We start from the raw sequence: 141157 nt of genomic DNA on the forward strand, positions 1-141157 counted from the left end.
TAACTCCAGCTTGTGTTCAGTTGACACATGAAACCAGCCAGTACAAGGGTTTTAAGGCTTTGAACCTGAAGAGTAATCAGACAGTAAATCTTACTGTCTGAATCCTAGCTGTGCAGTGCAGTAACCACCCCCACCCCACCACATTTAAAATGAGGCAGGTAAGACTGGCAACTGGCTGAAATCAAACCACCTTTATCCTGACTTACAGAACTAAGGAAAACGCCTTAGAATGTACTGCTCAACACGAGCACTAGTCTTGTACTAGTGTCAAGTGTATGACATGTGGTTATAATCCACTGAAAAGTCCCATAATTAATCTTGCTGACTTGAGAGGACAGATGTGCATGCACTGGTGAAGCACACCGATGTGCCTGGTCACTTTCAGGAGTGGGTTGTGAAGGCTCTGTTCTGACCAACGTCTCAGTCACTAGAATAAAAACTGAACACACAGGGTTGGGGATTTAGCTCAGTGGTAGAACGCTTGCCTAGGAAGCGCAAGGCCCTGGGTTCGGTCCCCAGCTCCAAAAAAAAAAGAACCAAAAAAAACAAAACAAAACAAAAAAAAAACTGAACATACCACCGGGAAGTGGTGGTACACTGGGCAAGGTTGGTCACTGGTGGTGTGCCTGGGAGGGACGTATCTTGGAAATGGCCCTTCCCCCTTCCTCTTTTGTCTGGATCCCTTGAGGGGAGCAGTGATCCTCTGCCACACCTTCCTCCTTGCCACATGCCTACAAGCCACTGAGACCTACAAACCTTAGAGCCAAAAAAAGCCTTCTCATTTAAAGCATCTTCCTCAGCCATCATCCGTCTGGTTGTAATGCACTTATTGAAGAAAGCGCACACGCAGATGCTAACGTGAAAGCCGTTTTAATTTGGTCGGTACACATTTAACAAAATATGTTAGAGATACAAGGTATTTACAATGGCAAAACATGTGAAACAAAATCAAACTGTTTTCAGACAGGAATGCTTTTTGAGGCAGGATGTCACTGTGCTGCCCAGGCGGGGCCCAAGTGAACCCTCTCCAACCCAGCTCCCCAGTGGCCGAGTCGGAGTCGGTGAGCAGTGCTGCCAGACCGCACTGCTCGTCAACGTCCCATGCGAATCCGGAAGACTTTCAGCTCCCACTCACTACTCGGGTCTCGAGCCCCAACACAAAGTCCACAAGGCCCAGCCTAGGAGGTACAAACACTAGCACATTTGGCAATTAAAGATCATCTGCTGATGGGAGCTGGCAGGGCAGTGAAGGGCAAGCCCCACAAGGAAGACTTCACTGGAAGGAACTAGAGGGAAGTGGTGTCCTTAATCACGTGGCCTTCTCAGCCTGCAGAAAATACCAAAACTGCTTTAAAAGCTCACGAGGCTGTCCTACCAGCAGAAAACCAGCAACCATAAGGTTCCAACTCTCTTCAGCAGCACTCTCACCCTTCCTAATGCCGTGACCCTTCAATGTGTTCTTCATGCAGCGGTGACCCCAACCACAACATTATTTTCACTGCTGCTTTATAAATAATTTGCTATCATCATAATGTAAATATCTGTGCTTTCTGTGAAAGCGTCTTTCCACCCCAAGGTTGAGAACCGCTGCTCTGTAACAAACATTAATGAACATCAAGAAAATATTAAAGATTTATAAACTATTTTACATGAAAAAATAAGACATGGTTCAAAAGTACATTTAACAACATTTTCCTCAAATTTACTCTTCATGCTCAGTTCTCACACATCCCGTTTTTGTTTTTTTTTTTTTTTTTTTTAAGTACTAGGGATAGAACCCTGGAACGGTTAGTATGCGAGACATGCTGGGAGAGGCTCTGCACTGAGCCTCATGTAATAATTCCTATGCTCTGAAATCAGTCACACATGCACACACACACAGACAGACAGACAGACAGACAGACAGACAGACAGACACACACACACACACACACACACACACACACACACACACACACACACACACGCTCGCAGTGGAGGAGAAAGCCTCTGATTGGGTTTAAATTTGCTCGTTTACTAAATGGCCTGCCTACTTTCCCCTACTCCTTGTATTATGACTAAAATAAGCTTAAAGAAAATGAGTTATATCCATCTGTAATCTATAACAGAAATGTATTGACTTATAAAATAGCCAGTCACATAAACAAGAGATCATATGAAAAAATAACCAAGTACTTACTCTCTGTAACACTACTCAGACAAACAGGACACACACTACACACACTCCGACTACCGATCTGTTTAGGCTACTCAACACCTAAGAGTTTGGCAAGCAACACTGGAGGGCGGGGTCAGTGTTTGAAAATCACATCTGTGGCTCCTCCAATGGCGATTCAAGAGCTTCCACCAGCTTCTTATTTGCCTCTTCACTGTGCCGGCTCTGACAGTGGGTTAAATGTTTCTTAAAGCCTCTTGGGAAATTGGATTCAAAATTACAGCGTGGACATTTAAGTAAGCTCTGCCCATGGGCTGCTACATGATTTTTAAGGAGAGACTCCAAAAGAAATGCTTTCCCACAAATTGTGCACTTGTATGGGCTGTGGACATTGTGCTTATTAACCAAGTGGTGCAGGACAGCGCCTTTCTTCATAGCCCGACAACAACAGATTTTGCAGAAATATTTCCCTTTTCCACGTTTCATGTACTTTGCAATCTCCTCTTCAGAGATGAAGGCTTCCTTCTCCTCCGTGAACTGAAGCACATTTTTGGCCTGCTCTGCACTACCCATCTCCATTTTGTTCTCTTTGCTAAAATCGATAGATTCCACATCCACCTGTTCCTGATCACTGCTGGACTCCTGGCCCTTCATGTCCAAGGGGTCTAAATCTGCTCTGAATTCACTGCTGCTGAGCTCAGCATCCGAGCTCTCCTGGCTGTCCTTCTTGAGCTTCTTTGTAGAAGGAAATAGGGCATCGTCTAACAGTCTCTTGGGTGTGGCCAGAAGCCCCTCCTGGACCAGACTCTCACACTTTGCATCACCCACAGCTTCAAGTTGTGCTTCCTCACTGAGCTCAGTGGCCTTCTGGGCCTCTGAGAACACAGCGGATTTGGGGAGCTCAGGTAAAAGTACATGCTTCCGGGACTCTGGGAAAAGTGCTCGTTTCCGTGGCTCGGGAGAAGCAGGAAGGACTGCTTTGGTGGGCTCAGGAAACAGTGTGGACTTCCTAGGCTCAGCATCGATAGACAGGACAGGCTTCCATATATCTGAGGCTACCTTCGGTGACTCAGACGAGCCAGAAGCAGCATGTTTCCTCGTCTCAGAGAAGATGTTAGGCTTCTGAGAGTCCATAATGAAGGAAGACTTCCAGAGATCAGGAGAACTACCACAAGAACTTTTCTGGGGCTCAGGGAAATCGAGTGAAGCAGGAGAAGTTTTCCGCTGCTCAGGAGAAAGCTTCCATAGGTCTGGTGATCCTGAAGGCTTCCTGAGCTCTGGAGAACCTGCTGGACTTCGGATCTCTGGGGAAAGTGGCGGGCCTGGTCTGCGAAGCTCAGGAGACACAGGGGGCACTGCCTTCCAATGCTCAGGCGACAAGGGAAGGGCTGTCTTTCGGAGTTCAGGTGGACCAGACTTCCAAGACTCCGGAGATGTGGGTGGTGTTTTCCAGGAACCAGATGAGACTGAAGATTTCCAGGATGCTGTGGACATCGATGGAGCAGGTTTCCAAGGCCCAGGAGATACAGAAGGTATTGGCTTCCAGGGTCCAGGAGACATAGGTGGGGCAGGCTTCGATGACTTCCACGCTCCTGATGCTGCTGAAGGGCTGGACTTCCAAGGTCTAGGAGAGCCAGGTGGTCCTGGCTTCCAGGACCCTGGTGACACTGCTGGGGTTGGTCTCCGTGGCTCTGAAGTGACGGCAGGAAATGGCTTCCAAAGTTCAGGAGACTCTGAAGGGGATGGCTTTCTTGGCTCAGGTGAGGCAGTCCTCACTGGCTTCCGAGACTCTGGAGATGCAGTGAGGGATGACCCCCAAGGTTCAGGGGAAGTGGCCAGAACTGGTGACTCTGGAGACAAGGCTGAAGGGGGAGCCCCTGTATCTGCAAAGGGAGAGTGTCTTTGGGGTTTGGAGCTGACAAGAGCAGACTTCACTGACTCAGGAGAAGGGACTGGCTCAGGCTTCTCCAGCTCAGGAAGCTCACAGGGTGGGTCTAGACACTCAGGGGAAGAAACAGGAGCAGTTTTTGAGGCCTCAGCAGGAAGACAAGGAGCTTGTGGCTCGGGAGAAATAACAGGAGCAGAGCTCTGAGGCTCCAGAACCGGAGGAACAGACGCTTGGGACTCTGGAGACAAACTCGGACTAGTTTTCTGTGTTTCTATGGGGAGGGTTGGAGCGGGCCTCACTTCTGCTGGGTCAAAGGCTGTGTTCTGTTGCTCGGGAAGGGAAGGGCTTTTCCCAGACTCTGTCTCTTTGCTCAGCTGCTCTTTTGGCGGCTCACTCCACTTGTCGGAGGCTGCGTGCTTGGCTGTGATGTGATGGTACACATTGGAGTACATCTTGCTGGTGAAGAAACACTTATGGCAGTGGAAGAGCTTTGCACTCTTCTGGTAGAAGATCAGCTTGCCCAGTCCCCCGGCATCCATATCATCACAGAACTCAGGGTGGATGGTGCCCATGTGAATCTGCACATTCTCGTAATCAGTGCCTCTGAAACTGCAGTGGCCACACTCCAAGCTTATCGCTGGTTTCCGAAGTCCCTGACACACCTCCATCTTCTGTCACACCGCAGGACTGTGCTTGAAAGACTTCGATACTGCTGCAACAGAGAAAGGAGTTATTCCACAGGCCTCTGTGCCGAGGAGCTGGCACAGGTCTAAGTCCCATGTGCTTAACTGAGAATGTCTACAAGACGTCAAAGAAAAAGGAGACTACCTTCTGACTGAACCACAGCACTCTGAGCTTTCTACAGGTCATCTCGTTTAACCCTAACACTCTCACTCGAGCACACCCTCCTCATCTCTGTGTGAAGTCATGGCTGTGCTTTCAGAGACACTGACTGACTTGCTCTAGCCCAGGGTTAGGACATCAGTTTCTCAAGAATGAGCTCCTAACTTGTAGCTTTACACTTAGATCCTAAAATCCTCAAGCAACAAGCTGTCCACACACAGAGCTGATACATACCTAGGTGACTTAAATCTAGAAAACACGACCTGGAGAGATGGCTCAGAGGCTAAGAGGTCCTGAGTTCAATTCCCAGCAACCACATGGTGGCTCACAACCATCTGTAATGAGATCTGGTGCCCTCTTCTGGCCTGCAGGTATGCATGCAGGCAGAATGCTGTATATATAATAAATAAATCTTAAAAAAAAAAAATCTAGGAAGGAACTTTAGATCCTTTCCAGAAAATTAATAAGTCTAGCTATGGAAGGACTGTTATGACATATTCCTGGCCTTATCTTCTATCAACTTTTGGAATATTTTAACCACCCTAAGAGTAAAGATAGAGAAGCCATCAGAAAGTCTGAGTTAGGTCCTACAGAGCTCTTCAGCGTATCCCAGCACAGGCATCAAACAGGGCACAGTCAGCATGGACGCTAGAATTTCTAGCCAGGTTTTCACTGTAACCAGAGTTACTGAGGAACTGCTCCAGCCATATATAGGCAGAGAGCATTTTACACGCATGGCTCACACTAAACCTATGCCCACGTGCTCTAAGAACCCACAGGACATTTCTATAGAGTAAGCATAGAACTCCCTTCTACTTTTTGTATAAAAAGAGTATTTCTGTAGAAAACATTTCTAGTAGATTACTACTTGGTTCAAGGCTGTTTAAATTTTAAAATACACCAAGAATACAGGTGAGAAAGAATTCTCCAACTCCTCAAAACTGAGTAAACTCAAAACTCCTTGCTACACAGGCAGGATTTCACGACTGCTGTTTAATGGTATTTCCTTTTTATTTTTCTATGGGTTTGTTTCTTTTCTTTCCTTTTTTTTTTTTCTTTCCTTTGAAAGGCAAGGTCTTGACTGGTAGCACTGGTTAGCCTGGTACTTACAATGTAGCCCAGGTTGACCTGAAAACTCAGGGTAACCTCCAGCCTCAACCTCCCTCATGAATACTGGGATTACAAGAATACAGCACCACACCCAGCTTTACTGTGTTGTTCTTTCGTGAGAAAGACTGAACAATTTCCCTACTAGCCTTTTGTCTTTTAAAAATCAGGTAATGGTTCATTTTTTTTTAAAAGATGTATTTATTATATATAAGTGCACTGTAGCTGTCTTCAGACACTCCAGAAGAGGGCATCAGATCTCATTACAGATGGTTGTGAGCCACCATGTGGTTGCTGGGAATTGAACTCAGGATCTCTGGAAGAGCAGTCAGTGCTCTTAACCACTGAGCCATCACTCCAGCCCAACTGGTTCATTTTCTATGTCCATCTTTCTTAATTGTAAACTTTATAGATAATTACAAAGAAAACAGCCCTTACCTAAAATATTTCCCAGATTATTATCTACCTCATTAATTTTACAGTATCTAACCACAAATGGTTTTTATAAAACAGATATCGGTTTATACACAAAATTTAAAACGTAAGGCTTAGGGGTTGGGGATTTAGCTCAGTGGTAGAGCGCTTGCCTAGCAAGCACAAGGCCCTGGGTTCAGTCCCCAGCTCCGAAAAAAAAGAAGAAAAACAAAACAAAACAAAACAAAAAAAACCTGTAAGGCTTAGAATCTGGGTTTCTAAGTCAGGCTTCTGTGAGCCAGGGTCTCATTGAGTAGCCTAGCTTGGCCTGCTCCCCAAGCTCTTGCTTCCCCTGCCTGGGCCCCCCAACATGCTAGGACTACACACAGCACCGCACATGGCCTCCGTCAGGCTTTCTTACCACTGGTTTCCAATCATTCAGTATTCATCTTCTAATGCTGCTCACTTCCTTCTTTCCAACAGTTGAATGCTTTGTTGTGCTGTTTTTCATTTTATTTTACTTTAAATTTTTAAATTCTTTAAAACTTACCTTAAAATTCCATAAATATGTAATGTATTTATATAGTCCTGTGTCAGGCCCCCCACCAAATTCATTTTTTTCTTTTTTTTTTTTTTTTCTATTTTTCGGAGCTGGGGACCGAACCCTGGGCCTTGCGATTGCTAGGCAAGCGCTCTACCACTGAGCTAAATCCCCAACCCCCCCCCCACCAAATTCATGACTTTTCTTTTTTCTTTTTTTTAAATATTTATTTATTATTTTATGTATATGCGTACACTGTAGCTATCCTCAGACACACCAGAAGAGGGCATCAGCCCCATTACAGATGGTTGTGAGCCACTGTGTGGTTGCTGGGATTTGAACTCAGGACCTCTGGAAGAGCAGTCAGTGCTCTTAACCACTGAGCCATCTCTCCAGCCCCATGACTTTTCTTGAATTACTACTTTTCTCTCCCCCTTCCCCACACAAATACAATCTGTTGAGCTCATTTTCGTGGTCCTTGTATGTATGTTTTTAGGGCTAGCCACTCCATAATGGGTAACCAACGAGGTTCTGGAGTGCTGTGAGCTGAACACAGGGCCAGCACTTGCTGGCAGATGCCCAGCCCTAAGCCCCATCCTTAGCCACATTTGCATCTTTAATCCGCCTTCTTACCCCAAATCAGCTGTGTTCACCTCTTGATTGTTCAACCCCTTTCTTTGCTTACTACACAATGTTGCATTTACATTTACTAAGCGTTATCTTTATTCTGAACGCTGTTTTTTCAGGACTTCTCTCCCTATTTCTCACCACTTCCACACCTGCTCTGGCAGGCTACCTCCCCAGCACAGGAACCAGTAACTGATAAAGCTGTAACCATGACAGTAAACTCAGGCATATTGCTGAATCTTCTCTCATCATCAAGGGTAGTGATATATGCCTGCAGGCTGGCAGGGATGGCTATTCAGGAAGCTAAGGGCAAGAGGCTCACTTGAACCTAAGAGTGAGTGTTGAGGCTAGCCCAGGAAACACAGTGAGACTGTGTCTCTAAAAATAAATCTAATTTCCCATTAAGTGATATTCTACCACTTAGCAAAAGTACTGGCCCCTGCTGAGCACATGAAACACGTTCTATGACAGAGGAGATGGTGCAACCATATTCCTCCCGTGCTCTCAGTGAGCTGCAGACTACAGCATCTAAAATCACAGGATCACCTTAATTTCAAAAACAGTCAACACAAGAATTTATAACATTTTTAATTTCCGTAAGTCCTATTTTAAGTTATTATTACTCGTACTATTGGTGTGTACCCCTGACTGTCCAGGAGCTGGCTATGTAGACCAGGCTGGTCTCGAACTCATGGGAATCTCCCTTCTTCTAGTTCTCATGGTGTTTTTTCCTCTCGTACAGTCCATTTTGTTACCTACCCAAAAGGCAACCCATTCATCCTTTAGAGGGGTCACCCTAAAGCACAGGCACAATCCTTCCAATTCCCTCAAACCTAGTCAGATGCATATTTCCAGCATCCTAGTCACCCCAGACATCTCAGCTCTCATAGAGCCAGGTTCACCCCTGCAACCCTTTCCTGTCCATGGCAGTGTGTGTTCAGAAAGTACTTGATCAGTCCTCATATTGCTCAGACTTTATAAGCAAAGGAGACCCGTGCGCTCATGTCAAAACATCGAGAGTCTGAAAAAAGATCAGAAGTTCAAGGCCACCCTCAGCTCCATACTATGCTCCCGGCCTGGGAAATAGAAGCCCTGTCTCAAAATTAAAGCATCAGCAAATGCAACCGAGCTCCGGAACTCAGCCCTCACAGTGAAGGGTCTGCTTGACATCAGGCAAATAAGGAGATGCTGACAAAGGACAGAAGCAGGCATGGCAGGGGGAAGTCAGTCCAGTCAGCCAGAGGAGCCCTATCAGGCGTCTGTAACCATACCAACCGCACAAACCTAGGGTATCCTTATAGTCTCCAGCTCTAGAGAAGGTGCTCTGTTAGGAGTGTGGGCTGCTACCGAGATGACAGTGACTAAATGAAAGACAAACAAGCTGGAAGGTAGATCATCCCACCTCATTCTGTCAAGATAGGGTTTCTCTGTGTAGCCCTAGATATCCTGGAACTCGCTCTGTACACCAGGCTGGCCTTGAACTCAGAGATCTGCCTGTCTCTGTCCCAGTGCATATACCACCACCACCCAGTAGACAGAGTCTCCAAAGAGTTGTAGCTTAATGGATGTACACTTGCCTAGCATGGGTAAGGTCAATTAGCAATGGAAAGAATAGAAGAGGCAGGGTATCCTAGTACGCTGGGAAAACATGTAAAACACATGTTGACAAGCAGTATTAAAAATTATCACTTATGAATATAAACATGTCACAAAGGAAAACTTATGGATAGTACAGACGTCTTTCTTTTTTAGATTTATTTATGAGTGTTTTGATCACATTTATATCTGTGTGTCTGGTGCTCATGGAGGTCAAAAGAGGGCACTGGATTCCTTGAACTGAGGCTACAGACTATTATGAGCTACCATGTAGATGGTGAGAATTAAAGCTGGGTTCTCTGCAAGAACAAAAAGGCCTCTTAGCAGCTGAGCCAGCTCTCCAGCCCCAGCACATTTTATAAAATGCTTTATCATGAATTGGAACAAAGTGTTTGTCAGTGGCAGCACACTGAAAAGTTAGCAATCAACACAAGACCAAAAGGACTAAGAGCCCAATCTCTTCGTTTTACAATGGAGAAAAATGCTCAGAGAGTAATTTCTTTTTTTTTTTTTTTAAAGATTTATTCATTTATTATATATGAGTACACTGTCACTGTCTTCAGACACACCAGAAGAGGGCATCAGATCTCTTTACAGATGGTCGTGAGAGCCACCATGTGGTTGCTGGGATTTGAACTCAGGACCTCTGGAAGAGCAGTTGGGTGCTCTTAACCGCTGAGCCATCTCTCCAGCCCGAGTAATTTCTTTTTAAGTGTTGTATTTTTGAGGTTTTTCTTTTTGATTTAAAAAAAAAAAATGAGGGCTGGAGGGATGGCTCAACGGTTAAGAACACTGGCTTCTTTTCAAGAGTTCAATTCCCAGCAACCACATGGTGGCTCACAGCCATCTGTAATGGGACCTGATGCCCTCTTCTGGTGTGTCTGAAGACAGCTACAGTATACTCCTATACATAAAATAAATAAATCTTTAAAAAAAGAGAGGGAAGAAAAGGCTATCCTTTAAAAACAATGTTTTCAATACAGTACATTCTGATCTCAATACAGTGCATCCTGATCTCAATACAGTGCATTCTGATCTCAACACAGTGCATTCTGATCTCGTCCCACGCCCCTATTCTTCCCAGGTCCTCCCCATCAACCCAACTCCATGCCCTGAGAGAAACTAAACTCTTCAAGGTCTTGACTCTGAATCTTTGCTTGACAATGTGCATAGACTCCCGTCTGGATTCCGGCACTTCTGACACTAACTGTAAAGACTAAAAGTCTGCACTGGTCACTGGTGCTGTCAGCTGGTGACCCATACTTTCCAATGCATCCGCACATTCGTCCACTCACTCTCTTCCTAGTTACCGACAGTTTCGTGTCTCTATGCAGCCCTAGATGTCTTGGAGCTCACCATGTAGATTAGGCTGACCTCCAACTCCCAGAGACCCACCTTCCCCTGTCCCCAGAGTTGAGCTCTTCGATGAAAGGCGTCCAATCACCATACCTGGCCGTGATAGCCTCCTTCACTTTGATATACATGTTTCATATTAAAAATTCAACATAGAATGCCTGTGAGCTCAGTGGATATGTAAGCTACACTGGTTGCCAATCTGACACACCTGGGATACTGGAGCCTCAACTGAAAAACTGTCTCCACCAGACTGGTTTATAGGCATCTGTGGGGCATTTACTTTGATTTATAATTGCTGTAGGATATTCAGCCTGCTATAGCAAGTACTGTCCCTAGGCTTGTAGGCCTATGCTGATTAAGAAAGGGAACTAAATTAACAGTACGCAGCTATAACTGTGTTTTCAGCTCGAGTTCCTGCCCTCAACAACGGACTACAACCTGTAAGATGAAATTAACCCTTGTCTCCCCAAAGGTGGTTGATCACAGCAACAGAAAGCAACCTAGGACGTTGGATCTATTAGTCTATTGTACATACTAGTACAATTGTTCTTTATGAATAGCCTTTTTTTAAAAAAAAGATATACATCTTGACTAGTTTTGTGTTTTAAAAACAACAACACAAAGCACAAATAACTGGCACGTTTCTACACGTTTTCCAATTCTATTGACAATTCGCGTTAGTGAGGTAATTTGTAACAAGTGACACTTTCTTGTTTCCAAGTGCTGGGACGGAACCCAAAGCCTCACTCTTGCTAAGCAAGGGCTCACCATCAATCCCAGCCTAATTTAGGAAGCCCACAGTTTACATGAGAGGCAGAGTCACCTGAGTGCCGTTAGGGTTCTCAGAGTAATTTTACTGCTCAGAGTTCCTTGTGTTCTTGACAAGCATGACCCGTTTACCTGGGGGTAAAACTTCTGGGCACCGAGCGATCTTTAGTTTAAATGTGAGAGAACACTAGATTGGCACGAGTTTACACTCCACAGCAAAGTGCCAAAGCGCTGGCCCTTTCTTGGAAAACACCCTACTAGTCTGCAGCCATCCGAAAGGCTCCCTGGACAAGGCTAACCCCATATATGGTCCACGTCGGGAGACCTTCTGTCACAGGTCACAGGTCTTTAGGACCTCAGGTCAGTAGCCCTAAAGCAAATTCCTGACCGATATTGCCCCCTCCCATCCTGAGCGACGCTACGCTACACGGACAGAACCAAGATTAAAAAAAAAAAAAAAAAAAAAAGACCGGCCTTGGAGGCGGAGAACAGGAAGAAGCCACGGTGCGCTCCGGCCTCCAGGCCACGCCAAAGGCACTAAAGCCCCCGCCAGCACCACGGCGCCCGCCCACCCAACCCTGCAGCCCGAACCAAGGCGCCCGCCGGCTCCTCACCCTCCGGCAAGGTGTCCTGGAGTGAAGAGGAGGATACGCCCACAGGAAACGCTGGGCTGGCCGCACGGCCTCGGGAATGGCGGCTGGACGCAGGACTAGCCGGGAAGTAACGCACGCCCGCACCGGAAGTGCCGTCGCGTGCCTCCGGGTCGCCCCCTCCCCCGGCCCTAAGGTTCCCAGCTAGGCTGGGCTTGGCGAAGCAAGGACTGAACCTCTGTCCTGGGCTTCTGTCTCTTTGCTTCCCTCTTTTTCGATAGTTTGGATTTTTGTTGCTGTTGTATTTTGTGTGTGTGCGTTTGTTTTTGTCTTTTGATTTGATCCCTTCTCAGTAAAGACGCGTTCATTGGGACACTGTCTGTACTAGGCAATAACAAAGCTCTTAGAGGACAGTAAACGGGTTTCCTGTCTTCAAACTCAAACTCTAGAAATCGGCTTCAAGTACAATTGAAATATACTCACCTTTAGTTTTAGCATTAGTCCGTTTGCTTTGAAAGATTGGGAAGACCTATTTTACCTTACTTTATATACCTATGTAATTTCTTAAGCTTTTGCCTTTGGTGGTGGTGGTGGTTTGGTTCCTTGAGTTTTGGTTTTGAATGGTGATAGAAATGAACTCAGGGCCACCTTATTTAAGCAGCCCATGCTGTCTGACACATAAAGTTAGTGACTTTTGTTTGTTTTTTTAAGACAGAGTCTCTCCCTATGCAGCCCCGAGATTCACCTGTCTCTGCCTCTCAGGTGCTGGGCTCAAAGGCACAAGCCACCATAAGCATCCCTAACCCACTTTTGAGACTCCATGACTGCTTGCACCAACAGCCACTATCCAAGGGTCAGCAAGTTTCTTTGTCCTCTTCACTGCCACCTTCTGCATGGGTTTCTCCGTGTTTGGAGTCAACTCTTGTCAACCATGGGGCTGGGAGATGCTTGAGAAGCCAGACATAGAGTTTGGAAGCCCATGGAGTAGAGAAGAAGAAGGACCTTTCTGGCAAGTCAGGGGAGTGAGATTCGCCCTGAAAGCCTGTGTGGTGGGGCAAAGCAGCGTCTACCAGAAACCAAGGAAGTGAGATTTGAGGAAGTAAGACCTATGAGGTGAAAAGGAACAAAGCCTACCTGGTGGTACATTGTTGTTAATTGTTATGATATAAAAACACAACTGATTTTGTGTGCAACCCTATACCAAGCTACTTTGCTAATTCATTCTATTAGCTTCTGAGAGTTCAGTGTGTGCATGTGTGGAATCTTCAGGGACACAGCAAATCATATAACCAGAAAGCAGAGACACTTTTCACTCGAATGTAATGTTCTTCAGTATCCTAGTTTTGCTTCTGTGTTGCTGTGATAAAACCTAACCAAAAAGAAGCTGGGCGGGAAAGGGTTTACTTTATAAGATACTGAGGAAACTCAAGGCAGGAACCTTGAGTGAGCAGAGACCTTGGTGCTATTCCTAGCTTGCTTTCCTCCCCTGGATTGCTCGATACCTTCCTTATACAACCTAGGCCCACCTGCCCAGGTATGGAACAGCCCACAGAGGGAGGCACTCTTCCCCCATAAGTTAGCAATCAATAAAATGCCCCACAAAAATGTCCACTAGCCAACCTGATGCAGAAAATGCCTTCCTTGAGGCTCTCTCTTCCCAGATGTGTCAGGTTGACAACAAAGAATCACATCATCATCACAACTGTTCAAGCCAGAGTTGTCTGAGTTAAACAGAAATTATAAAAGAAAGACTTCTTGCACTACCCCTCATGTGAGAAGAATTCAGTCTCTCACCAGTGGGCTGTGGTGGACTTTTTATATGTGCACCTCAGGGCCGAAGTAGTTTGTCTCTACTCCTAGTTTAAAAAAAAAAAAGCGCTCATCATGAAAATTTAATTTTTATTCAGTTATTTCTGGATCAACTAAAACGATCAAGTGGCCTTTAAAACTCACTCTAACACTATGGTGCACTGTCGTGATTGGTTTTTATCTATGGAATCAGCCTCGATTACCAGAAGATGAGTCCCACTTAGTGATGTAGCATGATCGCCCAGTGTGCTGCTAGGTTAGCCATGCTAACACTTCACTGAGAAATTCACACCAGCATTCGTCTTGTGCTATCAGGTTTTTGTTTTATAGTATGGTCATCTCTATTTGGTACCAGAGTAACACTAGCCTCCTAGAACTAGGGAGGATATGTTTTCTCCTCTTCACATTGTTTGTGAATTTAAACAAATTTAACACATCGTGAATGACACAATTCCCTTTCATGTTGCTATACCTGTTTGGCAGAATTCACCAATAAAATACTTGTGACTACAGTCGTTATGTGTTTGGTAGATTTATACTGATTTCGCCTCCTTTTTCTTTCTTTCTTTCTTTGTTTTCTTTTCTTCTTTTTTTTTTTTCTTTTTGAGTCGGATTTCTCTGTGTAGTCTTGGCTGTCCTGAAACTATCTCTGTAGATCAGGGTGGCCTCAAACTCAAGAGATCCACCTGCCTCTGCCGCCTGAGTGCCCGGCTCACCTGCTTGTGCATGCACATATCCAGATGTTCCATTTCCTTGTGATGCAGTCTCAGTAGGGTTTGTGTTTCCAGGAACTTGTTCCCCTCAAACATGCTCCTATTTGCCGATGTACGATTGATTTTTAACTCACCTATTCTTCGGAAATGGGCGACGTGGTAATATTTTCAAAGAATAAGTCTTTTGCTTATTGAGGTTTTTTTAAGTTCATTTTCACAGTTTTATTCTTTTTTCTTTATGCTACTTTACATCCCGATAGTTGCTTCACCTCCTCCTCTCCTCACCCTACCACAACCTCTCCCTTTCTCCTCAGAAGAGGAGAGCCTTCCCCTGGATAGCAACCTGCCTTGTCATATCAAGTTGCAATAGGAGTAGGCACATCTTCTGCTGAGGCAGCCCAGTTAGGAGAAAGGGATTCACAGACAGGCCACAGAGTCAGAGACAGCCCGTGCTCCAGTTGTTAGAGGACCCACATGAAGACCAAGCTGCACATCTGTTACATGTGTGAGGGGCTCAATTTTATTCTTTTTAGCTTCTACTTTGTTGTTTTGTTCATTCTTTTTCTTTCTTTTTTTTTTTTTTTTTTTTTTTTTTTTTGGATAATCCATGAACTATGTACAGTGTTCTACCTGCATGTATGCCTGCATGACCAGAAGAGGGCACCAGGTTGCTGGGATTTGAACTCAGGACCTCTGGAAGAGCAGCCAGCGCTCTTAACCTCTGAGCCATCTCTCCAGCACAGTGTTCTTCTTTCTTCAGATACCAAAAGCTGTAGGGTTACATCATGGTTTCAGGCCCTCTCCTGTCTCCTGCGTTTGTGGCTGCCTGTTTCCTCCTTCAGCGTGGCTTCAGCAGCACTCACAAGTTCTGGGCTGTGTTCTCTTTTCCTTCATTTCGAGGCATTTCCTAAGTTATCTCTTGTACGGCTCGATTTCCACGTGCATTAAATCTCCTGTGTTACTTCCGTTAAGTCCATCTTTGCTCTGTTGTGGTCTGAGATGTGTCTAATGTTCTCTTTTTAAAAACCTTTTGGTATTTCATTTGTCACCGAACATGTTTTTCTTGGGAAAAGTCCCACAGGCATTTTTAAAGGATGTCCCATGCCTTTTAGATCTACTTCCTTCACTGGATGCTCTCTGTGCTCTAGGTCCACGAGTCTGCTGTTTTTATCCATTCTATAGAGAGGTGTTGATATTACAACTGGTTCTACCATTATTAGGCTTCCTATGTATTGGCAATTGTTTATACTTGTTATAAACTACTACTGGATTGAAAATTGTCGGTTTTACCATCTTTCTTAGTTACTTACAACCTCTCTCCTGGTGTTAAAATAATCTCTTTTGATTAATATTTTACTCATTCTCAACCTATGTGTCTTTGGGTCTATAGCTGTAGTGGCTATTCCTGGTTGTCAACTTGACTATATCTGGAAGGAACTACGATCCAGAATTGGAAGGCTCACCTTTGATCCCGATCTCGAGGCTGGGAGATACAAAGGTCTGACCCGGATCTTGGTATGGAGATCTTGAGGCGATGAATCCCAGGAGCTTAAGGCAAGGAGATCTCTGAGTTTGGGGTCACCTGGGACAAAGCAAGTCCCAGACCCAGGGGTGGTGGTACACACCTTTAGTCTGGGACACACCTTCTGCTGGAGATTGGAAGACATTGGGAAAAGGAAGAACCTCATTTTTTTTCTTTTTCTTTTCTTTCTTTCTTTTCTTTTCTTTTCTTTTTTTTTTTTTTTTTTTTTTTTTTTTTTTTTGCAGCTGGGGACCGAACTCAGGGCCTTGTGTTTGCTAGGCAAATGCTCTACCACTGAGCTAAATCCCCAACCCCAAGCCTCACTTTTTTGACTGCCTACCTGCCTTGTGGGACTGAGTCACTGCTAGATCCATTCACAGCTGCTGCTGACCATTGCTGGAGAGTTGGACTACAGACTAAGTCATTAACCAATTCTCTTACTGTATAGAGACTACCCATAAGTTCTGTGACTCCAGAGAACCCTGACTAAGACAATAGTGAATCTGTATTATTTTTAAATTTTTGTTGTCAATTTTTGAGGTGCTGGAAACCCAACCTTTGTTGTTCTAAGTGAGGATCTTCGGCACTTTCAAGGAACTTAGGGGAGCGCACAAGCCACTGGAAATAAGGCCAGGGTCCTGTGCTGACAGCATGCTGAGTCCTGAGGCAGGTCTGAGGAATCTAGCAAATTCCCAGAAGGCATCAGAGCTGCTGCTGGGTGGAGACCCCATTGTGAGAATTCCAGTGTAGTGGACAGAGGGTTTTGCCTGACTTAAGGTTTTGTGGAATATTAAACCACCAAGGACTCAAGCAGTAGCTCAGTAGTTAAGAGCATTGGCTGCTCTTCCAGAGAACCTGGGTTCTTTAATTCCTGGCACCCAAATTGTCGGGAGCCAAGCAAAATCCAAGGCTCCCTCAGAGGTCCCCACGAAAGGACAGGGAGAACATTAGTTCTGTGTCCTTGCCAAGGGGTTGACTTGGTAAGGTCTAGTCTGGGGCTGGGGCAGGACCTACAAAGAGTTCAAGTTTCAGTCCCTGGGAAGCCAGCATTGCCCTCCCCTTTGTCACCCCTCCCTTCCCTCCCCAGGGCTGTGGTCTTAAGGTGGCTGTGACTGAGGCCTCCCGTGTTCTCTTTGCCAACACTGATTTAGCTTTCTGCTGGGCTTGGCCCATTTCCTGCTATGAACAGCATATAAGACACTGTGCTTATTTAAAGACCGTGCTTGGCATAAGACACAGCTGTGCTAGATTTCCCAATTACAAACTTGCCTATCTTCTGGTCCTTCTTCTCAGGCTCCTGTCACTGAAAAAACAATCTACTGGTCCAAGTCACATATGGTAGCTCACAAACACCTGTAACTCCAGTTTCAGGGGATCTGACACATTCTTCTGGCCTCCTTGGGCAGCAGACAAGCACAGATATACATCCATACAGATAAAACAAACAAACAAACAAAAAAACCCAACAAAGCAACATCCTACCAGGAACCCAGGCTCTGGCCATTCCTAAATCTGCTGAGTGGAGACGTCACACCTCCTTGGTCACACTTAGGAGTGCTCCCTAGAATAATAAGAGGTCCTCCACCCAGTCCTGGACCAGAGACAGCCACCAGGCCAAGTTAACACAGAGTAGTTTGTGGTCAACACCTCAACTGATCTGGACTCCCTACCCTAGTCACATGACTACAGAGGGTGGGTCTATCAGAAAGCAGAGCCAGGTGTCCTTAAGACATCCACTTTCACTGAAGAGAGAATACATGTTCTTTTGTAAAAAGAAAAAAAATTGTATACACACAGCCTATGTGTGGAGGGCAACCTTTTAGGGTTGATTTTCTCCTCCCAGCATGGGTGTTCTGAAGATGAAACTCAGGTAGTCAGGCTTGTAGGGCAAAGGCCTTTACCTGATACAGCACCTCACAGGTCCGTGGTGCCTGTTTCAGCTGATAAAGGTTTTAATGTTGTTTGTTTTCTTCCTCTAATGTAGTCCCATTAATTTTATGTTGGAGGAATATTGATAGATAACCTAAGTTATCTAACTTTTTAGGCTGAGAACACACAGCCTTACTTTAAAGACGGGGATGGATTTGGGAACAAGCATTGGTATATGGCTATTAAAACCAAGGGAGTGCTGTCAAAAACCTACAAGAAGTTCCAAAAGGTAAGCCCTTAACATTTTTTTTTCTGGGCAAAGTGGCTTTATTAGCACAGTAGGATCACAACAGGACTTAGGAATAGAATTGGGGCCCTTCTTATTGCCTAAGGTGGGCACGACATTGACAAAGCGTCGGTTGTACTGCATGTGCCTCCTGGCCCGGCCTGTCTTCCTCCTCTTCTTTTCCTGTTTGGCCACCTTGGGAGTCTGACCTCTCACTTTTCCAGCCAGCTGCAGGACACCATGAACTTTACCTCCCAGCATGCAGCCAGCTACCTCCAGACTGGTCAGGGCCTCTACACCACACTGGGCTAGGGTGGCCTCATCCTCCAGCGTCGAGCCTGCCAGAAGCACGACTTGATCTTCAGGGGCAACGCCTTCCAGTGAGGCCACATGAGCTTTGATCTGGGTGACCGTCTCCTGGCCGGTCACCTCGGGGGTGGGTAGTTCCTGAGAGTGGACAAGAGCTGCATGTTGGCTACTAACTTGAGGACGCTGGCTGCTGCTACCGTGAAGATGGAGTCAAGAAAGAGGACGCAAAAAATTTTTTTTCGGGCTGGAGAGATGGCTCAGCGGTTAAGAGCACTGACTGCTCTTCCAGAGGTCCTGAGTTCAAATCCCAGCAACCACATGGTGGCTCACAACCATCTGTAAAGAGATCCGATGCCCTCTTCTGGTGTATCTGAAGACAGCTACAGTGTACTTATATATAATAAATGAATAAATCTTTAAAAAATTTTTTTCCTTGTTAAATTATCATACAGAATTTCAAATTGGAAGGGAATGGTGTAGAAAACCTTACTTTCAGGAAAGGGGTGTAGCTCAATGGTGAAGTATTGTTTTTAGATGTTGTAGGTTCAATATCTAGCATCAAAAATACACTTAAAATCAAAAAGCTGGTTGGGGATTTAGCTCAGTGGTAGAGTGCTTGCCTAGTAAGCGCAAGTCCCTGGGTTCGGTTCTCAGCTCGGGGGGAAAAAAAAAAGAATGAAAAAAAAACATTAAAAACAAAAAGCCAGGCAGGATGGCCCATAACTTTTTTTTTTTTTTTTTGGTTCTTTTTTTTTTTTTTTTTTTTTTTCCGGAGCTGGGGACCGAACCCAGGGCCTTGCGCTTCCTAGGGGATGGCCCATAACTTTAACCCAAACCTTAAGAAGGCAGAGGTAGGCAGATCTCCGGGAATTCAAAGCCAACGTGGTCTATACAGTGAGTTCCAGGATAGCCAGGATTGCACAGAGAGACCTCATCTCAAAAAAAAAAAAAAAAAACAAAAAAAAACCAACAAAACAAACAAAACCCCCAAAAACCTACCAAAAACAAAACAAAGAAATACATTTTAACTCTATTTGCATATACTTTTGCTGTTAACTTATGACTAAAGGAATTGGTTATCTTGAGAAGAAATAATGGCATAAGTAGGCATAGCATTGTAAAAAGGCTGGGTGCTGTGGCCCATACCTTTAATATCAGCACCCAGGAGGGAGTTCAAGGCCATTCAGGAAAGTACAGTGAGACCTTGTCTAAAAAGTAAACAAACAAACAAACAAACAAACAAACAAAAAAGACCCCACCTATGTCGTTTATAAAGCATAGAGGGAAGGAGGGTTAGCCTGAAGCAAAAGTAATTACAGAAACAGAGTGTCTGTGGGTCTGAACTCAGGGTAAGCTGGAGAGTAAGGGACAGAAGGAAAAGATAACACGAGAACTGTAAGTGCAGATTTCCTGTGCCCTTCTATGAGGATAGTAGAAAAGCAGAGGATGCAATCCTACTGTTGAATAGTAGAAAACTGGGGAAAGACCAAGACTTCTGAGCTTTGCACTGGGCAGGTGTCGCTGAGTTGTGGATGCTTTAGAAACAACGTCCATTTCTTTGCTTTGTCTTTGTTTCAAGTTTGGAACAAAATACACTGAGAAACAAGGACAAAATTCATCCTGTTCATTCCTTTAGCTGCCCCTGAATGCTGGTCAATTTCTTGCCGATATTTTTCCTAAAAGCTTGAATATTTAAGAAATAACGGGGCTGCAGAGATGGCTCAGGTGCTCTTCCAGAGGACCTGGATGCTTTCCCTAGCATCGACATAGAGCCTCACGATTGTGTGAAGTTTAGTTCCAGGGTATCCAACACCTTCTGTCTTCTGCAAGAACCAGACTCAGAATGCTACACAGATAGACATGCAGGCAACACACACACAAAATAAAAATTAATAAAAAAAAACCTCATATGCCACTCGTGGTGGCATACAGATGTACACATCTGGAAACCTAGCTCTTGGGACATAAGGCAGGCGATCAGTCCAATGACCTCTTTGGCCACATAGCAATTTCAAAGCTAACCATGCATGAGACCCTATCTCCACTCACTATTACCACTCACAAAATTTCACTATGGGGCTGGAGAGATGGCTCAGCGGTTAAGAGCACCCAACTACTCTTCCAGAGGTCCTGAGTTCAATTCCCAGCAACCACATGGTGGCTCACAACCATCTGTAAAGAGATCTGATGCCCTCTTCTGGTGTATCTGAAAACAGCAACAGTGTACTTATATATAATAAATGAATAAATCTTAAAAAAAAAAATTTCACTATGGCTTAAGTGGTTTCAAATTACATAACCAGGGCTGGAGAGATGGCTCAGTGGTTAAGAGCACTGGCTGCTCTTCCAGAGGTCCCTGAGTTCAATTCCCAGCAACCACACGGTGGCTTGCAACCATCCGTAATGAGATCTGATGCCCTCTTCTGGTGTGTAAACTGCTACAGTGTACTCATATACATAAAATAAATAATAGAAAAAAACATAACTAAAGACATCCAGCTGGTGGGAAATTCTAGAGGAAACCCACAGTATTTTCAAGACAGATACTGCAGATTTCCTCATTCATGCTCAGGAAGACATTGTGTTTTTGCTTGTTTCTGCACTTCCCGTTAGCTATTACCATTTCTCTACGTACTAGATACCACGTGATGACATAGCACTCAGCAACGGAAAAACCCCGAGCCTACTTCATGGAGTTTACTGAGTTCATGGACCGGCTATACTGATGAACTGTGCGCCACAGAAAATAAACAAGCTATTACGGAGGGACACTTAACCTAATCTACGGACCAGAGGAGACTTTGGGCTCCGGGGCCTTCTGGACTCGATTGCTGAAGTAAAGCTTAAGTCTCCACGTAGAGAGGAGCGGTGATGGCTAGTGTTAACTCTCCACCTGGAAGGATCTAGAATCACCTGAGGGACAAGCCTGTGAGGGATTTTGGTTAGGTAACGGAAGTGGGAGGATCCACTCGGTTCCCAGGGACTGAGCCTCAGTCCGGATAACAAGGAGAGTGGTGTTAGCTGAGCACAAACTCATCTCTCTGTGCTTCCTGACTTGCTGCCTCAAGATCCTGCCCCCTCCCCCCTTCCCCCGAGACTTCCCGTGTGATAGGCTGTATCCTGGAACTTCGAGCCAAAAGAAACCTTTAAGTCATCTTGGTCACAAACGACACCAATATAGGCGGCTAGAGATGGGGGAGGAGCACAGAGACTCCCCTACCGGACATGACCGGGCTCTGCTGCAGCTGCAGGGAGGGGAGGGCACCCCATGGCAGCCAGAGGGGAGCAAACTCGCTCACACATTCGGAAGGGACACACAGACCTCTAAAATGAGAAAGTTGGGGTTTTTCCAGTGAGGAATCTGTGAGGCAACTAAGGAAACAAGTGGTTATCTAGACGCAGAGGTCAAAGGGTGTGTGGGTGCTTAAACTGTAACTGGGGACTGTGGCACGGGCCACGGATGTATACCACCATTCAGGATGACGGTGCTAGAGCAGGGAGGTTGCCGTTGGGACAAACAGGGATCAGCCTTGGGGATGTAAGAGCATTGTCATGTGACCCACATGAGGTGGAGACCTGCCGTAGTGGAAGAGCAGGAGAAATGGGCTCACACTGTGGGAATACAAGGAGATTCAATAAGCTCACATTGCCATAGCAACAAGCCCCTAGGCCCAGGTGTGTAGTCAGCTGCTGTGAAGGACGCTTTATACCCACGAACTCATCACTGTAGCTAGACACACCTTTCAAAGCTTGGGCTCCAAGCTCACTCTGCACTTTAAACTTTATCAGACCTGAGACACTGTCATGTGAGCATTCCTTATGGTGGAGTGCAGTTAGCCATCCCAGTGACCTTCCTTCCTGTGTACACGGGTCCGTACTCAGTGTGTAGGGCCAGAGGCTCCGATGCCAGCTCAAAGACATTCCTGCTCTGTGTTCTGGCAGACGCAGCCATGCTCTTACAATACAGTGCAACTGTATCTATTGAATACCAGAGATGCAGTCCAAGGAGTAAGGAGCAAAGACCTGGGAGATCTCTACTTACTATGACATGAGCGATCAACCAGGCAGGGCCCACTGTCCGAACTCCCGAGCTAAGCAATTGACGTGGATAGCTCATAAGGGTTCACCTTCATGATGCTTATGCTTAGAATTAAATTATTGATACTATCAAGGAGTCCAAAGACCAGAACCCAAAACAATGACCGACAGAAGACTTTAGAAAAACACGTTGTGAAAGAATTACTGAAAATGAAACATGAGGCCATCTCCTCCTAGTTCTGTGAATTCAAATGTGAACCTGCAGCGTCTCCCCACACACTCTGTAATTCTCATCAAAAGGGCCAGAAAGCAGCTGCTTCAGGGTGCAGAGACACCACAGTTAGAATAGCAGTCTCTGAAGTCAGTTAGCTTTGAAGGAGTGGCGAAGGGAGGCAGACTCTACTCCCTGGCAGCCAACAACTTTGGGGTAGCGCCTCTGCCCAGTGTTCTCCTCGTGAGGACTTTATTGGCACATCCTGCTAGGGGGTCAGCTTAAGATTCTTTGGCCAAAAAGAAGAATAGAAAATGCCTGTGGTAGGAAGTGGGCACTGGTCTGAATCTCTGAGGCAGTTACCTTAAGTGACTCTTGGAGCCTGACTCTCATTGAGGTGACATCTGCTTGTATGCAGTGGAGAATACAGTCTGATCTTTCTAAAGAGCCAGGCCTCTTAGGGAAGAGGGAACTGTGTCCAGGGTCTTTCAACAGCTCATCTGGAGCAGCGAGCGCAGTTGGTGGGCCCCACTTAAAGTTAGAGTGCGCCCATTGCTCAAACAGAAGCAGCTAAGGGGAGGGGTCAGGTGCATGTACATCTCCAATACACCAAGGTTATGCTCAGTATCCTCTAGGTTACAATGACCACAGGAGTCTTTGGGACACTAAAAGGTAGTGAGTCATCTCTTTTGGTCGTTCCTGGAAGCATTGAAAATGGATGTCACTATGGGAAACAAATAAAAATATACACTTTTTACAAGGTCATCACCTTGAATGGATCTGAAGGCTATCAATAAGTGAAAATAGCCAGCCTCAAGGGTCACATGTGGTATGGTCCCATTTAGTCACGTCCTTAAGATGCTCCAATCACAGAGGCTTGGTGAGGCTCCCAGGCCTGGTGAGCATGCGTGTGAGTGAAGTTAGCCTCAGTGGAGCTCCTTCCCTTTGCCAGCATCTTAAACAGAAGGGACAGCTCAATGACGAAGACATAAACCGCTAACTAATCTTCCTTTAGAAGAATTCCAGAAACAGAACACTGGCTGCCTTCGGAGAACTTCAGAACACAGAAGGCCGCTCTTTAGTCTTCGAGTCTGTGTATCAGCTGACACAAAGACCTGCTGTGAGGTTTAACTTGCAGTGAAGAAGGTGCTTGTCTAAGGAAACTGTAGGTTCTAGCCCCAGGAGAGCAAGTTTGAGAGATGTCCTGGCCCTGAGACAAAATATCAAGATACATATTGCATGGCTACGACCCACTTAGCAGCAGCCTTCCTGCCCACCACCTCACGGCCACCCCTTTCCCTCCCCATAAAAGCCTGCATTCCTAAGACAGGCTTTGGGGGCCGATCCCCCCTTATCTCCCAGCATGGCAGCCCTCTGTTTATCTGCCCCCCCCCAGCTCTTGGCTCCCAGATATTGGTTTATTAGTGGGGAACAGCCTAGAGGTGGCCCCACTGGTAGTGCTACCCTGAATGTGGCTCTGGGAAATGTGACTGAACAAAAGTGACCTTCACATTTCTGCCCAGACCTCTTCTGGTCTGAGTAGGCAGAGCTGACTCATCACAGAAAGCTCACAAGATCTCCTTCCCTCATCTTTTTTCTTTTCTCAAGATTTATTTACTTCATATGAGTACACTGTCACTGTCCTCAGACACACCAGAAGAGGGCATCAGATCCCATTACAGATGGTTGTGAGCCACCATGTGGTTGCTGGGAATTGAACTCAGGACCTCTGGAAGAGCAGTCAGTGCTCTTAACCCCTGAGCCATCTCTCCAGCCCTTTCCCTTATGATCTTAAGGCTGCATTTACAATATTCATCTCCAGTAAATGACTTACACTAAACAATTTTTGCTGGTCAATAAAAACCTGATTCTTTAAAAAGATGATGGAATGTTTTATTCTGAATTTAGTTCCAAGTTCAGTGCATCCCAGATGAGCACGAATGCCCTAACAGACGAGGACTTTGCAATTCCTTCCGCATGGGCATGCAAGCTGACACAGACAGTGCGACCCTGGACTGCACACACCGCAGACTGCTCTCCTCCAGCTTAGTAAGGATTTCTATTTGGGCAAAATGGCTGTGAGACGGCAGAGCACACTGTGTCCGCGCACACCTCAACAGGGAAGACGTCTGTCATACTCCTTGTGCTCCTTGCTGCTTTGCTCTGCCATCCGCAGGGACGCCCCCGTCCTGGCCCCTCTCCCCTCCGTCCTGGGTGAAGCCTTTCCTCCACTTTGGCTCCTCCTCGCTCCTTCTGGAAAACCTGGCAAACTCTGAGTGAGTGCTGTGCTTTCTGCAACTGTCATGGCATCTCGGAGTCTCAGGCTCTTTCTCTCGAAATCTTTTGTCCCTTGGTTCTTTATCACTGCCGTCCTGTAACCTGTGAGTCGATACAAATGGTTAATAACTAAGGGCAGGTAAGCGTCTCCCTTCTACCCTGAATGGGCTGTGTGAGAACGAGCCCACTGCTACAGAGCTGGGTTAGCAGCCATGGGCTCACAGCACCCGACAGAGGACACGGAGAAGATGGGCAAACAACGCTATCTGCACTGGTCCTGACCGGCAACTATACAATGGCACAGCACTAAGGTACGTGGACACAGTGGACAAAGGAGGTGCCATCCCCAGGGGTGGGAGTGGCACTGAAAGAGGTGTGGCCTTGTTGGAGGAAGTGTCACTGTGGGGTGGTCTCTGTGACCCTCCTCCTAGCTGCCTGAGGATGCTGAGTTCTCTGCTGACTGCCTTTGGATCAAGATGTAGAACTCTTGCTCTGTCTAGAGCACCAAGCCTGCCTGGTCACTGCCATGCTCCTGCCTTGATGATAATGGACTGAGCCTCTGAACCTGTAAGCCAGCCCCAGTTAAATGTTGTCCTTATAAGAGTTGCCTTGGTCATGGTGTCTGTTCACAGCAGTAAAACCCTAAGACAGCATGGTACAGCTCAGACAAATGAGTGACATTCCTAGGTGCCCAGGTGAACTGACATCTAACAGTGCCAGATGGACTCATCCACGCTATGGAAAGGTTCAAGGAGTAGTGAACAAGATGCTTGGTTTATCTGGTTCTTGATGTCTTTGCTCACTTGAACCATGGGCACAACCTAGCACATTCCCTCCGAGTCCTAGCCACATGGGAAGCAGGGAATCAAGAGAGGACCGCACAGTACTGCTGTACATACACTGTGAGGCTACAATGCTAAAACGCAGATCAAAGTGCTAAAGACTACGGAGTTGGTAATCCAACAAGTAGAAGCAGCCTTGGTGTGGGCAAGCCTGGGTGTGTGTGGCAGACACGATACCCAGGGCCTGGGCTGTGCCTGCCCCATCAAGGCTGAGCTCCCTCCAGGTAAAGATAAAGAGGCAGGACCAATGGAAGACAGAGCTGAGGAGAAGAATTATAATACTAAGGCCTATCGCTCCACCACAATAAATAAATAAATACAATAAACCAAACCAACAAACCAACCTCCAAAAGGGACCAGCCCTAAAAGATGGGGCTCTGAAACTGTCGTTGTAGGTACCTGAACCGAGTCACACCTGAGAACTTCCTGCCAGCCTCTCTGTGTCGTCCTTAGTACCACAGAGAGACTGCGGAAGAGTTGGAGTAAAAGTGGGTGTGAAATCCCAACACGCCCAGGAAAGCACTCGTAGGTGTGGTTCACACAGAAAGCAGGACTGGACAGCAGACCTGCAGACCTAAGCCGGGAGGAGGCGAGGGCAGGAGACTTCCCCGCTGAGCTCAGACTCAGGCTGCTGGGTCACAGTGTTCACCACGCTAGGTCACTGCGATAGGAGCGCTCACCTCTCCCCAGGTGTCTCCGGCTGGCTCTCCACCAGCCGGGCTTCCTGCTTCTCCTCGCCAGCACCAACGGCTTCACCTCTTTCTTTGTGTTTCTCAGTGGTCGCTTCTTCTCCCGTTTCCAGTTTCTTAAGAAGCTAAGAAATCGTAACATTGATGTGATTTACTGTGTGATTTATTACTGTATGATTTATTACTGTGGCCCAGTGGTTAACCCTTGCTGCTCTTCAAGAGCACCTGGGTTAGGTTCCTGTCACCCACACGGTAGCTCACAACCATAATTAACGCCAGTTCCAGGGGACTCAGTGCTCTCTACTGGCTTCTCCTGGTACCAGACACACATGTGGTGCACATACATACGCATTTTGCTAACCATGGACATGATCCTTACGTATTAAAAGTAACAGTTGGGGCTGGAGAGATGGCTCAGCAGTTAAGAGCACCGACTGCTCTTCCAGAGGTCATGAGTTCAATTCCCAGCAACCACATGGTGGCTCACAACCATCTGTAAAGAGATCCGATGCCCTCTTCTGGTGTATCTGAAGACAGCTACAGTGTACTTATATATAATAAATGAATAAATCTTAAAAAAAAAATCAAAAAAAAGTAACAGTTAATGATGGTTGATGCTTTCTTTATATTGTGTATTCAGAACCCCCTAAGGCATCTCAAATCCTCTGTGGAGTAAGGTGAAATCTCAGTTTTAAAGACTTCTCAGGGGGCTGGGGATTTAGCTCAGTGGTAGAGCGCTTGCCTAGGAAGCGCAAGGCCCTGGGTTCGGTCCCCAGCTCCGAAAAAAAGAACCAAAAAAAAAAAAAAAAAAAAAAAGACTTCTCAGCAGAGCTGATCCGATCCTAACCAATGGATTGAAAAATCTCTTCAATCCATATAAATAAACGCACCTGCCATGGGAAAAACTGGACATGAGGCTGAGACTCCCTTGGCCCCCTGCATCCCCCAGTGCCTCGTCCTAGCCCTGAGGTACTGAGGGGGACACTGAGGCCAGCTGGAAGTTCTCAGGTGCAACTCGCTTCAGTCACAAGAATTTAAAGCATGGATGGGCTCTTCCGGTGGTGTGACCCATTCTACATCACAGTCAGAGGTTGTCCCTGCCTCCTCCTCAGTACACAGGTCATGGGGGACGGCTGAACTCGGGGGACTGTTATAGAATGGATGTAAGGCACTGGGATAAAGGGCTAGATGGCCTACACGTGATGACCTTAAAGAGTTACGGTAGACACTTCAGTGGCGTAACCACGGTGACAGAGCCGCACTGCTCCTGCAGTTACCTTGATCCTCACGTCCTTCTCCGCTCGCTTCTGTTTTTCTGCATCTTTCCTTTTACACCTGTCCTCTTCTCTCCGCTTCCTCTTCTCTTCCTCCCGCAGACGCTTCTTCTCCAGCTCCCTCCTCCTCCGCTCCTCGCGTTTTTCTTCCCGGAGTCTCTGAAGGTACATACAGTCAGACACAAATGTAAGGCTCCTGTGTGGAAGCAGCAGGTACAGCACAGACGCTCACCAGGTCAAACGCCACCTACCTGCTTTTCTAATTTTCTGTTTTTAATATATTCCAAAAGAGGTGTGGTTCTTCTGGCTAAAGAACAAAAATTATAATACATTACACATAACTTGTAAGTTCAGATTTATTTTAAGTACTTATTTCCAATTTAACATTAAAATAATTAGGGGAAGAACACTATCTCTAAAATGTACGTGAGTATGCCCTGTACCTGGGAGCACTCTTATTCTGTTGTTACATATTCGAGTAATTTGTAGGTACTGACCACTCTGTATCCACTGACATACCACTCTTCTAAGTTCTTACTAGCATATATCAATTATGCATAATAATGGGCTACTATGACATTTCTTATACATATAAAATGTACTTTGACCACAGTTACACTCTACGACCTACCCACGACCCCGCCCTCTCCTGCTGACCCTTTTCTTCCCAACTCCTCCTCCTCCAGTCCCCCTTTGTCATTGTTTCCCAATGAGTTTAATCAGAGCTGTTTGTAGGAGGAGAATGGGTATGCAGTTATTTACTGAACCACAGGCGACTGAACAGTGAAGAGAAAGTCACACATTTTTTCTTAGAAAAGGTCATAAGAGAGCCTCAAACTGAAGAGCAGACCCGAGTGTGCTGCAGTCCTGGAGTAACTGAGGTGGCGACAACGCCACGGTTTCCTTGCATGGACAGAAGCTCTCGGTTCTCCTGCGAGCAGTTACAGCAGCTAAGAAAGCGCTTCGAGACAGACCCCAACCCTAACGAGGAGACTCCTGAGGCCTTGGCCGAGGAACCCAAACTGGCAAAGGATGCATTAGGCACTGGTTCTTCAAGAAGAGGCGCGAGACGATGCTCAAGGGGTCGTCTAAGGCCTGCGAGAACTGCAAAATGTGCTGCTGCCACTGTACGTCAAGAGGAACCACCAGGCAGAACCCCAAGGAGTCCCCTCAAAATGACCCTGGACCCGAAGCTTTGGAAGCCTTGAGGAGTCCCACACTCTCTTCTGGGTACCGTAGCAGAGATAACATGTCACGGGTTTCTGACCTGTCAACCTCCTTGTTGGGATTTATGTCTATGGAAGGTACATTAACAATAAAGCTTGCATTCATAGAAACTAAAAGAAAAGCCATAAACTATCGCTCACACAGTTGACAGAAAATGTGTATGTATGACATCGGAAGCGTCTCAAATGCTACTAATTTATTTTTACTTCTGAAGTAATGTTTACAAATTTACTTTCCTGCTATGCACATTTTCAGAATTTTTTCTTCTTCCACTGTTGGGTTTTTTTTTAAAAAAAGATCTATTTAATTTTATTTTATCTGTAAGAGTGTTTTGTCTGTATGTATGATGTGTACCATGTTTGTGCCTGGTGTCTGTGGTGGTCAGAAGAGGCTGTCAGATTCCCTGGAACTGAAGTCAGTAACCGTGTGGGAGCTGGGAACTGCTCTCCTCTACAGAAACAAGTGCTCTCGGTGCTGAGCCATCTTTCCAGCACCGATAAAACAGTCTTTAATACATGCCAACCCAATTTAAAAGTCCAAAATCAAATGCCCCCAAGTAACATTTTGAGCTCTGACGTAACAACACAAGTGGGAAATTCTATACGTACTTTTATGAGATAGGCCAGTCAAAACAGATACACTGCTCCACAGTCTTCAAATGTGAGCGCATGGCGAGAAGATGGGGATGGGCCTGCTCTACGGACCTTTAAGATCTCATAGTGAACAGGCGGGGAAGAATCCTTGGACATACCTGAGAGTTCACGTGATACTGAGGACCTTGGATACCTGGCTAGAGACACATGGTACTCAGCCTCACAGAGAGTGGGCATGCTCAGTAATGCCCACGCATTATGGCAGGAGCTATGTCGTGGATGTAATCAGTCTGGCAGAAATGAATTAACTTTAAAGAGACACATTGGCTATCAGATTTGCAAAACAAAGGATCCCAAGATAAAGTTCAATAAGACTACCTTATCTCTCCTCCCTCCTAATTACAACAGTTTACAGAGCTCAACAAGGAGATGGTGTTTGCCGTGGCCATGAAGTGCCAAGCCTCAGAGATAATCCTAAGCTGGTCCAGTCGGAAATCCTGTCCACACAAGCTTATGACTTTATTTAAACCTTGAACTTCATGTCCGAGATTCTGATTAAAGGCAGACTCAGTTAACTACAGATGCAGCCTCCACGGCCCACATCTGGAATGAAGCTCTGAGCAAGATCCAGCAGGCTGAGGCCCCAAGGACAGACGCCCTCCGTGGGAACAAACTAGGTTCCAATCCTCAAAGAGGACGTCTCAAAGTAGCCTGTAGTGACGCCCTGATGGCAAGGGGACATTTGAGGTGACTTCTGAAGTACCTAAGCTGCCTTTTCTACCTTCATAAATTTAACATGTTTGAGTCAAATCTCGAGTTTTGTCCCCGAAGTCTCCTTGTCTGTCTTTTCTAGGTATACGTGGAGCCACAACTAACTCGCCTGCCCATCTGAACCCCCCTGGTCTTTCGTTCTTTCTGCCCCGGAGCCCCCACAGCCCCCACACTAATCCAGTCATTATCCTCCTTTCTGCCAATATTTGACTTCTAAAACATGCTCGGCATAACACGACAGGCTTCTCTGGGGAGCGAGCTGTCAGCCAGACCTGCCTCTCTCTGGCACTCAGCAGCACCGCGGACATAGCGATAATGGGTGTGAATTAGCCCACGCCTCTCCCTGGGAGGTGGCAGGTGTCAGGGCTCAGCATGGGCTCCTTACATCTCAGCAGTCACATGAGCTACATGCTGTTCCTACAGAGTTTCAGACTCCGGTCTCTTCATTCACTCACTTCATTCACACACTCACTTTTAAACATCTCTTTTCTGTAACTACAAGATGCATATATTGTTCCACTGTGCAAGTAGGGGAGGAAATCGGGAAGGGAATTCATGTGGAAACCAGTAAACCGATTATACGTGAGGTGTTATACAAGTCTTGACAGGTGAGCAGGACATGTTAGGGTGCTCGGTCGTGGGAAAAAGGGTTCTGTTTTTAAAATCTGTATGTGTATGAATACTCTGCATATTTGTGTGTCTACCATGTATGTGCAGTACCCACAGAGGCCAGAAGAGGGCGCTGGATCCCCTGGGACTGCGGTTATAGACTGCTGTGAGCCACCATTTGTGTGCTGGAAATCCAACCCGGGACCTTTGGAAGATCAACAATGCTCTTAACTATCTCTCCAGACCCTCGAGGAGAGGTTTAATACTGAGACCATCAGGAAATGGGACATTTGGGTGGGTCTGAGGCTGAACTAAGTGTGCCTGGTGAAAACCAAAGGGGTCTCATGTCTGCACACATATTTTCTGAAGAGACAAACATTTCTAAAACAGAAGTTCTATGGGGATTCAAACCAGATGCTAGACTCTAGCTGGGCTCACGCACTGACAGAAGAGCTTTCTCAGATTCTTAGCTTCCTGTATGAGCCAAGTGTCTTGTCTCTACAGGCTCCCAAGGCTCACCCGCGGCTGCTCTGCAGAGACAGTAATGCTGTGACAAAAGCTCCTCTCTGAGCAGCTAAGGGCATGCGCTTGTCTGTGGCAGCACGGCCATTTTAAACAAAGGCCCTAGAAGCATAGTCTTCATCAAGAAAGGCTCAGAAATATTTCTCCATGCTATTGCTCTTTGGTAGAAAGAAGAAAATACTGTTTCCATCCAGCCTGTGATGTTAAAAAATGGAGAATTAAACATATACTCCATCAGTAAGCATCTCAATGAACACACAGGCAAAACTGACCCAGCAACTCTCTCGTCTTCGCCTCTATCTCTCCCAGCAGTGTCTCAGGACTAGCGCTGGTCTTTTCTTCCTCCAAGCTGTACGACTCCAGGAACTGTTTATACTCTGGGTCTGCAGTTTAAAACAGAACGAATGAATGAATCAGGTACCCCCCTCCAACGGTAGGTCATGCTTGGTCAGTGTAGTTAATCTACAGATTTATAAATCAGCTTTTGAAAAGGACTCACCGTCTTCGATGCTTCCGGTCTTGGCATCCTTTTTCTTCACCTTCTTTTTGGCAATCTTCTGGAATGGAGCAAACTCCACCACTGCAGGGTACTCCAGGCCTGGAAGGAGAGATATTCCAAGGGTCACTGTGAACTCCACTCTACTCGCCTTGGGAAAGCAGTATCTAACGCCGCGTCTATCTACGTGGGGTTAAAGCTTCAGATCCAACCTGCTTCCAGGAAGTGGTGAAGAGAAGCAACTCTCACGACATCATCAGGGGACTCACAGCACTACTCACCACACGCAGTGGTCCGTCATCAGGGGACTCACAGCACCACTCACCACACGCAGTGGTCCATCATCAGAGGACTCACAGCATAAAACAGCTCAGTGACAAGGGAGAAATGCACAGGTCCGTAAACACAACTCTTCCCTATTACTTCCAAATGATGTCTGAACGGACCTTCAGTCATGCCTTTTTGTTACAGTCAACTATTTTGATGTTAGGTGTTTTGTGTTAGAGCGATAACTCAGTGGTTGAGAGTAACTGCTGTTCTTGCATAAACCACATTAGGTGGCTCACCAAAACCTATACGTCCAGGGCCAGAAAACCCAATTCCCTCTTATGACTTCTGAGGACACCTGCACATAGTACACACACACACACACACACACACACACACACACACACACACACACACACACACGTACACAGAGAGAGAAGGTAGGAGGACCACGAGTCACTCAGGAGGCAGGGGAATTAATCACTGAGGCTTTAAGGCCAGCCTGAGCTAAAAGAGTCTATCTCAAAAAGGGGAGGGGGAGATAAGATGATTTCAGATGCATATATTTTACTAATATTTAAAATGAAGAGATCAGCTGAATAAAGGAGTCAGCAGTGAACTAAAATGCCCAATAGCCTGAGCCCTAAACCTGCTTGACACTCACAGACTCACAGAAACTACAACCTGACCTTCTGCTCGCCACAACGGAGAAGGGACCGCGAAGTTGTGGAGGAGAGATGGAGGAGTTCAGTATTGGGAGGGGGATGGGTGGGGAAAGAATGTCTGGGGAGGGCAGAAAAGAGCTTCCTACAGAATGTTTACAAACCTTAAGGCAGAAAATATAACACAGGGCAGTTGGACAGGACAGGGAAGGAAGAATATAAAAACAGATGCAGAAAGTTCAGGAGCAGAGTCCCTGAGGGGGAGACCGCACCGCATGCTCCAGGGCTGCTATTCATGACCATATGCCCCTCTGCAACACTTTCAAGAAACCGCAATCATGGCCAGTACTCTGGATTCCTGCGTAAATGTAACTTGGAAAAGGAACGCGCGAACACCCACTCTCCAGCAATGGTGCATTCCTGTTCTCCTCACACAGAATGTCTGGGATTCTTTGGTTTATAAGCCTCGACAGCACGCGATACAGTAACAGTAAACGTTTATGACCTTATTTGAGAAGTTAACTGAAACTCACTAACCTTTATTGCCAATGAAGATGTATCCATCAAAACGGTCTCTGAACAGCAGGATGTCATCAGGGTTCCTAAAATTAATGTACGCTCTGGAGTAGAGGTGAGGGTAGAGGCTGAAACCCGAGACAGCGATGGTTAGTAAAGCTGTACGACGCTTAATTTGGCCTTATCTTTTATGAATAAGCAAACACTTTTTTATGCCAAAGAATCACTGCTCAGTTAATTTTAACAATCTGGGTATTCCTTAGCAAAAAAAGGAAGAGGAAGAGGAGGAAGAAGAGGAGAATGAGGAGGGGGAGGAGGAAGAGGAGGAAGAAAAAGAGGAAGAGGAGGAGGAAGAGGAGGAGGAAGAGAAGGAAGAAGAGGAGGAGGAGGAAGAGGAAGAGGAAGAGGAGGAAGAGGAGGAAGAAGAGGAAGAGGAGGAGAAAAACCACCCATTAACTGAAGCCTTAATTATCCAGGAGCGCCTCTACTGTACACAGCCAAGGTTAAAATACTAGACTCCATTAGTCACCCAAACACCATGGGTACTTTTAGGGTTGTTTCTGGTACATCTGAACAAGAACAAGACTAGTCTTAGCTCCTTCATGGATGACATGTTGTACTGTTAGTTCCTTTTGGATGAGTAGACCAGTGCTTTGGTACCAAGAAACACTAAACCATTATCCCCATCTCAGCCACAGCTCTTTTCTCAGGTAGGGATCCTTCCATTCCGATTCACAGAGAATATTAAAGTTTAGAGCAATCTGTTTGTACAGAGGGTGCAAGTTTCAAGCTGGGACCGGGACTCCACTGAGTAACTCCCTGTTCTTTTAACTGTTTTTCTAAACTTCAGCCATCTGAAAACTACCTGTGGTTTTTAAATGATACCCATTTAACAATTATTTATATTTTAACTTGGATAGACCTTTTTTTTTTTTAAAAACAAAAACTGGTATCCCAAAGGAAAGCATGTATGACACAAATGAAAAAGAAAACCATAAAAGGACATAAAAATAAATATTTGAATTCCAGCGGCTCTAACTTCTGCTGGTTAGGTCAGCCGGGTGTAGCTCCCATCACCACAGGCAGGGAACCTGTCTGACTGGGTGTGTGGTGCTGACATGGACCCAGTGCATGCAATGACAGATTCCACTTCTCCAGGCCCTAAGCTCAGTTACTGGACCCTCACTAGCGGAAACACTCCAGCCTCAACGTGTCTAAGGGATGCAGTCTGGTTTTCCTCACCATACAGTGTATTAAAAGCTACGCGGAGGAAGGCATGGAAACGCAAAGGAAAAAGAGCGCGGGACCGCGGGAGCACGGAGGTTCCCTTTCGACTGATGCGGTGGCTCGGCCATTCCTAACGTGGGCGTGCACTGACAGCTGGGAGGGGGTTGCAATTGTGAGCGCCGCGGGGGTCCTCGGTCCTTCTCCCGTGGGTGTCCCGCCGCAGCCCCTTACCTGAGGTCCGCAGCCACCACCTCGAAGTAATCGTGCGCGGGTAGAGGACGCAGTTGCTCTTCCAGCTGCTCTTTGGTGAGGCCCGGGGGCAGACGCCGGAGGACAACCTGCGACGACCATCACTCAGGTGCTGCCACCCTCCCCGCCCACCCAACTCGGGGCTCCCTAGAGCACGGGGAACCGCGGCTCCCCTGCTCCGGGATCCCGGGGAATGAGACTCCCCATCACGGAGCTTCCCAGAGCCCGGGGGACCGCGGCTCCCCAAGTCGGGGACCCGGATCCCGGGGAATGCGACTCCCATTGGGGAGCTTCCCAGATCCTGGGGACCGCCGCTCCTTAATCCTAACCCATCCCACAGGCGTCACCTCGGAGACGAGGCCCCGCCCCTGGGAGGAGCAAGCCGCACCGCCCTCCTCAAGCCCTGCCCGCCCTTGGGGCTTAAAGCCGTCCTCTCGCGAGACTTGCGGGCCCCGCCCCCACCTTGCTCAGGGCCGTCCTCTTCTCCTCGCGAGGCTTGCCGACCCCGCTCTCACTTAAGGCCGGGGCCGGGGGCGCCGCCGACTCATTCCGCGTAGACTCGCGGCGGAAATGGGTCTCTGCTCCGGACAGTTTCTCCCTCCAGCTCGGGCCCCGCGCAGAAAGGACTGCGCCCAGGCCTCCGGCCCCCTCTTCCGAGCGCATCCCCACCGGCCGCCCGCCGCCACCTCCGCGAGCACGAAGCCTCGCGAGGACTAGGCAGCCCCTCCCTGGCATTCGGTGTCCGGTGTCCCCTCCCCAGCCCTGACGGGGAAGGGGCGGTGCCAGTGTTGCCCAGCGCCCGTGAACTTCCTAGGATAGGGACCACAGTGAGGGAAATCAGTGCTGCCGCTCCGAGAGCAGGTGCACGCTCCGCACATCCGGGGCGCTGCTGACCTGCGACCTGGATGGAGGCCGCGACAGTGTGGGACCGGGAGGCCCCAGGAGCCGAGAGCAGTCGCTGGGGCAGCCCCCAAAATTAAACGCATCTCTCTCCTCCCTCCACCTCTCCCCCACTCCGGCCCCCTCCCCCTCCCTCCTAGGTGTTTGGTTCCGATGAGACAGGGCTTCTCCGTGTAGCCAAGGCTGTCCTGGAGCTCACTCTGTAGACCTGGCTCTCCTGGAACTCAGAGATCCTCTGCCTCCTGAGCGTTAGGATTAGAGACATTGGCCACCACCGTCTGGCAAAAATATTTGTCTTTTGCAGACAAACAATACAGTTTTTCTTATTCGCGTTGGCTATGGTTTTTATTTATAGTAACCTTTTCTCCTTAGGTTAAGCGTAAAGGAGAACGAGAGAATTTCAGAAATTGAGATTTACTTTAAGTGCAACCAGGCTTCACAATGACGTCCCGTGTTGATTGTGGCACTCCTGAAATGTGACGTTTTAAATAAGCCGACTCAAAACCATCTACAGGGCTTCAAACATCAAAGTTCTATAGAAGCGTGTGCAGGAATAGTTTCCAGTACCTCACGTTGCAAGGGAAGCCAGGCGTCTGAGCCCACCATTTGAACCAGGTCAGTTTGGAATAACCAGTTAACGCTGACCAAGAGCTATGATGGCCTGCTAAGCTTATTAGGAAGAAAACACATGTCTGAGAGGCTGATGTAGGGAACGTGTTGTCAGGAAAAAAACAACCCATAACAGTTAAGACTGTACAAGGCCGATGGATAATAACTTGCCAAGTGAAGAAAGTTGGAACATTACAAGCTCAGAGCCAAGTTACCTTGGGCTGGCTTTAGCCCCCTTAATAAAGCCATTGACTGCCCACCTGTGTGTCTGGCCTAAGGAAAGACCAGTTGGGGCTTTCTTTTCATCAGATTTGCCTGTGGGACAGTTTCTCCACTAATGGATGTGAGAGAGTCAGCAGGTGGTCCTTGGTTGTAATATGTAAGCCAATAAGCAGCGTTTTCCCGTGGCCCTGCTAGTTCTTGCCTCCTACTTGAATTTTTTCTCTGATTTCCCCAATGATGGATGTGACCTGAGAGCTATAAGAGGAACTAAATCTCTTCCTCCCACAAGTTGCTTTTGGTCAGTATTTTATCACAGTAACGGAAAACTAGGCTAGAAATTGGTAGTAAGTAGTGGGCTATTGCCAACAGGCTGACCATGTTTTCTTGTGTGTGTGTTTGAAGACCATGGAACTCTTTGGAGTTTTGAGGCTGGAGCGCCGGAAATGCCATTGAGTGCTCAGAGCGTAAAGAGCTGTGGGGATGCGAAAGATACCATTGAAAGAATAGAGGCCTTATGAATTGTCATAGGGACACAGACATCAGGGATGTTCTTGTGGTCTTTGGATTAAGAATCTTTGGAAGTGAAACCTTTATTGGGACAAATAATGATGGACAGATACTGGAGTAAGGAGAGCCATTGTAGAGAAAAATAAGATTGTCAGAGAGAGAGAGAGAGAGCGAGAGCGAGAGCGAGAGCGAGAGCGAGAGAGAGAGAGAGAGAGAGAGAGCGCAGCATCAAGGTGCAATTCTCTGGACATACTTCTTAAGGGTCAGCACACAGAAACTTTGGTCCAGATGCAGGGAAGTTTGCATCCCAAGCAGGAAACTCGACTTGATAATGTGTACCCCACATAGGGGTACTGGTTGTGTACACTTGAAAGCTGCAAGATTTCAGAGGTCACAGAAATTAGCTGAGACAGAAACTGTAAGGAGCCAGGAGAGGCCACTGGTGAAGGTGCAGTGGAGACTCCAGCATACTGGAGATACTAGGACTGTAGGACAGTGTCGGGTGAGGAGTGGAGCCTACCTGAGCCTACCAGATCAGCTGTGCATTGTGGGTGGCAGAGCCAGCCTGAGACATGGAGCTGCCCAAGTCCCCTGGAGCCCAGAAGATCATAAGTTCCAGACATTAGATATAAACTACATACATTGCTGGGTTTTGCATTTTGATCCAGTTGTAACTGTGTTCTGGTTCTTTCTTCCCTCTTGGAATAACTACTTCTGAGCATATAGTTAAGAGACCGGATATTTTTAGTGTCACTGAAGTTTAACAAATTTTAAAAGATGGGGTCTTTGAAGGTTATACTTTATGTTGTAGTGTTAAATTCTTGATGATAAATTAGGAAAGGTTACTGTTTAATGGTGATTTATGTGTCAAGTTGATAAGAGGTCACCTGGAATAGTTTCCATCAGATTGACCCTCAGGGCAGGGTTTTGATTAAAGATTGATGTAGAAGGGTTCAGTCATCTGTGGGCAGTTCCATGTCTGTGAAAGAATAAAGATTTTAAATTATCCCCCACCTGACCCTGCTGTGAGGACAAGTGCACCTCACAGCAAAGAATAACATATTTTGGGGATGTAGCCTGGCTATAGCCACCACAAACCATCTGGCCTCGATAAGGCCTGACTCAACAGTCCTGAGAAAAATGAGAATTAGGGTCAGCTTGCCCCAGAAGCAGGGCGGCCTAGAGTTGAACTGAGCCCAAGTTACAAACCAATGAAATTGCTTTGTGTGACTGTTGCCAACTACCTATGTAATTTTCCCTATAAATACCTTCCCCTAATTGGGCTCGGGGTCGACTCCTCTGTCTCCTGTGTGAGATACTTGTCGTCCCCAGAGCTCTGGTTCCTCAAATACACCTCTTGTTTATTACATCAAGACTGGTTTCTCATGAGTTCTTGGGGATTGCGTTGTCTCGAGATTTGAGTGGGGGTCTTCCCCACACCAGTGGTCTTTCATCTGGACAGGTGGTCCTGGGTTGTATAAATGAGTAAGCTGGGAATGCTGTAGGGAAACCATGCTCAAAATATATGAAAAAGTATTTTCAATAAACATTAAATTTATTGGGCTAGAGAGATGGGTCAGCGATTAAGAACACTGGCTGCTCTTCCAGAGGTCCTGAGTTCAATTCCCAGCAACCACATGGTGGTTCACAACCATTTGTAATGGGATCTGATGCCCTCTTCTGGTGTGTCTGAAGACAGCGACAGTATACTCACATACAAGAAATAAATTTAAAAAAATTAAATTTATTAAAATAGGTAGTCAATGTATGTGTTTCTCAACAAAGCATAGAAAAAGGCTGGGAAAATATGGCTAACATAGAAGGGAAAAAGACTGGACAAACCTGACATAAAATTGCTAGTCAGAGATGCCAATCAGTCATATTGAGCATGTATCGGTAGTCAACCCAGTCTTGAGTTCCCAGCAGTTCATGTACTGTACCCACCCCAGAGCTCTCTGGATTCACTAATGAAAGACACGAGTACATTCAAAGGGCTAATGGAATTCACAAAGAACTGGTCACGAGGAGTGATACACACCAATAGAAGGAATTGCTTTTCAGTGCCTGTGGCTGTTTGTCTTTCCTTTAATTAATGGAACAGAAACTGTGGAACTAAAGAACTGGAACAGCTCAAATGTGAAAACTCACTTGTGGCGATTCTGGAACAAAATGGTCTGTTCTTCCAGTGTTCATATGGGAAGACAGGAAATAGAAACAGGCCCTCCAGTAGCCTGGTGTAGAAACCGTAGTTAAACAAGAGATCTTGCTTTAGAAAGGTAGAAGGCGAGGACATTATTATCTAGCAGAGATGTATTTTATATAGCTACAAAGAAGTTGAAAACAGTAAGAAAAAAAGTTCTTGTAAACAGCTAAGAGAGCTGGATCTCACTAGACAGAACAGTCAGACTTAGAGGAGGCAGTTCTCTTCAAGAGTCCCCGGGACTGAACTCACCCAGTCTTGGAAGCAAGTGCCTTTATCTATTGAGCCACTTCATCAGCCCTCTTTAATTTTAAAGATAGTCTCACTGTATTATCTTGGCTAGCCTGGAACTCATTATGTAGCCCAGGCTGGCCCCAAACTCAGAGATTCACTTGCCTCTGCCTCTAGAATAGGGACTGAACTTTGGGAAAAGCTGGAGTTAAGAACATACCAATCAGTGTTTTAGCCAGGACTCATGTCCCATGGTACCAGCATGTTAACAATGGGGCACACCAGGTAAGGGGCAGACAGAAGCTCTGTGGCAGTAAATGTTCCCCATAGGCTCGGGCATTGTAACACTTGGTCCCCAGATGCTGTCACTTTTGGAGGTATAAACTTGCTGGAGGAATGTGTCACTGTCCTTGCTCTTTTTCCAGCTACCACATCTGCCTGCTGCATTGCTTCTGGAGCACAGTCAGTCTGAACTCGTCCTTCAGTAGGTTGCCTTGGTCACAGACTTGTATCATAGCAACAAAACGGTAATGGACACACTCTACTAGCTTAGAAACATCTCTCTGAAGTTATTCCCAAATATAAGTTTATTGGAAAAGACACAATGAAAAAGACAATGAACATTGACCTTTATTCTGCTACATGTACTACTCTGTAGGCTCAGAAGATCAGAGAACATCTGCGGCCAGGGTCTGCTGTCCCACATTTAACGCAGGCTGCTGGTCTTTAATGTAGAGCTGTAGTTAGGAGTCACAGCAGGAACTGGGAAATTCTTAAGATGTAGCAAGGCCGCGAGGGAGCACTGACCTATGCTGGCACACGAGGGTGGCCCTGGACCTCTGTCAATTGTGTGCTGTGGCTATGTGCTGTGGTCTGACATAGATGTCTCTAGCATCATGTCACTTTCGTTCATTTCAATTTCAAAAGTCTCTTCCAAGGAAGGTCTGGACTCCGGGGTTTTAGTGGCGTTTTCCAGAGGTGCAAGCCCGGCTTCCTCTGTGTTCTGCTTTTCTACTTCAAAGTCCCTGAAATCCCACGGAGGCGAAATGATGTTTTTTAGTGTTTTCATTGTATGCACGTCAAAGTCATAGCACTTTAGTTTGTCTTTAATGTCTGCTCCTAAGAAGAAACACAGAATTAGGAGACTGGAAATTCCATCATCACTAGTTCTGCCCTGCTACTTCAGTCAACTGTGCTTTAAACATAAAACCAGTCACAGGGGAATCCATTTTTTCTTCTTTCCACCATTTTCAAAGGAGACACTTAGAGAAGTTCTCAAAGTGCATGCAGTCATGGTTCCTACATGGCTTCTGAGCTAACTGCCACCAAAGCTTGGGCAAGAGTACATCTTAAACCATGCTGATTGATGTTGGAACAGTCACTAATGCACTGCTCATAGAAATGAAGTATATTTTCAAGGTTTGTCAAAGTATGAAAACATTAGTATTTACTTGGGCCAATCTAATTAGATAGATTAGGGTCAATAATTTCTGACATAACATTTCAAACTAAAAGCTTTCAGGCTAGGCACTTTGGCAGCAGAAATTATTCCTTGTCCTTTAGATCTCTGGGCCCACTTATACTATGAAGCAGCCCTGGATGGAAACAGATTCTACACCAGCTGAGGCCCTCCACTATCTGGTGAGTCCATCATAGAGTCAGTCATACATCTGACCGCAGCCACAAGAACCGACCAGAAAGCCCCAGGGCAGAGCTCACAAGTGACCCGCAGAACTCAACCATTCATTACTGTTGATGAGACCTGTGACCCAGCAAAATTTAACTGGTGTCTCTGACAACACACTAGTGCTTTTCCAGGTTTTGCTCATTTCTAACTCTAACATAATCCAAACAGAGAAGGATAAGTAGTCCCATAGCATCACCACTAGTCGGGGCTGGGGAGATGGCTCAGTGCTTAGAAGCACTAACGGCATGGGGGCCTCTTATGTCAAACGTCAGTTCCATTCCCAGGTAAGAGATGTTGCTGAATGCCTTCAATGCCTTCCCTAACTATAGGCCATCCTTCCAGTGTTTGCCCTCTTCATGGACAGGACGCATACACACACCACCCACTAGACTGTGTATATACCTGAGCTGGTCTGGATCTTCTGACCCCCACTTCAGCCATCCAAGTGAGAGGACAGCAGGCATGCACTACCCTTCAGCATCTTTTATGCATTCTCTTCTTGCAGGGTTTTTTGTTTGTTTTAAATTCTAGACAAGAATTTCCTGACAGGCTGTGTCTACGCTGTGGTTCACACCCTCCATTCAGTGGCAGGCCTTTCTTCTTCCAGTGGTATTTTTAGTTCATTTTTTTATTTTACCTTTTTTAAGATTTTTTGTTTATGTATATGAGGACACTGTCGCTGTCTCCAGACACACCAGAAGAGGGCGTCCCATTACAGATGGTTGTGAGCCACCTCTAGAAGAATTCAGTACTACTGACCCATCTCTCCAGGCCAAGTTCTTCATTTTATTAAAGCTCAATTTATCATTCCCCCTCTATATTTATGTCCAAGTCTTTAATGTCTTTTTCCCCCACCTACTCCTAAGTCCAGATCTTAACATTTAACCTCAATGTACTCTCCGGATCTCACAGTACTTGTTCTTAAAGCAGTGCTTCAGAATAGCAATCGTATTTAAAATGATCCTATCACTATACAAGCTCTTCAAAGTATTATAAATCACTCGTAAGTAAATGAAAGGTATTTTAATCTTCTATTAAAGTGTAGATTATTATGTTGTGCTCTGTGTTATAAAGGGGACAGTCAATGATCCACTTTAGAGAAACCTCGCTATGATTCCCTCTTCTACCATACAGCACACATGTTCTATGGACGGCCAGCACTGAACCTGAAACGAGACACTAACTCACACTGCATTATTCCAACAGACTAAGTGAGTTTCTGGAATTCAGAATGCTGGATGAGCTTTCAAGCGACCAAAACAGAGGCTAACAACATGCCATCAGGAGAACAACTTAATCTCACCGATATAAGCTTCGGAATCTCCAATGTACATTTCAATGCAATGACCAAGCATTGTAACAGAAAACGTGTCGTCTCGCCTAAGACCGAGAGCCTGCCAAAAAAGACCAAGCACTGTTAGTAAACATCTTAACACAGCAGCCTCTGGAGTCCTGGATAGGTTAGCCAAGAGAGCAGTGGGTAGCTAGCTCCAAGTTTGGGCATAAGCCGATGACTGCTCACAGCAGGTGAGGGTCAGGATGGTTATCACACATCCACTCTTGTCCCTAAAGGCTGTCCCCAGCACATCAGAAAACTGTCCTTAGAGTTCTGTGAACCTTGTGCATGAACACAGTTACAGATCAGTCACTTACATTAACATTCAAATGCAAACATTTCAAAGATGATTAGAAGACCAGAAAACATTCGGAGGTCAAGCTGACCAGCTCAGCATTCCTATAACCACGGAACTAACTTTAGGACTTCATGGAGCCTAAAAATTGCTAATTAATCCTTAAAGATCAGTTATGAACATATTACACCAATGAATTTATCTTTCAAGGCTCACCTGTTCTCAAATTCTAACATTTCTGGTGTTTCTGGTGTCGTATAGCTGGTATTATCCTGCTGCTGCTGTGACCAGGCACAGCTGTCACACGAATGCCCTGCCTATGAAGGTGTAGCTAGTGTTCAGTGGCGGGGAAAGAGACCACGTGAGGGCTATGTGAAGGTAATCTATGGATCTACGTGGCAGCTGTCTAAGCCTTTTATTGACAAATCAGCACTCTGAGGGTTTTATCAGATGTGTAAAACAGGTGTCTGCAGCTTGTAAAGCCCCGACTCAGGAGTAGCTATGCATGCTGCCACCTCCTGCCTGTGCTGGAAACTGAGCCATTTATGCGTTCATATTTCACTTTTTAATGCATAAACAATGCCAATAAAAAATTTGAAATCTAGGAACAGACAAGTACAAAAACATGAAAGGAGATGATGGTAAAGTTGAGCTGCCTTTCTTTTTCTTTAGTGGTCACCAAGCTTAGTTACTAAAGCACAGCTCAGCACGCTCTGTCGATGCTTTTTCTTTATGGACCTTCAGAAGACCTGCCTCAAGCCTCCTACCTCTTAGCTGTCATGAAATACAGTATGTGAACTAAGAGAAGACTCTGTGTGATAAATACGTGGATTGTTTTCCTTCACTGACAGAAGGAACATGGGTTACTACTCCAAGTTCCAGGAGGAGGATAGAAGTCCCCAGAGGCTTCCACGATAAGTGGGAATTTCTCTCTTCTTGCCTGGACAAATCCAGATGGGACCAAGGGACGGATACCTCAATGTACACGCAGGACAGCCTCGTGCTACTTCTAATTTGGTGACTACTACACAATATGCATAATTTCTTTGCAGAGAAAAGAGTAAACACAGGGTTACTGAAGAAGTTTAAATGCCTAAATCAGTAAAAAAGTGGCCTAGAAAAGATCTTTTCAAATTAAGGAGTGCATTATTAACCAGATTAAAACACAAGCAACAGACATACTGTATGGAAATAGTCCACAGCGTTTTCGAAGTTGCCCATCAGACTGTGGATGTAGCCTATAGCAGAGTATGTGGACGCATTCTGAGGGATCAGCACCAGTGCCTGCCTGTGGTAATCCAGAGCCTCGGCGTACTTCCTGTTGGAAAAGACGGGGAAGAAGAGAGGGGAGACAACAACTGTGGGATGGAATAAAAGTGCTGTTCAAGAACATTCTAGTGTCTTTGTGAATCCAGTCCTTACTCAGAGGTGGGCAAGTGTTTTAACTCCTGGAATTATGGTTGTCACCGTCTTCAGATATATTCTCTGTGGAGAATGCTGTTGCAGGCCTTTAATCCCAGGCCTTGAGAGGCAAGGAACAGGCAGATCTCCTGAGTTTGAGGCCAGTCTGGGCTACATAGCAAGTTCTAGGTCAGCCAGGGCTATTTAGTAAGATTGTCTCAAAAAGTAAAAAGAGAACATATATTTTTTTCCTGGCATGTCCCTTAGCTGGATGAGGAACTCGAGCACAAAGTTGCCACAGCAGCCAGAAAGTCCCAGACTTCCCTACTGAGCTTCATAACACCATTCTCCCTGTGGTATATAACCTTTCTATACCAAGGGCAGTTGAAAGCAACCAACCAAAGAGTTCTGTCTTAACATCTATAAATTACTCAGAATAGTGTGTCTTAACGTTCCTGAAATATTTGCTCTGTAGAAATCTGTGAAAAGGTTTCACATTCACTTAACGTCTGGGAAATGTAGAAACTTTAACAGATAGTCAAGGCTCAAAGAAATTCTCCAGCAGAAATCTCTCCTGCCCACCACCCTCCCCCAGCTGATATAAGTATTCCACTTACTTTTGAAGCTGTAAAACTATCTTGTATTATATACAGATATTGATGTAATACCTCTAAAAACTATTTTCATTTGTTTGTTGAGACCAAGTTTTACTCTATAGTGCAGGCTGACCTTGAACTTGTAGCAGTCATCCTGGGGGCTACCCGTGTGGAGATGTGCGCTGCCACACCTAACACGCTTGCTAACTTCTGCATCATCTTGTTCCCAGACTTGCTTTAAACAAAACGGCACTCCCCCAGACCCCGAACACATACACTTTTGAAACGGGGTCTCCTTTTCAGGGCACACTTTTGAGACTAGCCTCCAACTCACAATGTAGCCATGGTGACCTTGAACCTGATCTGCCCACCTCCACCTACCATGCCTGGTGTTACACACTGCTGGGAAGCAAACCAAGGGCTTCCTGCACGTTAAGCAAGCACTCTTGCCAATGAAGTACATCGCCAGCAAAGAACACATTTGTAACTGTCACCTGTTTATAATATCATGAAACTTCTGGGGAAACAAAGCCAGTGCGTGAATATGGTTTTAATTAAACCTTATTATTTAAGTGTTTTAAAATTAATATTAAAGTTTTTAATATAAGGGAGGGAAAAGCCAGAGGTGTTATACTTTTCAGTGGGGATGTTGATGCTTGCTGCATTGAGCAGCCAATATGGGGACTGGAGTTATCACGAAATAAAAACACAGAAAGGCTATTCAAAATAAGCAAACTTTCAGTGACAGAGAACACAACTGAAAATGTCCTACTTGACTCACTTGAGTTTTCTGCAGACATGCCCCAGGTTGTTCAATAAAGGTTCCCATTTGTCAACTGTTACCTAGAACATAGAACATCAAGCCCACATCACTGTTCAGCCCGACTTGTTTGCAGTGACTCATTTCACATCCTGTATCTGCTGGTATCCCACCCGACCCTCACCCCACCCTGCTGTCCAACACGCACGAACGCACGCGCACACACACGCAGCAGAGACAGGATTTCCTGGTTCATCCAATTTTCTCCTCTACTAGATGAGCCTTCCTAATACTGGACTGTAATTAGCACAATTTCATCCCAGAGTCCATCTATGCCAAAGAAACTTAATTGTGCACTTGCTGTCTATGGTTCAGTTTGAAGGTCTGGATCTTTACGGCTAGCTGTCTTCTAAATATTCTATCTAGAAGTGACACAAGCACTTCCAGTTGAGTATACTACATCAGTGCACGTGCCTTAGTCACTCTAGCTCTCTAACCTCATCCAGATGTCCAAACCAACCATTCACTGGGCACAGGACGTCCTGGCCTCTCTGAGACTCTCTAGACTCTGTTCAGTTGTGTACCAGGCAGGCACGGCTCCAAGGCCATACACCTTGGCTTCCCAATATTGGGAGTCTGGCCCCAGCCCTACGAGCACAGTCACGCTGTCTTCCTGAAACGTTTATGTTCCCTCTCCCAGGATAATCTGCCAGCTCTCGAACACCACTTCGTGGTTTTTAATAACCAGTTAACATTCGTGCTCCATTTCCTGATATCCTCTGAATGTTAAATCCAAAACTCCATGAATGGCTCCTGCTTTTGCACATGCCTCTTCTGCCTCTGAAATGCCTTGTCCCTTATTTCTGTCTAGCTAATGTCTGCATACTAAGGATGGGGTGTATGGTGTGCCCCAGGCCCTTCCTCACTGTCACATGTACGCGATCAACCCTTGCATGGAGTATTTCCATAGCCTCAGTCAGACTGGACCACTGCTCAGATCACCTACTTGTAATTACCTACCAGTGGCTCTGAAACACAGAAAGGTTTTACAGTTTTACCGTTGCTGACGCCTACTTGGCTGGCACTTAGTAAACACATGCTAAGCAAATAATCAAAGGAACTTGGGTCATCTTTTCCAAGGTGTTGAGAACTGGATTTAGGAGCCCAGCCCATGCAAACAGAGACCCTTCTTGGGCATGAGTGTTTCTCGTTAGCTAGCTTGATTTCTGCTGTAGTTTCTTACTAAAGTAAAACAGCATTTTCCTTTCCTAAAACTTTTAACTGGCATTTTTATTCTTCAATAGTAGTATGCTCTTATATTTAAGTTTTTGTAAGATTGAAAACTGCCTATGAATGAAAAAATATTTTTAGGAGTGACTCAGGAATGTGTTTCTCAAACTTTGCTATGCATGAGACTCGACTCAGAATGCTGCTAAAAGTACAGCTTTGACTCAACAGATCTTACGGGTGCGTTTCTAACCGGCTCCGGGTGCTGCCGATGGGCCAGTGAACAGCAGGATATTTAACTGTTTCAGTGACAGAAGGTGGTGACTGGAACCCTACTTTGACAAAACACTAGAATTCAGAACGAGCCAAGACTCAGCTGATAAAACCCGCTTTACAGACACAATGTGGAACACAGCAAGGCTTGTAAGTCCAAACGATAAACAATCAAGACCAAAGCAAGCGGAGCTGTCTGTGTGGCAGGCAGACTGTCCGTGGTGGAGACTTCGAAATTGTGTCTGTCAGAGACAGAACCAAACACAAAGGAAGGGAAGCCATGAGGATGAGGTACAAAGGAAAACCAGGGTGTGACACGCAGGACAGAGTGAGACTGGACAAGTATCAGAGACAGAAAGGAGAAATGAAAAGAGCAGCCACATGCCATCTCCTAGGTGCACGTTATGTTAAAATGACCATGTATGACGCCAGTGCATATCCAGCCTTGCAAATTAAGGTTGATCACTCGCCTGCTTAGTGAGAACAGAAAAAGGTCTGAACTTGAATGGCACCTAGTTCTATAGAGCTTGGTCTGCTGCCAAACTGCTTTTTTCTTTTCTTTTTTCTGAGCCAAAGTCGAGGCTTTTTGAAGGTCTAGAGAAGCAACATTGAGTAAGAAACTATACTTGGACTGGCCGTCAGAAATTGCTTCCAAAGCACGTTGTGTGTTGACTGCTGCCCATGTCACATCCAGTGACTGCTGTTATCAGAACTGAACCCATGTTCTCTGCAGCACTTGAGTCTATAGATAATCGTAGCACTGTCTAGTCATCTGTGACGTCAGACATTAGCTGACTCTCCTCTAGGAGGAAGACTGCCTGCCTTTCCCACATCCGACAACAGATAAGCTCAGTGGTGTCTATGTGTGTACGGGCAGATATCACACACAATACCTCATTCCCAATTGCTTTAATTTTTTCCAAAGCATCGAGAAACCACTTTTCTGCTGTTTTCCATCTAAAATAGAGGAAGAGTTAGCAGTTATTCACAATTTGCAAAGACAAGACACTGAGAAAAATCTGAGTATCTCTAGTAGTACTAAAATATCATGGAACGGCTGACAATAATTGATTCCGATTATACTGCGAATAAGAACAGTATATGACAATGTATACATGAAAATGCCATAGAAACTCATCACTCTGTATGATAACTCAAAAAACAAAAACAACTAAAAAACTAAAAAAGAAAGAAAAGACTTTGGGCCAGACGAATAGCTGATCTTATGATGTTTTACTGCACAGCTCAGGATTCAGGAGACAGTCAATGCTAACGAACAGTGGTATTTCGATGCCTGTCAATGTCCGGCCACAGTATTTCATCAACTAAGCAAAGATTAACCCTCTCTATGCATACACCGTCAGCTCACTGACACCACACCTGCAGCCAATAGCACACTCACTCAGCGAGTGGTGAGCGCCTGCACACATTCCCCTGGAGGCACACGGTGGCTACTTACGGCACCAAGAGACAGCAGTAAATCTGGAGATTATTTTAGATAGTAAGTTACCACAGCACTAAAAAGACTATTAGACAGAAAACTGGGCACGATTTGGTAGGAGATTAGCCAGGACTGGTTCATCAGACTTCAGTGGACTTGGGCTTTTTTCACATCTACATGTGTGAAGATTAAAATCACTGGAGTGTTGGTTTTAGGGAACAAGAGAACAACAGAGAAAGTGACTGCAAATTTTGAGGAGGAACTATATGGCTCAGAACCATCCTGTATCCCTGACCTGTGCCCATACATCCATACATGCAGGCAGGCACAACACTCACATACATAAAATAACGAGTCTTAATTCTTTTGAGGTTACAAACCCTCTTTATAATACTTATATAACCTAACTGAAAAAAATTTAAAGGTTTATTTTATGTGTCTAAGTGTTTTGCCTAAGTGTATGTGTGTGCCAATAGGGGTCAGAAGAGGGCACGGGGTCCCCTGAAACTTGAGTTGTCATTGCTCTGAGCCCCCACGAGGATGCTAGGAACAACCCTGTTCCTCTGCAAAGGCAGCAAGCGTTCTCCTCTGCTGAGCCATCCCTCCAGCCCTGATAACCTGTTTATAACACAATGCTGTGCTTACGTTAGGTTGAGTCTAATGCAGTGTACAGTTTTCTCCTCCAAATTACCTATGCTCTAGATACTGAAGACTATAGAAAAGCCTTAATATTAAGACAATCACACTGAATAGTTTACTTTTTTGTTCTGCCAATAATTAATCACAGGACCTTTTTCATTTCAAAATGTGAAACTGTGTGAATCTAACATCTAATTGACAAAGATGTCGTCTAGGAGTTTGTGGCAGTCCATATTAAAGGAGAAGCACAGCAGTTTAATGTTTTATGGGATTCCACCATAAGAATTTCTACTTTTAAATTCACCCCTGCCTCATGAAAAAATACATCTAAAAATAAAAAATGAACTCATTTTTATAAAACAGAATCCAATGAAGAGCAGCTCTGGCCATGAAGTTTTAGGGGCTGAGGCCCCAATTCCAAGAGCCCACAGCAGGCGAAGCCCTCTGGTACTTACTCTCCATTCTGAAAGGCAACCACTCCAACCTCATGGATGACAAACGGGTCTTCCGGGGCAATGCTCAGAGCTTGGCCAAAGAACCGCTCAGCCAGTTTAGAGTTATTGGTCAAACCATATTCTAACCCAATATACAGCATTGGCAAGTGACACCTGAAAGGATTTGAAAGTTTCACATATTCAACACTCGAAACTTTGTAATACAACAGAAATCTGTCAGTTTTATATCCTATCGTTTACTTTTTTCTAACTCTAAACACAGTCCAAACAGAGAAAAAAGCAGTCAACAGAAACCGTCCTAGCAGAAGGAGATCCTGGACTTATAAGACAGTACCTTAATAGGCTAGGTTAATAGTCCAAGAACTAAAAAACATTAAGTTTACAGAATTAGTAAAAGGTATAACAACATCCCATCAGAGAACAGCAATTAAAGAAGAAAATTAATTAATTAAATGTGTGTATTATGTGTGCAGGAGCCCGTGAAGGCCAAAAGCAGACCTCAGATTCCCCAAAGCTGGAGTGGCAGGCAGCTGTGAGCTCCACTGGAAACTGAACCTAGTTTGCTGCATGAGAAATTAAGTGCTCTTAACTGAGCCATCTCTCCAGGGCCCCAAAATAGAAATTTTAAGAAAGCACCAAATAGTGATTTTAGAAAAGACAAGCAGAATAAATGGAATAAAAAACCTATGATAAAAGGGCTTACAAACAAATAGGTACAAGCAGCCAGGAGTGCAATGTGTAAGAGAGAGAATCCATCACTAGCTGATCTATTGACAAAACTAAAGCAAGTCTCTTCTGTGAGCTGTAGGTCACAGACGGTTAAGTTATCCACAGGTGAACTGTAAGGACACAGATGGTAACTTATCCACACGTGAACTGTAAGGACATGGTAACTTATCCACATGTGAACTGTAAGGACATGGTAACTTATCCACAGGTGAGCTGTAAGGACACAGATGGTAACTTATCCACATGTGAACTGTAAGGACACAGATGGTAACTTATCCACAGGTGAGCTGTAAGGACACAGATGGTAACTTATCCACATGTGAACTGTAAGGACACAGATGGTAACTTATCCACAGGTGAGCTGTAAGGACACAGATGGTAACTTATCCACATGTGAACTGTAAGGACACAGATGGTAACTTATCCACAGGTGAACTGTAAGGACACAGATGGTAACTTATCCACAGGTGAACTGTAAGGACACAGATGGTAACTTATCCACATGTGAACTGTAAGGACACAGATGGTAACTTATCCACATGTGAACTGTAAGGACATGGTAACTTATCCACAGGTGAGCTGTAAGGACACAGATGGTAATTTATCCACATGTGAGCTGTAAGGACACAGATGGTAACTTATCCACATGTGAACTGTAAGGACACAGATGGTAACTTATCCACAGGTGAGCTGTAAGGACACAGATGGTAACTTATCCACATGTGAGCTGTAAGGACACAGATGGTAACTTATCCACAGGTGAGCTGTAAGGACACAGATGGTAACTTATCCACATGTGAACTGTAAGGACACAGATGGTAACTTATCCACAGGTGAGCTGTAAGGACACAGATGGTAACTTATCCACAGGTGAACTGTAAGGACACAGATGGTAACTTATCCACAGGTGAGCTGTAAGGACACAGATGGTAACTTATCCACATGTGAACTGTAAGGACACAGATGGTAACTTATCCACAGGTGAGCTGTAAGGACACAGATGGTAACTTATCCACAGGTGAACTGTAAGGACACAGATGGTAACTTATCCACATGTGAACTGTAAGGACACAGATGGTAACTTATCCACAGGTGAGCTGTAAGGACACAGATGGTAACTTATCCACATGTGAGCTGTAAGGACACAGATGGTAACTTATCTACACGTGAACTGTAAGGACATGGACAGGAACTTATCTACATGGAAAATAAGTGAGTCAGTCCACGTAAGTGGTGACTGCAGTGGTGACCAGAAGGCAGTGAACTGTCACTGTGTTTGCAACTCCTCTACATGATTAAAAGACAACAGAGAAAAACCCAGTAGGAACCATGGTAATGGATTCACTGTGAGGTAAAGGTGTTTGACAGTAACACAAAGGAGGCGTGTAGGGACAGAGCTAAGTGAAGTGTTTGAAACTACACTGCTTTAAGATGTCACTTATCCACAGATGATCACTAAGAAAGTCACTACAAACACTAACACTCAAAAGAAGTAAAGTCCGGGGCTGGGGATTTAGCTCAGTGGTAGAGCGCTTACTTAGGAAGCGCAAGGCCCTGGGTTCGGTCCCCAGCTCCGAAAAAAAGAACCAAAAAAAGAAGTAAAGTCCAACCTGTGAACTATTTATAAAAGAAAGCAGTCACGGAGAGCGGAACCCAGACATGACGGGTAGAGAATGAACTGATGGCTGAAGTGAGTCTATCTCGCCGTGTCACACGGAACTGAATACACACTACAGTAAAGAGACAGTTTTAAAAATGACTTAACTGTAAGTTGCTTATACTTCTATTCAGACTGCAAGGGACAGAGCTCCTAACTGCTAACTGACAGGTCACACAGGGTGAACCTGAAAGGACAGCAAAGTAACAAAAGAGAGCTGGTGTGACCACATGACCAGGCAAGACAGACTGTGAGACAGGGCTGTTAGCAGAGACAGGTGGGGCAGAGACGTGATGAGCAACTCAGGGCATCACGGAGACGCAGTAATTACACCACATCAAAAACTAGCAGAGACGAGCACAAAGCAGACTTGTTAGCAAACCAGAGGGAGAAGCAGTTAGCAGCAGAGTGTACGCACAGCAGTGACACAGCTCAAACAGCAGCAGGTACAGCTGCAACAGTGGAGGGTGGGATTCACTATGAACACTTCCATCTCCACAAGCGCGGGAGACACAGGCTTCTGTGTTCAAGTCCCCCCTGGGTCTCATTTCCTTCTTTCTCATACTGACTGCAAGAAAACACATCAAATCCCTTCCCCCCATTGCCAGTTATTTTGTAAATACAGACTGTTACCTAACAGACATGTGACAGTTTTGTCTAACTCAGGCCCAAATGATAACAATATTCCTAAGAGACATGCCCTCCACTAGCAGGAGAAGCCCTTTCTGGCTGGCATTTAGTCGAGCGGAGTACCTACCCCTTCATGAGCTGTGCGGCTGTGAAATAAGCAGCCATGGCTTGGTCATGCTCGCTCTCCACAGCGAAGGAGTGCCCGTAGGCTATCCAGGCGGGCCCATAGGTCTTCTCCAGTGTGGTAGCTTTGCTGAAACAAAAACAGTATTCAAGGAATGCACTCATCCTTCAGCTTCCAGGTTTGTGTAAGTGCATGGCATGGAAAGCGTTAATAAGACCAACGGAATAAAGCGTGGACAAAGTGCAGCTGTTGTTACTGCTGCTCCATGAAAGGCATGCAAACACTTTAGGACACTAGAGCCAGTCCTATGCATACAGTCCTACATACAGTAATATAGCTGAACCCATTAGCATTCTGTATGCAACTTACAAATACTATTTACATAGCAGCCCCCTCTGTGACCCAAGGTTAACTGGTGGCTTAAAAGGCCACAGGATGTGAGCCTGTTTGCCCAGGTACCACATTGTGCACCCTGGGCGCACATTTCCTAAGAAGAAAACCAGCAGATCCTTACAGGAACCTACTTACTCAATGGTCACACAGGGTTACGCTAATCTCCTTCAGAGTTTAATGTGCTTTCTATCAGCAAAAGCTGACGGCTGACAGTGTAAAGGGAAGCAGCCCTTTCCATCTACAGTATTGCTCCCTATGCTCATGTACAAATAAAACAACGCAAGCACAGGTCTTGGAGTACACAGCCTGCACCACTGCTTTCTCTCCACTCACAGCACCCTCAGGACAGTGCACACAAGCAGTGCGGGTGAGCAGAGCATGCTTACGGGAGTCGCCATCCACGTCATCAGAGCACTCACTGCGCCACAGCTTATGCGCAGCGCTTCTCATGGTGCTCATGGAGAGGCAAAGAAAGCAAACCGTACCTGAGGTATCTCCTGGCGTGCTCGTTTTTATGGCCAACCATGAGGTAGTAGCAGCCCACCGCGAACCACGACACCTGCAAAGTCCAACGTTACTACAGCCAGACGCAGCCTTGAACTGCAGTCTGACAAGGTAGGTCAGACAGGGTGGCTTGGATTTCTCAACTCCTATACCTTAGTCTGAATTAGGGATTCTCTGAGGCCACACTCGTTACTGAGGTCCTGAACGGAAACAGATACTGTCCTTTGCCAAGGCGGCTCCCACTGAGGACAAGGCTTCTAAGCTGCATGCCTGCCTGGGCTCTGGCTTGCCCCTGGCTCACCTTTCTTCCTAGCTGGGCTGAGTTTTAGGGGCTGGATTCCCTGCACTGGTCTCAGCTTAGCTGGACACGTTTGTTCCCATGTGGGACTCAGCCCTTGCTCACTGGCTTTCGTCTTAAGGACGCACGCAGCTCCTGACCCTACTTCCCACCCTTAGCTTCTAAGCATGAGCTCACCCAGTGACTTACACATGCATACAAAAGCCATGCAACAACTATGCCCTTGGGAATGACTAACTGGGATGTTGTGCTTCTTTCTGTACAGTAGTAAAGGAGTACGTATACTTTTATAACCAGAGAGAAAAGGTTAAAGTCATTGCTTTAATGTAGGAAAAAATGATTTCATGGAATAGATAATAAAGTTGCTTGCTATTATCTAGAACTAGAAAATTCTGACTCACTGCTTTAACATAAAACAGTATTTGTGGAGCTGTTGAGATGGCTCAAGGGTTAAGAATATGACTGCTCTTCCAGAGGTCCTGAGTTCAATTCCCAACATCCACATGACGCTCCCAACCATCTATAAAGGGATCTAACGCCCTCTTCTGGCCTGCAGGTGTATATGCAGCAGACAGAGTATTCATACATTAAGTAACACACAGACAGACAGACACACACACACATTATTTGCTTGAACTTAAATATAATCTATTGTCTACATGCTAGCAAAATATTTTCTTAAAGTTCAAATAACAAAAAGGAGAAGAGAAATTGTATTACTTACAGGATTACTCGGATATAAATCCACCAATTTGTGAGAAAGATAGAAAAGTTCTGTTTTAGGAAAAAGGGAAAAATTTATTTGGTATGAATAATTTAAGTTTCAGATCTGACCTTCCATCCCTTCTCCCCACCTGGCATATGCCTTTCCTCAGCCCCCACAGCAGCACTCAACACTGGCGAGAACTGTCCAAGTGGCTAAGGGCACAGGGTGGGCCACATAAGCACGCGTCCCCAACGAGCACTTTAGGTGAAGCAGAGATCCCTCGAGAACACCCATCTGAGAGACTCATGCACCTCACGCCTCTTGACTAAACTCACTTAAAAGACTTAAGGACAAATACACTGCCCAACAAATTAATGTTTCTCAAATGTTAAAACATGGGGAATATCTACTCCCTTCCAATTTCTTTCTTTTTTTTTTTTTTGTTCTTTTTTTTTCCCCTTCCAATTTCTAAATGTCAATTTAACTGTTTGCCTATAATTTCATACTTAAAAAAAACAGGAAGGAAAAACAGTCAAAATTGATACTAATGAAGTATGATACTAACATACTCTGAGCCACAGGTTACATCTGTGAAGAGGAAAGAGAAGCAGGGAGATGGGAATTCTTTGCTCTGCCAGGAAACAGACCAGCAGTCATCTGATGATGGTAGCACTCCTGCTGTGGGTCTGCCATGTTGTATCTAAGCAGCCAGGATTTGTAATACAACATTTCAATAGTTCAGAATGCTCTTTTAAAAAGTAAAAACAATTAAAGAGTGGCCTGGTGGCATATGCTTTCACTCCCAGCATTTGGGAGGTTGAGATAGAAGGGTCAGGAGTTTGAGGTCATCCTCAGCTGGAAAGATTACAGGACTGGGGATAGAAACACTCACCATTTGCTTTATTCAACTCCACAAGAGTTCCTATGTGCACAGGTAAACAGTTTGCATGGAAAGGGTCCTTTTCCATCACTCTGAAAGTTAAAGAACCATGTGGAAGGCGGTGTGACAGCAGTCCTCATCACACACACACACCTGCCCACCCCTCCATGCTCAGTTTCTGCACATCAGGCACATGATGATGTAACTGTAACTCGTTACTTCAGTTAAAGCAATGTGAGCTTATAAAGGAAAGGCAAGCCAGGCCTCACAGTGCACACTTACATTACTAGCTACTTAAAAGGTTGAGGCAGAAGGATCACAAGTTCAAAGTCAGCCTGGGCAACTTAGTAAGACTCTGTCTCAAAATAACAAGGTTTTGGGATGTAGCTCAGGGGTAAACACTTGGTCCAATCTCCAGTATCACAAAAATAAAATAAGCATAAATAGAAAACTGGTTTAGTTGGAAAGAATAAAAATTAGCTTTAGCATTTTCTTTTACTTTAAAATTAACTAGCTACTTTAGAATTTAACTAGTCAAAGGATAGAAAGTATAAACTTTTAAATATATATATATATATGTTTACTAAAATTTTTTTTATTTCAAAAATTAAACCCCCAAACAACAACTACAGAAAATGAGAACAAAAGCCAGGTGTGAGGAGTGCTGGTGCACACCTTAATCCCAGCACTCAGGAGGCAGAGACAAGTGGATCCCTGAGTTTGAGGCCAGCCTGGTCTACAGAGCAAGGAACAGTCAAGGAAAACAAACCCTGTTTTAAAAACCAAAAACCCACGACCTCCCACACCCCCATGCTGCACAGAAATCTACAGCGTGTAACTCGGCTGCGGTGTCTGAAGACGTGCGTTTGGAGGCTGGGATCAGAGATGGTTTAGCTGGGGAACATCAAGACGGGCACCCGGGGTGCAGGACTGTGTTAGATCTAGCAGTGCTAAAGGAGGAGCTCTACAAAACCAGGACCACTGGTATTTTCAAACTATCACCTCTTGGGTTTGCGCGTGGCAACTTTGAGTCACACTTTGGAAAGAGGGACCTTCAGGGGGTTGAGGCTTGGACTGTGGTGTGGCTTAGAGGCTAACAGGTTCTCGGTGGTTGGAGACAGGGTTTGCTTCTATCTTGTGTGTCGGTTTCCGTATAACTAGCCCAGGGACACCGTCAGTCCCACCTCAGTGGATGGAGGCAGACATGTGTCTTCTTCCCAAGTAACTGCACTGAGCGTACACAGATCACTAACTTGGTGCCTGGAGCCTGCTCTTTTAACACAGCCACCTGTTCAACACTCTTCAAATGCTCAGGTAACTTCCATTACCACAGTTCACAGAAGACTGCAGAGAACGTGTCTGAATTAGACAGTACAGACTGAAGCTCACATCTGACACAACAGAGTATACTTACGCAGACGTAAGCTTGTAGCACATCTTAAAATCACAGTTATAATAGTGTCTCTCAGCCAAAGACACTACCACATCCAGATTCTCTTGCAAGCCGTCCACTGACTGGGGAATGACAGTCTCACTGGGCTTATTATACTGAAACAGAAAAACATATACACAAAATCAGCAAAGCCAAAGCAAGAAGCACTACATGTTGTACCTTAGAGGTGAGGACATCACACGAGTGCTCATGAGCCCCTGAAAACACCATTAACTTCGGGCCCTACTCACTCTCATCAGTATGTTTTCCTCTTCAATTTCACCACAGACTTCCACAGCAAGGATGTCACAAGTTTAGAAGGCAGAACTTAGGAAGTGTTTTCATATATTTACATAATCTATTACGGCACATGCTACTGTTAATAAACAGCCTTTTATTTTTTTAATTAGAGCTGGATACAATGCAAGTGCTGTGCAAACATGCTGTCCTCCATTCCAGGCCCCAGCACCCATGTGAAAGCTGCCCATGGCCACAGGCCTCTAATCCCGGCACTAAGGAGCCGACAGGGAGATGCTGGACACACGCACGCACGCACGCACGCACGCACACACACACACACAGCATTCACACATACAAAAGTAACTAATGAGGGGAAAATCGCAAATGTTAAGGAAAGATGTAAGATTTTTATATAAGGGAAATGTTAGCTCAGGTTTTCCTCACCTTCTTTAATTTGTTCTCAAATACAAATCGTAGCAATTCTTGTTCTTCGGCACAGAGCTTGCTAAGAGGCAGTGAGTCTAGAAGTTCTTTTTCTTAAAACAGTAAGAAAAAAATAACATCTTCAAATATTCATGAGAAAACAGCAATTGAAAATACTCTTCTATAGTTCTCGATGTAAATCAACTCTGGAGAAAATGAAATCCTTAAGTGTGGTTCCTACTGGAGAGGTGGGCCAGGAGGCCTCCAAATGGTTCTCATCATCGGCCAGACAAACCCCAGGCCTTGATGATGACTACACTGACAGTGTGGCCCACTGATTCACTGAAAGGCATCCCACTCACCAGGATCCGCAGCCTCTACTAGATGCCAGCAGCCAGCTTCCTATTCATCCCTGTCCCTGTTTTAGAGCCCAGTGGTTTAAGAACCAGTATTTTGGTTATGTCCATGTATGAATCCCATTCCCACACCAACCCTGTGATGTCTGCTCTCTTCATGACCCATGTGACAGAGCTGTCAGTGGCTCTTAGTCTCTAGGGTTAGAGTCCCACGCGCTGTCAGAGTCCAACCTCTAGAAGTTGCTGATTTAGCTGCTCTGAAGTTGGGACTTGGAAACAAAGGGATTAGAGTGTGGCTATGATGGAAATCCTTGAAACATGGTTTACAACTCCCCCTTAATTCACTTCTCATGAACGATTTCACGGCATTCTGGCCCTCAACAGCGCATCACACTATTTTGTGATGTGTTTCATACATGAAGACATTAAGAAAGCTAGGTCTATTTAAGCCTACTGTGTACCCTGCTCTTAATTATACAGATTTCAGAAAAGAAGACAAGCCAATAACACACACAACAACCATAAACAGACACACACACACACACAGATACAGACACACACGGACACAAACATACACAGACAGACACACACATGGACATAAACATACACAGACAGACACACGGACACACACACACACAGACACAAACATACACAAACAGACAGACACACACAGACACACAGACATACACAGACACACACAGACACACAGACACACAGACACACACACACACACACACACACACACACACACACACACACACACAGAGATGGGCAAACACAGGTGTTCCCAAACCTTCCTGTGCTGTCAACATGTGGTGTGACGTCAGAAGATCAAATGCTTCAAAGCAGTAGACGTCGAGCTTCAAAGCCTCTTTGTAACTGTAGGTAGCCAGGGTGCGATTATCTAATGCATCGTAGATTTTCCCCCTCAGAAGACAAATCGAGCTCTTTATCTGTTGGAAAACACAATTCGTTATGTGCTGAGTACAATTAATTTTTGATTTAGAGATACATACTGTTAGGACACTGAGAAGTCTTTACTATGTCTACAAAGTCACCTCACTGCCGGGAGAGCCCAGAGATCTGAGTTTGAGCTCTAGCCTTGACAGTTATGTTTTTCTGTGTGATGATTTAATCTGTCTTGGCTTCTGTTTCCTCTCCTCACTTGTGAAAAAGGGAAAATACATCTTAATTATGGAACTCTGTAAGGCCTGGAGATGTGGGTACCTCTGGGGTGCTGGCCATCCTGCTACCTACACAGATGGGCAACTAAAAACCCGGTGGCAAAAATCATAAATCAAAATTTAAAATACGGTCCCCAGCTCCGAAAAAAAGAAAAAACAAAACAAAACAAAAAACTTAAAATACAATGGACTGTGAAAGAGAACCTCAGACTCAGATAGCTTTCTCTGCAGTGTTTTAAACATGGCCTCACAAAACAAACAGTACATTACTAGTCTGCCATGCATCCATAGCAGGTAAATGAATGTAAGAGGTCCAAAACCAATCCACGACAGTAAATATATGCATTCCCAGTAGAGAATCAATGCACGTCTATGCACATAATTAATAAAGAGAAGAGAGGGGAGAGAGACCCAGATGCGTCCCATCCCTGTACTTTTCAGAATGAACAGGAGAGGAAACAGGCCCTAGCTCCTTTGTAACTGTGTTATAAAGGAGACAGGCAAGGCTGGCACAGCTCTACCACAGTAAACACCACTGGGCTGTGCACTCTAAATGGGTGAGCTGTATCTGTATGGTGTGAGCTGTACCTCAGTTAACCACTAAGAGTAAGAAGCCAAGTTAATAACCAGAGCATGTAACTGTTAATGTAAGTCTCTTTCAATAATACAAACTCCAACACAGCTAATAATATTATGTGCAGTCAAGTAAATAAAAAATTCCTTTCTGTAAACAAATGAAGCTAATTAAGATTCCTCTTCATATGTCCAAACCACAGAGAGGAGAGAAAGATGTGTCCACCCACTGTGTGCAGCTCCAGGTACCACTGTGTGCAGCTCCAGGTACCTGTGACGTCCTGGCTCAGCCTGGAGGACATCCACAGCATTACAGCTTCAAACTGACGCTCAGTCAGAAATGTCTGGCAGACTTTGGTTACTTTCGATAAGCAGGTAACTGGAATGTTTCATGCACACGTGTAAGGGTTTATTTTTTGCCATGCAAGACAGGCATTTCCTACTGCTGTAACTGAAACATGCTAACTGCATCACTCACGGAGGACTGTGACATCTCCCAGTCACTGGAAGGGTCTTTGGAGCCACTGTCATCCTTCAGGTACTTCTCAAAGAGCCTTCTGTTAATTGGTTCCTCCATATCAAGGATGTCTAGAGCCTGCTGGTACTCTTTCGCAGCATACTGTGAAGAAAACACAAGTGTCGTTCACCCCAGTGTCTTCTAGACTTTTTAAAAAAAGATCTATTTATATATATGAGTACACTGTAGCTGTCTTGAGACACACCAGAAGTGGGATCCCATTACAGACGGTTGTGAGCCATCATGCGGTTGCTGGGGATAGAACTCAGGACCTCTAGTTAAGGGCAGTCAGTGCTCTTAACTGCTGAGCCATCTCTCCAGTCCAGCCTTCTAGATTTTTAAATGGCGGTAAATACTATACCCATTATTTAAATGCCTAACGTACAAACTAAGAGTCAGCATCTTAGAAAATAATACTAAAAAGGACATACTTCATGAGATGCTATGCTAAGCCACCATGTTTCAGCTTCTGGAACAACTGCCACCCATCATGAAGGATGCATACTGTCCACAGTCACATGTTCACCAAATAAAGCAGAAACTAAGCTCACTTACGTGGCATCTAGCTGCAAGGTATCGGCAAGCTTCATACAGCTAGAAAAGAAATAAATGAAAAAGTCAAACACTTTACATGTATAACATATATGTATATATGTGGAATGTGAAACATAATACACACCTGTACTTCAAAAGGAATCTTAAATGTGAACTGGAGAGTTGAAGAATTTCTCCTTTATAGTTTTTTTTTTTTTTTAAAAAGCCCAAGTCTTTTTCGCCCGTATCCATCAAAAACATGTTAAAGGCACTGAGGGCTTAGGGGAAGTTATGTGCCTGTAATCCCAGCACACAGGAGGCTGAGACAGGAGAGTTGCCCTGATCCCAAGAATTGGAAACCAGACTAAGAAAAACAATGAGACCTGATCTCAAAACAAGTAAACTGGACTGAAAGCCAGCTTAGGAGCGAAAGGTACTGAGGGCCAGAGTCTGGTCCCCAGAGACCCACATGATGGGAGAGGACACACTCCCTCAGATGGTTCAGGTGATACATACACACCACACCACACACACACACACACACACACACACACACACACACACACACACACAGAGGAGAGAGAGGGAGAGGGAGGGAGAGAGATGCACATGCTGTATAAACCAGCATAATATTAAAAAGCAAACTTTTAAACCATAGCAAAGCAGAAACACAACAATGAGAACCTAGACATTAGACAGGCGGGCAAGAGAGGGGAAATAAAAGACTGGGATTTGGCGTGAGCGCTTTTCTCTTGGGCTGAAGAGATGGCCCAGCAGTTAAGAGTGCCTGCTGCTCTTCTAAAGGACACACGTTTACTCCCACATGGGGCAGCTCACAGTGCCTGGAACTTCAGTTCCCAGGAACGCAATGTGGTCTTCTGGTTTCTGGAGACACCCACACTCATGCAGCACACACACAAACACATTTAAAAAAAAAATCTCTTAGCCAGGTGTGGTGGGCCACACCTTTGATCCCAGCATGAGGTAGAGGTAGGGGTATGTATATATGTGAGTTTGAGCCAGACTGATCTACAAAGTGAATTCGAGGACAACCAGGCCTGTTACATAGAGAAACCTTCTCCACACCTCCCCCCCCAAAAAAAACCCAAACCAACCAATAAACCATTTTTTTCACATAAAAATAAAAAATTTGAAATTTTAAAATTTCTTTAAAATGTTAACTTAGTAAGAACCTAATGCCATTTTGGACTGCGGGAGAACCGAAGTTCACACAGTACTTACTTTGTCCAGCTTGCGTGACCGGAGTGCATGGGCTGCTCTGTGGTACTGTGCTGTGAGGTAAAGACACTGAGCCAACCAATAAACATCCTGGGGTTCCTCTGAGGGGCAAAATTACACAAGTGGTCAGAGGCTCATGGGGGAGATTTCTAAAGATTAATTAGGGGAAATAAATTGCGTATCACTCACCATGAGAGAGTGAAGCTACCTTGTCTGCCCAAAACAGAGCACTTTGATACTGTTGCTGCATATAAAAAGTAAACACAGGGTGACTACCGTTGCCCCCACAGTTCTGACACATGTCTACTAATATAATATAAACCCATACACCAAATCAACAGCTCACTACAATACCTCCTTAGATGTTGCATGGGGCTCACCAATCATCTGTATTTTACAACTCAACTAGTTCGGGAGTTTTAGTTCATAACTGTAAGAACTTCATAGATACAATTCAAGATAGCAGTTTAACTCACACACTACCAAAAAGGTATCAGCTAGTATCTAAAACAGTAGATAAGAGATGACAGTGCAGTCATCTAGAACTTCTGGTCCTGACATTTATGTAATAACACTGTCCACGAGTTCAAATGAAGTCCAAAGTAGAATTTAGTAGAGCACTAGATCCAAATATTTCAAATTAAAACCACAACATATTAACAGTCACCGATCATGGGCAAAGTCGCCCCCTATAGTCAACTCTACCAAAACAATCTGACAGCAGACAGACACTCATGAATTTGTCCTGGTGGTGCTGATTCCCGGCTCTTACTGCCTCGGCCTCAGTTCCCCAGGATACATTCAGAACAGGCTTGCCGAATGGGTGGCCAGGAGAAAGCCTTAAGGACCCAAGAATCTGCTCAGAACAGATGCCCCCAGAGTGGAGAAGAGGCCCACATTGTCCTCTACATTTCAGTGCCAAAGAAAATAATCACAAAACCGACTGCCTGTTAACACTCTGCCTTCCAGCAACGTGCTGCAAACATTTGGGTCAATCACTTAGCATCTATTCCGTTTCCCATTTATCGGGAGAGCAAGCATTTTAGCAAAGGCCAAATGACATCACAATGACGTGGACCCCCCCCCCCAGAGACACACCTTCCCTTAAACACTCCCTGCTGTCCACTCGAGGGAAGTGTGGAGGCTGAACATAGAGCATTAGGTATTGTTTCAAGTCCTAATTGGAGAGCGCTTGTCTGTATTCACAAGTATTCTGTCAAATAAGATCCCCAACTAAATCCTCTCAAACATCCCACGGCCCAGCCAGATTCCAAGGCCACAATGCAACCCTCCTAACCCCAACCCCGCTTCCACAGTTCAAGCAGGATCTGAGCGATCAGCTGCGCGCTCCCCGCCAGGCCCCACCGCCCCGAAGCCCAGCGTCCGGCCACCCGCCGCGCACCTGGTCCAGGTACTGCCGGACGCGTTTGCGCAGCGGCTCCAGGTTCATGGCCGCGAGGCCAGGTCAGGCACCCGACACCCCCTCGAGCCTCCGCGCGCCCCCGGGTGTCGATGGACCCAAGCCCGCCGACCACCACCCGGATCAGACCCCGCGCGCCACACGGCACTTCCGCTCTGATAGGCCCTACCCCGGAAGTCCCCTGCAAAAGCGTCCCCTCGGGTGTGTGCCCACTCTATTGGTTCCGTGGCAATCTGGGTGCCACTACCTCCCCACCCCTTGTTATTTTTGAGACTGAATTTTTCTCTCTGCAGTCCTGAGAGGCGCGCGCACACACACACACACACACACACACACACACACACACACACACACACACACACACACACACACACACACACACACACACACACACACACGGTGGTGATCCAACCGTACTCATTGACTTGAGGTGGGTATGTGGCCAGGTATAGTTGACCATATTTACAGATGTTTCCATTCACTTTGTGAATAGAATCATTTTATAAAGAAAATTTGTGCTGTCACCACAGATGGTAAACATCAGAGACAGTTATCTGGGAAAGTAGTGGATTAACATTCTAACACTCTGTTCTTTTTATCTCACCTCCAGCCAAGAAAGCTATAAAAAAGAGTAAACAAAGACAGTCATTCCAAAGTATAATATTGCCTTTCTGATAAGTGGTCAGCCTTACTCCTGAGGTTATGTTGGTGTGTGTCTCCGTATGCATCCTGCACTTCTTCCTTGTTATCTTTCTGTGCAGCTGGCTTTGCATCGTCCCAAGGCTGCCAAGACCTTCATTCTTCCAGTAGATACACTTGGAACAAACAAACCATTACCAGTGTGTACACGCTGAGCTATTCGCAATATGCACTGTAGATTCTTTTCTACAGTACGAAGTACAAGTGTACGCTTACAGAATATTAAGGTGCTCCATCTGCCTTTCCTGTCTGTGGTGTATCTCCCTGAATTGTCTGAGTTTCCCATAAGTCATCTTTCTGTAAAGCCTCCAACAATGTTATGGAGTTCCCAGATACAATGACCACAACATATCCTACCTCGCATACCTTCTGTTTCCTTTCTGTACTTTGTATGTGAGCCTAATTTCAAATGTATCTCCTTTTCCACAAAAGAGTGAGAGATACAATGTTCATTTGTTTGCTCACGGGAATACTTTAAACACTGTTCCTCATCTGAAGCTCCTTGTTCTTTGTAATGTTTTATAGCGTTCTCCAACTGGTGGTGGTGGGTTCCATGCAACCAAGCAGAGCTACAAATGTGGCCCAACAGAATGGTATAACCTTTCTTAAAACATTATGGGGCTGGGGATTTAGCTCAGTGGTAGAGCGCTTGCCTAGGAAGCGCAAGGCCCTGGGTTCGGTCCCCAGCTCCGAAAAAAAAGAACCAAAAAAAATTATGAAGTTTGTATGTGGTTTGTTTTGTTTGTAATGCAATTGTGCATTTCTCAAAGGTGAGCTTTGTGCCCCAGTGTCAACAATGCCTGAAAGTTTCTTGTCACATGCAACGAAGTAGGCTGAACTATGTTGTAATTCAAAGGAACCTTTATCTCTTGCCTGAGGATGCTCAAGGACTGGGCCCTGGGTGCTCAGGAATTTGGCAAAGCAATACTCTACGTTTATTTGGGAAGGTGTTTCTGGATGTGATTAATTTTGAACCAGCAGAGTAAAGCAGAGACCCTTCCCCGTGTGGATGGACCTCTACATCCAACCTGTTAAAAGACTAAATGGCAGAAATTCAGTCTCTGCCTGGCCATTCGAGATGGGATGTCAGTGTCTCCTTGCTGTGGATCCAGCCTGCGCTCAGGCTGAAACTTATATCTAGCCCTGTACTAATCATGTTTCTTCTCACCACGACTAGATAAGAGGCAACGTAAGGGAGGAAATGGTATACGTTAGCTTATACTTTGAGGAGACGTTATCTGTCATGGCAGGGGAGGCACAGAGGCAAGGGTGGGAGATAGCTAGTCACTTTAGATCTACAGCCAGGAAGCAGAGGGATAAATGGATGCTGGTGCTCCATTCTAGTACTTTCCTCTCTGATTCAGTCTGAGACTCCGGTCTACAGGACAATTCCACCCACATTCAGGATGAGTCTTCCTTCTTCAGTCAAATCTTTCTGGGAATGTTTTCACAGACAAACGAAGAGCTCTGTTTCTGTGGGGACCAGTTCAGACCAGTTGACAGCCAAGATTAATTGTCATGGTTCTCCTGGGTCTCCAGCTGGCTGAATATAGATCCCAGGCATATAGACCTTGAATATAGACCTTGCGGCATCCATAATTGGGTGAACCAATTTCTTCTCTTCTACTAAGCCTCTCTTCTTATCTCTCTTCTCCCCAACCTCCTCCCTCCTGTTTCACTAGAAAACTTAACTCCATACAGTGACCATTTCCTCCAGGAGGAAGAAAATGAGCTCCCTGAGCAGGTGATATGATTTCTCCTTTTCTTCTCAGTGGTAATGGTGAGAAGAGGGGAGAGAAACCGATCAGGCTGTTTTAGGATACGGACCTCAAAAACCATCAGTTCCATTCTGGTCCTTGACCAGAAGGCAAAAGTGTCCTTGCCAGAGGCCAGAAATGCCAAAAATGTTTGGGCACCGCCCTAGTTCACTTTTCTGTTGCTGTGATAATCTCCATGATGAGAGTCTCAGCTAGGGCTTCCATTGCTGTGGTAAAACACCACGACTATAAGCAACTTAGCGAGAAAAGGGCTTCATTCATTTTATACGTCCTGATCCCAGTCCATCATGAAGGGGAGTCAGGGTAAGAACGGATACCACAGCCATGGAAGAGTGTCGCTTGCTGGCTTGCTCATCCTGATTTCTTACTGCATCCAGGATGTGCGAGCCCTGTGCTAGCACAGCCCACGGTATGAGATGAGCCCTCTCATGTCGATCATCAATCAAGAAAATGTCCGCCCACTCCCAGGCTTGCAAACAGGTCAACCTGATCTGGGTAATTCCTTCTTCCCGAGTAACTGTGGATTGTGTCAAGTTGTGAGCTCTATGTTGCTGGTATCTTTTTTTAGAAAAGATTTGTGTGTTTATTTTACATGTATGGGTGCTTTTGCCTTCATATATGTTTGTACACCGTGTGTGCAGCAGCCACAGAAACTGGAAGGATATTGGATCCTCTGAAACTATAATTACAAATGGTTGTTAACCACCAAGTGCACTGGTTCTCTCCCTCACCCGAGACCCTATCCAGTTCCTCATGTCGTGGTGACCCCCCCAGCCTGTCTGAGCTGCTCTTTATTTGACATAAGTAACCAATAAGATCACATAGATATCTAACATTTTCTGTCTGCCAGGGTTGTTTTCTTTTTCTTATTATTTTATTTTTATGCATATGGGTGTTTCACTTTCACACGTGTCTGTGCCAATGTGTGCATGCAGTACCTACAGGGTCCAGAAGAGGGCACCAAATCCCTTGGAACTAGAGTTAAAGATGGTTGCCAGTCACCCCGGAAGTGCTGAGGTTGCAACCCTGTCTTCTAAAAGAATAGTTTAATGCTCTCAGCTGTGGAACCATCTCTCCATCCCCCAATTTATTTATTTATTTATTTATTTATTTATTTATTTATTTATTTATTTATTTTTTAGGATTTATTTATTTATATGAGTACAGTGTTTCTGTCTTCAGACACACCAGAAGAGGGCATCAGATTTCATTACAGATGATTGTGAGCCACCATGTGGTTGCTGGGATTTGAACTCAGGACCTCTGGAAGAGCAGTCAGTACTCTTAGCCACTGAGCCATCTCTCCAGCCTCCCCAATTCATTTTTAAAAGTCCTTTTTTTTAAAGGTTTAAATAGTGAGTTTAACTCAAAGTATAATCCCTTACTAAGAGAATCGTGTCGACATTCCTAGGTGTGCTTGGAGTTCATACTTGAGTGGTTTAGTCTGCCCACCCACGCCTTCCAGTTGTCTTCCTTTATTAAAAGCTTTGTTGCAAACATCAGTCAAGTGAAAATCATATCTTGGAAGCACTTAATTACTTAGTTTATCCTTTCCTTTCCTAGGATCTATCCCATGGTTTCATTGAGACCAGTGTAACATTTGCCTAGATTGGATACAACTGAACTTCTGGGTATTTCATTTTAAAATCTCTACATTAGCTTGGCTGTCCTGGAACTCACTATATAGACCAGGCTGGCCTCAAACTCACCTGCTCCTTCTTGGATTAAAAGTGTCCATCTCCACACTTGGCCTCATTTAAAAAATCTTAAGGTTCTCCTCAAATACTAACTAGCACAACATGCCATTTCAGTTCCTTTCCAAGTTCCATTCTGTCAGGCGCTCTGGCCGTCCTGTGGAGGCACTAGCCTCGTTTGCAAGCCTTCGCATGAGGGAGCTGCCCTCATCTCAACATTGTGTTCTTCTGAGATACCACTGACAGAATCCCACATGTTCTTGACTATAGTAAAATCTCTAGCAATAGGTTCCAGAATGTTCTGTCCCTCCTTTGATGTGAGCCCTGGGTTATCCACCTGATGATATACACACACAAAGTGGAGAGGATATTATAGTTAACAACACAGGAATGTCAGCCTGGGCCTTGTGTCAGCCTGCCCATGCTTCTCAGGGACAATGACCTGGTGGGGTGACTCCGGCTGTCTAGACAGGAGAAATTTTGTTGTGCTGGGGGAGCTCTGGGGAGTTCACCAATCTCTTCACTCTTCTGCCGTCCTGATACTGCATGCCAAAGAAACCTCGACAGTGCCTGAGCAAGCCACTCTGTCTAGCGGAGCATCTGTCACGCACAGTGCCATCCTTGCCACAGAGGGCTCCGTTTATGCTATCTGCAGGCCATGCTCTCACAGCACTTTGTGAAGACAACCAGTCCGGCTGGTTATCCCTGAGGTCGTCTCGGTGCAAAAGCCAGCAGAAAGGCATTTTTGTGTCCCCAACCACTGAGCCATCTCTCTAGCCCCATTTATACAACTGTGAGCTTGTGTGTGTGTGTGCGAATGTGTGCGAGTGCATTGGCCACTTTGTTGCGTTAGAGCCACTTGCATGAACATACATGGAAGTTCCCTGAAGCTACACCAGTGAAGAATATGATACTCCGCCTTTCCAGTAGCCATGAACTGCCAGTAGTCCTTCAGGGAAGGACGGGGCATCATAGGCCTCTTCCCTAACCACAATTAAATGCTGACTAGCCCAATACCACCTAGGTCTTGTATAGATAGCCACAACTGTAGTGAGCTCTTGTGTACAGTTCTGTCACAGCCAGAAAATGACTTCTTTTCGCTGCACACCTCCTGTTGCCTTATTTTTACCCCTTCTGTGATGTACCGAAGGGCTCTTAGGAGTCTGGGAAGTGAGCACTAAGCATACTACTGACCTTCGAGTGCACATTTAAGAGTTTGAGCATAGGGGCTGGGGATTTAGCTCAGTGGTAGAGCGCTTACCTAGGAAGCGCAAGGCCCTGGGTTCGGTCCCCAGCTCCGAAAAAAAGAACCAAAAAAAAAAAAAAAAGAGTTTGAGCATAAAGAGATGAAATTAGCATGCACGTGCGAGTCCACACACAGAGAGCAGAATAACTGGACTTCTCTGGAATGGCTGCTCCCAGCTTATACAGAGCTTCCTCCTCACTTCTGAGGCCCCAGAACCCCCACAGACCTTTGCTGGATGAACAGATGAAAGTGTGCACGAGGTTTTTTTTAACTTACATTTGCGGCAGATAGGCTAGCAGCTCATTGTTAGATAATAATTTAAATGTGATCTCACCTGAAACCGGGGAAAACAGGCAGATTTGGGACTCTCAGACACTCCTTAATCGCTCTGCAAGACTCACTGGGTCCTTACCTTTTGGGTCATGTATCCTGGATCAGGGTTAAAGCTCTCAGTTTGATTTATTTACATACTTGGTAAAATGACAGTCACAGAGGTATTTTTGTTTGTTCTGTTGTTGTTTTTAAAGAGAATTACATACACCCGCCCAAACTCATGTTAACTCAGAGAAGTAGTAACAGCTAGAAAGGAGAGTCGTCTAATTCAAATCCTGTAACTCGCAGAGTCACTCTGCATATTTTGTTTTTGGTTATCGGTCCAAGAAACACAGTAAACAGCCGTGCTGTGTCATCTGGCGACGGCCGTGACCGTGAAGCTTCAGAGTGCCGCGTCACAGCTCCCACAGCCGTCCCCAGAGCCAGCGTGATCTCGGATGCTAGACCTGCACACCCCACATCCCCACCCCCACCCCTGGGAGACACAGGAAGGCCTCATCGGAGCTTCCAGGCCCTGGTCTTCTTTCGGTGGTTGGGTCGTGAACCCTCACCCCTTCCGCTTCAGGCTGCGCATCCAGATGAGGCTGTGGCCTTGTTGGGCTTCACGATCAGCTCCTGTGGGACAGGAACAATCATATTCCTTAGCCAAGAACAGGAAAACACGCCAGCTGTCCAGAATGCACGGAGGATGAGCACCTCCCTCGGCAATTTTTTTTTATTTAGAATACACTACATAATCTTTTGTTGTTGTTGTGTGCGGTTTTGGTCATTTGAGACAAGGTCTCACATAGCCCAGGCTGGCCATTTGAGACAAGGCTGGCCTTGAACTTCCTATGTAGCTGAGTCTAACTTTGAATCCCGGATCCTACTGCCCGTTATCTCCCAGTGATTCACACCATGTTCGCTCACATCTTTATTTTACAGTGCCTGGACTGAAGTGTAGTCACTCTATATTATTAAAGCCACCCTTTAAAATGAATAGTGGTTTGGAGATATTAATACATGTATAGCTATAATTATGATATAATTTGAGAACATTATAATCACCAACACTTCACAAACCATAATCCTTAACTACTTCTACCCCAGTTCTCCCGTCCCAGTTTCCAGTCACACTAGGGTTTGCCCGTCTGGGCGTCTCCTACACGTGACCTTCTGCATATGGCTCTTTCACCAAGGTCTCTAAGCTTCACCCACGAGGTAGCAATGTGAGACCTCATGCTTTTATGGCAGAATAGTATTCCACTGACAGATATACCTCCTTTTTGTCTGCTCAGTCCTCAGTGTGGACACGAATGTTAATAATGTGTACAGACACGGGTGCGTGTAAGTTTTCTGTGTGTTTGTGGCCCTGGTTCTCTCCTCTACTTAGGTTTGCACTTACTGTTTAATTCTTTAGAGGAGTCAACGGTGTTTTCAAAGCCAGCGCATCACCACCATGCCTCCCAGTTTCTCCACACACTTCACAGGCATCTGCAAACATCACCTGCTGTTCCAGTCAGCTTAGTGAGTGTGAAGTGTGAACTCTGGAGTCTCTCGCTGGTATTGACTCCTACTTCCCCAACAACACTGGATGGTTTTTTGTTTGTTCGTTTGTTTTGGGCTCACTGGTCATTTGTGTATTTTCCTTGGGCGTACGTGCCGTCAAACGATCAAATAGTTTCTGCTATTTCGGTGTTATTGTCAAGTCGCTTCTCACAATGCATCAGCAGACCAACCGCTGGTTTCAAGGTGTCACCTGAACCCCAGAATTTTGACTCTCTCTGGTAGAAGTATGTGTGAAGGACAGAAACTAAAACTTGCTTCGTTTTGTTTTTCAGGGCGAGGAGCTTTCTAGCCTGTTGTCAACGGCTGCTCGCTTAACCTTCACATGAGTGCGTATGGGTGCAGGAGCTGGGGCCTACCTGTCTTTAGAGATGGGGACCATGGAGCTGCCTTGAAGAGCCTAGAGCACGTCTACTGCTCCACCGTTCAGCAGTTCGTTCATTTCGTTTTCTCACTGTGATCATTTCTGGCTTTTGCTTGTCTTCTGGTATTGGTGTGGGAATGGTAGAGGCCGTGTGCCTCCACCAGCCTAAGCCCCGGGAAGCACCAAGACGGTCAGTGGGTTAGTGGATGCTCTTATCCTCTAACATCCTCCTGATAGCATGGTGCTTTCTTTCGTTGGAGGTGGGATGCAAGCAGTAATGTGAGGGAAGCTGCTGAAACGGCTAGGAGAGGGTGGTCTCTTCTGGCATGCCTGTGAGAAGCTCAGGGCCAGCCAAAGTTCTAGATAAAGCTGGCCAGCAGGGTGCATTCCAGGCCTTTAGTCCTGTTAAATGGAGTCCTAGTCTTTCTTACACCTGCCATTTTCAGATAACATTGTTACGTGTGTGTGTGTGTGTGTAAAATTTGACTTTTATAAAAGGCCAGGGCCCCTTTCAGACATGGTGGCACACATCTTTAATACTAGCACTTGAGAAACTGAGGCAGGCTGATCTCTGAGAGTTCAAAGCTAGCCTGGTCTACAGGGTAAGAGCCTGTCTCAAAACAAAACAAAACAAAACAACAAAAGGCCAGGTCACCTAAGAACAAGGCATTCCATATCTGGTGCAGCCTGGAGCCCTGCTTCCCTCACTCTCTCCAGTGGACACACAGAGGGAAGGTTCTGGAAATGCCTAACATGGACTGAAAGGCTCTTGGCAGGAAGCTGCCTCCCAACCACGGCACAGCTGTTTCCTGCCTTTTGCAAAACGAAAAAAACAAAACAAAACAAAACAAAAAAAACCTTCCGGAGCCACTGACAAATCACCCGTAGGCCCAGAGCTGAACACTGGAGGAGGTGGGGTTGCCCTGAAGAAGTTCTCCCATCCCAAGGGAGCCACTGCAGGGCCGTATTTGTCCATGAGCCAACCTGGCAACATCCTACATGGAGTGTGGAGTGGGTGGTAGCTGCCGGGGACCGTTTCCAAGCAGAATAGCCTTCCCTTATGTCTCTTAGCTTACTCATCAGCTTCACAATTTCCTTTATGTAAAGTAGAGAGACGAAGATATTCCAAGTAAGGAAATGAATGGCTGAGCCGAGCATTCCTTCCAAACATTTTCTAGACATTTTCACTGGAAAATAAAAATATGGCTCCGAGAAATCTACCTTATGAAAAGGGTGGAAGAATGACAAACCAAACAACCAGAAGAATCAGAAATGAGGAGAAAGAGTAGTACTCAGTAAAAGCTCTGGACTCATCGAGAAGCCAAAGTCATCTTTGCCCTTAAAGGTGGCCTCAAATAAAACTAATGCAGAAACGTTAACAATAAGGCATAAACAAAAGCTTAACAGGGGTAGGAATACTTTTTAAAAAAGTTTTTAACTTCCGATATATTTGGAAAAAAATGAAAAATTAACTTTGAATCCATGCAGGGCATGCATGCTGGTAATCTTAGCAATTGGGAGGCTGCAGTAGAAAGATTTGGGTTCAAGATCAGCTTGACCTACACAGTGAAATTCTGTCTTAAAACAATCTTTTGATAACTAATTTACACAGTGTCAATGCCTTGTTTTCTACAGAAGCACATGCTAATGCTCTGTAACTAAAACCAAGGTTTGAAACAAAATGTCCAGGTTTTCTATGAAATTAGAAAGCAGACTAAATTTCCCCAGTGCTTTGCTACTTAGTAATTGCTTCTTATTATATGCATCTTTGCAAATGTACTTGTCCTAATGCCTCAGGGACTTAGAAGAAATGTCCAAGCAAAAAATTGGAGGGCCATATGCTAAAAAAAAAAAAAAAGAGCTAAGTGTGGTGCTTATGGGGACAGTGGGGACTAAAAAAAGGCCAGGTGTCACTGGGAGGGGTTCTGAGGGATGGAATCTTTGGGATGGGTCTTAATCAGGGCACGTTCTATGTCCTAGAATATTTAATTTGGTATCTGCATTTTCCCCTAGAATAGACTTGATTCTGAAAAAAAGCATCCGGCATAAGGACAGTGAGTGACAATTTAAAACCCCTAATAACTTTGATTCATTGAGACACCTGTAAGGATGATGAGGACAGAACTGAATTGTTCTTCATTCTCAGTTATGGATTTCCCAGTGATTTTTTTGGTTAGGTGAAGAGGAAGGGTTTAGAGTATTAAGTTTTCTGGCAAATTCTTCCCGGTTATAGGTTTTTATTTTTGGTCCTGGATTTCGAGTGGAATAGCCGCTTCAGGTTTCATAGTGAGATTTGTACCGATTTGATGGGTACAATCTGTCAAGTCACTAATTTCACCGGACTCTTCCCTGAACGTATAGCCAATCAACTGAACCAATTTTTATCTCTGTGTAAATTTGAGAAGCTTCACTATGGCTTCTGTGACTTGAGGCATTTATTTCCTGAGTAATGGACCAAAGACACTGGATAACCAAGAATCCGGGAGTACATGCGCAGTGACTCTGACAGAGTCAGGAACTTTAGATAGCCGCACTTTCACAAGAAAGAACTACAGGTACCTTTTCTCCAGGTGTGTCTGCATGTGCAGGGACGCGTGGCCATGGCAGTCCAGTCCTCCCGCCATCTCTGTGCTCCATACCAGGGCTCTGAGCTTCTGAGTCTTTCTGGAACGGCTTGATTTTGTTTCTGCACTTTCATCAATGCCTGTTCTCTCGATTTCCTGTTTAGACTCCAGAAAGGAATACACGCATACCTTTCATATACCAAGATTGTGGGACAGAGAGCTTACTCTGCATTCACAAAAGGAGCCCATGTGTCCTCAGGCCTGACAGGCTCTTTTAGTTAATATCAGAGGTCTTGTTTGAGTCCGTCCCATCGAGAAACATTCAACAAAACACTCCTCCCCGTCCCCATACTAGGATGCCTTTGTCCATCAGGGAGTAGGCACTGAGCTCATGAGGTGAAGATGCCATGCCCCTATGGGCAATGCTGAATAGAGCCTCAAAAGGAGAGGACAGTTGACAGCAAGAAGAGGAGGAAGGCCCGGCACCCATGAGGAGAAGCATAACAGCCAAGGCCTGAGGAGCCTAATCTGTTTTGGAAGTGCTAAATGCTTCAAACCAACTGCAGGCACATGCGTGGTTTAGAAAGCTCACTGTGGGAAGAACCAGCCTCAGCTCCAGCAGGATTCCCAAGGCGGGTCTTGTGTGGATCAGCTTGAGGTAGGTGCAGTTCAAATATTGCAGCTTCCTCTCTCGATGCAATCAATAGCCTAAATGTTCCTTCATGTGTACGTGTCCTCGTGACAATGTGCAGGACCTTTAGATGGCTTTTGTTTTACATCTGTTTAATTCTTGTCACCGATTTTGCTGGTGGCATGTTCAAGAAGTACCACCTCTTCCCTCAGGGGGTCCCTCTCTGGGTGACTGATTTGCATTCCCTATTTTCTACTGAGTTGTCGCTCTCTGCAGACAAATCGTTTTTTTTTAAAACACAAACAACCATTGTATCCTTATTAGTACCAAAAGCAAAACAAGCCGAGATGCTCATTGATAGGTGAAATAAATAGCGTATGGCCTCTAGGAGAGGGTGTCACTCAGCAGCCCAAGGTTGACCCAACACCGTCCTCAACAATGTCAATCTGGACAGGGGTGGTGGTGCACTTAATCCCAGCACTCAGGAGGCAGAGGAAGGGAGAGCTCTGTGAGTTTAAGATTAACTCACTACATAGCGAGTTCCAGGAAAGCCAGGACTATGTAGAGACCCTGTCTTAACAACAACAACAACAACAACAACAACAACAACAACAACAACAAAAATAGCAACAAAACAAACCAATGTCATTCTGCAGAACATGTGTGCAGTCCCAGAGCCAACCACATCCAGTGTGACCTCTAGGGCCTGGCTGTCATGAAATTCCTGGCCAGCACCAGAGGAACCGGGAGCAAGGGTCGTTTGCACCATCCTCACTAAGGAGAGGGTTTCAGTGTGGGGCGTATCGAACCCATTAAACCGTATACCTTAGCTGTAAGATACTGCTTATCAAGGGTCAAGTGTATCTCAATGAAGACAGAAAAGTTAAATCAGGAGATTTGGTAAATCTCTTGTTCTTAGAGAAATCAGTTTCTCTAAGAGTGTTGGCTTTTCCTTTTTCTCAATACGATATCTGGCTGTATTAATACTATCTAAATCAACTAGTTTTCTCTGTCCAAGAAACAGAAACGATCCCCCAAATTAGCAGCCTCATTCCTGGCACCTTTGCCTCTTAACTGAATCAGGTGGCTTGGGTGCCTCATGCCTGTGGTTTAGCTTCTGATGTATCTGGAAACTTCTCTAAAGGGTTAAAGAGTCCAGGATTTCAGCAGCAGAGCCCGCATTGCCAGGACCGCCATGACTCTGCACTCAAAGGGAAAAAAGACTACAGATATCTCCTAGTGCCCACGGCTACCAAGGATGGAGCACGTTCTTTTGCAGACGCAAGGGCAAAGGACTCAGTGTTTGCAGGGTGGTTTCGTGGAACACGAAGGCCTCATCCTCTTGGGAAGCAAAATTCTAAGCTGAGGGAATCACTGGTTTCAGAAAGCAGCAGCCGCAGAGAGGGGACAGCCACGCCTTTGCCTTGGTATCAGGTCTTCCGGAACTAACACTGCAAGGCTCTTGGGTGCTATGCAGCTCAGTCACACCCTGCTCCCTCCACAGTGATGGTGACGTTGGCCACGTTGTGTAGTTTCGCCATACCTCAGTTTCCCCTCTATGAAACGGGAAGAACCACAGCCTCTACCTCGCCTGGTCCTTGTGAGAATGGTGGTTGGGAAGGCTCTGTGGAGAGTGCCTGGCTCTCAGCAGGCATGCGACAGGCTTGCTGTCATTCTGGGTCTTTTCTTGTGCTCTGATATACCTCAGAGCCTCAAAGGAAGGTTTGGAGTCAGGGAGCAAGAGGGCCCTATGAGCTCGGCTCTTATGATCAGAAAGAATGCCTTGCCCCTGGGTTGCCATGTCCTTGTCATCTGCCCTGGGTCACCATGCCCTTTGTCCCCTGTCCTTGAATGCAGGCCCAGCCAAGGCGGATGTCAGGGTCCCTTCTGTTACCTTCTCCATGTGAAGTTATTTTGCCCATCAATCCGTCTCCCGGTTTTCATGGCGGAGGCCACCCTCTGCAGAAGCAGGTAGTTGTTTCTGTCAATGATGGAGAGTCTCTCTTCCTCCATCTGTGGACCCAGGGAGACCCCGTAGCACAAGGTGCCTCCACTCACGCTTCAAAGCCACACCCGGTAGGTCCCCAGCAGGAGCCAACAGGTACACCACAATACTAGGCCCTGAGACGAGGGCATGGGTGACCACTATACCTTTGGGCTGAAATACTATACCTTTGGGCTGCAATAGCAGCAAGGAGACATACTGTCTCAAATGTGTAGGTCGTCTGCTAAAGTGACATGTGGTGGTCATGCCAGCAAGGGAACTATCTCAGGAGACATGCTGTGCTGTTCAGTAGAAAGGTGGTGTACTTAATTCCAGAAAGAAGATAAGATGATACTTATAGTCACTTATAGTGTGTGTGGTGTGTGTGTGTGTGTGTGTGTGTGTGTGTGTGTGTGTGTGCATGCATGTGCCTTTTCATGTGCCTCTATGCCTCGGCCTGTGGAGGTCAGAGGTCAGCCTTGGGTGTCCATCTTCACGGTCCATTTTGCCTGAGAGTTCCTGTTTGCTGCTTTATGTGCCATACTACTCGGCCCACAAGCTTCTGGGGGTTCTCCTGTCTCTCCTCCCATCTTGCTATAAGGGGGCGAATGCCCTGCTTTCTGCTTTTAAACTGACTAACTAAACTAACTGACTAACTAAAATCAGCTCTTCGTTCAGCTGATTTATGATGTCACCAGGTTCAGTTTGCCTTGGGGGCATCCCTGCGAGCATGACTACACATCGTTCACTCTTACCATGGCCTGCACCCCAAGAAATACAAATCCAGAAGTGGCCAGGGGTGTCAATTATCTGGGGTTGCACAGTACAAATTACCCAAGACTTATCTGTCTGCGTCTATGACACGATGGGGCAATATCATTGAAGGCTCTGGTACAAGCACTAGCTCCCTGCCATTAGGGCAGAACCAGTTCAGTTGGCCCCTTAGGTGACACCTTGTCCACTCATTTCCCAGGCTCCGGCGACATCACCTTGTAGGCGGGAGGCATGGCTAGAGGAGCCGGGGGCACTTACCTTCAACTTCTTGAACTTTAGGTGGAGGTGGCTGTAAGTCTGTGGTGGGCGGGTGTCCACGAGTGGTTGGGCGTTCTGGACCTGCGGCACAGAGTGGGCGGTGAGACTCCAGGGGCAGTTTGAGCAGGTTCTGCAACATCCCCGTTAGGACCATGTGCAAGAGATTCCAAATAGCCGCAGACAGGAAGTTCTCACTGAGACTTGTGATTTGACTTGGATTTCAGCCACCCTCAGGAGGGACTCGGTAGCCCTCAGAGGTGAGCCCATGCTCTGCTACGGGGTGGGGAATCTATGGATGCAGGGTAAGGTGGTAACAGCCAGTCATTTCTTCCCAATGCTCGGTGGCAAGAACTCCCCTGCAGGCTATGCCCCACGTGTCCTTCCTGCAGGGCTGTTTGAGCCCCAGTAGTGCATTCAGGAAACACCTTATGTCAGGACTGACTGGAAAGCAACCCCTGCAGAGCCGAGGGAAGCATATCCTTCAAATGGTGAGTGATTGTACTTAGGAGAGCTCTGCGCACTTTGGTTTGCAGTAAAAGGAATCCCTTGTACTCTAGTCTCTAGTGACAGAGCACTGACCCTAGGATCTGTCAGCTGATAACGGAAGGTGACAGAGGTGGGAGCCCTGCCAGCCAAGGAGCACTCCCAGAGCATCGCCAAAAGGACAATTCAGAGTGAGGTGGGGTGGGACTCAGCGTTAGAGCACGTGGTCTAGCATATACCTCCAACAATAATAATAATGCAAAATAAATAGGAAAGCCAAACAAACAAACAAATAAAATGGTAACATGTATCAGGCAACCTGGAAGACCATCCTGTGGCTACAATGTAGTGAAGGCTGAGGGCTTCTAGAGGATTCCCCCCCCTTTCCTCCTCCCCTTCCCTCTCTCTCTCCCTCTCCCTCCTTCCCTCCCTCCTCTCTCTCTCTCCCTTCTCTCTCTCCCTCCCTCCTCTCTCTCTCTCCCTCCTTCCCTCCCTCCTCTCTCTCTCCCTTCTCTCTCCCTCCTTCCCTCCCTCCTCTCTCTCCCTTCTCTCCCTCCTCTCTCTCCCTTCTCTCTCTCTTCTCTCTCCCTCCCCCTCCCTCCCTCCTCTCTCTCTCTCCCTCCCCCTCCCTCCCTCCTCTCTCTCCCTTCTCTCTCTCCTCTCTCTCTCTCTCTCTCTCTCTCTCCCCCTCCCTCTTCTCTCTCCCCCCCTCCTCTCTCTCTCCCTCCCTTCTATCTCCCTCCCTCCTCTCTCTCCCTCCCTCCTCTCTCTCTTTCTTTCTCTCTCTCTCCTCTCTCTCTCTCTCTCTTTCTCTCCCTTTTCCCCTCCCTCCCTCCATCTCCCCCGCCCCCCCCCACACACTCAGGAACCTGAAGCCCCTCGAGGCATAAGTCAAAGAGCCACACTGTCCTTTGTGTGTAAGAAAGGCAAGACTGGAGGCAGGAGATGCCAGAGAACTGTGGTCCTCCAGGGCCACGGCATGGAATCAAAGGAATGGGGCCAATTCAAGGCCTTTGGAGGTGGGGGTAAGGAAGGGAGAGAGAGAGGGAGAGACAGAGGAGGAGAATGGAGAGACAGGCCCACACACTATGTCTTGACATCTGGTGACATCAAGACAGGTGAAGGTAGTGACCAAGGTTGAAGCACACCCTGCAGATTCTGCGTGGGCCGTGTTTATCTGCGAAGACTGAGTAGAGCTCTTGTGTATGCTGCTCGGGACCCAGATGAAGAGGCAGTCTATACAGCACACCACTCGAGCTCACTCGGTGTTGTTTAGCCTGTGTCGACTGAGGTATCCGGACGCACTATATGGTGCTTCCTTTCGTATGTTAGAAACATGAAACACAGATTCTCAAATGTAAAACAGCACTGACATTGGAGAGCTGGCGTGGGAGGCTCACCAGCAACTGTGTAGCCTGACAGGCAATGCATAGAAGTCTTCACTGCAAATGTTTCTAGGTCTGAGCTCTGAGAAATTGGTGCATCCCTGACCATGGTCAGTGTCATTATGGCTAGTGGCATATGGGTGTCCTCGGTGTGTCCCCATCTCCATAATGAGTCAGGCATGGCATTGTGTCTGCTTCATCCATGGCTGTGGGATCTCCTTTAACTTACAAAGAAACACTAGAAAAACCCAAGCTGAGGAGGATTCTATGAAACCAGAAACCTTAACGAGTCCGTGACCTGGCAGACATGAAATTAGGAAATTAAACTACTCCAAGTGGAGTGAAGGCTAAAGGCAGTGGTTTCGTGCTGGGGGAGCAGCAACATTCCTGGGACAATTTAGAAAATGGACCACGAAGTGCCAGCGTCATGTACTTGCAAACTACTGTTGTTATGAAAGAGAATGTTTTGCTCTTGGGAGCTACACAATGAGATACTAAGGGACAAAATGTGCACAGTACTCTTTTACATTGCTTCATGTGTGTGTGTGTGTGTGTGTGTGTGTGTGTGTGTGTGTGTGTGTGTGTGAGTGTGTGTGTGAGTGTGTGTGTGTGTGAGAGAGAGAGAGAGACAGAGAGAGAGAGAGAGAGAGAGAGAGAGAGAGAGAGAGAGAGAACTGCAGAGTATATTAGTTACCCAACATGTTTCTAGAACAAGATACGTGAGAAGAGCTGACTTAAGGAAGGGTCTCTTGGCTCACAGTGGTTGGTGACTGTGTACGGTGACCACGATGGTGAAGACAGTGACAAGGGCTTGCAGCAGCAGGCCACACTGCAGCCACACTCAAAGTGCAGAACTCCTGCCCAGGGAAGGGCGTGGCCCACACGTAGGATCTGTCTTCCCACCTCCACTGACCAAATCTCACAGATACGCACAGACATCCGCTCCCACAGTGATTCTAAACCCCATCACGTTGGTAATCAAGAGTACCCATCACGTTGACGTAGGGATGGAGACACGAACAGAGATATGTCATGGGCCTCTGTGCTATTTCTAAGATGGTGTGGTTGTTTGTACATGCTTGGCCCATGTCAGCATCAGGCGTCTTCCTCTACTTTTGATTCTTGAAGCGAGAGCCTCTCTCTGAGCCTGGTGCTTACCGACTGTTTAGATAGACGGGCTGTCCAGGGAGTTCCAGGGACTGACCTGTCCCCCAGTGCCCATCCCCAGGGTGGGTTATCCTCATGCACTGTTATGCCCGGCTTTTCACACAGGTTCTAGAGATGCCAACTCAGGTCCTCCACACAGCGCTTCACCCACCGAGCCATCTCCCCGCACCGCTGTTTTTGTGATGCCAGAAACAGTGAAGAATCCCAGGCGCGGTACTTGACTGGGGTCAGAACAGAGATATTCTAAGTTTCTGACTCACTTTGCTTTTACTTCTGAAATACTCATATAAAGGCAAACTTCATCTTCACAGGATGGATTCCTAGGTTCTCTTAATTTATTTATCTTTTTTTCCTCCTTTTGGAACAGGGTCTTTGTATGTAGGACAGGGTGGCCCTGAACTCATAATTCTCTTATGTGCTGGGATTGTGGGGGCACACCCCCACGCATAGCGTATTTACGAATTTGTGTATGCGTGTTATATGCATGTGTGCATGTTTGTATATGTACATGCAGGTAGGAGTGAGCACACATAAATATGTACATGTGGAGGTCAGGTTAATGTCAAACGTCTTCCTTTATTGCTTTTCATATATGTCTGCCTGTCTGTCTGTCTATCATCTCTGTGGTCTTTAGGTTTTTTGAGAAAGGCTTTTTCATTGAATCTAGACCTCACTGATTTGACTAGACTGGCTGGCCAGCAAGCCCTCAAGATGCTTCGGTTTCTGAGGTCTCCTCAGGGCTAGGATTCCAGGTAGGAGCCACCAGGCCTAGATTTTTCTGTGGTTGTCGAGAGCCATCTTCTCAGCCCCTTACTGAATTTAAAGTAATAGGGCTGAATGTATTTCCGACTGTCTTGAGGCTCAGTGGGGCATGGGCTTGCCCCTTGGTCCTGGAGCCCTCTGTCTCTAATGACCTTGAGCATGTCCTTCCCTTCCAGAATGGTGAGGTAGTAAGGCTGTGCTTTGAATCTCCAGCTTACTTTGCAGGATGTCTATAGCTGATTACGGTGGGAAAGGGCTTCCCTGAACATCCTCGTGCGGATGGTTAATGTTGGGGATGGCATTTCCTGCCTGCCATGGTGCACACTGTGCACACGGACCTGCCGTGGTGCACACTGTGTACACAGACCTGCTGTGGTGCACACTGTGCGTACACCTGCTATGGTTGACATTACACAGTGTCACTAGGGTAGAACCACATTCCTTCTAGAGAGCCACCCTAACCTCAGACTACACCTTCTCATAGGATGATGTGTTCAGCTAACTGTCAGCAGGACCACCTCTCCCCCTAAACACACGCCTCCTGACACCATCCCTATACATTACTCATCTGTGTTTGGGGGACCGTGACTGTGAGGAAACAGGTAAGTGGTTTTGAAGGTCTCTGGAATATGTCCTCTCGGTGTGATTAGGAATGAGCTACATCAGCACTCGGATTAATTTTATTCTCAGTAGTTGGGAACACACTTCGAATTTAATTTGCTTTGTAGAATGTAAGACATTTATATAGCCCCAAAGCCAGATGTGCCCCAAACAGCTTTTTAAAAGAGATCTGGGTGGGCTTGAGAGGCGGCTCAGCACTCAAGAGCACAGGTTGCGCTTTCAGAGGTTCCGAGTTCTGTTCCCAGCAACTACCTGGTGGCTCTAATAGGACGTGGTGCCCTCTTCCAGTGTGTCTGAAGAGAATGACAGTGTGCTCACATACACAAAACAAATAAATCTTAAAAAAAGAGAGACCCGAGTCCTTTCAACTCCATTCTGCTCTCATTAGTAATTCTTCCAGTGTTACATTTATTTTCACATTGAAAACATCAAGTCATATAGAATATGCACATCCTAACTTCAAAGTACACGTGCACACAAATATCTGCACATATTTTAACACGTTTCATTTGCACTAACAATAAATCATGCATCTTTTCCCACCATCTTTCATTACACACTGTGCACCAGTCAGTTGTTTGCTACTAGAATTAAATACGTGAGGACAAGTACTTTATATAGAAGAGAGGCTTGTTTTGCTTTGCTTTGCCGTCCTGGTCCATCTGATGCTAAATTTCTTACCAGTCAAACCCCTGCAGACACAGAGATACGGGGAGAGATAAAATGCGTGTATGCACATGTATGGGTGTGTGTGTGCATGCATGTGCATGTGTATGCCTGCACACATTTCCATGTTTTCTGGTCTCTCATCCATCCACCACCATCTATCTATCTATCTATCTATCTATCTATCTATCTATCTATCTATCTATCTATGTATCTATCTATGTATCTATGTATCTATCTATCTTTCATCTATCTGTGTATCTTTCATCTATCTATCTATCATCTATCTATGTATCTATCTTTCATCTATCTATCATCTATCTATCTATGTATCTATCACCTATCTATCTATGTATCTATCTTTCATCTATCTATGTATCTTTTATCTATCTATCATCTATCTATCTATTGATCTATCTATCTATGTATCTATCTTTCATCTATCTATCTATCTATCTATCTATCTATCTATCTATCTATCTATAATCTGTTTATTATCACCTATCTACTCGTAAAGATGGAAACAATACTCGTTTGTTAGGTAAGAGCTCCACTGCAAAGGCAAACCGCCAACCGTTCCTCTGTTTTTATTAAGCCAGCAGGATCTGTTCCTGGGGCTCCATCCTGATGGCATTGTCTAATCCAAATCACCCCCCATGGGCTTCACCCCAAACGTCAGAGTAGATCAAGTTTCTACCCTTACAATGTATGTGCCCCACGATGGGGTTCACGTTTCAGCACATAAAGCTGTAGGAGACGTTCAACTGTATCCAAGCCACAACATACTACATTCCAGAAATAACTGCACAGTAGCATGTGGCGAAGTCTCTTCCTCCTTATACAATTGTCTGAGAGTCATTATGGGTAAGGAACCTATTTACCCAGCTGCCCATTGAAGAATGTTTGAATTCGTTCCAGTCTTGCTATTACAAAGAAAAGTCCGCAATTAACATCTTTTGCAATCCGCCTTTGTGTACTTGCCAGCGTATCTGGGATTGGGATTGCTAGGGTAAAGGCTAAAGATGCGTGCAACTCTATGAGGTATTGCTCAGTTTCCCATGGGGCTCTGCCTTTCACACACAGCACAGCACGATGGTGGTCCCTGCTCCAGAAGCACGGCAGCTCCTCACCAGGCTCAGACTTGAGAAACAGCATTAGAGGGCAAGTGTGGTCTGCGTTTCTTTATTATCAGTGAAGTTGACGATCTTTTTTATAGGTTAAAAGCTACTTGAATGTCCTCGGAAAACTGGTTTTCCGTATTGCTTCCCCATTTTTGTGCTCCCAGTCTTAAAGCCTACTTGCACAGAGTTTGAGCTTTTGTGACAGAACGTGCAATTGTTTTTTCGTCATTAACACTTGCTTTTCCTACCCTTGCTGTTTATGCCATGCTACTACCTTTTTATTATTATATAATGCTTATCAATTTTTCTTCCTTTTCAAAGGGTTCTGAATTACAGTTAGCATATATTTTCTTTTTTTTTTATTTTTTTTTATTTTTCGGAGCTGGGGACCGAACCCAGGGCCTTCCGCTTGCTAGGCAAGTGCTCTACCGCTGAGCTAAATCCCCAACCCAGCATATATTTTCTACCACGGCTCTATATTTTCTACTACTTGTGAAGTTAATTTTTAAAACTCTTGTATTTTTTTTCTTTTGAGGCAGGATCTTACTGTATAGCTCTGACTGTACCGAAACTCACTATGTAGACCAGGCTGGCCTTGAACTCCGCCTCTGCCTCCCAAATGCTGGTATTAAAGGCATGCACTACCATGCCTGGCTACATTTTTTTTTTTGAGACAAACTTACTGTGTAGCCTAGCCTGCTGGCCTTGAATTCTTGATCTTCCTCTTAGCCTCCAGAGTGCAGGCTAAGTTATCACACTCATGTGGGTTTTTATATTTAAATCTATATAATCCTTCTGGAACTTCTCTTAATATAGTGTGTGTGTGTGTGTGTGTGTGTGTGTGTGTGTGTGTGTGTGTGCGCGTGCTAAAGATTCCAATCCCTGAGAATCTAGATGGATGCTCCAACCCAGGAGGTGAGTGTAGAGACTGTCCCCTGCAACGCACGAAGCCACCCTTACCAAGAACTGAACGGCAGCTTTGAGCCTAGAGTCCCAGTGCACAGAACTCTGAGAAGTATGTCTCAGCTATTAAAACAGTCTAGTCCAATATTCCCCGAGGCAGCTCAGGCTCAGCCAGCAAGAATACACCTAGGTTTATCCTTTGTGTTTGAATGACATTCGACCACTCAGTGCCGCTTTTCACGATGTTTGAGATGCTGTTGCTGGGACCTGAATGCTCGAATCCTCGGAATTCATATGTCGAAGTCTTAACCCCTAGCATCAGAGATGGAGTCTTTGGGAGTGATAAGACTCTAGGGAAGATCCTCCCTAAATGGGATAAATGTCGGAAGACATCCTGGTGAGAGGGACGAGGGGAAGGCTCCATCTATAAAAACGGCCCTGGCCAAGCACTCCAGCTGCATTTTGACTTACACCCTTCAAGTTGTGAAAATAAATGTTTGTTGTTATAAGCAGCTCAAACAGACTAAGAGACTGTTGTCTTAATGTGCTCCCGAGTTCGTGTTGGGAAACATATTCCTCAGTGTAGAGGGAGGAGGTAACCCTGTGGGCAGGGGTAGCCTTGGAGATGTATTTGCAGGTGCTGCACAAAAGGTGTATGCCAAAGATGACCTCTTCACTCCTCATGGAAGGGCTCAAAGATTGGGCTTCAGTTTTCTACTTCTACCACCAGGGGGCACTGCAATAAGATCGATCTATCTACCTACCTACCTACCTATCTATCTATCTATCTATCTATCTATCTATCTATCTATCTATCTATCTATCTATCTATCTATCTATGTTATATATTATGTAATATATATTACAAAATGTAACATATTTAAAATGTATTTCTATTTATAATTTTATTTGTACTTACTTTATTGTATTGTATTGATATTTATATATTTATATAATTTGTATATCTATACAATTTATATATTTATATTTATAAAATTTATGATATATTATATTACATATATCTCATATTATAAATACATATGTTATATATTATAAATACATATAATGTATGATATTGTAGATAACATAATTATATATAATATTCATTAATATATTAATATTTATAATACACATGTTATTTTCTTTAATATTTTATACAATTATAACAATTATTAAATAACTTATATAATTTAAATAATTTATATATTATATAAATATATATTAAATACTTTGTATAATTTAAATAACAAGATTATATGTTATTTAATTATATATTACATCTAACATATATATTGTATGATGTACATTATATTTATCATGTTTATATATAATTTATATTTATGTAAATATATAATATATTTATATATAATATTTAAACATATTCATATATTTGTATGTATTATATATATTAGTCTGGGAGCAGACAATCAAGGGCAGCAACATATATATAAATTATATAATACAGAATATGCAATAATACAACATATAATATATTAGCTATAATATGTTATGTAATATATAATATAAAACAAATAGAATGTACAATGTAAATTTTAATTATGACATAATTTTTATATAGTATAATATATTAATTTTTTTAAAGCCTACAGCACCCAGTATTCCCAGGTGGTCTCCCATCCAATACTAACCAGGCCCAACCCTGCTTAGCTTCCGAGATCAGACAAGATCAGGAGCGTTCAGGGGGGTATGACTGTAGATTTACACATAATTTACACATAATTATAAATTTACACATATTAATTTAAATTTACACATAATTATAATATAATTTATAATGAATTATATAATTATATGTCATATATTAAATATTGCATGTATTCTGTATTATAGATTACATAACATATAATATATATTCTGTATTATCTACAATTTTTACACTTCCACATCTTTTTTTTTTTTTTAACACTTCCACATCTTGATTGCCTGCCCCCAGCTTCTGGGTCAGTGAGGAGACTACTGTCTGCACAGAGTCTACAGTGACCCCACGTTGACTGTCTTCTGTTTTCCATATGCAGTTGAGGCTGAGTCCCCTGTGTCTTTGGTCTGTCTCCTGTTCATGCTTAGCACTGTTAGATGCTTAGGTCCAAAGGGCCTGGGGTGGTTTTAGCATCTGTATTATACTTTAGCCTCCTGGAATCACACTCTCTTTCCAGTTTTTCCTGCCAGCTTATACCTGGCCTATCAGGTAAGCTTGATGATAAATGTGTCTAGTCCCATGGAATAAAGAAACAGTGACTTTTCCTGAGGATACAAAGTAGCTCAAGGGAAATTGCTAACTTTGTGTTTATTTTCAACAATAGTGTACCCTTTCTATTTGTCAGTCTTCTACTATGATTTTCTGGGGTGCTGTTGCTCCCTACACAGGTGTGGGAAGACATATACTTAGTCTCGTCCCCTTTTCCTGTCATAGGAAAGAACTGGGACTCTGGAACTCTTTAAAGCCACCTGTGTCTTCTTGTTGGTAACCAGTGAGGCTGCTGGTGATGAGGCTCCTGCCTGGCCTCGAATGGAGGCTGGTCACCAGGGGACTGATCATTAAGTTGTAGAGAGCTAGAAGTCCTGAAACCCTCTGAGGAGAACAGGGATGAAGGTTAAACTGGTCCCCAGTGCTTTGTGATTTGATGGTGCATGCCTGTGTAAGGGATCATCATTAAGAACCCAAGGGACAGTGTGGCAGGGGCTTCTAACAGATGCCATGTGGGGGTCCCTGGGGCATGGGGATTGTAAGGGGAGGGTAATGCTGTCTAATTATTTGTTAAATCTACCTTTTCCATATGAAATGACAGGGGACATTTTTTCACAGGCTTATATTGCCTGCATATATTGTCTGGGACGTCTGGTCAGTCTTAAGCCCAATATTTAAGTTAGGTTGTTTTCTTAGTGTTGAGTTTTAAGGGTCCGTTGTACATTTTGGAAAACACATACATGTTTTGCAAGCCTTTCTCCAGGCTTGTCTCTCCCAACACTGTTTTCCACAGTGTGGAAGCATTTTTTTTAATTTTGATGAAGCTCGGTTTGTCTGTTATTTCTTTCATGAACTATGCCTTTCTTTGGTGTATATATACAAATTATTTCTATTCCACAGGTCATTGGATTTCCATCTGTTATCTTCTAGAAGTTTGATGGTTTTGTATTTTACATCTAGATTTATGGTGAATTTTTTACTTAATATTTGTGAAAGGTGCAAGTTCTGAGTCTTGATTACTACAATTGCTATTATTTATTATTATTATTATCATCATCATTATTATTATTTTGTATACAGATGTTTTCTCAACTCAATACTATTTATTGAAAAGATTATTCTTTGTCAATGTACTGCTTTTGACTTTTTGTGAACTATTATGTGATCATAATGATTTGTGTGCTCATTTCTGGTTTCTTGTTCTATTTCATTGATCTAGTTGACCATCCTTTAAGCAATATCATACCATCCTGATGTCTATAGCTTTAGAGTATGTCTTGGAGACAGGCAGCTCTAGTCTTCCAATTTGATTCTGATTTAATTTCCTTCCTTCCTCCCTTCCTTCCTCCCTCCCTCCCTCCCTCTTTCCCTTCCTCTCTCTTTCCCTCCTTCCTTCCCTCCTTCCCTCCCTTCCCTCCTTCCCTTTTTCCTTCTTTCCTTTCCTTCCTTACTTTTCCTCTTTTCACTTTCTCCTGTTGTATAATGCATCCTACTAATTGCTATTTGGATAATAACCCACTTTTGCCTACCGTGGATGAATCCCTGTTGGTTGTGGTATACAATTTTAAAAACCATGTTGTATTCTATTTTTTTTTAGTGCTTTGTTAGAGATTTTTACATCTATATTCATTCATTATGGGTCTGTGGTTTTCTTTGAATGTCCTTACCTGGTTTGGGTTACCAGATAACGCTGGTCTCATGAAAATGATTAGGGAATCTTTCATTTCCAGCCTTGGAAAGAGACCATAGAGAATTAGCACAACCTCTTCCTTAAGTATCTGGCAAAATTGATGAGCAAATCTATCTGGCCTCAGAGATTTCTATTTTGGAAGCTAATTAGTTGTTGGTTTAACATTTTAATAGATAGAGGCCTGTTGCGGAGTCTCTGTTTTTTGTTGCATTGGGAATCAAACCCGGGGCCTTGCACAGTCCAGGTAAGTGCTCTGCCACTGAGCACATCCCAGCCCACGTCCATGGTGTCTGAACTGGAGCTGTCTGTTTTCCTTCTCATATAATAATTTGTATCATCTTGATTTTTCTTAGTTAGCCTGCACTGAAACTATGTATTTTAGTGATCTTTTCAGAGAATCAACAGGGACAGATTTCCTTTGTTTTTCTTACTAATCTCCTGATTTGCTCATTTCTGCTAACTTTGTATTTAACTCCTCACCCCTTGCTTTTTTGAGGCAAGTTCTCACTATGTAAGAATGGCTGGCCTGGAACTTTCGAGGTAGAACCGACTGCCCTTGAACTCACTGAGATCCTGCCTCTGCCATCGAGTGCTGAGGTTAAAGGTGTGTGCCACCTCACCCAGCTCGGTCTTCCTTTATACAAACCCATGCCCCCAGTGCTGCAGGTTCCCCTTCATAGTGGTTCTCATCCCATCTCACACGTTTTGAGAAACTGTGTATCATTTTCACTTAGTTTAAAACATTCGAAAGTTTTCTCTGAAGGGCCAGCAAGATGGCCCAGTGTAACCAAGCCTGGTGACCTACACTCAAGGATCCATCTACTACCCCAGGATCCATGATGGAGACAGAGAACCAACTCCTGCATGCACATGCACATGTACACGTGCGTGCACATGTTTGCACATGTGCACACACACGAAATAAATGGAATGTATTATATGTCTATTTATTCCTCTTAAGATATCTTCCTTAACCCACATATTACTTTAAAGTATAGTGATTGGTTTCTCATGTTTGGAAATTCTCCAGTTCCTTTCCTATTGTTCCTTTCCAGCTCAATCCCACAGTGATTTGCGAATAAGCGTCATATGATTTCTAACCTGTCAGTTTACTGGTGTGTTTTATGGGCTGGGACGTGGTCTATACTCTTAAACTTTCTAGATGAACTTGAGGAAAATGTATATTATGTTGCTGTTGGGTGACGTAATCTACAGATTTCAACCCAATGGACTGATAGTGTTAACTGAGGTCAAATATTTCCCTGCTGATTTTCTGCCTGATGGAAGGTATCAAAATCTCCAGCTGTGATGGTAGAGTCATGCGTTTACTTCTCTCCCTTCCCCTTTAAAACTAGAACATGTTGAGTGGCAGTTGTTACCACACATCTGTATAATGAAGTTTGATCCCTCTTACCCTCCATACATCGGTATAATGCAGTAACACCAGCACACGTGGAGTGGCAGTTGTTTCCACACATCTGTACAATGATATTTGATCCCTCTCACCCTCCACTCAACCTTAAACCTTAAATAAAATGAGAAAATGGACTTTCTCTTGCAGTTCTCTCTTTGCTCCAGGTAGCCTGACCTGGTATTGCTAGCCACTTACATGTTAAGGATTATTACCTTTTTGAAGGGTTAACCCCATTGCTGTCATGTAAGAGTTTTCAAATCCCTAGTAAAACTCTTTGTTTTAAAATCTGCTCTGCCTAAGATTAAAAACGGTTGTCCTGTTTCCTCTTACTCAGTGTTAACACGCTGCATTCTGTCCCAAGTATTTATGTGTAATCTATACAAGTCTACACTGAAGTGGGTTTCTTTGGTCAACATAGATATAGTTAAATAAAACCGTCACAGCTGGAGATTTTAATCAGTAGGGAAATATTTGATCTCAGTTAACACTATTAGTTCTTTGGGTTGAAATCCACTTTTCCCCTTACTATTTCTTCTTATTACCTCTTCCTTTCCTTCCTCTCTTCTCCTTTTGGTTCTTTCATTATTGGCGTCCTACTCCTCTGTACTTGCCCCACTGTGTTTGGAAATTCAGGATTGTTTTTATTTTTATTTTGTTACTCTTTGATTTCAGTTTGGAAGGTTGCTATGGTTTGACTCTGTCCTTCCATGATTCATGCCAGGGTTTAATCCTTCCCACGGTGGCATTAAGAAGGGGAGCCTTTGGTGAAGTGATTAAATCATGACAGCTCTTTCCTCATGAATGAAATTAAAGCCCATATAGAATAGTCATCAGAAGTCTGCCTGCCCTTCCTTCTCTTATCCCAACAAGGCTGTCATTGTGGAGGCGACTCTTACCAAACACTAAAGCACCCAGAGACTTGATCTTCAACATGTAGCCTCTTGAACAGAAGGAAACAAATGTCTGCTGTTTACCTGTTGTCTAGTCTGGGGTGTCCTGTTATAGCACAAGGAACAGATCAATACAGGATCTATCAACATGCCCTCAGGTTTGCAGATTCTCCACCAGCAGTGTAACCCCATTAGAGGAAAGGTGCCAGGCAGACCAGGAGCAAGAAGGAAGCATTTCCAAAGAAGCAGTGAACAGAAAGATGGCTGCGTCATGGTGATGCTGTCTGTGCCATGGTGCTGCTGGCTGAGGAGTGGCTCTGCCGTGCTGCTGGTGGCTGGGGGGTACAGCGTTCTCATCTCTCTGTTTCATCAAACTGTGTTCTCAGAGATTCTCAGTCTAGCACTAACTACTTCAAAAGCTGATATCTCTATTCTTCCCATGAAGCACAGGTCAGTTTTAGTCCAGACTGGTTGTGCCTGGGCTGGAAGAGACGGATCTCTGTCCTTCGCTGCCCCTCATGTCTGTCTTCACCCACCAGGGGGGCCCTTGGTATCCAGATCACAGTCACACTTTGTCCCTGGGCTGCTTGGCCTTTTTGTCAACTCGACACAAACCTAGACATATCTCGGAAGAGGAACCTCAGCTGAGAAAATGCCTCCATTGGATTGCCTGTAGGCAGGTCTGTAGAACGTGTTCTGATTGATGATTGACGTGAGGAGTTCCACCCTCGGGCAGTCGTCTTGAGTTGTATAAGAAGGCACCATGAAGGGCTGGAGAGATGGCTCAGTGGTTAAGAGCACTGACTGCTCTTCCAGAGGTCCTGAGTTCAAATCCCAGCAACCACATGGTGGCCCCCAACCATCTGTAATGGGATCCGATGCCCTCTTCTGGTATGTCTGAAGACAGTGTACTCATATAAATAAAATAAATCTTTTTAAAAAAAGCACCTTGAGCAGGCCATAGAGAGCTAGCCAGCACGCTGGCCAGCAGTGCTCATCCACGATCTCTGCTTAAGTTCCTTCCCCAACTTCCTTTGATGATGGATAGTGATGTAGAAGTGTGAGCCAAATAAACCCTTTCCTCCCCCAGTTGCTTTGGCCATGATCTTTTATCACATCAACAGAAACCCTGGCTATGCCAGTCCCCTTCCCTTGTCTTGTGCCTATGGGAACATCACAGCAGCTCCTAGCCTCCCCCATCTGACGTCAGACCTCTCCACACTCTCACCTGGTATGGCTTCTATGCTATGCCCTCAGTCATTGTGCACTTCCCTGCCTCTGGACATCCCCTTTAGCTGTTTGATCAGCTGTGCCTAAGACAGGTTCCCTGACCTTGTGTGACTTCCCTTCCTATCTTTGCACGACTCTTTCTTTCTTTCTTTCCTTCAGTTAGACTCATGGTGTGCTCTCTCTCACGTTAGCACCATCCCATTTGTGCCAGGCTGTGGACCCCCAGTGTTCTTGCTCTGCTGCGGGCCACAGCCATATCAGGCTCTCTAAAACCCCCAATCGGGTTGGAGAGACGGCCTAGCGGTTAAGAGTACTGGCTACACTTCCAGAGGCCTTGAGTTCAATTCCCAGGAACCACAAAGTAGCTCATAGCCATCTGTAATGGAATCTGATTCCCTCTTCTTGCATGCATGGAGACAGAGCACTCATATATGTAAAATAAATAAATAAATCTTTTAAGAAATGAATCATAAGCTTCTGGGACATTTCAAAGATTTATGCCCACAAACCAATGTTTCCAGACACCTCAGGGCCCCAGACCACGGTCCACCTCTGTGAGTCTCACTTGCCCAATCAGCCCTCTTCTTCCACAGTGACCATTTAGAGCATCTTTGTGTCACAGCATCTCAGGGACAGAGACTGGACACTCACATAAGCACAGGCTTATCTGACAGGGTTCAGGCCAGTCCCCAGGATAAACAAGAACAAGGTGTCTACAGGGCTAGTCTTGAAGACCACTGGCAGGAAAAACAGTTGCTGCCTTTTGCCTCCTAGTGAGTAGTGAGAGCTCTTTAAGTGGTCACTCAGGCCAGTAACACCACGGCGAGCAGTCTCGGTCAGAGCCCTGAAACAGGTGCCCTGTTATGAACCTGTGACCCACCATGGTGGCACGGACAGGAGGGCAGAAGGCCATGGTGTGCTTCTTACAATGGGATCAGAGGATGTTCTCTTGAGAGATGGCCTTGGAATGAGACATAAGGAAGTAAGCTGAGGCCCACTGAAGAGCTGTGGAGGATTGCCACATGGGGACTTCAAGGGGTCGGCGAGGCAGGGGCAGCTAGGAAGGGGTGAGGCTGGAGCACCAAGTGAGCCCGGCACTGAGTTGACTTCTTAGGGTGTCATCTGAGGCTTCAGAAGGAGACAGGGTTGATTATCGATTTGGTACCTGGGGTCATCATTGAAAATTAGTGAAGGGGATCACTCTATTCCTGAAGTTTCCAGATCTAAGAATGTCCTCCACCCAGTGTACCCAACACAACTAATAGAACTCCGTCATGACAGTCTTAAGTAACACCCACATCTTTGTCCAGGGACTGGAAGTGACACTTGTCTCTCCCCTTTCCAGGCGCAGGCAGGTTTTAGTTCCTTCTGGTGCATGTAATGTGGACCAGGAGCGGAATCAGGTCTTTTGTCCTAGGATGGTTTTGTGTATTTTGGGGGATATTGGGTGCTTTAGGAACTCACACTGTGTTTGGGGATGGGATGGCCTTGACTCCGAGTTTGTGGAACTCTTGTTCTTTGATGATGTAATGATGAGCCCTCTTAAGAACTTCCGGGGCTGGAGAGACCCTTAGCAAGGTTGCGTGCACGGGTTATGCTTCCAGAGAATCTAGGTTTGATTCCCGGCACCCACAACTGTCTGCAACTTCGATTCCAGGGGACCTAGTGCCTTCTGGCCTCCACGGGCACTAGGTGTGCTTGTGGTACACAGACATACATGAAAGCAAAACATGCATACACATGAGATACAATATTTCTTTAGTTAAGAAGAAACTCTGCCATCCTGACCTTCTGAATCCACACTGGACTTCCCTAGGCTCCTCCCCAACACCCACCACGAGCCTAGCAGGTGTCTTCCTACCTTTTTCCTGTGGTTCTGGTAGGTTTTCTCCCAGGCTCTCTGCAGGTCTCTACTAGCCCACGGGGTGGTCAGCTGGGGCACTCTATGCATCTCAGATCACAAACTCCAGGGTCCCTTCAGGGAAGAGCAGGCACAGCAGTACAGCCCCCGCAGAGCTGTTTGCGGGGTCATGTGACTGTTGCCATAGCACCCAGGCCTTGGAAGAGCCCAGTTCAGCCTGTGGAGGCTTTTGAACAAAGGGTGAGAGCTAAGAGAAAAATAGACTCTCCTTCCACCCCAGTGGCTGTCATGGATCTTGATTAGCTCATGGCTGCTGCTCTGAGGAGAGCAACTCAGCTCCCAGCTCTAGAAGAAAACATGAAAAAGGAGGCCCAAGGCCATCTCCTTTGCCAGAGCAGACTGGAATGGACCAGCGTGCACTTTCCTGTTCATCTGCCTCCTATCACCCTCTTCCTTTCTTTCCTTTTTTGATCTTTGTGTTTCTTTAGGAAAAGAAATACTTTTGGTTCTGTCTTTGAGTCGTTTATAACAAAGTTATAAATGTTGTAAAAATGTTATAACAATATAACAACTCCAGCTTAGGTAACAAATTTTCTTTTCTTTTTCTTCTTGGGTTGACTTGAGGCTCAGTTTTACAGTCTTGGTCACGTTTAAGCTATTCATTTTTAAGGTTCATTTTCATGACACAAGTTATTTTTTTTTTTATCTGTCTCGGACAAACTTGCCTTGGCAATCCAAAAGACTGTCAAGAAGAATCGCAATATTGCTTGTAGTTCAGAATTGTGGCCCTTGTAACATTTGGTATACAGAACTTGGAGTACAGAATTGGTAGATGCCCCTCCCTGCTCAACTCTGGTCAAATGAAGGCTAGAACGGCACACAGCACATGATTTAGGGGCTGTCAACACATCAGCTGTGCTTGAGTCAGACTCGGTAAGATATGAACGAAAGCAAGTCATGGCAGCCTCCAGAGACGCTGTGGACAACTGACTACACACCCACAGGTCCTCACTGTGAAAAGTTCAGTCTAAGAAAAGGCGGAAACGTCTGCGGCCTTCTTAGGCAGGAGGCTCTCTCAGGATCAGTGACACCTATTTGCTGAGCCTCTGGAAAGTCTGGGATCCTGAACACCAGGGTCCTGCTCCCTGGGGCTCTCGTACCTCGACACAAATCCCTCCTCAGGAAAACTGACCTGGACATGCTCCATCTGCCCCTGAGCTCATCCTTAAGGTATTCTGCCCTACAGGAGAGGGAGATGGCACACACATGTGATTTGGATGCTTATCTTGTTGCTGGGCGGGGAAACATGGAGTGCAATGTGACAGGAAATGTGCACTGAGCCTGCTGGGAAGGGCAGACATATGCAGAGCAGGCATAAAACCATCCTGCCTCAGCTACACCCCCAAGCCGGCATACAGTTCATCATGGAAACGTTCACTTACTTGCTACAGGTGGGAAGGAAATGGTTGTGGTGGTTGTTGTTTGAGACATAGTCTCACTACCTAGGCTTGGCTGGCCTGGAACTCATAGAGATCCACCTGCCTCTGCTTTCCAAGTGCCGGGATAAAAGATGTGTATCACTGGAGGACGGAGCTGAGAGAACATGGCGGTGGATGTCAAGATTCCTCTCTGCACACATTACAGGTTGTTATGACTACTCTTAAGGGATGGATGTGTACAGGATTTTGTGCAAAGTATATCTTATCAATTGGATCAGAGGGGAAAAGAAAGATGTGGGTCACTACTCCTGGCAACTGTTTCAAGATGGACTTTATCTCATTTGTATGACTAATTTTTAAGAACTATTTGATGAATTATTGTGTGTCACACCATTTACATTAGTCCTGCTCCTAGGCGTCACTTCTCTGCCCCTGAGCTTAGGTAACTGAGGTGATGTACAAGTGTCACCATACCCTTTCACAGAATACTTTCTCACAGAGCAGACAGCCTTCAATATTGGGTCTGCCATCCTGGTTCCCAGTTTCTGCTCAGGGCCACAGATCCCTTTGTATGCCATTCCACCTCTCCTAGCACTCCCAATCTGAACCAGAACACCCACAGAGTAGAACACAGGCAGAGAAGGCACCGACTAGGCTGCTAAAGGTAGGGGAAAGGTGTGTCTGGTAGGGAGGGGGTCACTGAGTTTCTTCATCCTTTGTCATCTAAACCAGACCAAGTAGATTTGAACCACGTTTGCGTTCACTGAAAAGCAGTGCACACCCCACTACTTGGGTTCTTTTGCCAAGAGCTCACACACCATGGTTTGGGGAGGTCACGACTTCAAGCTGTACTCTGTATCCACGATCGTATGCAAAGTCTCCTTTGCCCCAGTTTCTTTGATTATCTGGCTATAGAATATGGAAGACTTTTCAGAACTGAACAGCATCGTTTCTGGTATTTTAAAGCCCCCACCCTCCCCTCATCTGCAGGGGAGGGTGTCTCCTGGATTGGAGAGTGGGCTGAGCATGGTATCTTAGCAGAGCAGTCGGTTTCGGGAGAAGCAGGAAGACTGCCACTGCCTTTACTCTGAAAGCCCAAGGGTGGTGAGCTGCTGGGTAGAGAGCCATATTGGCACTCAGGGTGAGGCCGGGTGCTGTCTCAACGGCCTGGTGGGAAAGGTTCTGCAGGAGACCACAGGCTAAACAGGATGTATGCGTTTCTGAGGCAAGGGCTAAGTCACAGAATCCTTCCAGAAATCTCTTCAGGACCTCAGGGAGGACACAAAGCCCCATCCTCCTAGCACCCTGGTCCCTGGCTGCCATTTAAATGTTGAGGTAATTGTAAAATAAATAAACATTTTCTCCACTGTAAACACGAGGAAGTCGTTCCTAAGTATTGTTGGCAACATACCCTTCCCTTCCAGAGAAAGGAGAAAACACGGCAGAAGACGGCATAAACCTTCTGTTCCAACTGAGAAGAAGATTGAAACTCAGGAAAACTAAGTATTTCTGACGAGCCAGAGGGTACTTCGGCTTCTAGAGGGATGGTATCCAAGAAGGGAAGTTCCTGCTGTGGCTCTAGGTCAGAGAAATTCCAGGGACAGGGGAGGATTTTCACAGGGACACAGGGGTCGTGTTATCTCTCGTGTGGCAATAGTCACAGGATGGCTTTGTGTCTCTGGTGGGAACCGTCACTGTGATCGCTTTAAGTCCTAGAGGGAACTGTCACTATAAAGGGACTCTGCTGTGCCTTTTCCAGAAGCCAGGAGGACGCTGTGTCTCTGAGGCTGATGAGAAGTCTTCCTGTCAAGTCCAGTATCTAGTTCCTCAGTGAGCCTCATCTTAAAATGCCCCGGGCTGCACCAAGCCTTGCCCCATGTCTTTCCTCTTTCTTCTCCTGGAGCTGCCCCCTTAGAGTCCCATTGAATGAGAGGTGAGACCCACAGTGCGTTCCAGTAAAGAGCGGAACAGTGTTCTCCTCTCTGGCCCTTCTCCGATCATTTCTAATAAGCCCGTTTATTAATGAATTGGAACACCTCCAACCAAGGCATTAGATAAGTCTCTAATGCTGAGTTTCTTTTTTATGTGCATGAATGCTTGCATGCACATGTGCCTGGCCGCAGCACCCGTGGAGGCCAGGAGAATGCACAGGGTCCCCTGGAACAGGAGTGACATTCTTACTGTTATTTTTGAGACAGGATCTCACTATACAGCTCTGGCTGGCCTTAAACTCAGAGTTCCACTTATCTCTGCCTTCCAGGAGCTGGGATTAAATGTGTGCTTCATCATGCCTGGCCAGAAGTGTTCTTAACAGCTAAACTTTCTTTTCAGACAGGATACTGGTTTTCTTAACATTAGCAACATCTTCGGGCCAAGTGATGCTTGCGTGTAGAGTGCCCCGCAATCTGTAGGACGCTTGTTTGGTCTCCCCAGTCTCCCAGTCTATGCGGGTACAAGCAAGCTGTCTGGGAGAGGGAGGTAGTGGTCTCCTAGTCTACTGGTGACCATCCTGGATGGAATTGCAAAGTAGCTCACTCACTCACGTTTTGAGACCCTCTGCTCAGAATGGTTCCAGGTAGGCAGGGAAGACCTGAGAGGGGAGGGAAAGGTAGTCTACACTCTGAGGTGTGTGCTCCTCAGAATGAGGGGCTGTAAGGATGTGCCAAGCAGAAGATGTGACAACACATAGGAAATGAGGTTGTGAGTGCCACCCACCACTGCCTCCTCGGCAAACTCAGTGAGCTCCTAGCAGCAGACCGCAAGTGGGTTTCCTTATAGGGGATCAGTGTGCATGCTGCGGAGGCCAGCAGACGAGGTGTTTACAGAAGCAGCCCTGGGGACTGTCAGGAACTATTAGGAGGCTCGGGGCGCATATGAATTGTGCTTTGTATGTCCGAGCCAATTTTACTCAGACTAGTAAGAAGTAAATAAATGGTTTCTCTTTTCCTAGAGCTCAAAACCCTTTATCAGAAGATTAATGGGGACCAGGTGGCCAGGTCAGTTGTGACTGGCAGACAAGAATGTATGTTGGCTGAATGTGTGGCCAAGACGTCTAGCTCCGTATCCTAGCCCTCTTCTCTGACTTGATGAACGCTCTTGGGGAGATTACTCACCTTTAGGCCATTGTCCTCTTTATGGACAGACAGACAGACACAGAGAACTGAATAAGACCAAAGCTAGAAGCACATTTAGAAGAAACTGCCCCTCAGATCTCAGGATTGGAGGACTCAGGACCTTGCCACCATCTGCTTCTATCTTCTTGATTTTCGATACATAAGTCACCACATCATGGTGAAACTTGGCCTATTTTGAAAGACACACATTCAATTTAGGGGCAGCTCAGACTTGGATATAATATAGATGGGCTGTATTTATAATTCTACGTGTTCCTGTGCCCTTCCACACAGGCGGCCCTGACCACGTCAGGCAGCAGTTGTGGTGTGCAGTCTCCCTTGTCTCCTTCCTAGGCTGAGCCATCGATCTCCTTAACTCCTCCTTGTGCAGAGAATGAAGAGTTTTTTGAAGTAAATTCTTTTTTTTTTTCCTTTTCTTTTTTTCGGAGCTGGGGACCGAACCCAGGGCCTTGCGCTTGCTAGGCAAGCGCTCTACCACTGAGCTAAATCCCCAACCCCTTGAAGTAAATTCTTAAGTGGGCGTAGAGACTGGGGACACACACACACAGGGTTCGTTTAAAGGTCTGAGGAGATTTTTTTTATCCTGGAAGGGGAGGCTGGGTGTGGTTTTCAATTTGCCTTCACCTCACCCTACACAATGAGAACTTTTAATAGTGGATGTAGTCACTTGTGAACAGCATGGAGCAAGGGAAAGTTGCCGAGAAGTACAAACAGCACATCACAGCCTTGCCTCAGTTTCCATAAGGAATATGTCCCAGGACTGGAGGGCTAGTTATCTGGCCTCTAGGTTTCGTGGGAGCCCAGTCTCTATCTGTGACATCGTTCTCTCCTTTGTAGCAAGTTTGTCTTCTCTGTTTCCTTTCAGTCCTGTTCGGGATACACGCCCAGTCCCCAAGACCTGTTGTGCTCTTACCTAGGACCCCACTTTGCTCACAGCCTGGGCCAAAGGCAATCAAATCAATGATCTGGAGTAAACTAGACCTGTCTCTGGAATCATAATTGACATTTGGATGTAGTAACTCAGATTCACAAGTGCTTGGCCCCGAGGTACCCATAAACCTAGGATTGTGGGCACTGTCCCCAACTCTGCAGAGCAATTGGGAATGGCCATCAGAGACGATAGGGAACTGAGGTAAGACACTGACTCAGGAGGCTGAAAGAGCTCCTGGTGGCTTTCCTAATACTGGCTTCAGATATTTAAGAAGCCCCATCCCCTTGAATTTATCACGGACCATAGAATCTTTCATTAAATTCTGTCTTGAACAGCCTTGGGTTGATGAAGGCAGGCTGGAGCACCCTATTCAGGGAAGGCGGCCACACCCACTGTTTCCGTCTGGGGTCAGGCATGGGTGATGTGTGTCTTCCCGCCTCCCCTCCCCTAAAATAGTACCACACTCCCTAATGGAAAAGTTAAGATTTCTAGGGATGAGTTTTCAAATACCCCAGAGAAACTGGGGGTGGTTTGCAAGATATTTAAGTTAACTTCCTGGCTGAAGAATTCCAGAGGGACCAGAACTTCCTAGAATGAGCCTCTGGGCTGCTAGATAGGGATGCAGCTTGGATAGAGGTGGGAGTCACTGCAACCTCAGATAAGAACCCAGCTATGTTTGACTCACAGCCACAGTTGCTCGGTCTACACAACTGCCCTGAATTTAAAGACAGGGCTGTTGTCTCTCCTGGGTTCCTTTCCCTTCTGCTTGCCTCTTTGTGAATGATGAGCCCTTGAGGCTGCTTTCTTGGGATGAACTGACCTTGTGTCCAGAGAAAACTCTGACTATCCTGCTTTGGGTCAGAGGTGTTCTTAAGGCTGCTTTAGTTGTCAAAGGCAAACAGATCATCAGAATGGTGCTCAGGCACAGTGACCGATGATGCCGGGCAGACAGAGCACACTTCTGACTCTTGATCCAGTGGTGGTCTCTCCTCAGGCTCCGTGTGTGTGATGAGTGCATGGGCTGTGCCTAGGGTGAGCTTTTAGTTTATTTTGGTGTCAGGTCATGACAGTTAAAGGGGGAGGAGGGGATTGGCCAGGCCTAAACCAAGTTGTTGCTTTTCTTTGAGGTGGAAGGTGAAGGGACGGGTTTCATTCCTGTGCTGCATTGACCCCTAGGCCTGGGAGGGTAGTTGTGGGTCCATAGACCTTTCTTCTTTGAAAGCTATTGGGAGCTGCAGTGTCATCCTGACAACGGAAACTCACTGGGCCCTTTCTAGCCCTGTTCCTCACTTTTCCTCTCTATGCGGACCACACTGGATAAGACTGCCAAATAAACTAGGCGTGGTAGCCTGGACCTTTAGTCCCAGTACTTAGGAGGCAGAGGCAGGCAGATGTAGAAGTTTGAGGCCAGCCTGAGCTACATATCGAGTTGCAGGCTAGCCATGGCTACCTAGTGAGATTATGTCTCAAGTGAAGGAAAAGATAGAGATTGCCAAACACTTTCTAGTCATTGCCAAACCCACAGACTCCCCTCCCCCACTCATGACTGGCCTTTGCTCTGTAGGGTTTCTGCTCCTGGCACAGGGCCCATCTATGGGATAGACCATGACTTAGCAGGAAGCTAAGAATCCAAAGTCCAGAGCCCCACAACCCTAAGTACTTCCTTCATCATTGTTGTCTCTGAGACCGGCGAGGGCCCTCCACAGAGTGGGAGTTCCCTACTGGTCTTTATCAGGACCGCTCTTCCTGACCGTATTTAGAATGTGGGTATTGCACTTGGCTTTATTGAGGAAAACATCTCAGAGCTAAAAACAACAACAAAAACCTCCAAAGACCAAAACCCCCTGGAAACCCACAGCTTCCAATTGTCCACAGCTGTATCCCAAACACTGGTGCTAATAGCAGGCTTGGTCATGTGACATTTTGCTCATGGACATGGGTAATAATTTGGATTGTTTGAGTTCTGCCTTTGAAAGCTACCGGCAAATCAGAGAGTGAGTTTTTTCAACCAATAAAAACCTGGAAATTTTCAGGAAGCAGATTAAACAGAAAGACATTGCTCCCCACTAGGTGTGCTGGGTGCAGCGTTTAGCATTAGCAAAGCCTGTCGGGGTTTTGCTTATACGTGAGGCATTCTGCTTGGGATGGAGTGGCTACATGGGTGCGAGAAGCCGTGAGTGGAAGCCAGCAGTGCCGTTCGTTGCCTTCAAAAAGAAGGCTAGCGTCTGCAGGGCAGGACGAGAGGATGATGTATCTGCCACACCTTCCAAGAGTCTACCTATTTCAGAACATGCCTCTGTGGCCTAGCTGAGTGGCAAACTTTCCTCCAGAAAGCAAATTCATGAAAAGACAAAGCAGCTCGAAATGCTCAAGCCTTTCTTTGCAGGCTGGGAATCCCGGGAAGATGGGCGCGAGCCAAACCTGATGACATACAGAAAAACAAGCAGCCGAGGCCAGAGAGGAACTGCTGGTGTTCTTGGCAGAGCCCCATGCAAAGGTTGTGACCAAACATGGTCATCAGTCCCCTGTTCGGAGAAGTCCAGTCTTCCAGTTATCTTTAAGGATATTGGGAATGCTATCCCAGGCTTCCTGAAGTTGAGGATGTCCCCAGGTGTCCAGCACCATTTCCAAGGGATAGAACAGTCCTCTGAGCACCCACGTGTCCTGCTCCTTGGCATGGAGAAGAGACACACATAGCTGGGGCAGGTACTGCCAACTGGGCTGTGGGAGGTCAGCGTGGCCCTTGGCCTCCAAAGAAAAAAGGGAGGAGAAGAGTCGTGGTTAGGCTGGTAGTCAGAGCCAGGGGCTGCAGAGGCCAGCCACTGAGGCACTGTTGCCTTGCCAAAGGAACTCAGAGGGACAAACTGAGGTAGGCCCAGAAAATAGTGAGCATGCAATTCCAGTGACCAGAAAGCACGCTGCGAATGGCCGAAGCCTCTTACTCCCTCACCAAGCAGGCTCCAGGAAGCAGACAGAAAGGAGCTATTTCTCAAAGATCCATAACTGGCAGGGCTGCAGCATGGATCTGGACCAGAGGAGAATCCATATTCCAATTTGAATCCAGACTTGTTGGGTGTGGGGGAGAGAGTGATTTCCTGCCTAGAGCTGAACACATTGCCGTCACCCTCAACAAATCACATCGGCGAGCATAGTGTTTACTTCCACACTCAGGAGACTGAGGAAAGTCTCCTCAAAGTGACTCGCAACACATCGGCGGTCAGCTGCCCCAGACTGGCGAAGACAGCATCACCACAAAACAAGGACCTGCCTACCACGAAGAAATCCGCAGAGCTGAAGCACAACATTAAAAGTCAAGATTATCCTCATAAAAATTGTTTTTATTTGCATATCTACCATGCAAGGGCAGGGTCCTAGGCAAGTGACGAGTTAGTCCCCACTGGTAAAATGAGCCAATTTGAGCTGAATTAAAGTACATAAAGGCAGGCTTATTGCAAAGTCGCTGTCAGGCAAGCTCATTGGACCCAAAGAATGAGGTCAGGAAGTCACCGTGGGTTGGAGGACAGAGGGGAAGGAGAGGAGAGGAGAGGAGAGGAGAGGAGAGGAGAGGAGAGGAGAGGAGAGGAGAGGAGAGGAGAGGAGAGGAGAGGAGAGGAGAGGAGAGGAGAGGAGAGGAGGGGAGGGGTGGGGGAAGGGAGGAGGAAGGGGGACAGGGAGGGGGAGAAGAGGAGGAGGGGGAGAATATGAGAGAATGAGAGAACAAGAGAACTTGCACATGCAGGGAGAGAGAGAAAATTCAGAGAGAGGGAGAGAGAGGAGAGTGGGACTAAAATGTCTGGATTGTATAGGGAAGAGGTCCTGGAAGAAGGGAAGCCAGGCCCTCTTTGGTACATTAAATAGGCACCTCAGCCACTTGTCCCAGGTCTGAGACCTGACCGTGAGAACAGGCAGCAAGGAGGAAGCACACTTGGAATGGGATTGCTAAACTTGAGCTCTCACAAGGGAAAAAAAATGGCACCCAGAGTCAAGTGAATCACAGGCCTCACCTCAAGAAACAGCTGGAGAAGCACAGAGAAGAGTCGGGAGGTTAGGAGTGGGGGCCAAAGGCAGGGAGAGAGAACTCGGGAGAGAGAGTGAGTCCATAAAACAACTTTCCCAGGGACAGAAATGTGACTCATCAGACCGAAGTCCACGGAGGAAGCAGGAGACTGTGAACCCCGAGAATCCCTGGGGAGAGAGGACACCTGTAGAAACCAAGGGTTTGGCTTTGGACCTTATGATCTGGTAGAGGGCCTAGGCCCGGTGAATTGGCTGAGTGGAGATGGCACTTAACCTCCTTTCTTGCAGGGGAAAAGAGAAAGAGAAGTTTTATTGATATCAAAGCCAGAGGGGCCAAAAGGGCCCCAGACGGCATCACATACTCAGGCAAAAGCAGCCTGTGGGCCAGCGCCAGGAATCTCCTTGGTTCTGTCTGCAAACAGCCCAGACCTGTCTGTTCAGGACGTTGTCACCATAACCACTCAGCCCTCCTCACAGGGACTCCTGCAAGCCAGGTGTGCCACGCCATGTCTCCCAGAGCCTCCATAAACAGCTCATCTAAGCAAGGCCTTCCTCAAGGAGGGATGAGTCACAGTTAGAAAGGAACCGACGTGAGATCTGTATTAGGATAGAATAAATGAGATCTATATTAGGATAGAATAAATGAAATAAGGAAGCTTCCATGCAAGCTTCTAGGGGAAAGAAGCAGTCGGCAATCCTACCCAGCTACGAACCACAACCGCCACCATTATGGCACAATAACACTAAAGGGCCCAGTAGTGGCACAAATTCCTGGGCTGTAACCTATACTTTCTACTGAGATTTAAGATCCACTCCACGAGAGGGAAGACATGACAGGTACTGGAAACCTAGTCAGCACCTCAGGGCTGTTGAAGCCATGGATCTTGGAGGAGAACCACTACTTTACTAAATGAGCACCATCCCTACACTCTTAACGGCTGTCCTCACACCCACAGACAGCCCTCATCTAGGGAGCTTCTCTTTACAACATACAGAGTCGTACAGAAAACCACGACCCATACAAATGCAGACTTGTGGAGCCCAGCGCCGACAGACACGTCTGCAGTGCAACTTCTGCACCTAAGCTCAGGATCATTTACAGAAGAGGGAGCGGAAAGACCATGTGAGCCAGAGCATGGGGGAGTTTGCTATGAGATGGTGTCTCCTAGCAATGCCAGAAACTAAACCCATAAAGTCTCACCAACACAATGACAAAGTCAACAATACAGATGCTAGCCTTGACGGGGAAGGCCTAGGAGGCCTCAGCCCTACTCAAGGAACTACAGGCAGCTAAGGAAGGCTGAGAGCAGGAGAGAAAGCCTTCCCCAGGGAAGAGCACACCAACTGGGGATCCAATACCAAGTGGCCAGTCCTGAAAACATATGTATAAGTAACATTATATAGACATTATATATATATACATGTAAACGCATATGTGATATATATTTGTATAACATATATATATATATAACAACAATTTAAAAAGAGGTCATAAATTTAAAAGAGTGCAAGGAGGGTTTATGGTTTGTTTGGAGGAAAGGGAAGAGGAAAATTACAATTATAGTATAAACCCAAGAAACAAGTTAAAAAGTTGAAATGAGGGTTGGGGATTTAGCTCAGTGGTAGCAAGCGCAAGGCCCTGGGTTCGGTCCCCAGCTCCGGAAAAAAAAGAAAAAAGGAAAAAAAAAAAAAGAAAAAAGAAAAAGTTGAAATGAAAGAAAAAACAAAACGAATAGCAGTGAGGAGAGGTAGAGACCCAGGAAAGGAGAGACGCAGCAGCGTACCCCTGAGGTACAGACATCGCCTCCACACGAGGCCCAGCCAACAAGGGCGCACGGACTCGTTATGAAAGCCTTTGAAGGAAAGCGAGCGCAGACAGAAAATACGGTGCAAAGGTCAGTAGTGTGCGCTGAGTGAGCTCAGCTCCCCCGCTGAAGGGAGACAATACAGCTCGCCGTCCCTGTATAATAGCAGAATACGTAAAATACAGAAAGCTTCCATTACCCACAGTAAGCCCTGCTTTTCCCCGCCTTCCGTGTTTTCCTGCTCACGTGGCCTGGCGCAGCCAGGGGTTTATTTCTATGGCCTGTCACACTGCCATTGTGAAGCAGCGTATAAATAGAATTACGGAGTGTGGAGATTTCGCTGTCTGCCTTCATCCCCTCGCTGTGGTGCTTTTGAGCGTCTCCTTTGTTGGCGCAGGTGAATTTAGTCTTGAAGCAAGAGGAAACACCTGCGGGTGACCTGGCTGGGCGGAAGCTTGACCAACTGATATACGCAAGGAATCATGGGAAAACGCCAATCAGCCCTATATTTGTTTCTCAACTAGAGCGGATCAAGCAGCCACAGGAGTGTCTGGTTGAAGCCACAGTGAGGATGGTGCAGGTGTGTGGGCGAGCGTGTTAGAGCCTGGACGTTCTAACCTGGTTTTTGTTACTGTGATAAAACATCGACCACAACCAAGTAGGAGTGGAGAGGATTGATTTCAATTGATGACTTCTTTGTCAAAGATGAAATGTCTATAGGTGTGAGGGTTTATTTCTGGGTCAACCTGTCTGTCTCTGTACCAATACCATGCAGTTTTTTTTTTTAAATCACAATTGCTCTACAGGACAGCTTGAGGTCAGGGATGGTGATTTCCCCCAGAAGTTCTTTTATTGTTGAGAATTAGTTGTTTTGGCTATTCTGGGTTTTTGTTTGTTTGTTTTTTGTTTTTCCACATCAAGTTGAGAATTGCTCTTTCCTTGTCTGTGAAGAATTGTGTTGGAATTTTGATGGGGATGGCATTGAATCTTTAGATTGCTTTTGGTAGGATGGCCATTTTTACTATGAGATCTTTCCATCTTCCGAGGTCTTCTTCGATTTCTTTCTTCAGGGACTTATGGGTTACAGTCTCTCATCTACGGGGTCCAGGACTTCAGGCTTCAGGTGTGTGTGGTTCCAGGTGACTTGGAAGGCTCCAGGTGTGGTTCCAGGTGACCTGACAGGCTCCAGGTGTGGTTCCAGTTGACCTGGCAGACCCAGAGCTGCTCCTGTTTTATAACTGACAGTCTCCCTCTCACTGACCCCTCAATGTCTCGCTCCTGATCAATCCATCCTAGAACCATCCACAAGCATCTCTTGGAACTTGACAACTGAGCATGCTCGTGAATGGACAATGTCTCTGCCGAGCAGTCTGTGTCATTGGGTGGTAGTAGCACAGTGGAGGAGATAGGTGAGAGTTAAAGAGCTGTTCCTCAGGCCCAGGTCCACCTGAGAGGGATAACAGCATTGCAGTATCCCGTGCCCAGCCTCTGTCCAACCCTGCATCTTCCCTGTACTCTGAACATCCTACTCGGTGGGCTGAGGGCCTGGAAAGCACCTGCTCAGTGCGAGCCAAAGGGCTTTGCCCTCCTTTCGAGCAGGCAGCACACAGGCTTTCTGCTGTTGAAACACTAGCACGCACTCGGGGGGTGGACACGGCTACCAAGGTGTGATCCTCCGCAAGGACAGGAGGCCAGATGGCCTGTCAGCAGCAATCAGCTTCAACCCACTGGAGTGCAGCAGTGTGTAATTAAAAAGAACAGCAGGCTCTGGCTAGCAGCACTGGGACCAAGCATTTGGCTTTTGGGAGGGGAGGAGGGAGAGCGGGCGGCTGTGCTGGATGACATCCTGAAGCAGGGCGTTGTTAAAGATTCTCTGTGCTATGTAGAAATAGTGCAAGACTGGCCCCATGGAGCCTCTGACATGCTTTCTTCCAGCAGGGATGCATGCGAGGCAACAATGTATGTATGTATGTATGTATGTATGTATGTATGTATGTATGTAGCACGTGTGACCAGCGATATACTCTTTCTCCGTGTCTTTGTCTCGCTCTTGTTCTTGAAACAGGGCCCTGTTCTGTAGTCCAGGCATGCTTGACACTCAACATGAAGCCCCAACGGCCTCAAGCATGGAACGACCCTCTTCCTTCAGCCTCCCAAGTAACGGTGAGCCACCAAGTCGAGTTCTAAGTTCTTTCTTCTTTTAAGAAATGGTGGCACGATGAGCTCTGAAGAAAGAACAAGCTACAAACTCATGGGGACGGCCCTGCCAGGACGTCCTGGAGCTGCCTCTCCAGTGCCTGGAGCAGCCCAGCACTCGAGGCACCAGGGAGCTGGGAGCTTGGGCCGAAGGGGCAGCAGACGCTGCAGAACGCACTGGGCTCTGGTCAGCATGCAGGCCCGGATCGACATTCCAAGATTTCCTCCCACTCTGTCTTCACAAGTGGGTCCTCCATGGTCGAAACACCACAGCGTTTGAAGTTGAAGAACAAGCAAACGAAAGGTTTGATGTCTGACGTTCAGAGTGAACAAAGTGTACCAGGGGAGGCAAGATGTCCCTTCGGACACTGAAGAACTGCTACACCCCCATGCAGAGATGGGCCACGTGTAAGACTCCTGACTAGCCCGAGTGGCGATCGTTTGGTGTCAGTTCTCGGCTGGCTATCACTGTTATTTTGGTGGTCAGCTGGATGCAGACTCTCTTATTTGAGGAAAAAGATTAAAACAAAACACTGGGGAATCAATAGTCTGAATGAGGTAAGTGTTTTCTGTGTCAGTGTATCATAGGACTTGGAACTAACTGTATTTGCTCACTATGTTTGGAGAGAGACATACAAAGTAACCAAACCAATACAAAACAGGTGAGGTAGCAAAACACACTGGCAGGTGAAGGAGTAACAAAGGAGTAACACGGACAGCTCGGTGCCAGTAGCCAATCGATCCTCTTTGACAGGGATCGTGGTAGCCGAAAAAGGGAGATCGATGTACAGTTACCTGGGGACATTGCTGTCATGGAGAGCCGTGAATGACAAAGTCCTTGGGCCGTAGAGAGTCTACTCTGCTTAAGGAATGCCACAGAGCCATGTAGGCCTGGACTAGTAGGAAGATGTTGAGGGGAGGAGGTTGGGAGAACAGAAGCTGCTCAGCCAGCATCCGTCTATACGCGTGGGGGAACAGTCCAGGGTCTTCGCAGAGGATTTACGCTGCCTGTGGAACATTCACATCCTGTGTCCCGTATGATGGGAGTCTGAACCTAGCAAAAGTTATGGAGCCCCAGCTGGTCTTTGATGCTGCTCGCTGCTGTCAACACTTAAACATGGCATTTTAGCTCAAGGTCTGTCCTTCCCATAGGTCCTCTTCTCCGGTTGACTTTCCGTCCTTCTGGCTGGCTCGAGTCGCTCATCTCGTGGGCACAAAGTGCAGCTCTTGCTCCAGAGGAAGTAGGAACAGTTTATTCTGAGCCAAATCTGAGTACCACAGTGCAGGGAAATCGATTCAGGTTGCTCCAAAGGATATGTTGCACCAGGGCAGTGGTTTTGCAAAGTCTTTATAGGTGTAGAATAAAAGACAGTTAGAAATCAAGGCTTTTGATAGACACGTTAGCGGGGACACCGGGTGGGTGATTGACAGGAAAGCAGGGCCCTCAGATGCCGTCTGGTGACGTGCTTGTCTTTCTGGCTGGCAGAAGGTGGTGTTCTGCTAAATTAATACATCCCAATGCTTTAGCTTGATAGTTGAAAGGACTCAGGCACGGGGGAGGGAGGGACACTAAATAGCGATTAAGGGAACTAATGACAGCCCCAAATAATTCTGACTCTAGATCTGCCACCTTCCAACTCTCCACAGCAACAGATTTCTAACTGACCAACCAATCTGAAGCATCTTCAACGGAAGTATGGCTGGTCACAATACAGAACTTCGGGCCAACTCAACTCTGCAGACAGCTGGGGCAAGAAAGACAGGACAGTCCCCACAGACTACGCTGTGATGGATCAAGTCACAGCTGGAGGCACATGTGGTCTTTTTCCAAGAGGAAGGGACCACTGTTGGCCAGCCCTTTTACAGTCCCGTCAGATTCATGCAGAACCGTAAGGTGGAACCAAACGACACATACTGCCATTCCGTAAAATGCGAGGAGGGGGAGAAGGTTAGCGGCCATCCATCTATCAGTGGGTCCTAGGATTCTGGTGCCTCTCGGTGCCTTTGTTGGGTGGTTGGGGCTCAGACTCCCAAACTGTGGATCACGACCTGTAACTCAATGTGCTGACTGTGGAGTTGTGCTGACTGTAAAAGGTTTTTAAACATGGGGCAACAACAACAACAACAATAACAACAACAGATTAATTCAGAGTCAGATAGGCAGCAGATCTGGTGTTCTGTTAGGATGATTGATTTTAAAAATTGCTGTTTGCTTAGGCTGGAGAGATGGCTCAGTGGTTAGGAGCACTTGCTGCTCCTCCAGAGGACCCAGGTTCTATTCTTACCACCCCTAGAGTGGCTAAGAACTGCAACTCTAATTTCAGGAGACCAGGCATTCTCCTCTTCTGGCTTTCTTGAGCACTGCACAAACATGGTGTACACACACACACACACACACACACACACACACACACACGAAATAAGAAAAAAATCTGCTGTTTAAGCCTCCTGTGGTGGCTCATGCCCTTAAACCTAGTCCTGTGAAGGCAGAGGCAGGGGGATCTCCATGACTTTAATGCTAGCCTGGCAGACATATTGAGTTCCAAGTCAACCTGGGTTACATGGTGAAACCCTGTCTCAAACAACCAAAGATTTGTGGGGCTAGAGAAATAGATCAGAGTCGAGAGTGTGTACTGCTCTTGCAGAGGACCCTGATTCAGTTCTCACAGCACCCGCACAGAGCGACTCACATCTGTCTGAAACTCTATCCACAGGAAGACCTCTGGGCACCACTTGGTTGTGCACCCCCATGCAGGCCTACACCCACAGAGTTAGCAAAAAGTAAATCTTTAAGATTTTCCTCTTGATGACCAGGAATTTATAAAAAAAAAATACACAATGAATGTTGGTCTGGGATTAGAACAAACCTTCTAACCATCTCTGAAATGGTTCTAAACTTATTTTTGCCATTTTGTACTCTACATTTATGCAAAGAAATTCCCTTGGCACTGCTGATTCTAAAAATCAAAATATGTATCAACTCTGAAACTTCAGACACTAAAGGCACTCTGCATCCTGCTGATCAAACATTCAGTCAGGGGTTAATGCTTTACATAAAAACACAGAAGCACCCGCTTCTCATCGGTGTGCAAACTTGCCTTCATCATTAATAAATGGTAACGTGTAAGGGAAAGCTATTTTAAGATAAAATTCTTTATGACTCACTGTCTTTGCGTTTGCTCTGTGCATCTGTCTTATATACCCGCAACACCGGGGGTCGTGTAACATTTTCCCAAGTGACAAGGGACAGAAAGTGTTAAGACTCAGGGAGCCTCGGTCTGGAGGGACACTTGCTGCTCATTCATCAAAGCATGGCAGGAAATGGACGCAGCTCCTCAGGGACAGCCAGACACATTTTGCAAGAACCTCGAGGACTCTAGCCAGCAGGCTGTGCTTCCAGTGAGGAGGTGGCTGGGGCAACCTTCTAAGGACCTCCCCATCCCCATATGCTCTCTCAGCACACTCTCCTCCCAGAAATTTCTTCAGAGTATTTGAAAGGGACAAACAGAAGGAGCTTGAGGCTTAAGCATGGAGCCATCTCGGCAGATCAGGCTCCAAAGCAAGAGTTGCCCTGCCCTCTTCTCCTGGCCAGGGAAGAAGGTATTTAACCAGCAAAACAGCATCCGGGCCTTTTATCCTAGCCTTCTGCAGGAGTCTGAGGGAGCCCACAGAAGCTGGTGGGTGCTCACAGGAGCCCACAGGAGCCCACGTGTCCCACTTGCACTCATTTTGTCTTAGGTCAGGGCACAAAAGGCCTGCCTCCTCCTCTAAACCCCAGGCTGTATTCTAAGACTCCCACCTCCTAAGAGGCCCTGAGAGGCGATGGTGTATCTTGGGGGCATCACTGTGTCCTACTAGAGGGCTCTCCCACTCCTCCTGTCTTAGAATCTAAGTGGATGAGGACAGGCTCAAGAGACTAGGGTGGAGAAGGGCACACTGGGATGAGCCAGTGACCGTAGGCGTTTTACCACAGCTGACATCAGTAGCCTCCAGAACATAAGGTGTTCTGGAGGCCTCAGACCTCTGGAGATTCTCAAACCTCTCAATTTGAGAAAAGATGTATTTATTTTATGTACATGAGTGCCCTGTCTGCATGTACACCTGCATGCCAGAAGAGGGCATCAGTTCTAGATCACACTATAGATGACTGTGAGCCACCAAGTGGTTGCTAGGGATTGAACTCAGGACCATCTGGAAGGTCAGTAGAGATGGGGGGGAGGGGAATGGAGAGGGGGAGGGAAGAGGAAGGAGGAGGGAGATGGAGATAAAGATAGATATAGACTGAGAGATAGACACAGAGACACACATAGACAGAGACTGAGAGAGACAGAGGCAGAGACACACAGAGAGAAGAGAGACAGAGACACAGAGATAGAGAGACAGACAGAGACATACAGAGAGACAGAGACTGAGACAGAGGCAGAGACACACAGAGAGAAGGGAGACAGAGACACAGAGAGACAGAGATAGAGAGACAGAAACAGACACAGAGACACAGAGAGACAGAGACACACACAGAGAGACACACACAGAGACAGAGACTGAGAGAGACAGAGGCAGAGACAGAGAGAAGAGAGACAGAGACACAGAGATAGACAGAGTGATAGAGAGAGACAGAGACACACACAGAGACAGAGAGACAGACGCAGAGACAGACAAACAACACAGCAGTGGGGCCCTGGCAGTTCTATGCCAGCAGAGCCCCAGCCCTGGATCTCCCCGGCTGTGTCTTCATCATTGGATCCCACCCATGGTGAGTCCCTTTCAGTATAGTCAAGCCACCAGGGCAGTGTGACACTCACAGACCTTGAGTTTCTCTGACCTCAGCTTTCCCCCTGAGACATCAAGGGCTGGTACTACCCAGGGCTGTACCCTGCCTGCTAGGTGAGTAAACACGGGTCACACCCTTCCTGTGCAGAGGAGGCTTGGGTTATTACTGAGAGGGCTTGGTTTCTGGAACCGCAGAAGGGGAGAGTGAGGTGACAGTTGCCTCCATGTCATCCGTGGCTCTAAGCATTTCAGTCTGCAGAAAAAAACAAGGATTCCCATTCAGTTATAGAACCCAGGTCCCGTGGATTGTCTCCCGGTCCCTTCCAGTGGTAACATCTTGTAAAACCACAGTATTGGAATTGCCTCTAGTATTGCAAAGGCCAATGACCCACTGAGGTCGCTTTGCCACACATGAATGTGTGTTATGGGTGGGTGGGTGTGTAGTATATAAACATGTATCTATGTAGGTACTGAGTATGCGTGTGAGCATATGTTAGCATATGTGTTCTGAGTATATGCATGTAAGCATGTGTGTACTGAATATGTGAGCCTGTGAGTTCCGGAATTTATACACAGTATATGACCATATGGTATTAGCCTGTACAAGAGTATATGTGCTATGCGAACATGTGTGTGAGCATGTGTAGGCATATGTGTGGTGATGACTGGGTGTAAGCTTTTTGGTGCTTCGTATGTGAGCAGGTGCATGTGAACGTGATAGATGAACATAGTTCTATCATGTATGTGGATGCCTGTCAAAATGCAGGGCATCTCCCGACATCAAGGGCCTCTTCTATTTTTTGTCAGCCACAGCTTCCTCTTTCACTAGCTGTGAGACCATCTGGGCCTGCATCTCGATGGCTCTGCCATTGGAGAACGCTGTGCAAGCAGAGTACACACAGTGGCTGCCCTGGAGACTCCACCCCTACATGGATTTCTTGCATTTTCTTGGAGTTGCCTGAAGCCTTGAGCCTTGATGTGACCAGCGGTATCTGTCTTGTGCTTCCCGCTGTCTGCTTGCTACATGCTGACTGAAGGAGAGGTCAGAGGTCACTTCCGGTTTTGCATTTAACCCTATCTTGTGTGTCTAACATCTTTAAAAAAAAATAATTTCTCCCCGTAGGTGGAGGGACAGATCGTCGAGGTTCTTGTGGTGTAAGGGAATGAGGTCCCAGCTGTCTTCCAGCATAAAGAAGAAGAACATGGAGTACCGGGATCAGTCAGGGCCTTTGCTGTCCATGGGAGGAGGGTTAGTCTCACAGGATAGCACTGCTCTGGAGACATGAAACCGTGAAAACTTTACCCCCCCCCCCCCCCCCCGTGGCCTGTTTTGATGCTTGTAAACCCTTCAGCACTCAGTACATGGTAGCATCAGGGGATGAGAGGTCACTCCTTGCCCTCAGGGAAAATATCCAGTTCTGGTCCAGGTGCTCACGCCATGGTTTAGAGCCTGCCTCACAGCCTGAGCTGTCTAACAGAGATTTGGGGATCATCTAGGGAGACAGGGAATGCTCACCTCAAACCAAAAGACAAGAGAATTGGAGAGGAGCCTACAGAGTGCATACAGACAGCAACTTTCAGTTACTCTTCCTAGCCAAGGGCTCTAACTTTGAGGGGGAAGCAGAATTTATCAGTGCCCTTGCTGTGTCTGCTCCAGAGACCCCACAGCTGCCTCCACTGGGGGCTTTACATTCTTATTAAGCAATCGGGCGGCCCAGTTTGAGGTGGGGAAGGGATGTGCCAGGCCTGAAGTGGGCATGACTCCTGTTTTCTCAGTCTGCCCAAGGCTAGTTCCATAAGAAGGGGGGCTTAGATTCCTCCACGGGGCGGCCGCTGTAGCTATGCACAGGAAGTCTGTGTGCCTCTAGTCTCTTTCTACAGGTCTCTGTCCCTCTTCCCTGGGACAGCTCACTAGCACCCGAGGAACCACACAGGAGGGAACGGGGCTGGGCCTGGCTGGGTGTGTCTGTTGTCTCACAGGCAGGCAGGTCCTAGACACAGCCAAGTGCTTAGGAGAGATTTGTTAAATAAACAAGTTTCTGAAGAGAGCCGAGTGTATATAAACAGGTATAGAATCTTCCAAGACCCAGAAGAAACCGAAACCCTTGTGCTGAAGCACAAGGACATACGTGTATATTTTTGCCCATTTAGGGTTTTTGTGCTGTGCAGCTGGGTCCTTTGCCAGCAATTGGTAACATTTCCCCCCTTGATGTCAACAGCGTTCAGCGACAGTCTTAGATGTTCCTTGCGTTTATTCATTGTATCCCTGGCACCTGGGACAGGGAACACTTGTCTGTCTGTCCGTGCAGGGCTTCCTACGTTCTAGAGTTCTTGTGCAGCTGTAAGCCCGGCCCATATGGGATTCGCACAGGAAGTTCCCATCCTGACCTCTATCAAGCGATTTAAACCCCTTTGTGTAATTTCATGGAGATTTTAAATGGAATAAAAATACTTTCCTGGGCTGTCGTTAAGAAGGTGAGACATAAAGTCTAGGTGTCTGCTTTTTCCAGCAATTTCAAAAGCTATTTGGCTAAGTAGGGTAGAAATACCAAGCTAATTTCACTAAGATGAAAACCATATGGTCACCCCGAGAGACGCGGCACACTATCCCACAGGGGTATCTGCAAACATCGGTTCTATTCCTCCCAGCTCCAGGTAAAGATGCGGGCTCGTGCAAATGATCAGGCTTTTTCTCAGGTGGGCAGGGCCTGCTACACAGATAACGCCTGCATTTCAATGCTCTGCACAGCGGAAGCTCATTCTCCCAGGCGGAGGAGGCACGCACAGCTGCAGCTGCTGGAGGAGCAGGTATGGCCGTCCAATCATCACCGGCGGCCACGAGGGAGCCAGGCTGCTCTGTTTGCGCCTCGTGTTTCAATGTAAGGTTTGAGGCCCCGGCGAGAGAAAACGGAAGAAGGCACGGGTACTCTGGCTGTCCAAAGTAGGGGAGAGGCCTCACCACCTCCATTTATCGAGTCCCTGGCCTGGCTATGATGGGGAGATTGGGAAGTGACCCCTTCACAATCCCACACAGCCTCCTTCCTACCATGGGGCACAGGACACTGTGGTGTAGACATACGTCAGTCACTTGCAGCTTCCTGACAACCATGACCTGGAGCCTATAATTTCGCCAGCATCTCCCCCGTGGCCCACAAGACTACTAGAAGCGGTGTTCCCATGTTCTTTCTAGCTTCCCATGAAACGATTACAAGAAACCCAGACTTGGCCTAGAGTGTATAACCATGTTCCAGTGCCATTTAGGATCTCCCTAGCCTACCTTGTCTCCCTGGCCTGCCTGTTGAATAACCTTGTGGGTACATTTTTGACCCTCCTGCTAAGTTTACCTCTGTGTTCTCATTAGACACACAGCCCATGTAGGATACTTCACCTCTCTGCATTTCTCTTCTGAACTTAGCTCTCAGGAGGCACAGAGCCCACCTCTCTGCTCAGCACCCCAGCTTTCCCCACAAGCTGACATCGCAAGTTCTTCCCTGGAGCGGTAGCTTGGTTGCCTTTAAAAACTACCCTCTCATATGTTGGTCGTTTATCTCATGCTGCCTCAAATACTTTGAAGGGAGATTGATTAGACATGAACGACAGGCAGCTCCTAACGGCTTCATACGCCTCAAGAATTCTTTTCAAGCTTTTTATTGACTCTTCATGATTTTCACACCACACACCCCAATTCCGTTCATCTCTCCATCCCTTTGTGCCTGCCCTCTGCCCTTGCAACCTCCTCCCCACCCTCCACAAAGAAAACAAGATAGAATTTAATAAAACCTTGCCATGGAAGCGGTAGGTGTGTCACAGTGTGTCACACAGTAACCCTTTTGTCCACACATCTTACAAAGGCTCATTGCAGTGAGCCATCGGTCTGGTTCAAGGCTTCTGGCTTCTGCCACCATAGGGGTATCAATACTGTCCCCACTGGTCTGCAAGCCACTCAGATCGGCATATGCTCCCTCAGCAGCACAGCCCTCGGATATTCCCATGGTCACCGGTGGCAGCCCAACCAGGAACATCTGCTTTGCCTTCGGTGGTAACTTGGGCTACAGACATCGACACAGACCCCGGCTGTAGCAGGACCACGGACCCAGACATGAGCCTGGGTGTCAGCCCCAGGACCTCACCGTGACCTCCTCGTATGGGACAAGGCTCCAGTTCCACCTTTCTCCACTGTGTAGGAACCCTTGGCTTTGGTCTCTCCCCCATCTCTCCACCATGCATTTGTCCAGCCTAGTGATGCCGGAGACAAGCACTTGGGTATCTTTCTTCAGGCTGCTGAGGGTCCAAGAAATACTTTTGAGGGGAGCAGAAGGATATTCTATCAAAGAACAAGAAGTAATAGCAAAAGGGGATCATAGGGCCAGGCAGTGGTGGTGCATGCTTTTAATCCCAGCACTCAGGAGGCAGAGGTAGCAGGATCTGTATGAGTTCAAGGCCAGCTTGGTTTACAGACAGTTACAGGACAGCCAGGATTACAAAAAGAAGCCCCTGTCTCGAAAAACAAAACAAAACAAAACAAAACAAAACGGCTCTAAAATTCTATCTCTTAGTCCTTTAAAGCAGCAATTCTCAAAATCTGTGAGTCTCAATCCCCTTGGGAGTAGAACGACCCTTTCGCAGGGGTCTCATGTCAGAGATCCTGCATATCACATACTCACGTTATGATTCATAACAGTAGCAAAGTTACGATTATGAAGTAGCAATAAAAATAATTTTGTGGTTGGGGGAGTCACCACAGAATGAGGAACTGTATTAAAGTGTTGCACCATTAGGAGGGGTGAGGACCACTACTTTAAAAATTAGTACTTTCCTATGTGCTGCTTCCATAGCTTGGTGTCTAGGATGTGGGTTGGGGAGGCCAATGTGGTGTGATAAAACTTGTCTGGGAGATGCCAAACACACACACACACACACACACACACACACACACACACACGCACACGCATGCACGCACACACACATGCATGCACACTCCTACTTACCAAAGGTAGGGAGCCTACAACAGACCTAAAGTACTGTTACCACCAAAGTTCAACTTGGTGAATTTTGAGTTTTTTTTTTATTTTATTTTTTAACTTGAGTATTTCTTATTTACATTTCGAGTGTTATTCCCTTTCCCGGTTTCCGGGCAAACATCCCCCTAATCCCTCCCCCTCCCCTTCTCTATGGGTGTTCCCCTCCCCCCCTCCCCCCCTCCCCCCATTGCTGCCCTCCCCCCAACAATCTAGTTCACTGGGGGTTCAGTCTTAGCAGGACCCAGGGCTTCCCCTTCCACTGGTGCTCTTACTAGGATATTCATTGCTACCTATGAGGTTGGAGCCCAGGGCAAGTCCATGTATAGTCTTTAGGTAGTGGCTTAGTCCCTGGAAGCTCTGGTTGCTTGGCATTGTTGTTCATATGGGGTCTCGAGCCCCTTCAAGCTCTTCCAGTTCTTTCTGTGAATTTTGAGTTTTATTGGGGTTACTTACAGGGGTACGGGTGAGGGGTTATAGAAGCAGAAGTGACTCGAAGACAGTTGCATCACCAAGGTCTACCCCAGATCTGGTGACAGCTCATAAATCTGGGAACCTGGAGCACAGTGCACAGCCTGCGGGCAGCTCAGTAGGTTCGAGAGTGTTCTTTCCAAGTGACTCTGGTCTACACCTCCTCTAGGCAGGTCAGCTGTTTCTGCTTCTTCCAGGGAGCTGGTCTGGTCAAGAGTCCCATCTTCCCCCTCACCCCCCATCCCTGCAGCTTAGTTCTGAGAGTCCCTCTCAGGTTTTATTGTTTACTCTGTCAGGGAGGGGCCTAGTGAAGTTGGGTTTCAGGGATTTCCTGAAGCTATTTTGAGTTGTTTACCTTCTGTTTAAGGGGCTTCCCTGCAAGATAAGAATGTTTCAATCTTGGAGGAAAGTGTTACTCAACACCAAGTACCACACAGTTCTTTGGGGGAGAAAACTAAGATACCCTCACATAGGCACCGGTGCTTCACAAGGGAAGGGTGTCTACCCTGTGTCTGACAGACTTGTGTGTCTGGTTAAGCAGGACAGATGGTGAGCAGGGCAGCCTTGGGAGCTACATATTCCTGGTCTCTCTCCAGAGAGTCTTGTGACATATGTTATGTGGCACAAGGCTTTCCCCTCAGTTCTGTCACGTGGCAAGGAGAGTGAAAACAAGGGGCCATATTGGTAGAGCCATCCAGGAATAGGACCCCAAGACACAAGCACCCTGTTACTGGGATGCCTAGGTGGTGGAAGTCTCAGGTTCCGGTAGGAACAGACCAAGATCCCGTCCAACATGGTATTAGATGCTTGTGCCCTAGCCTTGCTCAGGGCTGTCTGCAGCCTAGGATGGACTGCAGCCCGGCCTGCCTGGCACCCCTGGTGGGTATCGTACACCTCGGCTTGTGGTGGCTGAGTGGTGGCCTTATGGCTACATGGCTCTCCTGGGGCTGAGCTGTACTGAGCGACTGTTTGCCCAGTATCATGCATCTTTCCTATGGCTGTTCCCTTCAGAACCCCGAGGACCGTCTCTGCTTCTCCAACTGAGCCGTAGCTTGGATTTCTTTTTTTTTTTTTTTTTTTTTTTGGTTCTTTTTTTCGGAGCTGGGGACCGAACCCAGGGCCTTGCGCTTCCTAGGCAAGCGCTCTACCACTGAGCTAAATCCCCAACCCCGTAGCTTGGATTTCTTATCCACGGACCAACAAGGTGTTCTCTTCCTGAGTCTTGAGGGTAGTGTGTATCAGACAGCACGGTTATCCGCCATGTGGGCTAAACTACAGGGCTCTCTTCTGTGTCTACCTTGAAATTCAGCCTTCTAGGGATGGGCCACAGACGTGACTCCAGTTTCACAATGAACCTGCGGGCCTCAAGAGAGTGGGGAATGAACACTGTCCATCCTTGTTTATGGGGGGGTTTCCTGATATCCCCGAGGACTTTGGAAACCTGGAAGCTTCAGCAACTCTGCTAACTTGCTTCTGAACACTTCTAAGCACACCTCAGCGGAGCCTGCATCTCACTTCCCTACCTGTCAACCTTTTTGCTAACCACAGCGTCAGCTCCTGAGTTAGGCTGAGGGAGTGCAGAAAAGGGCTGCGACTGTGTAGGGACAAGCTATTCCAGGAGGCTGTGGACTAGCCACAATTTCCTCCATAGCAGGAGGAGAAGGGACACTTGGAGGGCAGCTTCTGGCAGCCCGGGCGGATCTGTCTTGGCACCAGAGCTGCAGCAAGGTAACTAGTGGCTTTGAGGGGATTTATTCCCCTTCAAAAATCTATCTGACTCTTCAGGAACATGTCTATAGAACCACACCGAGCCCTCGAGTCTCCAGGGGCAGCCCAGGTGTCTGGGATGTATTATTAGCATTTACCTTCCATTCTGATACCTTGATTTCCTTTTCCAACAGGGATAGTGCTTAGCCTACATGCTAAGGGCTCGTACGGGTGTTCGGACTTGTAGTAAATTTGCCTACCCAGACTCCACATTCAGCACAGTGGTGCCTCCACGAAGCTGAGTATGCAAGAGGTCTACTGTGAGCCGGTCCTACGCAGGGCTCCATTGGCATTCTCAGCTTTACAAGTCCTCGTTGCACCGAAGCAGAATGACCTTGGGTCTGCAAGCCCTAGCCATCCTGGGAAGATGGAAGGGAAACCCTCTGCTCAGCAGCTGCAGGCCCTCGGGGTGCTGTCAAGCATTCTAGCACCTGTGTGGAGCTGGCACCTGGCAGGTGTGAGCCTCAGAATTCAGCCTCCTCTGAGTTAGCAGGCTGTAGGTGTGAACGCCGCTCAGCAGGCTGTAGGTGTGAACGCTGCTCACTTTGTTTGATTCCTTTCAGTTTCATTAATTAAGCCAGAGTCAGTCTTCTCCCCAGAGTGTTTGTCTCTTCCGATTCTCCCGTCCTGGTGGTCATGATGCTACTATGACCTCCTTGATGCCGATGGTTAGCTTTTCTCTGTCAGCCCCTGGTTCCGTTTCTGCCCGGTTCCGTTTCTGCCCCCGTCCTCGCCACTGTCAGGCCCAACACTGCAGCAGCCAGGTCCTACCTGGTCTAGTCCTTCTATGGACGTCTGTCCCCGAGCATCTCACAACTGTGTCTTTAACCCTTGCGACTTGTAACAGAGCATCGCCAGCGTGGCCTCAGAGTGTGCCTTCCCCACTTCTCTGAGGATTCAGCACTCTTGTCTGCTGTCTGCTGTGACAGCTTGGCAGCCTTACTTCACTGAATGTGGTGTTACGGTCTTTAAAAGCTTCAAAACAGGCTGTCCCAGGATCACGGGGTATTAGCTAGGGCGCTGGGTCCTACTGTAGATGTCAACGAAATTTCAACAAGTTGCTCTGCTCCATGTCCTTCAGATCTAGATCTGTCTCGCCTTACCTCTGGAAGCTCATACTCAGTGGCTTGGAAGGTCTGCTGGTCACCTGTCTCCTTCATTCAGGCCTGGCTCCAAGCAGCGGTGCTCATGCGGTAAGCAGTGCTGATGTGGTCAAGGGAAGGGACCAGTAAGTCCAAACAGCTATGTGGGATTCTATAGAGGTCTCAAGGTTTCAGGCACAGAGCCCTCTGTTTTATTCAGAGAAATAAGACCACTGATTCAGAGGAGTCTGGAATTCAGGTTTTTCTTGGCTTCCCCTCCCCCCTTGTTTTGTGTGTGTGCATGAGTGTATGCATGCGTGTGAGTTTGACCCAAACTAGGGTTATCTGGGAAGAGGAAACTCAATTGAGAAAGTTCTCAAATGTTCTATTACATTTCCTGTAGAAAAGTCTGTAGGGCATTTCCTGGTCGTAGGACGCTGGTGGTTGATATGGGAAGACCCAGCTTACTGTGCGAAGTGCCAGTCTTGAGTTGGGTGAGGAAGAAGGCTGCTCAAGCCAATAGACAAACAAGGCAGTAAGCAGCACTCCTCAGTGGCTTCTGCTTCAGTTCTCGCTCCAGGTTCCTGCCCTGACTTGATGATGAACTCCGATGAAAATAAACCAATTCCTCCCCAAGTCTTTGTGTGTGTGTGTGTGTGTGTGTGTGTGTGTGTGTGTGTGTGTGTTTACTACAGGGGTTTTCTGTGTACTTCTGGCTGTCTTGGAACTTACTCTGTAGATCTGGCTGGTCTTGAACCCAGAGATCTGCCTGCCTCTGCCTCCTGCACTGGGAACAAAGGTGTATGCCAACACCTCCTGGCTTTTTATTCATTTTTTTTCCAAGTTGGTTTTGCTCCTGGAGCTTTATCTCAAGACAGCAGCCGGGCTAAAGCAGTCTTTTGGTCATTTTGTATCATCTGCCCCCCTACTCCATACCTGTCCAGCCATGTGCCTGCTACCCAAGTTCTCTACCACTGAGCTGAATTCCTGAGCCAGCAATTCAGGCTTTTTGATATGTTAACCTAGAGGGGCTCCCTCTCTTCCCAGTCAGAGCCTGACTATGACACAGCAGCTTCTGGAGGGTTTTAATTCAGCGCCTCTGGAATTCCAGCACCTTTCTGGGCACGCTGACCTATCCACTGTATTTCTGTTCTCTGGTTGCTGGTGAGAGAGATACCAGACAGCACCAAGGAGCTTTTGTGTTACACCCTCCTTTCAGACGGTGTATCAATGATCTAGCCTCCCGACTCCACAGCCGATGCCATTTCGGTTTTCAGACCTCCCAGAAGCACTGTATTCTTTCCACACACCAATCAAATTGCCAGTAAGCACCAGGTTTGATGGTCCTGGAATGCTAAATTCTAGGGTCCCGTGGAGATTGCTCAAGTACACCACAGGGCAAGCAGGGACTGCCTGCTGGGCACAGGGTCACTTGAACCTCACTTTGACTGAGCATCACCTTCTGATTTTTCCTGAGCGATCGGCAGGTGTCACTTTTCTCAGTTGCCGAAGCTGGGACCAGAAGAAATCTTTTCCTTTCATACCTTTTGCTTGAATATAGCTTTTTAAAATTTAAGTGCGAGTCGGACTCACGGGACCTGGCAGTTAAAACACAGATCAATACTCATGGCTTTATTTTGTCCCAGATCTAGAGAGACCAGACCAGCGGGGGCCTTGAACAGGGACCGCTTCGGGGGCACTCCAAGTCAAGTCCCTTCCGATCCCGCCTTAGAGTCCGACTCCGCCCCTTACAGACCCGACCAATGGGGTGCAGTGTTTGACAGTGGGCGGAGTCGTACTACCCCACCCCATGCAGAGCCTTAGCCAATGAAGATCGGGGCTCTGGCGGAGGAAGGCGCCCACAGCCCCGCCCCCGAGCTCTGCCAATGGAAGGGCGCGAGGCGGTGCACCCGGGCAGAGCGCGGACCGTAGCGCGCGGTGCTCCGGGGGCATCCGCCGCTCGGCTCCGTCTGCCGGCTCCTTTCCCTGTCTTGTCCCCACTTCTGCAGCCGCGCTGCCGGGTCCTCGCGCGTTGGCGAGGTCGACAAGCAGCATGGCGGTGGAGGAAGAGGGACTGCGGGTCTTCCAGAGCGTGAGGATCAAGATTGGTGAGGACCGTGGTGGCGTGGGCAACTCCCCAGACCCCTGCTCCTAGTATCCGGCCCAGCTGGACCGGCTCCTCGTGTTTCCCCGCCCAGACTGCCCGGTTCTCCGTGGCACTGCGGGGGAGGTGGAACCTGCATCAGGGGGCGTCTGTTTGTATGCGCGAGCACGCGTGGTTGTCTGCGTGTGAGCCTGCAGCACCGCTCCGGATCTCGGGCGCCTGAGTTTACATGCACGAGCACGCGCGAATCCGTCTGGGTGCTCCCACTTGAGGGATCGGGTCTACTGATGTCAGTCTCCCGGTGTCCCCGTCGCAGTCGTGCGCAGGAACTTCTTTCCCAAGGAGGGGGCGCCCCTTCACCCTGCTGCAGGTTTTGAGGCCGTGCACGCGCGCGACTCGTGTGTGTGTGTGTGTGTGTGTGTGTGTGTGTGTGTGTGTGTGTGTGTCTGCGCGCTGCAGGCGTGGTGATGGAGCCACCAGCACCTCCCCCTCCTTTCATTGAGAACTGGCCGTGGGAGCTGTGGCCGGCAGGCCTGGCATTCAGGCTGCGCTAGGCTGGTCGGGACTTCAGCAGCAATGCTGGGGGCAGGGAGTGAAGTGGAACTGAAGTGATCTAGAGAGAACTTCCTGATTTTTTTTTTAACCTGGAGATTTCGTCTTTCCCAGTTGTTGTTTTTTTGTTTTTGTTTGTTTGTTTTTTTTTAATCTTGTGAGTGATGTGTGAGTCTACTTCCTTACAGTGGTTTTCTGAAGTGACCGTTACACATCAAGCCATTAACGCACTGGGCAGGGGCCAATTTTCTTGGAAGGAATTCTGGGTCCTAGTGCACTGTCCCTGTAGTCTTTTCCCTCTGAACTGCGCCCCACATTACTGGCCTGTTCCCATGTGAAAAGGCCCCTAGTGGGTGGCAACAGTCACAGCCCAGTGTCAGTTGTTGATGACATTCGATGCTGTCTGAAGAATGCCAGCTACTCGCAATCAGCGTGTTGCTTCCTGTCCGCTTTATTTTGCTTTTGAATCATCGCCGAGACAGTTTGATCTTTGGTTCAGAAGCGCTGCGGATAGCATGTGGTGTTTGGGCTGGAGCAGAGGGCATGGGAGGGATTTCTCTGGCTTTTATGCCTGGAATTGCTGTCAGGAAAGAGGCTGCTTTCTGTCCTCTGCGGGCAAAGACCACTTGTGTGAGGGTGGCTGGCTTCAGTTTCCTTCAGCCAGAGCCTCTGACCAAGTGAGTCCACCAGGCTCCAGGGGTGCTGTGCCCTTTTGCTCAGGGACTGGGGAGGTTGTGGAATCCTGTTGGGGAGAATCAGGTCAGTTGGTAACAAGGGTCCGAGACTTTCCCTCTCAGTACAGTGTGCTTGCCTCAGTCCTAGCATCGGCTGCTGTGCACACAGGGAAGGGTTTTAGTTCCAGTCAAACAAAGAGGATTTCTTTTCTGGACTATCACAAGCAAAGTGTCCAAGACAACAGTCTAATCTGTCTGCCGGATTAGGGTCCTCACTAGAGGATCGGCAGAGGGGACAAGTCCTAAGGTCCCTCTTCCATTGTGCCGTTGAATAAGGGTATGATTGGAGCCTTCATTGCCTCTGACTGAATAGGGGCCTGGGCAGCTCTCAGATGTACAGATGTGGTGGCAGTGAGTGAGGTTGGGTAGAGATGTCCAAGCTCCCACTGGCTCTCTAAGTGTTCCTTGTCTTATCTTTCCTCGTCATTTTTCTCAGAGGTCCTTACCTGCAGGGCTGCTCAAGAGGGATGGTCATGCCTCTCTGGATGGAGTATGCAGGGAGCATAGCTCTGCATATAGAGCCTGCCTTCTGTGTCCGAGCACAGATGTGTGTTGGGTTGGCTTTTTGGAGCTCAGGAAACAACTGGTTTGGGTTCGGTGTTTCTTGGCTGCCCTGCTTGTCTGATATCACTGGGGTCCCCAGGGAAATCCCATCAGAAGATCAGGACCCCTAGCCAGGTGGATTGGGTGGTCAGGCTCCCGGTGTGCCTTATTTAAAGTCTAGTAATGGAGGTGGGACCTCTTGGGCTTTCCTTTCCATTTCTGGTTTGTGGTCTTACCACTCTATGATTTGCATCTGCCTGAGTGTCACTAGTTGTGACACTGTTGTTGACTTGAGGGCAGAAGTATTTGACCCTTTCTCCCCCTGATTCTCCATCTCTGTTTTTGTCTCTGTCTCTGTGCCCCCCCCCCAACACACACCAGAGTACACTCCTCTGAGCCTTGTCTCCAGGCAAGCTGACTTCCAGGGTGACCTAGATGAACCTCTTTCTTGTCACAGCCATTTCCCCATCTGAATAAAGCAAGAGTCCGAAGTGGGGGCTGCATCCGGTGGGAATACACAAGGCTGTCATCTGTCCTAGTCAGCACCCTCCCCCCGCCCCCACCCAGTGAAGTTCCCAAGAAGGGAAGAGAGACAATTGCCCCTAAAATCATACATACAGATAAACACCATTACCACTGCTGTGTGGAGCGTAGGGAAGGGGCTGATATTACGAGGCTGCCCTCTACTTCTTGACTGTAGAATGTAAGATAGTACTTGGTTTCACCAGAAGCGAAATCTCTCTGTTCTTCCTCTTTCTCATCCCATCTACATCCTGCTCACACAGAAGACAAAGACACATAAAAGTAAAGTATCTTAACAGTAACGCGAATAAAGCGTCTCCGGTCTTGTCTTGAAGAGACCGCTGCTTCTCCGTTTGAAATTTGCGTGGTTATTTAGATGTGTTCTTCCGTGCGGTGAGAATCGCTAAGTGTCTTTGGTAACAATTACTGCTTTGTTAAACCGTCTTCAGCCATCACATGGGACTGACCCACGCTTCCTTGAGGCCGCTGTATTGAGGAAGTGTGTAGCCCAACTCTCTAGAGCCAGCGCTTGCCTGTGATTGGGCAAATAGCTGTGGCCAGGGCTCATCTGCCCAGCAATGCTATTTTGGGCCTGGTGATCTCTAGGGTTGCAATATAGCTTTACTTCCCAGTCATGTTTTCCTTTCTCACAATATTTATTATTTTTTAAAAGTGCTCCCTTGATAAAAAAAAACATTGATGCATAGAGCTAATTATCAGCTGTCAGGTAATAAATAAAAATTTAAAATTCTGGCTTTGAATTCCCAGGCCAGAAATGTTCTCTTGCACTGTTAGAAATGGCTTTGTTCATTTTCTTTCTGTCGAGGTCTCTAGTGAGCTCTCTGAGCCCCCAGGAAGCCAGGCTCTGTTTGTTGCTTTCCCCCTGGACTCTTGGTGACTCCAGTCTTTCTGCCCGAACAGCACAGCAGCCTCTCTGCGTCCTCACTGAGGCTCTATGTTCTGGCCCTAAAGTTAGAGTGTGGTTGTGGAGACAGGGACAAGCAGGGCACATAAATGGTAGCTCCTCCCATTGAGCAGGGCTGGGTTGCTGTGGACTAGGGCTGGTTTCCTGCCCTCAGTGCCCTCTCTCAGTGCTTTCCCCCATTGCCCTCCCTCAGTGCTCTCCCTCAGTGTTCTCCCTCAGTGCTGTCTTTCAGTGCTCTCCCTCAGTGCTCTCCCTCAATGCCCTCTGTCAGTGTGTCTGCCAGTGCTCTCTCCCAGTGCTCTCCCTCAGTGCCCTCCCTCAGTGGTCTCCCTCAGTGCTGTCTGTCAGTACTTTCCCTCAGTGTCCTCCCTCAATGCTCTCCCTCAGTGCTCTCCCTCTGTGCTCTCCCCCAGTGCCCTTCCTCAGTGCTCTACCCCAGTGCTCTCCCTCAGTGCCCTCCCTCAGTGCTGTCTGTCAGTGTTTTCCCTCAGTGTCCTCCCTCAATACTCTCCCTCAGTGCTCTCCCTCAGTGCCCTCCCTCAGTGGTCTCCCTCAGTGCTGTCTGTCAGTACTTTCCCTCAGTGTCCTCCCTCAATGCTCTCCCTCAGTACTCTCCCCCAGTGCCCTTCCTCAGTGCTCTCCCCCAGTGCCCTCCCTCAGTGCTCTCCCTCAGTGCTCTCCCTCAGTGCCCTCCCTCAGTGCCCTCCCTCAGTGCTCTCCCCAGTGCCCTCCCTCAGTGCTCTCCCTTAGTGCTGTCTGTCAGTGCTCTCCCCCAGTGCTCTCCCTCAGTGCTGTCTGTGCTCTTCCTCAGTGCTCACCCTTGCCTTTTTGCTGACAACAAAAATCTAACCAGAAGCAGGAGGAGCCAGTGAAATGAGAATGTGTAGACGTGAAAGATGGGAGCAACAGGGGTATGCCTGCCTGGTCAGCCATGAGGAGGCAGCAGGTGCCAAAGCCCTAGATTAAGGGTTGGCAGCTCAGGGCTCCAGTTAGCCCATTGAGCAAAGTTGTCATCTCCACTGGCCACAGTATGTTGACACCAGGTCTGCTGTGGGTCACAGCAGGCCATGGACCTGCAGGGGGCAGTTGTGCTTTATGGGGCTAACATAGTTGTCATGGCTGGCCAAGGCTAGGTTCCGAGAGAAGAGGTGTTTTGTGAGTCATGACCGTAGCCTTTGTGTGTACAGTATTTTCTGGATCTGGCTTTAAGAAGATGCCACGTGGGCCAAATGTGGTCCTTGGCATGAGAGACTTTAGATTCTCTTGAGCTCTCTCATGCTAAAATTAACTTGGGTATTCCATTAACCGAGCTCAGCTCAGCTGCCTGTGGTATTTTTAACTGCCTGGGACTAATGTGCAGATCTGGGCTGTACCTGTGGAAGCTAGGGGAGCTCAGGTTGGACCGCTTCATCCTGCTGTTCCAGGCTGTTCCCTGCCGGGGTGTTGACTATGGTGGGCAAAAGACGCAGATTTCAAGTGAGGGTTTAGTGCCCCTTTGTCTCGTTCATTTTAAAGATTTCTTTTTTTTTACTAGTGTGTGTGTGTGTGTGTGTGTGTGTGTGTGTGTGTGTATGTATGTGTGTACATGCACACCATACCTGCAGAGGCCAGAAGAGGGTATTAGATTCCCTAGAGTTGGCATTGCCGGCAGTTGTGAACTGTTCAGCAGTGCTGGAAACTGATCTCAGGTTCTCTGGAATAGCTGCAGGTGCACCAAACCTCTGAGTGTATCTTGTTAATAATAAATTCTCACAGCCTCATGAGATGGATGTCCATGAAGGGAGAGAGAGAGAAAGAGAGAGAGAGGGAGAGAGGGAGAGAGAGAGAGAGAGAGAGAGAGAGAGAGAGAGAGAGAGAGAGAAGAGAGTGTGTGTGTGTGTGTGTGTGTGTGTGTGTGTGTGTGTGTGTGTGATACCCAGCCTGTGTCACCTCTGCCAGTGTTCACAAGGCTACTTACTTTCCACTCCGGTCTTAGTTTTGATTGATGGCTAGTGGAGGGCTGAGGAGGAGCTTTGGAGGGAGGAGGCAGCTGGTGTTGAGGGGGTGACAGGGGCACCGGTCCATGCTGTAGCTATCAGGGCTAAGCTGACTTCAGTGAAGGCTGACCAGCTCTGACACTCACTGACCAATAGGTGCAGGACTTGATCTTCGAGGAGTTGAAAGGCTGAGTAAGGGGGACAGTCTGAGGTGACACGCAGTGGCCCCAAAGTGATGTCCTGTGGCGCTCGTTACCTGAGAGGCAGAAAGTATTTTGATTTGATTCCCCACAAACCGATTGTGTATCTGAATACATAAGCCGCACATGCGTACACACACCGAGGAGTTCGCTGCAGCTGGCTGAGGGCAAGCGACGTTGAAGTGTGAGTGTGAAAATATTTAGCAAGATGGACGTACTCCATTTCCCAGGTGGCCACCGGTGAGGTGGAAGCTGATAGTTTTGTTTGTGGAATGCAAAAAACAAAACAAAACAAAAACAAAACAAAAACAAAACAAAACAAAAAAAAAACAAAAGAAACCAAACAAACAAAAAAAGGACTTCTGCAAATGGCCTTTGAGGGTCCAGGTGGCTGAATGACCTTGGATGTGGGCTGACTGAGTTTTAGGACCAGAGCCCCAGACGGCCAATGAAGAGAGGAAGTGATGGCTCCATTCTTGGAACCAGAACCTCAAGATAGGGTAGCGGCTGGTTCTTGATAACTCTGCAGTTTTAGATGAAGTGACATTTATTTATCTGAGTGGAGTCTGATCCTTCTCTGAACCCAGCTTGGTGAGGGCAGATACACCAGGACCCAAGCATCATGAACAGAGGCAGCCAGCGTTTCCTGAATAAGTCAAAGCTGTTGGCTCTGTTAATTTGTAGCAAATTAGAGTTCGGCCTAAGCAGTGCTTAAATAAGAGAGGGCTGGACTTCTGATTAGCAGGTAGGGGTAGCAGTGTGAAGAGAGATGACTTTGCCCTTGCCCTTGAAGAGAGGATACCATGCATCCATGGGTTCCAGTGTCCCACCCTGCCTCTGATGGTGTGAGGTATTGACTGGTAGTGCATACAACATTGGGCACAGATGAGTTGCCTGGAGTTTCTAACGTGGTGAGTAGATGGGGCCTCCCTGTGGGCAGAAAGCCCATGTAGGTAGGTTGTGTCAAAACCCAGACGTATCTATGACTTGTAGGCGCTGGCTGGCTCACGGAAGGTCCACAGTGAGTGATGCATGGTTATCGTGTTGGGCTGGGAGGGACCTCATGGGTCACGGCTGCCCTTCTGTAGGTGCCTGTCAGGGTAGCAGGCTGTGCTGGTGAGACATCTGCACAACTGAAACGCCCTCACCCTGACAAGACGGTGATTACCTACAGAGGGGCTCTCTGCCCACCGCCATAGCCAGCAATCGAATGGACAGATTGGAAACTTAGCTATTTGAAAGGGCGGAATATCGTGGAGCATTCACTGAGGGACAGCGGAAGTTGTCTATGGGCCATCATGCACTATGTCATGTTTCCTGGGGTTGTCCCTCCCTGTTGGTCTCTCTTCACTGTGAGGAAGCTCCAAGGGATGATCCCATAACACTGAAGCTCTTCTTATGGTTGGAGACTGTTAGTCAGTATTCTCTTTGGGTTCTTGTTAAGGAAAGAATTCACTTTCATATCTGAAAGGGGGTTCATATTAAGGCCCTCCTTCTCTTGCCAAGTCAACTCTTGGGGTTTGCTTTGATGCCGGGCCCACCATGATGGTGCCCCAGTGGCAGCCACTTCTCTTAGAGCTTCGAGGAGCTGAGGACACACAGATCCATGTGGAGGGTGGTTATGGTCCCAAAAGGTGCTTCTCACGTTTTATCTAAGGCTCAGAGAGGCCAGGTAGTCTCCGGCTAAGTTGTTCCATGGTAAGCATCTGCTTTTACAGTGCCTGGGAGTCTTCATGATTGGCAAGGACTGGCCCTCGTGGGCTTGTCTCCCAATTGGGAGTGGATAGCCTCCCAGCAATGCTCTCCCTTCTCAGCACCTATTAGAAGCAGCCATCATGGGACTAGTCCGTGGAGCATAGTCTTCACCGTGACCAGCGTTGGTGTTGGCAGAAGGCATGAAGCAGAGAGAGCTGAGGGGTCGGTGTCTGGGATGGCCGTTTGCAAACCCTACCCTGGCTGGGCAACATCTTGTCTGGTGAAAAGCTCAGACCAGCATCACGAAACGTGACCGCTAAGAAGCCCTGGCTTCCAGGGTGCTTGATCTTCCCCTCTTACCCATTCCCAGGAGGAGCGACGTTCACTCTCCTGCCGCCCTGTGCCAGGAAAACCCATCTGGAGAAGAAAGCATGGCTTTGGCAGGCAGAAATTGGGTGGAGTGCACAGTTCGGGGAGAGGAGGTCTCTCGGTCCCAAGACCCAGAGACTCTGGGCATCTGCTTTGTTTTGGCTCTGGCTAACTTGGGATTTTCCAAGGCTGGGGTCAGACTGGGGCACAGAGCTTTTAGCATTAGTCCAGGAACATGAGACGCTTCCGGAAAATTCACCCGCGTGTAGGCCCCAAAGGCCCTGGTCAGCCTGGACTGTTGTCTCGAGGACGGGATGGATGCTGTGAAAGGGCTGGTTTTCCCATGGCCTTCGGGGGTGAGGGCTGAGCCGGGGAATTCCAGACCCTCAGAGCTGCAGAGGGCATACTTAGCCTCCTCAGGGAGGCTTGCTGAGCTGGCCTGAAGCCCTCAGTGCAGGCAGACTGCTGCAGGATGGGATTCTGGGAAAGCGAGGCCACCACGAAGCCTGGAGAGGATACTACCTCGTGTCCCCCGTGGCTGATCTCCAAAACTGTGCTGCTGGATTCAGAGTCGGTGCCAAATTTTCGTCTGTGCAGCAGCCTCAGCCGGCTCCCTGAAGAGAGATGCAGTTCTGCTACACAGCCTTTGAGCCTGGGCCTAGGCTGGGCGCAGGAAGAAGGAAGCAGGCTGCTGGCCCCCAGCCTGCAGGGACACGGTAGAGATCCATTCCTGAGTGTCAAGGCTATCTTCTTGAGTAGCAATCATCAGATCAGTAAAGCCGTTGACCTAGGGAACACACAATAGGGTACTTCCTCTGCCCTGGAAAGCAGAGTCCTAAGGGCTGGAACTGTGCCCTGTGCTTGTGTGTACAGCTGGAGGTCTCGGACACTGGACACCGTTGAGGTGGGAGGTGGGGAGGGAGAACTGATCTGTCCTCCCGAGGCTAGCATCCAGGTTAGCGCAAAGGGCCATTGTAAGGTGTCATCTTACGATATAGTTACGTGTGTGTGTGTGTGTGTGTGTGTGTGTGTGTATACACTCGTGCATACCCTGGGGCCACCTGCAGGGCAGACTGGCATGCCCCAGTATGCACAGTGTGATAGTTGTGTGGAGGGTTGGGGCACTCAGCCTGGTTTATGTCGATTTGTACTTTTCCCCAGGATTCCTAACAAGAAGAACGGGTCAGTCCTGGCACTGTGACATTTGCAGAGTTTAAAGTAGTCCTGATTTTCACAGAGTCCTTATTCTTCCTGTCACCTGCATGGGCGGGGCTTTCCCACTGGCAGTGGGAGAGCCTTCAGACGGCTCGCCTCCGATACTATGACTTCGGTGCTTGGATGCACCTGCTTCTCCTTCCACTGCCCACACTATGAGATCTTTTCCCACAATCCTTTTGGGTTTGTACATATTTTATATTTGTGTGGCACACTCGTGTGTCTTGGCCCCCTGCAGCTTAGCATTTTTCTTGTGGGATTCCTCCTGTTGGTTTCTGAGCTCTTCTCTTAGGTGGCCTCTGTCAGGCAGGAGCCCAGACCAGGTCTTCTAAGCGGCGTGCTCAGGAAGCCGTAGTGAGACCCAGGGTGACTGTAGGGCAAACCTGAATCCTTAGCCCTGTGAAGGAAGCCATGAGCAGAACTTCAGTAGGTAAGCCAGGACCAGGGGTCCCAGGCAGGTACGAGCCATAGCCTGTTGGTGAGAAGCAGGGAACAGTTGCCTGCAGATCACTGGGTTCTGACAGTAATTTTGGGTGGCTCATGGGCAGTTTCTGCCTGTAGGTCATTTCAGGCAGCGATGGTACAGACTCCTGGGTCAGGTGGACTCTTACCAGAAGATGAATGAAGGCCCCACCCAGACACCCGGCCTCTGTGAGCTGTGCTGGATGCACAGGCCTCTGGCTATTCTTGGGCTGTGGTTGTACTGCAGTAGTTCCCTTGAGGAGTCCTGCAGGCAACATCTGAGACATTAGTGCGGCTGCCCCGCGCCCCAGCTGGTCCCATCCATCTGGAATCTGTGACATTCCTTTTGCTCTCCATCACTTCCTGCTTCCAGCAGCCCTGTGCTCAGTGTTTGGAGAGAGCTTCTCAGGATTGGAACCCAAGAATGTGTTTGTGCCTGTCCTGACTGGAAATGAAGGGTCACGTGGAACGAAGAAAAAAAATTCACTGTGTTTTGCCCAGTGTCTTGGTTTAAAAATTTTGTTCATGAGGTGTATTTCATGACTTCTGTGGGGACAGTTTTTCCTCCTTTCCTGTCTCCTTCCTGTACCCGAGAATTTTCTCCAGAGGGCTGGTGGGAGCATGTCAGGAGGGTCTGGCAGGTGGAGGACACCCACAGGGCGATTCAAGCACACCTTGCTTATTTCTCATGGTTGTCACGGTCAATAGTGTACCTCACCCCCACACCCCAGCCCCAGCTCCCACTCCACGGAGGCCAACCATCTCAGGGCTGGACTACAGCATCCCTGTAGGTACACCACACCTAGCAGTGTTGTGAACAGAAGAACAGTCTGCTGTGGTTCTGTTGCTGCTCTAGCAGAGCGGAAGTGGGGCATCTGGGTAAGGGTCCAGAGGCTTAGACTGCGAGGGTCTGGAAGCTGGTGGGCCAGGCAGGGTCTCGAGGCAGATCAGCTGCCCCGGTTTGGAGTAGGATGGGCAGGGTTGCAGCTGTAGCTTTCTATGTTTGGATTCTGGTGCGTTTCAGAACGGCTGGCTGGCTACCTAGGGAATGCAGGGCAGGTGTGGCCTGGGGAGGTTCTGACATCATCAGGAGGCTGCCCACAAGCACCATGGCTTGAGCTTTGTCTCCCCGCTAAGATGTCTCCTCCGTTTGCACGGCCCTTGCCATCAGGGCAAATGAAGAGTGTAGGACAGCCCTTCTTCCTGAGTGGACATCAAAGAGGGGACTCAGAGGGAGACCAAGAGGGCGTGGACGAAACTCTGGGGTGAGGCGGAAACTTCTAGTTTCTTTGAAACGTTAGTTACGTCAAATGACGGTTTGGTGGGGCACACAGGTGAAAGGATGTCTCGCTAAAGCAGGCACGTGAAAGGCTGCTTTCCTGAAGCAGACACAGGTGAAAGGAAGCTTGATGAAGGATTATATATGGACCCCACAGTGGGATACAGCAAACAGTGAAAGAATGACGGAGTGTACGTATGATCCCCACAGGCAGAAGTGCCCCGAGCTTTGGTGTGGTTTGCTCTGCCTCGGTATTCTTTGCTAAAGACATGCATAGATCGGTTCGCTTTGTATAACTTTATTGAGCTCAACTTGTGGTAATGCTGCCACTAAGAAAAGCTCCCCCAAGAACAGCTCGTGAGGTTCCTGCGACAGCTTGCTGCCTCGGAGGCCTCGCCTTAGGCCGTTGGTGAGCCTGGTGGTTTCTTCAGGATTGAGCTACGATTGCCTGGTGTCTGCTTGCTGAAAGGACTGGACTGTAGCTGCTGGTTCAATGCCTGGTGTCTGCCTGCCTAGAGGCCTGGTCTGCAGCTGCTGAATCATATCTGGTGTTTGCTACAGGGCTGAACTGCTGCCCAAGAAGATCAAGCTCACCCCCAAATTGCTGAACAGGTCCACTTCCCCCACATCCTAATAAATTTCTCTTCCACCTCTTCTGGAGAGGTTGAACCTTTAGTAAAAGTAGGTTGCAAAAATTTTATGCCTAATTTCCCCAGGACCTTGTTCTCTCTGACCATGAGCTGGTGTAGCCATAGAGATCCATCATTCCTACCTGCTGGCTCTAAGGTGCCCTGTTACCCCCAGTTTTGCTGCACGTGGCTGAGAAAGCTATGGCTTCTGTCATGTCAGACTGAAAACCCGGAGGAGAGGGCTGTTTGCTGTCTTGTCCTTTAGCACCTGTCACCTTCTTCCCAAACCGAGAGCAGGTTAGTCTAGTGCACAACAAAATCAGCGGTGCCCTCTGCGCTGACTACCATCCCACCAAGTCTGGAAGGAAGAGGGGCAGTCTTTCTTTGATGCAGGGGTTTCATCCACCCAGGGTCACTTGGTGATGGCCGGGACTCTTGCTTGTTACATGGGCATCCATGAGCCCCGGGGTGCTGAGGCGAAGCCCTTGTTTGATTACATTTTCGAAAAGCATGATGGGAAGAGGGCTGCTCTGGGGACATTGTTGAATGTCTGGTGAACACCAAGAATGTGCCTGACTCCCGCCCCTTCCTCAGGAAATAGAGTATCACATTACTGTCAGTCATGTCTTGGGAGCAGGGAGCAAAGATCTCTTTGCAGGTCTTGCTGGGGAAAAGGCTGTGTAACTGATGCTTTGCCGTCCTGGGTGTGGACCCCGGGGATAGAGGTGTATGAGGTGTACCAGCTGGACGACCTCCCTGTGTTCCTTGAGCTTCCCACGCCTTGGCTTATGACCACACAGTGAGAACTGCAAGTGTTCCTTCCTAGTAACGTCGCGGGTTGAGCAGTTTGTGAAGTGCCACTCCCTGTGGGCACAGGATAAGTTGAACCCGATGTTGTCACTGCTCTCTTCTGGTCTTTTATCTCACCCAGGAGCCACGCGGGGGTTTGGTGAGAGTCAGTGTCTGCTCAGGGTCATAGGGTGCGCCAAGGCCTGGGCTGTGTGTAACCGGCCGAAAATCTTCCTAAGAGTACAGAGTTTTCTTGGTGAGTGGGCACCATGTGGGGGCTTGGGGTGGGAGGGTTAGGTGTTTATGAGGCCTCCATAAACCAAGAGCCTGTCCTGCCAACCATGCAAAGCCTATGTGTCCTACGTTAGCCGGCCATGTTCAGATGTCCTCTGTGGTGTGCTCTGACCTACCATGAAATGCTGACCTTAATGTGGTCTCGTGCCTTTGTGCAGTGCTCATAGAACATTGAAGTCCAGAGGTGGGACGTGGAGCTGTCTACCAAGGCAGCTTCCCCAGAGGCTGTGACTGGGCTCCCGGACACTGGTGAGAAACAGTTGCTATAGGGTACTGAAGCCGAAGGAAGCCCTTGAGTGTGTGTAGCCCAAGCCACTTAGCACAGCCCTTAGCTCTATTTCCCGGGCTATCCTGTCGGCATCTCAGCCACGCATGTCATCATATCGACAGATGCAATGTGCTATGTAGTAGCGTCCCTAAGGCCTGTGTATCAGAGGCTTGGTCTCTAGGTTGGTGCTGTGGGAGGACAGATCCTTGGGTAGTTGGGAATGAAGGATGACGGGGCCCTGAGTGCCTTCTTCTTGTCCATTCTTGGCTAGGAAGCAAACAGTTCTGCTTCTTCACACCATCCATCCATGGTACGCTAACACACGCCTCGAGTGCAGCCTACAGCAGCAGGAACGTCCAGAACCGAGCAAAGTCCACCTCTGTGAGGCGATGGACAGGGAACACACTTTATTTGGCAGAATGTAAGAGTCTTCTCAAATCGGGCCTAGCTTAGAGCAGGTCCTGCATGCCACATAGCCCGTGTGGAAGGCAAGGTCAACTTTTGGTACTGGGTCCCAGTGTTGTACTCTGAGATTCCTGCTTGCTTTCTGTCAAGGTGTATTCGTTTGCCAGTCCAGCACTCAGCAAGCTTACCTTGATGGCTCAACCAGGACACCCAGGAACACTCCTCTACAGGGGCACACATCATCGCCCACAGGCAGGAATACAGTGCCTTGCCCACCTACAGGGAAGGCTTCGGGGGATCTGAGGGGATTCTGGGTTTGCCAGACCTTGGCTCTGTGCACCCTGTGGCAGCCTGTCCCTGGGACTTGTCTTTCCTGCCCAGATCTGTAGCCCATGAGGACTGGGTGACCTGCTCTTGACGCTTCGACTCCAGAAATACCAGGAATCTCTCTGACTCGTGACCCTAACTCTCCTGGGGCAAGCTGGGGCATTTCATCATTGATGCATTTGGAAGTAGGGCTACTGAGAAGTCGACACGGGAGGAGCGTGGGAGGCGGTGTGTCCCACATGGCTTGAAGGCCACAAGAACAAACTATTATATTTTTTTCAGGGTAAAATAAGATCTGGGTTCACGGAGGTCTTAGCAAGCAAATGGCCAGTTTTTAACAGGCGGAGTTCATGCATGCAGGCTGTCAGAGCTGGGAATTGCTGACTCTTCCTGGCCCCTTCTCCCTTACCCTCAAATGCGTAATGTCCCTTAGCTCTTTCCCAGATAGTTTTGGACTGTGTCTAATAAAGGAAACCTCAGGAAATCCAGAATAGAAGGCACATGGCTAGAGGAAGTTCATTTAAGCACTACAGATAAGTTAGTGGTTTGACTTTGTAATAGTACCACACCAGTCAGCTCGCTGAAGACAAGGGCTGTCTCCTCCACTCAGGGAGCTGGGTTCACTGTCCGCTTGGAGCCTGGAAATGCAGGTTAAGGATTTATGGTGTTTAATGAGCTCGTGGGTATCTGACATCAACTATTTTCTAAGCTGGGTCTGTGTCTCTTTTTCGGCTTCTCTTACTCTCAAGGAGCAGCTTGGTCATGGGGAAGAAATGCAGCAGTGCTCTGCCTTGCTTCCTTACCTCCTTAAGAGGGACACCATTGCTGGCAGGGGACACCATTGCTGGTGTGCTCCCTTCCCAGCATGTCTGCCTGTGGCTGGTGCCTGTGCAGGATCCCTCCAACCCCGAGTCTCCATGCGTGGCTGCCAGTGCTCCTTGAAAGTGGAGCGAACAGCCTTATAGGAGAATGCAGAGAGAAGGGAGCCTGGGGTCATGGAGGTGTGGGGCTTTAGGATGAGCGACCACCAAGAATCACTCATGGGGCTGGTGAGATGGGTCAGCGGATAATTGCACTGGCTGCTCTTCCGGAAGTCCTGTTCCCAGCACCCACATGGTGGCTCACAACCATCTATAAAGGGGCCTGATGCTCTCTTCTGGTATGCAGATGGACAGACATACAGACAGAATACTCAGACAATAAAAAAAAAAACTTAAGAAGAATCACTTGTATTCTGATTCCTGCCCTCTGTTGTAGTGTGTCAGCTATTACCATAGCATGGCCACTCTGCGGTCTTAGGGCTTCCCAGTGTCTCTATGCCCCCTCCCATCTTATCTGAGCACCCTCCACCTCTCACTTCTCTTTGGAGTAAGAGGAGGGATCTACCCTTTTCCTTTAATACCTACAGGAGAGACATGCTATTCTGAGTTGTGCTGGAATGACTCCACGTGGCTTGATGAAGCTCATGGAAACTCATCTGTAGCTCGTCCCCGATGGCTGATTTGCTACAAATAGGGGCTTAGAGGAGCTATGCAGTTAGAAGTTGTTTGGGATAAAAGGCAATCTGCATTGGCGTGGTACTCTGAGAGGCTGGATGCCCAGTGGGTAGGAGGCGGCATTTCCTCTGTGAAGGCATCAGCCAGTATAACGCAGTCCGTGGTCCAGCCGTGGATGGCATCAGCAGGTGCTAGTCTTGGTGGTTCCTGCAGCCCAGACAATAATGATGTCAGTGTGCATAGTGCACACACACTCTTGGCTCAAGGCTTGATCACTGCGTACAGGTCCTAGTCTGGGCTAGAATTTCATCCACATAGATAAAGGGCTCGCCAGGGGATTCCCCCACCCTCCAGCAAGCACAAGACAGATGCAAATGTGTTCAATTCGAGTGGTAATGTTTCTGTGTAGACCCTCAAATGGCTGAGCTGCCTGGGACACTTGCTCTAAGTAAGCAGACCGTGTGTCACCAGGGAAGTGTGACTGTATGTCTGTGGATCCTTATTTATGGACACTGACATTTGGGTTGCATATAATTTTCAGATGCTATGGAGTGTCTTTTTGATAAGGTTATTTTTGGAATCTAAAGAGCCATGTTTGGAGAGATGGCTCAGTCAAAAAAGTGCTTGCCATGCAAGAATAAGGACTGGTCTTTAGCACCCATGTAAAGTCGGGGCACAGGAGAGTGAGAGACCTTGGAGCACACAATCCTCCATGGGATGTCTCTGTCTAAACCCTCCGCTCACAGCTCAGGGAACCCTGTGGAAGAGAAGGTGGGAAGGGAAGACTGGTATGAGTCGATGAGGATGGAGGACACCAAGACCTTCTGTACACGCTAGGACTCACACACACATGAACGTACAGAGACAGCGGCAGCATGCTGGGGGCCTGCACAGGACTAAGCCAGATGGATCCTAGAGCTGAGAGGAGAGGTGGGCACAAGCCCTATACACGATCCAGAAGTGACCTCCAATTGATAACTGCTCACAAGGAAAGAACGAGTTTTCTCCAGTGGAGTCCTGTCGAGTATACAGGATATAAACCACACTTAAGGGCAGGCCCCATGGCCAGCAGATGGCTAACACAAAACAAACTCAGCGGTATTTCGGAGGATGTTTTGTTCTGTTTTTGTTTGTTTGTTTGTTTATCGGTCTCACAATGCTTTGTTTGAACCTTTCTTTTTCTTTTTCTTTTTTTTTTTTTTTTTGGTTCTTTTTTTTTTTCAGAGCTGGGGACCGAACCCAGGGCCTTGCGCTTCCTAGGTAAGCGCTCTACCACTGAGCTAAATCCCCAGCCCCTTTATTTTTCTTTTTACCTTAGAGCCTTTTTGCTTATCTGCTATGGTCCCCAGTTCAGCTCACATGGACTTTCTGCGTGTGAGCATGTATGTATCTCAATGTCCACGTGTGTGCCCTGGGCTTTGACTTTTTTCCTATCCGTTTTGTTTTTAATTTACCTTATGATTTTAGTGCCTGTTTGTGTTTCGATGAGAGGTGGGAGGAGAAGGAAGGGCTATGGATTTGGATGAGGAACTGGGAGGAGTTGGGAGGGGAAACCACGATCATCATATATTGTATGAAAAAAATCTATCTTTAATAAAAATAAAATAACGTCTGCGCACAGTAGGAGACATCTGTAATCACAGGGTTGGCTGAAGGAGGACCTCTGGGGCTCACTGGTTTCCTAGTCTGGTAGAATTGATGACCTCCAGATTCAGTGAGAGACACTGTCTCATAAAGTGTCATGGTTAGGGATCGAGGAAGATGCCTGGTGTTGACTTTAGTTCTCCACATGCATGCTCATACATGATTAGACCTCTCTCTCTCTCTCTCTCGCTTGCTCGCTCACTCGCTCGCTCGCCCGCTCTCTTTCACACGCGCGCGCGCACACACACACACGCACACACACACACACACACACACACACACACGTAAAAAGCCATTTTTATCTTGCATTGCAGACACAATAATTGACTTGGGGCTTCCATCTATCTTGCTGACTCCAGCACTAGAGTCTAGATGCAGGGAAGCTTGCAGCCTGAGAGCAGGGGTCCGGGCTCCATGCTGCTCAGCTCCTGATTCTCCAGGGTTTGTGCCACTGGTTTCTGTTTTTATGTTGGATTCGGACCATTTCTTTTTCTTGACTCACTAATATTTCTGGTGATAGAAGGAATGTTTTTCTCTCCATCCACATTCATACCACGGCTAAGGGAGGCTGCTCCATGTCTTTTTTTTTTTTCTTTTTCTCTTCTTTTTTCTTTTTTTTTTTTTCGGAGCTGGGGACCGAACCCAGGGCCTTGTGCTTGCTAGACAAGCGCTCTACCACTGAGCTAAATCCCCAACCCTCCATGTCTTGTGATCATGAGACTTGACCTTGGCTGTGTCAGAGCCTAAACTTTTTGAGGGAAGGTCCCGTGCCCTGCTCTGTAGGCTCTGGGCCCCAGTTGTCCTTAGCTATGAAGGGAAAGCAAAACTCGGATAATCAAAGGATCGGGAAAAACAGAACCTTCTTCTGTGGGCCAACAATTCTTCAAAGTTTTGGTTGGGATTCTGGCTGCAGAGATTTGTAGCCGGAAGCACAAAGATTCTTGGGCTGGTGGGGGGGGGTGAAGCCATTTATTTTAGTCTGTGTAAGAGGTGGGCGGCCCTGGTATAAGCCCTTTGCTACTATGGCGTGAGCTCCTTGCCATCCTGTGTGAGCTCCTTGCCACGTGACCAGTATGTGAAGCCAGCACACACTTCTAAATCACATGACACCATTTTTTTTTCTCTCTCTAAGACCAGTGTGCTTAGCAGAGCTCAGCTTGTGGGACACGGATAGTGGTGAGATAAAGTTATTGCAAAACACGCTCAGGTCTTCCCAGAGGGGACTCTTCCTCTTTAGTGCCCAAGTGAGCTGGTATCCGTGCAGGGGCCAGTGCCAGACGTGTACTCACAGCTTGGCCTCCCTCATTTTACGCTGTGTGTGCTGCTTGCTCTGTGGTGCTTGCAGGGCAGAGGGCTTACAACAGGCAGAGACGTGCAGGGGTGTGACTGTGAGGGTACCAGGACGGGATTTCTTTAGTCTAGTGAGGAACCTCAGGGACAACTCAAGACCCCTTGCCTAATATCAGAGCTACCGGAGACCCCTTAAACAGCCCCAAAGCAGAGTTAGCTCCCCAAATCCCTGAGCCGGGCTGGGTCTGGCTCCTGTTGAGAACTTTCGGAGAGCCGATGTGGGATCGGGTGAGAGGGGGAAGCAGAGAGCAGCAAAGCAAGTCTCTCTTCTCTTTCCTCAGGTTTCTACCCTGAGTTCCCCCTAAATCCTGTTCTGCTTGTATCATCCGCAGGTTCCTGGCAACTGCTGCTCTAGGTCTTTGCCGTACTTTTACGTATGCGTATGGGGTGTTGGTGGGTAAGGTTTGTATGATCACTGTAGACAGTTTAGGGGAATGCAGAAAAGCAGAGTTTAAAAATATGGAGCTGTAGTTCCACACTGCGGTGCCGGTGTAGTAAGCCCGACCCTCACTTTCTTTTGGAGGACTGGTCTTTGTCTGTGGGTGTCTGAGAGCTGGAATGTGTTCACTGGGTGGTTTGAGCTCCACTTACAGGGGACATCTTGTGTATTTTCAGGTTGAACCTGTACAGTATTCCCAGCTTGTGTTGAGGGGAGACCCCTCTAAAGCACCCTCTAAATCCATGCATGACCTAGCCACATGCTAATCTTGAGTGTGGCCAGGAAGGTGCTTGCAGAGATCTGAAGGCCCTCGTTCTGTTTGGACAAGGACCTACAAGTGTTTTCGGTTATTGTTGTTGTTGTATTTTGTTTTTGTTTTTGTTTTCGATGGGCAGAGGATGAGTAAGATGTGTTCTTCGGTTCTATTTCTTACTCTGTCACACTAGCTATGGGCCGTAAGAGGTATTTGGGTCATCAGCCTAGATGTCTCTATCCTCATACCATCCTAACCATAGAAAGGTGAAATTGGAGTTTCTAAGCCAGCCTCGCGTCCGCTGGTT

The 141157-nt window shown here is 47.0% G+C and overlaps 5 protein-coding genes, 4 long non-coding RNA genes and 2 pseudogenes across 24 annotated transcripts in view; 5 read left to right on the forward strand and 6 right to left on the reverse strand.

Annotated features, from left to right (window-relative positions):
* Positions 1-854: 854 nt before the first annotated feature.
* On the reverse strand, positions 855-12017 carry Champ1 (chromosome alignment maintaining phosphoprotein 1). 2 transcript variants are annotated; one of them, NM_001419089.1, is given in 2 exon segments: positions 855-4752; positions 11910-12017. In NM_001419089.1, a coding segment is annotated over 1 exon segment (2406 nt). In that variant the 5' UTR covers positions 4712-4752; positions 11910-12017; the 3' UTR covers positions 855-2305.
* On the forward strand, positions 7149-11762 carry LOC148000639 (uncharacterized). Its single transcript, XR_015640096.1, has 2 exons — positions 7149-9663; positions 9864-11762. It is a non-coding gene; the product is annotated as an uncharacterized LOC148000639 (long non-coding RNA).
* Positions 12018-17884: 5867 nt separating the features above from the next.
* LOC134482433 (ubiquitin-like FUBI-ribosomal protein eS30 fusion protein) lies at positions 17885-18557 on the reverse strand (annotated as a pseudogene).
* Positions 18558-24513: 5956 nt separating this feature from the next.
* Positions 24514-35569, reverse strand: Upf3a (UPF3A, regulator of nonsense mediated mRNA decay). Of its 2 annotated transcripts, NM_001012159.1 has the most exons (9): positions 35326-35554; positions 34846-34952; positions 33409-33515; positions 31946-32044; positions 31719-31829; positions 27976-28031; positions 27728-27883; positions 26442-26575; positions 24519-25021 (listed from the first exon to the last, which is right to left on the reverse strand). In NM_001012159.1, exons 1-9 carry the CDS (start codon positions 35524-35526, stop codon positions 24775-24777), a joined length of 1218 nt encoding a protein of 405 aa, NP_001012159.1. In that variant the 5' UTR covers positions 35527-35554; the 3' UTR covers positions 24519-24774. The 2 variants fall into 2 exon arrangements, with proteins under 2 accessions (XP_087444851.1, NP_001012159.1); XM_087588725.1 differs by lacking the exon at positions 26442-26575 and having other exon boundaries at positions 24514-25021; positions 35326-35569.
* Positions 35570-40101: 4532 nt separating this feature from the next.
* Positions 40102-63638, reverse strand: Cdc16 (cell division cycle 16). Of its 4 annotated transcripts, none has more exons than XM_087587955.1 (18): positions 63464-63638; positions 62251-62305; positions 62065-62162; positions 60844-60882; positions 60250-60390; positions 58808-58967; positions 57680-57771; positions 56978-57111; positions 55576-55655; positions 54702-54751; positions 53661-53734; positions 52786-52911; positions 49643-49795; positions 48001-48064; positions 45629-45690; positions 44033-44168; positions 42523-42613; positions 40102-40645 (listed from the first exon to the last, which is right to left on the reverse strand). In XM_087587955.1, the coding sequence occupies exons 1-18, from the start codon at positions 63509-63511 to the stop codon at positions 40392-40394; spliced, it is 1857 nt and encodes a 618-aa protein (XP_087444081.1). In that variant the 5' UTR covers positions 63512-63638; the 3' UTR covers positions 40102-40391. The 4 variants fall into 4 exon arrangements, with proteins under 4 accessions (XP_087444081.1, XP_087444083.1, XP_087444082.1 ...); NM_001024744.1 differs by having other exon boundaries at positions 40145-40651; positions 63464-63629; XM_087587957.1 differs by lacking the exon at positions 62251-62305.
* Positions 63639-69338: 5700 nt separating this feature from the next.
* On the reverse strand, positions 69339-93924 carry Cfap97d2 (CFAP97 domain containing 2). 6 transcript variants are annotated; one of them, NM_001346434.1, is made up of 5 exons: positions 93751-93916; positions 77352-77432; positions 76230-76348; positions 73700-73869; positions 69499-69846 (listed from the first exon to the last, which is right to left on the reverse strand). In NM_001346434.1, exons 1-5 carry the CDS (start codon positions 93838-93840, stop codon positions 69779-69781), a joined length of 528 nt encoding a protein of 175 aa, NP_001333363.1. In that variant the 5' UTR covers positions 93841-93916; the 3' UTR covers positions 69499-69778. The 6 variants fall into 6 exon arrangements, with proteins under 6 accessions (NP_001424310.1, NP_001424311.1, NP_001333363.1 ...); NM_001437380.1 differs by having other exon boundaries at positions 69508-69846; positions 73700-73860; positions 76230-76294; positions 93751-93917; NM_001437379.1 differs by having other exon boundaries at positions 69508-69846; positions 76230-76294; positions 93751-93917.
* Positions 86061-86178, reverse strand: LOC120097579 (5S ribosomal RNA; annotated as a pseudogene).
* Positions 93925-94676: 752 nt separating the features above from the next.
* Positions 94677-96562, forward strand: LOC148000640 (uncharacterized). Its single transcript, XR_015640097.1, has 2 exons — positions 94677-94980; positions 95257-96562. It is a non-coding gene; the product is annotated as an uncharacterized LOC148000640 (long non-coding RNA).
* Positions 96563-105473: 8911 nt separating this feature from the next.
* On the forward strand, positions 105474-110437 carry LOC120097558 (uncharacterized). The gene is made up of 3 exons (XR_015640098.1): positions 105474-105656; positions 107142-107830; positions 108920-110437. It is a non-coding gene; the product is annotated as an uncharacterized LOC120097558 (long non-coding RNA).
* A 971-nt stretch (positions 110438-111408) lies between these two features.
* LOC148000641 (uncharacterized) lies at positions 111409-115830 on the forward strand. 2 transcript variants are annotated; one of them, XR_015640511.1, is made up of 3 exons: positions 111409-111470; positions 112850-113084; positions 113166-115830. It is a non-coding gene; the product is annotated as an uncharacterized LOC148000641 (long non-coding RNA). The 2 variants fall into 2 exon arrangements; XR_015640512.1 differs by lacking the exon at positions 111409-111470 and adding an exon at positions 112033-112156.
* A 6466-nt stretch (positions 115831-122296) lies between these two features.
* Rasa3 (RAS p21 protein activator 3) overlaps positions 122297-141157 on the forward strand; it is a 115554-nt gene continuing 96693 nt past the window's right edge. For 3 of the 5 annotated variants that reach the window (XM_087588002.1, XM_087588004.1, XM_087588005.1), the window contains exon 1: positions 122297-122488. Coding sequence is in view for 1 of the 5 variants with exons in the window: in NM_031574.1 (NP_113762.1) it covers positions 122434-122488 (55 nt within the window). In the remaining 4 variants the exon portion in view is untranslated. 5 annotated transcript variants of the gene reach the window in all.

The sequence above is a fragment of the Rattus norvegicus genome, chromosome 16 (genome assembly GCF_021556685.1).
Source record: "Rattus norvegicus strain SHRSP/BbbUtx chromosome 16, alternate assembly SHRSP_T2T, whole genome shotgun sequence".
Lineage (NCBI taxonomy): Eukaryota > Metazoa > Chordata > Mammalia > Rodentia > Muridae > Rattus > Rattus norvegicus.

Excerpts from the sequence above, each read along its gene's own strand:
- Upf3a (NM_001012159.1), bottom strand. The coding sequence starts at position 35,526 with ATGCGCTCGGAAGAGGGGGCCGGAGGCCTGGGCGCAGTCCTTTCTGCG. Across the intron at positions 31,830-31,945 it reads GACCGGAAGCATCGAAGACG|ACCCAGAGTATAAACAGTTC; the intron begins GTGAGTCCTTTT and ends TTTAAACTGCAG. Across the intron at positions 28,032-31,718 it reads GAAGACGAGAGAGTTGCTGG|CCAGAAGAACCACACCTCTT; the intron begins GTCAGTTTTGCC and ends TTTGTTCTTTAG.
- Cdc16 (NM_001024744.1), bottom strand. The coding sequence starts at position 63,511 with ATGAACCTGGAGCCGCTGCGCAAACGCGTCCGGCAGTACCTGGACCAG. Across the intron at positions 60,391-60,843 it reads ACCTTGCAGCTAGATGCCAC|TATGCTGCGAAAGAGTACCA; the intron begins GTAAGTGAGCTT and ends TTTTCTTCACAG. Across the intron at positions 54,752-55,575 it reads GGAGTTGAATAAAGCAAATG|AACTTTTCTATCTTTCTCAC; the intron begins GTGAGTGTTTCT and ends TTCCTAAAACAG.
- Cfap97d2 (NM_001346434.1), bottom strand. The coding sequence starts at position 93,840 with ATGCATAGAGTGCCCCAGCTGACCACCCCGTGGGCTAGTAGAGACCTG. Across the intron at positions 76,349-77,351 it reads TAAAGTTCAAGAAGTTGAAG|ATGGAGGAAGAGAGACTCTC; the intron begins GTAAGTGCCCCC and ends CTGGGTCCACAG. Across the intron at positions 73,870-76,229 it reads AATAACTTCACATGGAGAAG|TCTAAACAGGAAATCGAGAG; the intron begins GTAACAGAAGGG and ends TCCTTTCTGGAG.